A 144,179-nucleotide genomic window follows, 5' to 3' on the forward strand; every position below is an offset into this window, starting at 1 on the left:
TGAGGGAGGATATATAGAAAAAAATCTTTGCATGATGATGAAAACAACAAGTCTAAGAAGCAATAGCTGTTTAATGCTCCTCATTCTAGCTTGAATCCTAGCGTGCCCAATTTTTAGAAGTCAGTTAGATATACTGGTCATACCTTGCCCTTCCTTATGATGTGGAAGTTGATTTTACTGCGTCAGTCTAATTAAGAGAATTTTCCCTCCACATGCTTGCCAAAATAATTGTTTTTTGTCCTAAAATGTTCCCTTGAGCCTGAGTCGATAATTCAAATTATACATATTTCGCCATGGTGAAATAAATTCAAATATGAGTACTTTCCCTTAATTTGTGTGGTATTTGAGATTTTTATGGAAATAACGGCACCCTTAGTACTGAAACATTTCTTTAAGATAGCGAGGCTTCTTTTACAAAAAGGTTGTGTATTCCATGAAATTATAGTAAATTATGTATTTCTGCAAATATTTAATCAGCCATCCTTTTCTGTAACCCACTTTTAATTGTATTTATAAAAACAATGCCTTAGGAATCGGATGTTATGTTGTGTTGGAATCAACGTTAAATGTATCGTAATTTGTCTTGAGGCTGAGAGCAAAGTAGGTTTAAAATGTATTAATTTTTTCCAAGAAGCTGGGCGAGATGAATCCGTAGAATTAATTTTAAATTTGTCTTTGTCTTTATTCCCCCCTCTTAAAATTAATAATTGATATTTTGGTGGCATCAGAAAAGGAAAAATATCGCATTCATGTTAAACTCAAACGAGGCCGTAGCCGATTTTTTTTTAAGTTTGAGGACTCATTGGAACGTACGATTGAATTTTGGGGATGATCAATTCGACGGGACTGACTTAATACGGTGCCATCCAAATATCTTGGATGGTTTGAGCTCTCGCTCCCTCCCTTGCTAGTTACGTCGTTAACCTTGAAATAAAACAAGTAGGTATATGTCTTTTGTGGAGGAGAAGAAAGAATCATCTTAAGCCAACTATCTAATTATCGTCTTTTAAGATATGCGGCACGATGTGGTGGAAGTTCTTAATATTAGTTAAATGAAACAGTAATAATAATTGGGTAAAATTTCCCGGGATTCCCACCGGGTTAATTCTTTCATAATAGGCAACGTGTCAAGCTCCGTCTCGGCGCTCATCATCAGGGCCGAACATACACCCCTGATGGTGAGTGCCGAGACGGAGCTTGAAACGCTGGCCGTCATGAAAGAATTAACCCGGTGGGAATCCCGAGAACAGTTTACCCGAATAATTCGCCGGGAAAGCATAAAATCATATTTCAATGAAATAACTCCTCCCGATTTAGTCTAAAAAGACGTGTTTCGTTGTTACTACAATATACTCTACAAGGCACGTGATAATGTTGTTGTAACAACGACGCGTTTCGTGTTCGAATGAATCCTGTAGAAATATTGTAATGTTTCATTTAACTAATATGCCATGCCATATGCCATAATGAATGCCATATGCCATAATAATTAATAATACGTCATTTTAAAGAAAATTTTATTTCCAATACTGATATATTTTTTGTTTACTGAAAACTTCTAAAATCAAGACATGCGAGTAGAATAAATGACTCCGCGCGCCGTTAAATTAGCTGTTTTGTCAACTTCGTGAACTTTGTAACTCAACCTAGGGAAAACTACTTTGTCTACAACATTCTTCTTCCACAATAAGTTGCAAGCATTAATGCAGATAAATAAAACGCTTTTGCGTATTTTTAGAACGCAAATTTTGTTGTAAAATAACGAAAATGTTTCAACTCTATCTAGTCCTATATTTTACCCCGAAAGAGAAAATGAAATTGATAGAAACACTTCTTGATTTATTTTCAATTTTTCTATCATCTATAATATATAAAAATATATATATTTTTGAATGTTAATAACTTTAATTAATGCCATGTTGCCAAACGGGGCTGCGTGAGGCTAGTGCCGGTTACCAGGAAGCAAAGTTTCGCGCGCAAGACGTGGCAACGCAGCATTCGTTCGCTCCGGCGTATTTTTGTAATGTCCATATATAATCTACACTACATAAAACTCATGTATTTTCGGATCATAGAAAAATTGAAAATAAATTAGGAAGTGTTTCTATCAATTTCATTTTTTCTTTCGGGGTAAAATTTAGGACTAGATAGAGTTTAAACATTTTCGTTATTTTGCAACAAAACATGAATTATAAAAATACGCAACAGCCATTTTATTAATCTTCATTACTTTTTTCAACTTATTGTGAAAGATGAATGTTGTAGACGTGATAGTTTTCCCTAGGTTGATTTACAAAGTTCACGAAGTTGACAAAACGGCTAATTTTATGGTGAGCGGAGTCATTTATTGCGCTCGCGTGTCTACATTTTTAAAGTTTTCATAAAACAAAAATTAATTATGAATTTAGAATAAAATATCCTTTAAAATGACGTATTATTTATTATTATGGCATGCACTGAAGTCCAGATATAAATTTTACAAAGTACAGCGGCACATCATTTTGACGCCGACAGTAATCTTTTCATATCCATGTCTTTCTTCTCTTACACGACCTCAAAAATCTTATTCTCTGCAACTTATTCAAGCCTCCTTTTCCTTCCTTTGCATCAACTTGTCCTTCATCGATTGTTTTCATCATGCCATTATGCATCATATATGGCCGGTGAAGCTGCCTGCCATCTCCTTGTCTCTTCATCCTAAATACATCAGAAGACTCCTCTATTCTCCCTCTCTTCTAATAACGTCCCCATTACTCTCTCGATCGACCCATTTCAATCTCTCTGCTATTTAATGTCTCATTCTTGATCTCTCTGCTGCTTTCAATGTCCAATTGTACTGAAGTAATGATACGTTCTGTAATTAGCACCTGGTGACTAGTTTTCTTACTTGCATGCAAGTACTTTCAGCTGTCCTTTCTTAATTAGAGTATCCTCTTAGCCCTTGATATTCTAATTACTCTTTCATCTTCCTTCTTCCATCGCTGGTTACTCTGCTTGCCATGTATCAAAACTCCTTCACCCTTTCAATCTTTTGGGTTTCTGCTGATGTTTATCCTACTCTCTCTCTCTTAAGTATTTTATTTGGTCTTGAACGTTACACTTGGTGTATGTTAAAAAGTTTACTTTGCACGTTTTATGTTATTTTTTTAAAAGCAAACTTGCATCCCTCTTTTGTTCTAATTTGACTTCATATAATTTCAAGAGTAACTTGACGATGTATTTCTCTTCAAGTATTTAATGTTTGTTGAGTTAGATGGAATATGAGACTCTCCAGTCCATACCTTTCCCAAAATAGACAAATTATTATTATATTATAGTACCTTAGCCAATTGATTATGGATTCTTTTCTTAAACGCAAAACCTTTTTTTTCTAGCATCTGGATATGTTTCCGCTGTATTTGCAGAATAAATTTTCTCATTGTTTTCATATATTATTTCATATTTCTCTTCTATATGTATATTTATTGCATGCATTTCTCATCTTATCGGTCATAAATGCTATTTTGTTTCGGAAAGACAGGAAAACTACCCTCGTCTGTATTTATGGGAATATATTCTGATACGGTGGAAATTCTATATAAACGTACCTATGCATTAAGTTTCCAGATCATTTTTCCGTACCCCAGGCCTGGAGAAAAAATTCTTCATTCATTCCTGTGCGGAAATGAAAGCTTTTCCCTCCCCAGGCGTCTCTTTCCTCGCCCTTTGCCCTCCAGGGAATTCCCTCATATTTCTTTCGCGTTCCTCCGGCATTATACGACGAGTCCTCATTCCATCAAAATTTCCCGAGTTCTCTCTCCTCAGATCCTCGAGTATTTACATTCTCCAATATAACCCGCCAGCCGAAGTGCTTCATCAGCCCTGGTATGCGCCGCCTCGTATGACGCTGCTGCTGCGGCGGTAATTTGTGTAACCGTTAAAGGGTTTCCGAGATCACCCGCTGCCGCGCTGCGTGAAGCTCTCTCTGCAGCGCCCTCTCTTCTTCTTCTTCTGTGTGCGTGGATGCTTCACGCAGTTTAAGTGCTTCTCTCCCCTCTCCCTCTGATAAAGATGGAATTTCAGTAGTCTCGCCTCCCATTTCACGCTCAGAATTCATGCATGCGATCAATCCGCGGCTTATTCTAACCGCAGTTTACACAGCGCAGTACGCCCGTGACTGAGGTTACCGTGGACCGTATGTTAATTATGTGCCCCGATATGTATTAATATGACTCTGCTTGCTGCTAACTGAAGCCCAACAGGAATTGCACTGGCTAGCGCAGCATTGCATTTCTAATATTAAAATCATAATTTTTACATTAAAGGATGACTGGTTTGTTTACGGTAGCTGATGGCTACCTCGGAGTAACTAAAACGGTATTTCGATTATTTAACAGGAACTAACACCGCAAAATACATTCATAGACCACCTTATTTCCACCATTAGAAATTAAATTGCATTTGCATAAGTTTATGGCTTATGAACATAACTTACAGAAAGTTCCGAAAGCAATTTAAGTTATTGTTGATATCACAATTACCTTCTCCCCCTTCTGTAATGCAGGGGCATTAATACTAATTTGAAGCCTAACTTGCTCACTAGTTTGGTGAAATTGCTTGCTATATCAACAGTATCCCGCAGTTATGCTTGTCACCAGGCCTTGATCGTTTTAACCTTAGAATGACTCGGCTTGTTACTTAGAGGTAGAAGAAAAACCATTCAAAAGTCAAAATTTTTATAAAATTAAAAATTTTTCAGACAAATACGCTCTAAATGCCCAAACAACAGTCAATAAGTGGTACAATCTAATTCGTTTCCGCTTTCTACTTGTGTATAGTTGTCTAATATGCCGGTAAAGAGTAACTTTTTTCCAAATACAAAGTACTGCACTACAATAGCCACACATTCTCTCAAAGCTAATACAATGCGAAATTACCGTCATAAAGTATTTTTCTCCTAATTGGTTTACAGAGCATTAGTACCCTGTACCCGTATGCTATGTTTATTGTGGACTTTGGAAGAATATCGCATTCAATGGCTTTTTTCCTCAAATTTTCAGCAGACTTGCGAATAATAGGGTTATTTATTTTATATAATCCAGGGTGCGTCTATATCATCAAATATAATTTTTATTTCAATGGTAAAAAATTATACTGTCGGAAATTGACACAATAATATCGAAATTCATAGCTAGTCCGTTACCTTGCGGAAAATTCTGGTCTCAGGTTTCCTTAAGGTTGTATATATATATCCCTCCTGTAAAATGCCTAAATATCTTCCACTATCCATCTCTTATATCCACAGTAAATATGTGAAGAATAATGCATATGAGAAAACTGCATCCTATGTACGACATTAAAATAACGTGGTGATTTTTAAAGAGGCTTCATGTAAATTATGAAATTTTTCCTTCCTTAAAGAATGGAATCAATCCTCTGAAATAAAAAGGAGACTTCGTTCATTATCAAGACCTCTATGGTTCGAAACATGTCGTACGGACAAAATAATAAGTGGAAATCAACCAAGTCTCCTTTTCACTTTCGAGCAATAACTTCCACATAGTTGAGCCTAATACAATTGAACGAATGGAATCTAATCTTTATTAGAATCATTTCCACCCAGAAAGTGTTCTCGTGTGTACTTGCAAAGTAGTCGGTTTATTTAAAACCTTTTGTGCGTCGCGAGGAGGCAGCAAGCAGCCCGGGGTAGTTAACATCTTTTCCATCATCGAGATGGGAACAGGAACTTGTCAACACATTGATTTGACCGGCGAAATTGCTCCCAGAACCCCTCGTCGCATTCTCCGTGCACTTCCCCAAAAGCCTTAATCATTTGCGACGGAATAACGTCAACGCGCGCGCTTCGGAACATGATCGGCTGCAAAAACGACCAATATCCCTCTCTCGCGGCATCCCAATACTGATTGAACACAGTCGGCCCAACGCTCCTTCCCCTCATTGCGAAGCTGTCCGTATTTCCCAAAACGCATCCATTACACACAGTAAATAAGAAGTGTAAATTCAACTGCCGTCCTCTACGACCCCTCGGAGCAAAACAGCTTAGGGATCATCCAATTATCCTAGCAGTGCTAACCTCTCCGCGCGGCCCATAATCTCCGTCGGAAGAAACGTCGGGTAACGACATTTTTGTCCTTTCGCGTAGTCTCGGGAATCGTTCCTCGCATTCGTCCTCGGACGTTTTGCGCATATATTTCATTTAGCGGACGTTGGCAAATCGTCCCGACCGTGAGTGTATTCCGTATTGCTACATTGAAAGATTGCTAGACTGGTCGCGGCAGCATGTCAGACTGTATTTCGTGACTGAATGCGATCTACTGCAGGCCTACGATGCGGTTATTGTCGACCTCCATCCATGAGCCGCGAGATTTATTACATCTTCTTCTTGGAGATGCAGTCAATTTGGAACCCTGAGGCCACTTTAATTATTGTATTCAATTTGATTTGGTTAATTCAGATTAGACTTTTTCTAAAAATAAATTATTTTATCATGTGACATTATTTTAAAAAAATAACAAACAATCTTCAAATCCATCGCGAAGTTAGATCTTGTTTTTCCATTCGTAGCACGTTGATGGTTTCGCTTTTTTAATCATTCTAAGGTATAGGTTATTACACGTAATTTTATATTTCTATACGTTTATCACTATATTCTCACTCAACTTTATGAAAAGTGACCCCATGGCATGGGTCTCTGCGAATAAATATTGACACTGGCAATGATCTTGGCACATTTGTTTGAGTGATATGTAAATGTTCTTATAAAATTCAGTGGAATTCGAATCGAATATTAAACTAGCGATAATTATTACTCAAGTTACCAGGTAATAACTTTACCGACGATATGCATCCGTCGTGTGTAGCAAAAAAATGTATCTGGTACCTAATGGAATTCTGTTTCCAATCGTTTTTACTTAAATAGTAATAATAATCGTTTTTTCTTAATAGAGCCTACATTTGCAATCTTAAATTTTTGAGTCACAAAAGTATGCTCAATTATTAATTAAAACAAGTGGATATTATTGAACAAAGCCTCATCTGTAATTCGCAGTTAATTCGTAAAAGATGCTATTGCGACAAGTGGGTAAGCCGGATTATTTTTCGGGAGAGTCGCGTCCTATTCTTTGAAGGTAGGAATAGGTTAATGTAAAATAATTTCTTGGTAAATTACTTAATCATTTAAATAAAAAATAGATTGAAAAATATTGAAGTAGGTATATTTTGGACTCCCAAATTCCTAAGCGACATCAATTTATATCAAATCCGGGTCAGGCATTTGTATTTCCCCTGGGAAATTGGTGACGTGTTATGTGAATCAATTCTCCCTTTCAACCCTCTCGTTATCTTGTAGCATCGAACGTCGCTAAAAAATTATTTCCTTGGTGATTCTCCTCATGAATCAGAGCATGCATCAAGAAACGGCCAGCGTTTGAAAGACGTCGTGAATTTTAACTTTAACGCAAGAAGCCGGTCCATCATTTCCTGATTACATTTCAGATGAGAATGTGCCTGAAGCGATCCTAAAATACGTAGAAATACATGCTGGGCTTCCAGAAAATTATATATATGTGATATTTGTATGGCACAGTATTTCATGCCTCTTTTGACTGAAAAAACGGGCACAGTAAGGTTTGATGGAGAGAGATGAATGCTCAATTGCGGGACTTTCTTTCGAATTTCTCCCTTAACGAGCGCCCGGGGAGTGGAAACAGGAATAAAAAAAATCGGCCCGTAATATTTTTAGAACCTTCGAGAAAGGAAAATGGGGAGGAATTCGATGTAGCAAACCCATCTTCCCCGTGGGATTCCGAGTTCGCCATGAATACGATTTCGGCGGTAATTCCAGAGCAATCCATTCTCTCTCTCCTTTTGGGGTTAGGGTTAAGGGCAAGGGGAAGAGGATAAGTCGAGTGAGGGTGTTCCTAGCATCTTCTTTTTTTTCTCTCCCCGTCTTTTGTGGAAAAACTCATCTTCTTCGTCACTCCGCTCGGGACTTATCGGAGTGCTTTTGAATTAGCGGGCTCTCCTAGCGAGGTTAAAAAAATACCAGCGGTTCGATAATGCAATAGGGCTGTGGTTTCTCGGCAAAAAAATTGGGCAAATCCGCTACCGAATGGCGTATTCCCTGGCTCGGCTTAGATAGGAGAATATGATTTTCGAAATCACGAAAATTCGATAAAGCCCATATTCTTGAGGTATCACCGCGTTGTTAGGTGAATAACAATTCCTTTTCGGGCATGCGGCGTGACATTATCATAAAACCACTTTATAGTGCTCTCTCTACCATAAATCATCAGCTGTTACTAATTAAAAGTATTATACCAGTATATTTATCATCTATTTACATGAAAAAGGATGTCTGCTTGTCTTTCCGCAATGTGTTTCTGTACGGCTGCGCGGATTGAGAACAAAGTTGGTACATAAGTACATCTCAAGCTCATAAACCTCGTAGTGCTACTTTCGGTTGCGTTCGACGCATCCTTTCAGTTTTCTCATTACCATTTGTTACGTCACATCGTACAAATTCTGCAATTGGACATCCTGCCTGGTAGTCAAGCTTCTTGATATACTCAAAGAGAAAACATAACTCAAAATATTTTACACTAAGCTATTAATCCTCACTGTGCAAAACGTTTTGCTGGGGTATGCGTTCACAAAACGTTGTTGGTCAACGCATGTGCCCACTCATTATGATGAATGTTGTGGAGCGGGGTATAATTTTATTATATTGCTTACTGCTCAGCGTCTTTCCCTCACAGTTTTACTTTTTGAGTCAACCGTGGGATACTTTGGGGAGGGGGAGATTCCAAGTTTCCGACTTCTCTGGGTAGGTACTAACCTTCCCGAGCCACGCCGGGTGGCCTGTTAGAATACTATAAAATATGCCACTTCAACTACGAATGTTCATATGAAAAGGAAATTCATTTATCAATAATTCAAATTTATTGTCTAATATCTTTTTTGGGTTTGTTTTCAAGACATGTAATTTAAAATATCTATGCATACCATTACATTCGCCATCCGATGTTGAGGGCCCTTCTCTGTTTATTCTTTTACTCTTGTATCTTTCTTTTAGAGCTAATGGACAGTAATTCTCTTCCAGCTAGGAAAATGGAATTAATGTTTATTCTCTGACTCTGTTTATAAAGTAATATTGTTGTATTTTTCCACAGAACTTGATCCAATCATGAATACGTTATTATTTTATCACTTAGTTCAGCTGTTTTACACATTCATGGAGACGCATCTTATGCCACATTTTTATTCTAGGACACATTTTTCTCCAAATAATTTATTACCACACTGATAACGCTTGTCGTACTCAGTTGAAATATCCTTCATTTGTGGCATTTCATAACTCAATCTAACCTTCTCTAGCCAAGAAATGCATCTGATCAATTTCTTGGCATCTTCGTACGTCACTGAAAACAATTGGTCGCAATAGGAGATGCGCACTTATTTGAAGTCATTGAGGTTTGAGAGATGTAATGAGTTAATAGGCCGGCGTTAGTAGAAAATTTACCAGTTGTTGTGTATAGAGGGGAAGATCACATATGGAAGGACGAATCGACGAAGGAAATCCAGCGCAGTCATTGGCTGTACATGCATTGTTTGCGAATTATTTACCGTGGATTCGTATCACTAAGCGCATTTGAAAATGTAAATAGCTTTTTTGATAAATCTTTATTACCGTCGGAAAATTCAGCCATGTGTGAATACAAATTATGCAAGCAGCCAACCTCTTCGACGAGTACCCATAGATGTTGATCATCAGTCGCCCACCTTGAAGGGACATTATGCTGAGGAACTGCCTCAGTGGGGCATCATAGTAGGGCTGAATATTGTCCCTTCGTCCATGCGGTATCTTACACAAAGGACATGGTAGATATATGCTAGTAAAACCGCAGAATACTTGGAAAAATTGGTTATATGCCACTTGCAGTTGAATTTCCCTCATATTCAGAATCAAAATTAGTCCTGTTCCATTCAGAATTGTACTTAGTGCTTGTTCTGATATCGGTTGCGCACGTAATTGAAGTAAGGTGGCTTTATAATTTATGTCAATTCAACTATGAACATTCATATTGAAGGAGATTTTTTGAATCAATCATTATCTAATAACTTTTCTGGGTTTAGTTTTAAGATATTTAATTTAATGGTCTATACACGCCTTTATATCCGCTACCAGATGTTGAGAGTCCTTTGCTTTTTATACTTTCACTCGTGCATCTCATTTTTGGCGCCTTTGGAACGGTATCTCTCTTCAAACTAGAAAAATGGAATTGATGTCTCTATTCTGTACTGAATCACTTTAAAATCGGATATTATGAATGAATGAGTATCTTTGGGTATTTCATTTCTCATTATTTGTAATGAAAGGCATCGCTTTTAAAGCTGATTTTATCAAGGCAATTATCTCTTCTTTCTTTCAACTAGCTCCCCGCACATTATCACTTTAAGTATCTACAAGTCTCTTCCAGACCATCTTCCCCTGATGCAAAAGACGCACTCGTTACAGACAGATTCTCTTTTCTCTCTAGCACTATACTTCCGTCCTTCCTCTCTTTGTACTTAAGCCGATCGTGACCTACTGCTAACCTACGTATTCTCTCGGTTAACTAAACTCCCTACGTCCTCTTCACTGCGCTCCGATACTTTTTTGACGATCTTAAATGAGTGTCTCTTGACATCGTTTGTACATATTACTCGAACGTGTTTCACTCAAAGAAGTAGTCGCATCTCTAGTCTTTCATATCAGCGAGACCGCAGTCTGCCTGTACTCGTCGGAGTACGGTTAAATCTCTGGAGTGAAGAGTCTGTTGTACGGAGACTATAGCGGAGTGTCGACTTTTGCCTGCCATATTAAAGCACTCGCAGGTACTAAATTGAAAACTGTTTCATATTTTACCTTGAAAATCACTAATTTAGACCTTCAAATTGAAGTTTTTTGCGTAGGTGAGGTTAGAGCCTACCAAAGTCAGAGAAATAGCAACAAAATACGTAATATTCAGCGTAGAGCGCCAGTTGCTATCTCTGGGTCCATCTCAAGTGGGTCACGCGGGATTCCAAAGCAGTACCCCTCTGTCCAAGGCCAGATGGAATATCCATAGGCCTCACGCTCTCCCTCTTCGTCCCATCAATATGCATGAAACTTGTATTTCACTCTTTCAAGCTGTGGATATGACTAGCGTATATTCAGTGGAAAAACTATAATTTGTAAATGCAATTGACAGACACACTATGAGAACCTTAAAGCATGCTCGTAATACTACTTTTCCTAGAATCACTATTTATTTTCATTTTCATCCGCCAGAATTTGCTTTTTCCCTGACCATTAACATCGGAAGGTGCACTTGTCTCAAACCTGAAAAGGGTTTCATGTTCATGATTAAGTATGCAGAATGCCATAATAGCAATATCTATAACTTATAGTAATAAAGGAATGTATTCCTCGTTTAAACACCACGATGAATACTCTGGTTGAGTGTTTGTTTCTTGACGGTTGAAAGTTCTTGCAAAAATGAGATTTCAGGGTTAGTTTTTAACTCAGTGAACCTCACAAACCTCGCTTCGATAACCTTAAAAGCAAGTCACTATTTCGTCAGGTTAACCTTCCGTTTGAACTTTATGAGTGGAATTTGTTCCTGCATTCATTTGCCCATATTTTGTGAATTTCGCTTCTATAATTGCCATTTTGTCCTTCCGTAAGGCATTTGATTTTACGTACCGATGATAAATTTGTGGAAGTTTGGTTATAACGGCGTAGCCTTACGTATACCATTGATACCATAACAACTGAGCTAACATCACCACATACTCAGCTTTTGCAGAGCCAGGAAGTTTATTTCCTATTAGATAACTGCCTGCATTGATGGGCATATAAATTTGTGCCACTGCTTTGTCACCGTCCTCTGTATGAGTTCATGTCTCTCTGTTTCAACTTATATATGTTCTTATGTTTATAGTATTAACTGCTGACAGTGTGTGGAAGTTAATATGTTATCCAATGCTAAAAATATATGCATTAGTGCTAATTTTATATAGCCAATTGAGAGCACGATGACCTAATTCCACATTTATCCGAAAATATATCCTCCCAGACGTACCTATGGGAAAAATTACCAGTAATCTTGCTCGTCACTGATAAAAAGTTATAATGCATAAAAAATGTCTAAGTGGTGTTAAAATTTTTGTACAAATCTGAAGGTGGGATTTCAGAGTGCGGCGAAATGAAAAGCAATGATTATTTTTTAGGAAGAATATCTAAATTTAATTTGAATTCATGGGATACATTTCATTTAAAACAGCGGATATGCGGTCTTTTTAGGAAATATCCTTTTTAATTCCATCATTTTCGTAATCCATACTTATTTCAATTTTGAATTAGCACTCACACTCTTCAAATGAAAATTTAAAAACACTTTTTTTAACACTTTACATAAAGAAATATATATTGAAACACATCCTTAGTCGTCGTTATATACACGCTTGAATGAATATTCTGGTGTAGTCTCCAAAATAGTTTTAAAGGGATAAAAATTTATCAATTTGCCAGCTCGTTCTTTTTTAATTTTGAATTTAAAATTATTGAACATCATTTAATATGAATCCAAATAATAAGTAAACTGTCCACAAAAAATATCTATCATCCCCGTGAATAATTTTCAAGTGGAGACCTTAGCATGCCCGCCAATATCCTTTCCACGAGTGACGATATGAGTTCCGCTTCAATCACTCATAGCCCAGTTGTTTTCTAGGAAATGTAGTCATCCTGTGAAGCCGATAAAAATCTAAAGTCGTCCACTCATCGCACATTTACTCAAGAATTTCCTCATTCACACAGATTCACAAAATTTATCACTGTTACCTTCCTTGGAAATCACATAAAATTGATCGAGGTTCTTGTTATACCTTAGCTTTATTTTTTTATATTCGTGCAACGCTTCCATACCATCACTCTTTTGATCCACTACCAAAATAGTCCGAGGAGGTTTTTTTAGTTGCTCCCTTAGCCATAATGGTCTATCTCTCAACCTTACTATTCTCACTTATACGTTAATCTCATTAGAATTAAGTCCCAGATTTTATATCTTATTACAAAAATTTTCAAAATCACGGAGGCAAAAAGAATCTAGGAGCCAGGAGAAAAATTCAAACTGGAACATGAAAGATGCTTTTTTACAACACCATGAATTTAGCAGTATTTACATGAAGATACTCCAAATTGGTTTGATTTTCTGACGAGTGTATTTAGCCATTTTTTGCTAATATGAAAAATTAAAAATCCATCATTTTAATGGGTATATCGTACTCTCTCACCTTGGAGAGTGGAACATACGTGGCATAATTCTCATTTATCAGGTTTCTGCACGATCTTTTCCTTAGTTTTGATCACTTTCCCTAACTCCCTCGACGCCTGAATAAAAACCTCTTGCTGACACTCTATTTACACTGTAGATAGTTGGGAGTATCTCTTCAAAGACCTGATCGTCTCAGGTCGATCAACATTTTACTCGATTCGGATAAGGGAGTAAAACTTAACTAATGATTGCACTCCCAAGTCCCAAAAATCGTGCGGACCAATGGTAAAGCCCATTGATATCACTTTCCCAACATCACTCCAACACACTTCCTGCACTCATCACTTTTTCGTATCATGCGCTGTAACTCATTTTTCACACGAAAACATCATATTCACGTTTACTGCTCTAGTATTCCCCATCGCATAGACTTCATTGCATTGATCTATGTAGAACATCTACAGTATGTTTTTTTGCCCGTTTAGTGTTTCTTACATATTCTTACTCCTCGGAAAGAGTTTACCATTGACCGGATTTGCATATTCGTCACTTCTGTTTACCTATAACACGTGCCTTAATAATACACCCGATATAATCTCAGGAAATTATTTTCGCTGCGATAAAATTGTGACTCACAAAGTTCCGGCCAGGCACCCCGTTCCACGAATACTACTTCCATCGGGTCCCTCGTGTGGATGGAAGTCAGACACAAAAGGCGACGATGAAAATTGAGACGAATCCCCTTCTTCGTAAGTAAAGTTTTTTTTTCAAGCCAACAGAAGTCTTCAAAGGGACACAAATTCCGCTGGTAGGTTGCTGACTAGAGGTGGAGGCGGAGGCGTTGGTATCTCCATCAGCACCGAATCACCACCAGATGTCCTTCCCGATTCCTGTTCCTCTCCTTCTGACCTTCCATTCCCACCCTCATCGTCATCTTCCTCTGACATAGTGCCCTCAGGGAGGGATAACTTAGAACTCCCATCCGCGGTAACCCTGGGACCCATGTTGTCATAGTGCGGCCCTACCCTGACTATGGGACCCGTATCTACCACGGCTGCCGATACCCCCGCCTCTAGCACTCCCATGGGTGTTTTAGTTCTTTGCCTTCTAGGCAAGGTAGCGAACACAGAAGGACCTCTGCTTTCTGAGACCTCTCCGCATGTGGCATCTTGGAATGCTTCGTCTCCCGAGTATTGTACTGGCGCTGGGATCGGATACGCTCTGTAGCCGTGCTTGGAATGTGACGAAGGCATTGTGCAATGCAGATCCTGATGATAAAAAGGTGCGTGGAACGGGTAGCCCTCATTTGTTGTCGACGTGGCTACGCTCACCGCTGTGGGTCCGGAGGCGGCAGATTTCCCTTGTTGTTGATCTATCTGACCACCACCTGGAACCCCTCCGGCTGTTCCGCCTTTTTTACTCCTCCGCGGAATATCAAGTAAATCGGGGTATCTCTGCGCCACAGAGTTTGGGTCCTCCGCCTCTTGGCTTACGGAAACTGAGATGAAAATATTCCCGAACGCTCCAGTGGGCAAGCCGGAGGAGAATTCTGGAGGTGGAGCCAAAGTGGGTCCGCCCCTCGAAGGAAATGGCCCGGTGATGTGACCGGGAAAGTGACCAGACGTCGCAGTAGCGGCGGGGTGAGGGATAGGCGATTCCACGACCGTAGGCCCCGTGTGGTGCGACTCGATAGTGATGTGAAGCGGGGGAGGACCCTGTGGTACATGCTGTGGATGTCTGCTCAACGTCTGCTGTTGGACTTGCTGTTGAGCGAGATGCTGCGGATGTTGTTGCTGCTGGTGTTGGTGCGCTGTGCTCTGCGCGTTCTGCGGCTGCTGTTGTGCCACGGGCAATATTATGTGCTGCGGGTCGACCAGCTCGCAGGTCGACATGTCGCGGCTGACGTCCAACAGCTCCATCTCGGTCTGAGAGGTGGCGTCAAAGCTGGCGCCGGCAGAAGCCCTCTCCGCGCTGCTGGCGTCCAGTAGTTTTTTCTCCTGTTCCGTAAGACTGGAACTACCGGTCAGTATCTGGCCCCCTTTTCGCTTCCTCTTGCCCCCTCCACTCCCGCTCCTCCGCCTCAGGACGGTCCGGCGTCCGCATAGGCAAGCGCACACGATCGCCCCACTCAGAGTACCCAAACCCGCTGCAGAAGCGCCCGCCAGGATCCCGGCCCAAACAAGCCACGACTCGGCTTTGCTCAGGGTCGTGGCCACCACTACTTCTGGGAGTAGTAGGGAAACGTTTGCCGAGGCTATTCCGCCGGAATTGAATGCGACACAAGCATAGTCGCCGGCATCCGTTTCGGTTAAGTTGGAGATGGTCAAGTTGGTCCACTTCTCTAGTCCCGTCTCTTCCTCGACTAAGAGCACTTGGTCGGCCACTATGTCAACATCCTCGGGGTCGGTCGAGTCGTTAAATGGCGCCCACGGGGGCAGAGTCTTCCCACCGAATAGCCATCTCACTTCAGGTTCAGGGTCTCCCCTCACGTAGCACCCTAACGTGGCGTTCCCGCCCACCTCACCCTGAACCATGCTCTCACTCAATGACACTTGGGGGGAACACGCAAAGTCCATTGCTCTTGTATCCTCCCACGGGTGATTCGCGAGTCTGTCGGGTTCCACACATATCAAGGGAAAGGAATACAGTTTGCTCGAGAGAAGCCATGACCGAAAGTCTCTCAGCTCACAGTCACACCGCCACGGGTTACCGTCCAAGGAGAGTGTCTTTAGTCTCTTACACGGCATAAAAACCGATTCCGAAAGTCTTTTTAACCTGTTATTGGCCAGATTCAATGTCTCTAAGGCCACTAAGTTGACAAATGCGTCCCGATGTACGTGCTCGAGGTGGCAATGTTTCATTTCTAACGTCCTAAGGTGAGGTAAGGAGGGGAACTGTATCCGCTGCAGCTCCGTGATGGGATTTGCATTGAGGGTCAACACCCGAAGGCGGTCGTTCCCGGAGAATGTTTCCGGATGGAGAGTAGTGATCCTGTTATCGGACAGGTCCACTTCGACGAGTATGGTGAGGTCTCTGAATGCGTCTCGGTGCACTTCTCGAATGCCCGCACCTCTAGCGAACACGCGCTGCAGGTTGAGGAGACCGACCGAGCGAAACGCGTCCCGCGGGAGGATCGGCACGTCGTTGCCCGCCAGGTCGAGCACCTGGATGTCGGCATTAAGGGTCGCGGGGACGGCGGTGAAACCGGCCTCGCGGCAAAGTGCTGTCTTCTTGCCGGAGATCCATTTGCATCTGCAGCTGGCTGGGCAGTCGGTCCAGTCAGGAGCAGCAAAGGCGACGAGGCCCCCGGAGGCCAGTAGGAGGACGACGAGGAGGCGGGCGACCAAGGCTCTGGTCCCCACCCGTGAGCCTCCGCGTCCTCCACCCAATGAACCCCCGCCTCCCGCCACGCCATTTCGCTGGGGTGCGTTGAGAGGTCGTCCGCGGATGTTCGACTTCCTTCCGGGTGTTGAAGTCTCCGGCGACCGCGCGTCCTGCTGGCGGCCTTGGGGGCTCTGTAGTCCGCGCTCTCGCGTCCGCTTGGTCGCCATATTAGCCGGCGTCGTGCGCCGACTGTCCGGGTGGTGGGGGCCCGAGTTGGGCCCGAGCCACGAGGCCCGCCCGGCCCGCAGCTATTTGGCGCCGCGGCGCGTCCCGAGTCATCGTGCGGTGGCGGACGACGCCGCGACGCCAGCGCTGCCGCCGACGGCGCCACCGACGCGGCCGGCTTCAGACACGTCTGCCGTGTGATGCCAGCGGGATAGAGAGGTAAGCATCGAAGCGGAGACTCCTTAGAGTAGGGCCCCTGTGGGAGAAAGAAAGAGAAATGTCAGTAGGGCACACTTACAGATTGACTCAACCTTATTAAATAATTTATCATTTCATTTATCACCTTCCCATTCAATTTTGCATTTAGCAAATAAACCCCAAAAAATCTGTTGTGTAAGCATCAGAGTTATAATAGAGTAGTTAATAAATAGTACCGTCAAGATGACAGTGTTCATTAATTACCTCACATTTATGTGAAAAAACGTTTCAGGAAATGATTAAGTTTTTTCATGGCAAAAATCTAGCATGCATATGCATGTTAAGTAGAGTTTGCAGTGAATTATTGTTTAAAACGCGACACTGGTTTTTCCATTTTTGTCGCAAGAAATAGCATGAGTAATAATCGTTGTTGATGGGCATTGTTTTCATTATTTTATTCACCTTACGATAGAATATTAACAGTTCAAGTGATATTATTTCTCTTTTTTGGAAAGATTACAACTGCGAAGGTAATATTGGGGAATGTTTTACTACGCATTATAGCATATTATTATTCTAATTGTATAAACATCGCTCTGGTTCACCTACTGTTTTGGAACCGATCCGTCATCAGCCCTGATTTTTATGCGATACTGGGAGATTGTCACACTATCCATTTGCCGGGAAATGCCCAAGTGTTATCTCATTACATATTTTTAAATATTGTATCCATAAAATATATCGGAAGAAGAGGAAGTTATAATCGAAATACTATACCCCTAAGTATCCGCCGCTATTGTTTAAAATCGTTTTCAAGTGCTTTTGTCTTAATTATTGATGTATTTTCTCTTGATATCCGCTAATGGATTATTTTCCGTGACTCACTTGGAGCAAAACCACAGGCCGAGTTAGACACCGGAGCTTTTATTATTGTTATACCTCCCGTGCGAAAATGCATTCCAGTTATTCTGAGTTATTTGTGCATTAAATCCTAGAAACTGATGATGATGATGAAAATGATTTTTTTAACTCTTTTAGCAGCATGCACAACGTATGCAGAACTTATTTCTATATGTGTACACCATCATTATTCTAATAATGGTCAGAATACATTCTGCCTTTTGGATACGATAAAATCGATGTCGGATTGGAATAATTGCCTTTCCTATTCGCTGATTTAATGAAGCATGCTGTTAGCAGAGCTCAATGAATAACTTCATTTTTGCACTATCTGGTCCAACTTTTTAATAATTTATTTTATCGTTTAATGGAGAGACTCACGGAATGAGCAAGTGTTTTCCTAAAAACCTTCCGCTATCAGCATAATGGAGATGCAAATTTTATGCCCGCATCCTTTCTAATTTTGTTTGCGCGCTCTACAAATACAGCAATACATGACGACGCGACGTCGTCAAAGCAACGTGCACAAAGCGTGCATTAAAAATGACTCATCTTCTATCCATATATCTGTCTCTCTCACTCACACGGAGAAATTGCTAGAATATCAATATTCCGTTCAAGCTGTTAATTTATTCATGCAATTGAATGTTACATTTATATGCGTCATCAGTACTCAGAGAGAGAGAGAGCTCATAATGTTAAATGGTTAAATTTCGGTAAATATTTAAGAGAGCAAGTAAAAGCAGACATATTTATCCAAATCGGAAGCGCAAATGGTTACGGTCGATATGGCATTTAGTTTTCACGTGCAACACATTATGGTAATTCATGGGTTTCGGTCTCCTTTTTACGTGATTCATCATAATTTCCGCAGTTCGTGTTAAAAAATAAATAAAAATATGAGCATCGATAAAGCTACCGCTATGCCTATCAAAATATTGTACATCACACCCAATGCATTTTTAGGAATCCCTTAGGTAATGTGCTTCAGGGTTACATTAATTCCTGTGTTATATATGAGCTCAGAAATAGCAGATGGTTTATTTCATCTCCTTTCATTCAAAATGGCAAAAAAAATGCGGTTCCAAAAAAAATAAAACTAATTAACTCTATCATAACTTTATCATATCAATTATTCGGGAAAAGCTCACGTATCTATATAATTTGTAGATGTGAAATTAAACTTGGATATTATAAAATTATCATTTGCACTTGAATCAAGATTTCCATTGCCATTTTAAAGAATTATGTGCCAAGAATGCCATACAATGTGCGCGAGAAGTCGCTCCTCCAGCTGTGATAATTTGTTTTATTTCGAATCAAATGTAAGAGCAAACAATTTTTAATGCTAAACATTTCAGGATGAGAGGAAGATTGACAAAAATAACGCCTCTCTTGGATTTAAAAGATACAAATTCTAATATAATAATTCTAATAATATTATAAACTAGAATTTGTATCTTTTAAATATTATAATAAATCTTTGCCTTTGCGTCATTGTCGTTCAAAATTATGGAATAATAATAAATCAGGCCATCATGTCTCATAATGTGGCCAACTAAGTTAACCTATTGGCCATTTGGGGTTATTAAAAGACTTCTCTATTCTTCCACTCTTCTCTGCACTCCCTTATTACTTATTCGGTCAATATGGTTATAATAGAAAGAAATTGTCGGGAACTGCAACTCACCGTGAGATTCAAGGAGCATATTAAGTGATTCCACTGGGAGTTGGATTGAAAATAAAAGTTGCGTCCTCTCAATCACTTGGCAATGCAAGCTTAACGTTTTCCTAAGCTGCATCGGCTCTGAACCTGTCCAATCGCCTTCTCTTGTTCGATCCATCGAATCCCTGGGTTAAATTCCCTTTCCCTCCGCAAGACACGCGCAGGCGGTGCGTGAGAACGGGCATATCACCCTCCAGACACCCAATGACTCCGACTCCGATATCTTTCGCAGCCAGGACCCTGACGGAAAAACTCTTCTTGACGGATATCATTTCGCGCGGAGGAGCTGAAGGAACTAAAAAAATATGGTACGTCAACTTTCATGGATAGGACGCCGCACACGGAGCAACATATGTCAATACTTCATCGGCAAAAGGTTTTGAAAGTCCCTCCCCCCCCCCCCCCCGCTTTTTTCATACGCCTTTGTGCGTCATATCTGCTCATATCAGACGCAAGGCACTGTTTGGACGAAATTGCCTCTCTGCTGCGTATGTGTTAGTGTGCTGTGTGTAAGGGCTGTCTTTCCCATTGTCTCATCCCCGGTCAAGTTTATGAGGCCCTCTGCCATATGAGTTGAACTGCCGCTTTTTTTACGCGCGGATTAAGGTATGCCGGCGGCTCGAATGGTGGATTTAAAGTCGATTCAACGGACCATTATTGGGAGGGGAGATCAGAACGAGAAATCGATACTATCGGAACTCAAGCTTTTGTTTTGTCAATTTTCATTCCACCTGTGTAGCAGGAGTCGACAATTTCGGAAAGATTGGCGGAGGAATTGATTTGACAAGTCTCGGATTCTGATGACTGCGTCATCGCCTACTGGACGCGGTCGATTGAAAAAAAAAACGTGAACTCATGATTTAACGAAGAAGGCCATTTTTAGTTCAATGCTGTTAAAATACGTTCTCGATTGAATTGAAATAACTCCTAAAAACTCCATCCAAGTAAATAAAAATTAGTAAAAACACAATCAAATAATATTAAGTCTTAAGTTTAAAACCTCATGACTGCTGAAAATGACCAGCCATCAAAAAGCATTTTATACAGATTGATGAATTTTATTTATTAATTAATTGGGGATGTATGAAATTCCTTTTCAGCCACAAATTCCTATATTCTTTACATTATAATAAATGTGGTGCCTTGTGTGCCTTGGTATGTCTTAATTCATGGTGTCCTCTCAAATTGACGTAAGCCACCGTTTTGCGATAGTGGAGCGTTGATTGTTATTATTATTTGAATGTTATTTTTTCTTAATGGTACGCGTGAAAAAGTATCTTAAATTCTGACAAAACATACCGCATATTTTATCAAAAGGAAACCTCATCTCTCTTGGAAGCACCAAAAAAGTGCCTGAGTATTCCATAGCATCACAAAAATCCGCGATTAATTCAAAGAGTTTTTAAGTAAAATATTATTTGGCTCACTGTTCTGCTTTGCCAAGGTTTAACTTCATTAACAGTCAAAATATAAAATGCGGCGGTAGATTCGGTTGACATTAGCTCACAAAAATTCTAGGAATGAAGTTTTCAGCATTTCTATCCTAATGCTAATTCGATTATTCAGAAATCTATAATTGCTGAGAATAATAATACGAAAATATTTGTTATTAATAGTTCAAGATTATTATCAACTTGCAATTAAACTAATGCCATAGTGTTTCTCAACATAATGTGATAATGGTGAAAAAACTAAGGTTTGACAAACATATTCTTTGCGTCCATTTCCGTATTGAAGTGGAAACCTTTAGAGATAAATTAGGCTTATAAATTGCTTGGCCATTTTTTTAGCGCTATTATGGCCCAAAGAGGACAAAACTTTTTTAATATCAGCCCTTGTATAATTCAAAATACTCGAGTAGTAATTTTTTCAAATTTTATGTTAATAACTAGCGTTTATTCAGCTAAAACATCGCTTTCTAAAACCATAAGTTCAAGTCACCTTTAACCCGATGAATGGGCCCAATAGAAAATAAAAGGCACTCAATCCACCCTCGTCAAGATAAAATGGTCTATTTTTTAATCCCATAACTTCCTCTCCTCATTTTTATTCTCATTAAAGGATAATGAGACTCACTTTGATCTGATCAATATTTTTAAAGCTTCAAGCACCAGTAGGTACTTCACTTGAAATAGGCGTTTTATATCGAAGGAAAGAGCTTCACTTCAAGCTATGCATCCACCATTATATTCGAGCTCGGCTTTATTTTGGCTTCTATGCCTGCCTATACAGGACGTGTGGGTAAAATTTAAAGGCAAAATAAATCCAATCTAGATACTTTTAGACTCTAATTTTACTCTAATCATACTTTCCTTCACAAACTTTCTCTCATTTCCGTTGCGCAAATTAGTATTTATCAAGCGCCATTCCTCTGGCTGTGGCTCATTAGAGACCTGTCGAACACTGAATAGTTATATTTTTAGTGATTAAACCTTTGACGCTGGCCTCAGGATAGAATTAGTTAGGTGATGAAGAAGACATAAACAATGGATTCTTGAAAGGCAATTAACGTTTTTAGCTCATTTCAAAATAAATTACTGCCACCAATGCCTTGACTGATGGTTGAAACTTTCTTTTTTTTTTTAATTCCTAAATTTTTGTTTTTTTATGTTTTATTAATATAGATCAGCGATTATCTATTCCCTCTCTTTAATTACGTAGCGTTTGCAGAGCCTACCTCGTCAGGTCACTTCGCATTCTCTTCATCTCATTTTTTGGTTTGGTTTAACGTTTTATATAACATTGCTTTTCTACAACATTTTGGATTTTATTCATATAAAATTTTTATTCTTTTCTCAGTAGAGAAAAATTTACTTTTGAGAAAGCCGAAATTATATCATTGCTCCACTTTCTGCGCGGATTTTCAAATGCTCCTCTTTTAACTATTGATGTGATACCTAAATAGAGAGTTAATCAAGTGCGAATCTCATATTTTTGCACCTAACTCTTGAATTTATGGCTAAAGAAATTAATGTATGAAGAAATACACTAGACCTTTCGTATTTAGTGCGTAAAACGCCAAACTTTTCTTTTTTTGGTAGGCCACTTTCGCTCTTTTAAATACATTCAGAAGTATTTTCATACATTGTGCCTACATATGTGAAAAATAGACTATCTAATTATTTTTCTGGAATTTTAACATGTCGCCTTCCTTTTCACTATCATGGATTAAGCAAACATTATCTTTTTTTTTGTTGCCAATGTAAATATTTTCCAGGTGCAAGTCTTGCGAATGCAATGGACGGGAAAAGTATCTGAAAAGCACTACTTCGTGAGGAATTTGATAAAAATCGGGTAGATATTAAATTAATAAGTAACCACTAGTGTACTAAAAATAAAAGCATTGTGAAAATGCCTTTTTTTATTTTTCTCATAGATCCATGGCTAGCATGGCTAAAAATACATAAAAGCTTTGTGTATTCCAGATTAATTATTTTTAGGTAAACCCCGACCGGTGGCAACAATCACACGTCATCCTCAACGAGAATACAACTCGTTCCTAGTGGCGAATTCGTTAATGTAACTATCTATAAGAGAGAAGGAGTAGAGCAGAAAAAGGAAAAGAGTTTCAGAGAAATAGAATGACTGAGGTATGGAGGTCAACGTTGAGTTTACGGGCTGAAAATAGACGTGATTAAATACGTTCCGGTTTAAGGACGGGGACATGGTAGAGAATATAATTCAATAATGGTATGACGTCATTTAACAAATCCTTATCAAGAAATACATGCATATATGCCAAAATTTCAAAGTTCTAAGGAAAATCCAGTTTGACACATTTTGTCAATATGTAAACCATCCCCTTTAAAATCAAATACAGTATAAAATTAAATGAATTATAAGCCAAAATTGATTATTTAGTCATCATTTTTAAAAGACTAGATATTTTTTGCAGTCCTTTCATTAAAACTCCGTCCAATTTGTCCAATGATAGTCATCAAATGAGTTTTGGTGAGGCTAACCAATTATACACCTGGGTGGAAAACGCTATGTTTTGATATAATTATTTACCCATAAATTGGATGTTCCTTAAAGTTAACTCGCAAGTCATTGAAGATTTCTCCCAAATCCGCTTAAATTCAATGCTAGGCGTTTAATATCAACGCACGCTACACTACCCGAGCGTGCATTATGAGTTGCAAACGAATCTATTCATTAACTGTAGAGCTATCAAGGGGAACGAAATCGATAATAGAGGTTAAGAGAAAGCCCCATTGGGGTCGTTGCCACACCCGCTGTTTGTCTCCAGCCTCAACTCTCGGTAACGCAAACAACAAAGGCCCGGCGTTAAATCCCGCCTTCTGGGTGGTGCGGGCCGACCGAGGAGGTTGTGATTTAGTGGTTCAAACAGGCCGCCGGGATTAGCCTGTTGAGCTGCGAGTTTACCCCGGGTGAGGCGAAAGTCCGGGGGTTCGAATACCGCTCCAGGCCACGTCATCGTGCGTTGTTTGCAAGCGCTCGAGAGGAACTGGTGATGGTCCCTGGCCCCGAGGGGATTATGCAGATCCATTCCCTGAGGGATTACGCGCCGAGGGGTGAGGAGCGTATAAAACTGCGAGGCGTCGCATGGATTCATGCATGATGCTAGGAGAGCACCATGTGCCTGAAACGGTGTATTGAGCTGCGATAGTTGTATTGAAGAAGCATTGTGTACGATTAAACAAGCGACAATGGGCAAATGGTGTATAGGAAAAAAAACTGACCTACGAAATCTCATTCAAAATTAATTTATCAGGATATTCGGTGTGATTTAATTAGAGTTTGGAGATTGATTAATTAGTGAATGGAGTAGGGTGACGTCCAGGTTATTCATTTTCACTTGCGTTCGTTATCTGATATCGCTTCGATTATTATCTTTCCGTTTTTCAAATATTTAAAAATGATGAGCCATCAATCAAAAGCATAAGAAGTTCGATTGGCACTCACATGGCTATTGTATCACTGTTCTGGGGGTATTTCATTCTAGTTCAGCGCTATCGCCGAAACGATTCAACGTTTGTGACTAGGTTGCTCATGCCAACAGTCCATTTAACACGTGAGAAAAATTAAGACAAATTTCGCTTCTGGAAAAGGTGAGTTACGTTTTTTATTCATCGGAATTTGCTAATGCGAGCATTGTTCAAATCTCCGTTATGGAGCATTCGCTAGATTGGCGGCACAGCAGAAGGCATCGTGAGTCCTTATGAGGATGAAGGAATGGAATTGAAAATTTTGAGGTACAGAAAACTGGAACGGCTTTGGAGGTTGCCTTGGAATTATCCCTTAGATACAAACTGCTCAGCCTAGGTTACGGATGATCAGATAGCTGAAAATGAGAACAAATATCATAGTGAAAAACTCATTATATTTCCAGCTTTGTGACTCGAAATATAATTTCCAAAGAGGTGATATGTCGGGATAACTGGACTTTAAAAACTGAAAACTGTCAATTATTCGACGATGGGATTAACACACAAATTGTAAGGAAAGTTTTCAATGTGCATGAAAATCAAAAACTAATTACCGCCTTACGAATTTGAAAGTTGTGAAATTTTGTAGAAATTTATAGAAAAATGTGTTTAAATAAATTATTATTAACAAACCTTTAAATATCATTATGAACCATAAAGTTTATTTATGAAAATAACGCTTTTAACTAACAATAAGTATTGGAATTGATTTTCTTCGTATTTAATTATGTCGAATCGATAGTACTCTTGCTTGTGAAAGTAATTATATTGAGCGATGTGCGATATTTTTTTCTTTATTTTAAGGATTTTGCCCGTATTTACATGCTCCCATGACGAAGTATTTTAATATTATATATCCAGTGGGTCTTGGCCTTTCTTAAGTCGCGTATATAATAGCAGTTCATTAATTTAAAGCGCGCAATTAGTGATTTTTGCAAGGGTTAATCATGAATAATTATTGTATTTGTGGCCACAGATGATTTAAGAGTCAACTTGCTTCACAAATGTTGCGAAATAAAAATAACGCTGCAGCAAAATTTCACTCCTCGTTAAATTTCAAAAGGTCGGCAAACGCAATATGATAGGGTTTTGTTTTTTGGAATTATGTAATTGATGAAGGTGATGTTCAGGTTATACATTTTCACGTGCATTCATTATCTAAGTCCGCTTGTTTGTTATTTACCTTTTGAAATTGATTTAAAAATGAGAGTCCATTTATTCTTACTTTAAGTAATCCCTTTGAAAAATACCTTGCTTTTTTATGCCGCTAGCAATTTCTAGAAATGTTAGAGCCGTTCATAAAACTTTGTAGATAATTGCTTGAAGAACCCAGGTAAAATAACTAGGAAAAAGAAATGTCGTAAGCGATTTGGACGCATTACGTGATCAGTTTAATCGCCATTTTCTGCCCTCAGATATGCATAAAGGTGGATATCTGGCCTAAAATGAAATTATACCTGTACAGTAATTCAATATTATGTCACATGGGCTCCGTTAAAGTCAGCTCATTAATACTAATGAGCCAAACATGAATAAGTGCTTTATGAGGTACTAAATATTCACGTTTGAATTTTTTCATTATTGCATTATGTGCCTGTTATTTACGACTCAATCATGGTCTCAATCCGGAAGTGCATTCTTTTTTTGAAAGACTTGGTACACGGTTAATGATGATACATTCGAAAAATACGGGCCTCCAAAAATAATCAACGAATAATAAATTGAAAAGCATGTGCAAAATAATTACGCTAATTGATACACATTGCTACAAATTACTCACATAAATAGGTTCAGCGTATTTCCATCAATGTCCTCGCTTTCATTAGCGCTAGACATTATTTCACATCGCTAACTGATATGGGCATCAGTTTTATGCTTTATTCATTTTACTTTTTGGTACTTGAAATATCCTTTCTAATGACTCTAATCTGAAGCTTTACATTCGCCAATGCCAGATATATCATCCCGCGGTAGTACATAACGCTTTTTCGTACATGGCTACATTTTTTGCGACTAAATTTCACTTAATGTCAGCTGCTGTACCGGATTATTGTCTTTCAACTCTGCTTTTAATTTACATCGAATTTGCCTTCATTTTCACGATAAATCAAATGGGTGAGAATTTCTTGCAATTTACGCATTTGATGCTCAAGAATGCATTATTTCAGTTATTAATATTTGATTTAAACTTTTATCTGTGAATGAACATCAGTGGTAATTGCTGATAACATCTTATCGTTTGCATTCAGTTGCTGATTAGGAACTCAATGCAGCCTAATTCTATTCACCACCTATTGCTATAATATATCCGAATGATTTGACAGAGTCGTACTGATAGCATGTACGGCTTGAAATTATGTAATTTTTTGCGTTTACAAATAGGAATCATTTGGGGCTTAATTTATTGACCTGGTCGTGAAAAATATGCTAATTTTAACATATGTGAGTAATAGTTTCAAGTAATAGGTAGCAATCAGAGACAGAAATGCTAAATTTCTCGTTAATAGGCTGAATTTTGGACTGGCGATGGATGAAGACAGGATTTGTAAATATATACAATGAAAGCAAGCAGGAAGAAGTGCTGCCAGCTGATGAGAGGGACTGATGAGTGTTTGTTGTATTTAAGACCTTGGGGTTGACAAAGAGGATCGCTATTATGTGTGCGAGGTGGTGATTGGCCTAATTGCGGGGAAAATTTATGGCAGGAAGGACTTCGAATATTGCATTCAATAGCATATAGATGTGTGTATAATTAGATTTATGAAGATTGAATGCTATACGATTTTTAAATGTGAATGGAAATTTTTTTAGCAAAGTATCAGGGTATTGCAGCCATAGGAGCCTACAATGCTATTCGAGAATTTTTCGCTGATTTGACATATCTTCAAAATGAAATTTTTGTAGAGAAACATGAACATCATCAATATATTATTTCTCCCATTGAAAAAAAATGGTTAGTCCTGACTTTTTAAAGCCAGGGCTTTGAGAGCTCCTTTAGCGAAGGAACCCAATTGAGAATGCACGTGACGAGACACAAGGCTCATTGGCTTCCCCTTGTCAAGATGTCGACTCAATGGCCGTCTAGGGCCTAATTGAGCATTGAAAGTTCACAAGGTGCCGACGAAGCCCCATTCTCTCCCCCTTGAAGTCATTAGTCCACTCTAAGGAAGGACGCAAGCCTGTCCCTTGCGACGCGGGAAAATAATAGCCGCTCGGTGGCAACACAAGCCGCGGCCTAGCCTTTTCAGCCATCTCATCAAAGGGATAAGGGTGCATAACGGTTCCCCGATCCATCCCTTCCTTCACGGCGATCCAATGGCGCTCAAGGGTTGGCTCAGCGTTAAGAGGACCGTGTCGCAGCACACATCAATTTTGGAGGCACAGTGAGAGATGTCATTAGCGAGCGCTTCGAGAGGCGTAGATGCGTTCTGGGAAGACTTACAATTTTCTCGACTTCAAGAGGACGCAAACCTACCGGTTGATTGTTTGCTTTTATTGATCAATTACTTGCATAAAAGATAAGGCTCACGCCTTGAAATTTTCAGGGAATGTAGAGTGGAAACGTATAAAGATTTTCCTAGTGTCAAATTTGCCTGATAGATTCGTGCGAATGTTTATGCGGTGATGTTCATGATGAATGCAGTGTATCATGAGCCGTATCAAAGATATTGGTAGGGTAGAGCCGGTTCTATATTAGGTAGATCAGAGAAGTCTTTCATGTCCACAGGATATAAAACTTCAACAGAGGCCTTTGCTACCCCATCAATAACGCGTGGAAGAGAGTGGTAGCTCGGTAGTGGTAAATTTATCTCACAATATTCTTAAATGGATTTTTTATATTTGAGGTTCGGATAACTTTTAGCTAAGATATACTATGTATGATCATAAAATATCATGATGATAGGGTAGGTTTTAAATTGAAATGCGTCACCAAAAAGGCAAACTACGAACGGCCGAGAGGAGAAAGTTCCCATTACTGGCTTGATTTTTCTACACATTATTTGTTTTACATCACAAATTACTCATTGAAAACGAACGCTATCGTCTTTAATTGTTCAGGGTGTATGGAGAAGATGTTCAGCATTTGTATGCACCTCGACGGATGGAAAAAAGTAACAATAAATTTCAGGAAAGGACTATATGTAACCTTCTAATTAATTAGCGGGAAGTGAGAGTTACCAGTTATCTTAGAAGTTGGCATGAAATGGAAAAAAGAGGAATGTTCTGCTGAAAACTTTTCCAGGATTTATACCTTATTTTGGTTATATCCAGTAGTTGCTGAATACAGTATTTTTTTTTAACCGTGTAAAACAGAAGAGGGTATTGGACTGCGTTTGATAGCAATTAGGTAATGGCAATTCATGTCAATGAGGCGGAGTCCATTAATTAGGCGGTCGATTTACTCGTTTCGTTCTTATTGTTTCGGGGCGTAAGTCAGCCAATTAGCCCCATTATTCTTCTTCAGTCAATTGGAGAGACGATTTTTAGGGGGTGCTAAGGGTCGCAAAAGGTCACAGATAAAAGCGGAGTCTTTGATTCCAATGAATCTTGCTAATGAAGTGTGTGCAAATGTTTTCATAGTGTACTTACATTTTTAAAAAGCCTCAATTTGGTAGCAATAGTGTGGCATGATGAGAGTTTAACACCTATCGTACTTCGAAAACTGTTTACTGCTACGGGGAATTAATCGATCATAAGCCCTAGAATATCTCATAAATTACGGTGACTTTATCTTACTTGTCTTTCTTAAGTGTCTTGCTATATTTGGTGAAGGCAAATAGCCGTGTTATCACAGCCTTCTAAGGATAATGTTACCTTTACATATTTATTTATGTAAAAAAAACTCTTAGATGTAGGCTCGAGTTTTGATGGTAACCAAAAAATTTAAATTATCACTAAGCAAACCCATAAGATGTCCATAGGAATCAGTTTGTGAGAACAAGCGTCGACATTAATTTTTGCTCAATAGAAATTATTGGAAATAGTATTTTTGGGTATCATTCAAAGTGAGAGCTAAAATGTCTAAACAATGGATGCGCTGTGATACACCATCCGGTTCTAATTTATTTTTCAATAGATCACAAGCTTAAACTATTTGGGGAGTTTTGGTTCCAAAAAAACAAATTTGAAAAAGATTGATTAATTAATGAATCATGCTTAGCATTGAACTCAAGGCTAATTATGCGAACTTTCTACCCCGTGTACTTGAATGTTCTTTTTTGTGTAAGCCCACTGCTTCGTATTTTGATAATTAGCATGTGAGTCTGGGATACTCAAGTACTTGTTAATCAACCAGCTGTGCTAAAATCATAAAAATGGACTAATTAATTAAATAACTAACTGTGAACGAGTTGGTTCACGAGTTGAGTTGTATTTTCATTTAATTAAAGGGTTCATTTCAATTCTCGCTATAAAATCTCGAAATCGCTCATTTTTATGCATCTCAGCCATTGTACTGCAAGGGAACGACCCAGTACCCCCGCATATTTAATTAAAAGTGACAGCTTCGTGACACGGAAACGAAGCTCCACCGCTAGGCAGGAGAAAAATATCCCGAGCTTTACGGTCGTTAAGTACCTAAATCCCTCTTTCCAACAACGCGTGCCGCATTGGAGAATTAACAGTTTACCATAATAAAGTTTGTGCTACCTATGCGTTCAGAGTTCAACATGTGAAAAAATAAGATTTAGTCCCTTTAACGATTTTGTCGAGGAAATAGGGATTTGGAGGCGAGTATATATTGGCTAATGTTACAAATTGCCAATTTCCAATGCCGGCTAGGTATCGGCGAATTAAATGGATGCGTGTCGAGTGATTTCTGTTCACCTCAGGCTACGTCAAAACGCTTGTCAATGTCACTTTCCGGAATTTAATGGAGGTATACATCCGTTGATATCCCTAGTTTGAAGGACAGGATGGGTTCATGAAACAAAACTTGAGTAGAATAACAGTCGTCCTTGAATGAATTATAGCATCAAATTTTATACACAGCTAAAAAGTAATTTCTGTCTCATTTCCTTGAAAATTTTATAATAGTATCTATCTATGAGATTATGTTCAAAATGAAATTTTAGAACTAGTGGCTTTTGATCATTAGCAGCTTGCAGTGCGCAAATATTTGAGGGGCTGAGAATCCAAGGGACAAAAGTGTTTTTTTTTAAACGGAATTAGGTACAGGAAATGATAGAAAAAATGTACAAAAACTTGGCAGCCATGGGATACAAGTGAGAGCCTGTTTTGTGCTGATATGGAGTGGAAAATGAAATGAACTTCTATATATCTAGTTGTTCTGGTTTGTTTTCTTTACCTAATTTCTGTACTTAACGCTGTTTAGATCGCAAAATCACTTGTACCCCTTGGCTTCTCATACTCTCTAACCTTCTCGTCGCAACTTGTGGGGAAACATTGATAATACAGTATTAATTGAAGTGATGTATTAGTTGTTTTTGCAACTGCAATTATAAGCATGCGTTTTATTCGAGTAGAAAATAGAAGAAAAGTGCATTCTAAATTTGAACATACTGCTCGAGATTAATGATTTATTAATGCTCCAATTCTAGCGACTTCACATGGAAATAAGAAATAACGACCTTTTTTTTAATTATGAGAGATAAACGAAGTTTTGAGACAGGTGTGAATGGTCGGTATGAAAAACATTATTTTTTGTGTTGGACTTAGCATTTAGGAGTAAACATTTAGCAAATTTGGAACTCTATCAAAGTTTTGGGTTTGTTTCAAGCAATCTCAAACTGGAAAAATAATTTATCCAAGCATTATCTCTGTAAATTAGCATTATTATTCTAAATAGAGGAGCAGTTTTTAGGTAAGACTATCATCATTTAACTAAAAAAAATATTTTGAAGTTTCATTTTATATCCCAAATACCTTCCAGATATATTTTCCAGCTGGGGTAATTTCTCTGCCCTGTAAGGTAGTAATACAGCCTTATCGCTAAAATTAGAAAACTTCCTTAACAGCAAAGTCTCGCAGAGCTTGGTTACAACCGTATAATTCAGGATTCACACACGCGCAGCTGTTCGCTTAAAGTAAATCCGTTGGATTTTCTGTGCACTTAGGCCTCCCATCAAACCGTAGGTGTAGCAGGTTCTCTCCAGCCTTCCCACAAATATGTGAATTTCACGCTACGAAAGGCTAAGTGTTAGACGAGTACTACCCTCATCCAATTAACAGACCTGCGGGTTGGGAAACATCATTATGGAACGAGTCGCGCGCTGAAGCTCGGAGTTAGTTCGCACGACATTTTTTTCCTCTGTGTGGTCGAATTCTTCTGACCTCACTCTTTCGATTTCTCTTTCCACCCCTCGGTTTTTTTAAATCTCGGTAAGTATGACCATGTGAAGAAAAAATAATTCTACTCTCCCTTAAAGGGTATATCAAGGCGAACGAGGGTAAAAGCGAAACGATGTGACGGAATGGTACTTGCATGCTCGTTAAAATAAGTTACGTTCATGCATATTTGTAAACCTTTGATAGAAAAAAAATTAAAAATCCTTGTAAGCCTTTAATAGCTGAGCAACTTACAGATATGATAGATAAGGTAGTGCAGACTTCATTCAGACTCATAGAATTTTCTTTCTAGCAGGTGCGGCATATGGCGAACGGAAATTTCATCGTGTTTTCTAAAATTTATCTCAGAGAAACCACGTGCTTGTTATGTTTTATAATTCTTTAGGTTAGTTGCTCCAAGGTGTAGTGTATATTCGCAAATTTTAGAATGCACATAGATAAAAATTGTTGTAGGCATATGCAAAATTTAGGTTTTATTAATGGATATTTTTAATACTACCTTGAACGGAATATTTTTAGTTGCTGGAGAAAATTGATTCTAAAAATGTTCGGCTTCGGTCATGAATTCGAGATATTGACCCTCAGTTCCAAATTGATAACTATAGGTATAATTTCGGTGGAGAGTTAGCTTCTCTCTAATCAAGGCTTATAGAAAACAAGGGCCAAACACCATATACCTCAGTAAATCTCCACGTGGATCAAGAAGCCTGGTTAATGTATTGGTCAACCCAGTGGTTGGGACAGCCAAAGGTCCGTGGTTCCGTAATTGGTTCTACCTTAATACCTTCTTTGTCTTTTGCACAGGTTCACCTATTCAGAGCCACAGTGGTAAAATTCGTCTCCATTGATTTAATACGGATTATTGTTGCTATTTCAACACTTATCTATTGTTTATCAGCGTCGTGAATCGAATTCAAGTTTCAAGCATTAACCTCTCTACAGTATACAATTTCAGAGCTTTCATAAATAGAGTTGAGCCTGAAAATCACGAAAAAAATTGAAATCAACTGCGGCTACATTGAATCTTCGGCTATGGTGTTCACTTGTCATATACTTGCTGCGAAATATCGAAATCACAGACAAAACGGTTGTTCTATATTCCAATTCTTTTCTGATCAATTTTTGCACCAGAATACGTATCAGTATTTCGAGAGATTAAAATGCTACCGCGATATTAATTTTATGCAGTTACAAACAGAAGCTTCATTTCCAGAATCACTCTGTTTCCTGAGCTCAATTCTTCCTCTCCTGACGGGGCTCTAAGCCAATGAATTGCCAGAAATCATCATAAAGAGAAGCTCTGGCTTTGAAGTTCTTGCCTAGCTCTTTTGGATGAGAGCCATGGAGTGGTCGTCACGAAAAAAATGACGCCTCTATAAATTTTCAGCGCGCAAGATGTGGAGAGCTGCATATGCGCTTTTCTCTTCCTCTCGGTTGCACTGTAGTCAGGAGGGGTAGTTAATTTAACGACGCGAAGATTCAGTCGCTCCTCAATGCACGGTAGCAGCACTTCGTTTGGTAAGTCCTGATAAGGCTGGCTTAGCTGAATGAAGACAACGTAGTGCCTGCGTCTGAAGAGAGATTAGAGTAGAAGTTATTGCGCATACTGAATGGTAGCTAAGATCGTCCTCGCTTAGAGATCAGTAAAGGTTATCTTTTAACCCCATTCTACGGGGATCATGGCAGATGAACTGCAATGTGTCTGTCCTATCACCGTCGAACCCGGCAAAATATGCCAACTTAGGGTCGAAAATTGGGAGGACACCGAACGCTTCTGTTATTTTATCTTTGATTTAACCAATCGATAACTTTCCTTGCAGGACTTATAGCTAATAATTAATTTCACTATTCAATTCGTATGATAATTCGTTCAAATTTTATAAAATGAATGTTTAAAAGCAGTGCACACTGGTTTTTACAGAAAATATATCACGTATCATTCTTCCATAACATGAAGTCAATGGAAGAAATATACAAATTATTCTTAGACTATAAGATAATAAAGAGTATGAAAGATACTTAAGATAGTGAAGAAAACATTTAACCATTCATATTGTTCTGGAGTTATTTTAATCAAGATAAATGTTTTTTTAACTTTCCGATAGACAGTGTTATAATAAGCATCTTGTTGTATTCGCCCACTCCCAACAGTAGCGGTATAACATTCATTTTCAACCCGTTGATATATTCTGGAAAATGTCCCTTATAGACCAAGAAATCGAATAAAGGAGACCTAATTTCGTGCGCCAATGGGTGATCCAATTTCGTTGCGAGCATATGTGTCAAATTCAGTGAAATACCGCGACTCCGACAACCCGTTGAATGTCTCAGTGGAGTTAGAAGGAAAATTGATTCTTGTGAATGAAAGTATCAACCTTGTGTTATTGCAATCAAGATACATTCTCATGGTTGGTTAATCGTGACGTATATGACGTTATGCGCGCAATTCTGCCAGAAGATTGTAATACATCCAAGAATTACACAATGAATTAGATCATTGTTGTGGGCAATGATCTTAAGAATTTGTTCACATGCTTTTTCATGTATCTATTACCAGTAAAATATACTTTGCTTATATTTTAAATTTTGTAGTATTTTCATAAGGTATTTCATGCTCCCTGTGATGATGTTTCCCGTATATCTCTTTGGCTTGAAACGTGTCCTTTTTATTTTTCGTCTAAACAATGCCATTAACACCCCGCTTTATCTCTCCTCTTTCTTATTCCTGACCCATTCCTTTACTTTTTGTCATTGCCTTTTGACGAGAATACTTGAACATTTAATTTTCGCTATCCTATTTTAATTTTGGCTTGGAATTAGTTCTCTGATCTCCGCAGGCACAACCAAGAATTATTTTCCTTTCCGGTCATATTAGATAGCATTTAAGGTATTCATATTCTTTTTGTATGAAGCAGTATTTCCTTCCTTTCCTTCATTGGTATTCAGATAAAGGTGGTGTTAAATGAGCAATTTGTTTGACATCAAATAAATTTTGACAAGAGAGTCCTTAGAAGGTGAATTTAGTTCTATCATACGCAGATAATACGTAAGTCTAAATTTGTGGCGATGAAAATCGCTACAAAGACGTGGAGGGGAAATTTTTCATCGAATAATACCAAAGGGACTTTGTGAAAACTTAAGTTCTAATTGGGAGTTCGTTGATCTACTTTCTCTTAAATTTTCAGTCTTGCCTTTTGATCGGTTGGCACCGGAAATTATTTTCTTTGGACGTCCGAGCAAAAGATTTCCCTTTATTATTTCCAGGGACAGTAATTAAACAAATCATTTCCAGGAATAGATTCAGTCAAAGAATCAGGAGGGAAAAAACTCATTGATATCTAGTTATTTTTATGAAATTTCACTGTACCTGGCAGCCTTTTTTTCACATGAATGAATCGTGTAATAAGCAGCAATGCGATAATTTTATTTTCATTTCTTTAAATTGTGGTCTTCCTTTGCTCGTGACATATGAAAATAGGCAGCATTATCATCATGTTTATTCATCCGCATTTAAATTTCCATTTATTAATTTGCTAAAAATATTAAAACATTTTATGCACATAAAGTTCTCCAACATAAGGCCAAAATTATGCATAAACTCACGCTCACTTGAGAATAATTCTGTTTTATTATTGGGACCCTCTTTTACGAAATATAAATTCGAACCAGCGCTACTGGGAATATATGTTAGGCATGGAAGCGAAAATTTCCTTCGATAACGGACCACTATATTTAATATCGCTCATTCAATTGAAACTAAAAGTTAAGGCATTATTTTTGTAAAAGACAGTGTTCGTAGTTGATATCTATTAGCCTTTGTACGATTGCGGAAGAGGACTGCAAGGTTCAACTCTTCAGTTCCAACTTTTCTACGGACGATAATACCTTAAATGAAGAGTAAGCGCTTAAGATTCCCCCACGAGTATCCATAGTGACCATCCTTAGTTCCCACTTGCATGAGTGGAAAAACTGGCAGCTGCGGCTAACATTTCCATTCCTTCACAATTTCTACATTTTTTTCTCCCACTCTCCGTCCTACTTATCGGCTTGCATGTACGGAAAATATTCTTTCTGAACGTTTTTCTTCTATTTTGGAAGAAATTTTGAGGTCTGAAGGGACCCGTGATCCTCGGAAAAAAGTGAGTTAGTTGACTTCACGGAAACTGAAACGAGCGAAGACATGGATTCAAGAAATTGTGTGATGAATGGGGTCCTTTGCTGTGACCCTAAATTTCTATTCATTTAAAGAATTGTATGAATGGGAAGATGGGTTACGAAGAAAAATTTCCACATCCTGCTATTCTTCGTAAATGTGCGCAATTCTTCAGAGGAAAAGTCATTCGCTTTAATAGGGATTCGAACCCGGATACCTCGCTTTCCGGTCGAGTGCTTCAACCAGTTCAGCTAACGAGACGTCAATCTTCTTAGTGGAAATGTGTGGACTCACCGGATAAGATGGTGTGGGCTCATGAGCATATTATGCGAATGGCAGTCCAAGTCGTACGATACTGCGCCGCAAGAGCAAAGCCTGAACTCAGAACACTTGAGGAGTTCAAGAGAAATATGAGGTTTTATGGGCACATTTGTGTATTGTAGTTGACACAGATAAGTTATCACCGGTATACTAGAATTATTCTTCGTCAGTTTTGACTAAGATAACGCGAGAGTTGCTACTCACACGTCAAGAGTTGGCCATGTCATTAGATTCCTGGTTCATTTATTTGTTCAGGAAGGAGCTTTCATTATGGAAGGGAATCATTCACAAGCGTGCAAGCAGGCAACAACCACGCGAGGGGAACAAGGCTGAGGAGTAGCTGAGAAGCTGTGATCCGCTCGGAATAAGTTAAAGACGTGTCTGTCACAATCGATAACGAGGAGGGGAGCTCATTTAAGTCTCCCCACGGCACAATTGGCTTATCTAAATAGCCCTGGTTGGAATCATTTTTCCTTGAAATTTTTTCTATTTTCTAATCAAAGTTAGTGATATAGTCTCGCATTGTGTGTATTGAAAAGTAAAATATGGGTCGAAAATCGGAAAAATACTGATCTATTTATTGTTTTCATTCTGTCACAATTGACAAGTACCTAAATGAAAAATGGTGAACAAGTCCATTTTTTTCTTAATTAATGCCTTAGCTCCCCTTCTTTCTCAAACTGATGTTCCGCACACTCATTTCTCGTGCAATCAGATTTTGCCGGAGAAAGCTTTGTAGGAGACTCCGTGAAGAATTTGAAAAAAGTAAATGGACAGAGGCAACATGAAGAAATACGGATAACGAGGAAGAGAAAGTAAAAAAAAGTAAGTCTAGGAAAATTTTTATCGACGAAGGTAGAGATTATGTAATACTGATCCCTCTAAAAGGGGTTGAGCTGTTAATGAATTAAAAATGGCCAATTCGACCTGTAATACATCTCATAGAATTCTTTGAATTAAGAAAAGTGCATCTATGGTAGTGGAAATTATTCTCTTAATACCTCTACTGCATCAATAATTTCCTCTCGTTCTAATCTAGTAGAAAACTTGGAAGAAAATGTCATCATGGTTTGTTAAAGATGGTTATCCCTGTTATCGGTTTAAAAACATGCTTCTTCAATGCGTCGAACCTACACTTTTAATGTTTGCTTAATTTTTCATTCCCTTATTTTTCCTCTTTCAGTGACTACTGTAGGTCGGTTTGGGTTGGTATCTCACCTCTGAGTAAGCCAAAAATGTATGGATTTCACATATTAATGATACGTGGGGCCAGTTCCCTGGGCTTTCGAGGATGTATGTTATGGAGAATCCGAATGTTTCATTCGGGAATTGAACCCAAGACCCTCCGATCATCAGATAACCATCTTAGCCACCCACCTTACCAATCTCCCCATCCCCTTTATTAGTTAAATAATTAGTAAATAAGTAAATTTATTGCTTTCAGCGTTTTTCACAGTAATAAAATAAGAAATATAAATTGCCTTAATAGATAACCAGTGCTGAAGCTACCTTCATAATTGTGTATTCAACGGCATTAGATGGGAATATAATAATGAAATAAAATTATTAAAATTGGCATTAACTGCCACGTCTTTGGAATGAGATGCAGTAATAGTATGCTGGACCTCTAATTGGCAAGCGAATTGTTGCGAAACGCTCAGTCAAACAGTATTACACCCTAAGAGTCTATCAAGTAGTAGAATGGCATAGTCTATCGCAATAGCTTCTGCCACCACCAGCTTTCAGTGAGGCGGACGACAAAAGGGAGTGGTTTATGTATGCGACAAAGAGGAGCGGGACAGAGAGAGAGGGCTAACGACTTATAGCTTCTCTCACGAGGGGGACACTGACTTTGGAGGTCGCCGAAAGAGATCTACGAAAATGGTGGCGAAAGGGGAAATGGGAGGGGGAGTCGTTCTCTGGGTGGGTGGCAGATGGTGCGTGGGCTGGGAGAAAGAGAAGAATAGGAGATGGAAGTTAGTGGAAGGGAAGAGGGGCCATTTCGGATCGTTGAGATGGGGAAAGACCGTTTGTTTTCTCTGTAGACTGGCTTGAATGGGCTCCTAATTAATCTGCCGAAGCGAGGACGTTTAATTGGGCGAGGAAACTCAAAATCATGCCCTCCCCCCTTTCCTAACCCAAACTCCCTCTGTTCCATAGGGAACGGAGAGAAAAAACTCTTCACCAAAAATTTTTATCCCTCTAATATTTGACTTCAACTTTTTCGACTGGATCCCAATAGATCTAGAAATCTCTGCCGGGTATATTATTTTATTTTTTACGTTTATATTTTCCCTTCACGGTTATTTAACGCTCCTGCCGTGCCTTCTGCAAAACAACTACTTCGTATCCTTCCTCACTATGATCGTATAATCGTAACTCTAATCAACTTTCTTCTCTTCATAGGAAATAATAGACAATATTATAATCACTCTAAGGCAATTGAACTTTAAGTGAGACACGAAATATTATTTTTCTCATGAACGGAAAAAATGAACATAGTTGAGTAGGAATTCGATAAAAATAAGTCATCCCTAATGAAAAGTCTAGATTTCAGACGTCAGGGAGTTTGTATTTGTTTTTATTGTTGTATTTTATTTTTTTCATAATTTTATTCGCATTTCATTTTCTCCTTTATTGATTTATATTTCTTTTTGACGAACTTACAATGCGGAAAATGTATTATTTAAATAAATGATGTCATTCAGATTTTTTCCGTTTATAATTTAGTTGCGGATAATTCATGAAAAATAAGTGATTTGTCGACTTAGGTTGGGAAAGAAATGGCGGATGCTTAAATGTGGCATATCTTACATCGTTTTCCTCTTTTAAAAGGATAATATTCTTAGATACAGGGGAAATTTCCGTCAGTTAATTTATATAAAAGAAAAAATGTTCGTGCATGTGCACGCCCTGTTCCGTGAAACTCAAATAATTCTATCTCGCTTAAGGAAAAGATAATTTTTGGGAAGCCATGCATTCAACATTGCCTTGTGTCGAAAGGAGAATTGAAACTCGTGAGCACCAAACAAGCATTTTCAAGGATTCAGAAGCGAAAAATACCACGCGAACTAGTGAGCGTACTAAATAAGGAATTTTGATTGGCTGCCTCCAGTTTCAGTGCTCAATGTATAGCAACGGAAAAAATAAATTAGCTACACTTATTCAAAATCTACGGATTCGGTTGTTTTTTATCATACCCATACCATTCATCTACTTTTATACGCAATCCTAGGTGGTACCCAGCAGTATTAATCATGAATATTGTAGAAATTGAAGCGCAATAAAAATACGGCCATTTTCACGTGAGTCTTACGCCTATTTTCACATCTACAGTTTAGAAGATGCGCTTCTATTTTTTCTTTCCCTCGGTACATTTGATATTATTTCTGGTCTAAAAATTTTATTTAGCGATTATTTTATTTCGGCAAGGTCATAGTGATACGGTAATGGAGATAATAGTGCGTCTGTAATGCACTGCATAAATCGTGTATCTATAGGGGTAAAACTTGTATAAATGCTATTCTATTTATTTTCCATATCAATCACAAAAACCTTTTTTTAGTGAGTTGATGTCTCAATTCTTTTGTGATTTAAATAGTCGATATCGCGGTATCTGCCAAACCAATTATCTACAGTGTTATTAAAGACGCATCGGAATTATGGCAATCAATTTAATTTCAAATTTAAATTTATTTAGGGAAGTGTATTTCTTCATTTAATCTAAAGAGCTAAAATATTCAAGTGAATGAAATGTTTCATTAAATTTTAAGTGTCTTTATTAAATCCTTCGCTTTAAATATCATTTCTTTTTTTATGATTTTCTTTTAATTCTGAGATATGTTATTTTCCTAACTTCGTGTGGAGGCAAAATTGATGCGTATTGCTGCAGCTGAAACATTTTTAACTGTTTAGAATTAAAAAAAGCATAGAGTTACTATCTCCTACCATTATGATGGTATTTATCGCAGAAAAAATGAAATGAATAATAATTATGGAAAAGTATGTAGATGTAGAATTTTCCGTGGGAACAAATTCACATAGGAGGAACTGAAGGTTTTTTCAAGATTCTTTCTTCCCCACTCCTGCCTTGTTATGTAAGCCTACGATAACCAAACAACTTCGTAGGTACAATTTTCCGTGTGATCCTATCTCATGACAAGGTAATCTACATGGCAAAAAAGTGGCAGATCTTCGCCGTAAAGGGATTAATTTATCCGCTGCCTTAAAATCAGGTTTCCCGTCTTCCGACAAGTTCAGCACAGCAGGCGGGGCTATCCGTTTCTTGGTGGTGTTGTAAAACTCCCCGCCACAAGCCTGTTGAGGTGGCTTGCGGGGTAGTAAGTAGATGTACTGATGGGAGAGAAAGCGAAGGTCTGAACATATTCTACCAAAATATTTCATTTTCCGCTCTAGAATACTTCCCTTTGTGCGCCAAGGGAGTGAGCGCGTCTCCTCTACTCTAGGCTTTCCGCTGAGATCGTTTCGAATGCGGTCTCAATAGGCAGCATTGCCCTTTCTCGCGTGCCGCGCGCGAGGCGAGAGAGCGAGTCACGAGGGGACTGCCTCGTCTGGAGTTCCGCCACGGAAGCGGTCAAGGAGGTGTAGTCGAGAAGCCTGCGGTCGAAAACCCGAGCTCCCTTTAAAGGCATCCGCATGGAACCAGTTGCTCCGCTCCGTTCTTGCGCTCTGGGGGAGCCGGATGTTAGTCTGCACCCGGCCGCGGAGGAGTTCTCTCGGGAAGATAATTCCGTATACACCGCTCAAGCTCCGCAAATTCCTGAAACATCATTGAACCTGGGAATCGACATTAAAACGCTTGAGTTGTCGGTGTCTATCAAGATTTTTTCGCCTCGGTACCGAGAGAGCTTTAGAGTTCCCTTATAAATTTAGCCTTTTAAATGTATGGTTATAAAGCTACTTCTGTTAAAATATGAAATTTTTGACAAATTTACCATCCATGATTTTTTAGAACTTTTAGCATTTGCCTTTTTCTTAATCTGGTTTTCAGTACAGGATGTCATATATGCCTACTTAAATGTTTTCGCGTACAACTAATTTCGCCACAGTCATGCGTCATTTCGGGTACTCCTTCAGGTAGTAGGGCCATAGGCTACGTAAAACACCTTCACATGGTCTGCGTTTTCGTTTATGATATCAGGATTTTTATTTACTTTAATGTCGCAGAAATTCAACCAAGGTAAGACAGGAATAACCACCTTCAATAATACACTGTATTCTATGGGTTGCCTAATTTAATATAGATCATTAGGGTAAAAGAAATCAATTTTATTATATCTTTATTTTTGTTTATATATTATTATTAAATGCATTATTATTATTATATCCAGACCATATATCTGTGTCATTATAGATAGAGATATCAATGACTTTTATTGTACGGTTGAATTGATCAGAAAAAATTGATTTGAAAAATCAGGTCCCTATAATCATAGGCTTTCTAATTTATCTGGTTCTGGACGACTTTCCTCCACCAATTCTCCTTTCTTTTTGGGTCTTTAATTATTCAACTCCTCCCTGTACTTACATTTTCAATCTCTGTTTTCATTTCATTTCATTTTAACTTTAAGTGTCTTTATAAACTATTTAAAATTAGCAGTGAATATTATATAAGATTTTATTTGCAGTAATTTTTTCAAATTATTCTTTAATGGAAATAGATGTGAACACCCATTTTTTCCTAGTTTTCCCATGGGGCAAGATGTTATAGTAGATTAAATGGAGATAGCGATTTCCTTCAAAAGATTTTGCTGCATCTTCTGTTGCGTGAACAGCGTTTTATAGTGTGTTAACAGTGATTATACAGTTGCATTGTCAGATATTTTGACGCAGGGCAAAACACGATTTGAAGAAGATATTCTACAAGATTTACTATGTTTCTATTGTATGTTTAAATTTGATTCTGCATGCATTTTAATTTTTCTTACCTTATTTTTTTTAATGCAAGAAATATTATCACACGAAATATTTGCACTTCTCGCATTGCACTTCAGCGAAATAAATATATAACAGGGTTTCCAGGAAAACCCAAATTTCCGTAATCAGGAACGTTTCCGAGGGAGAACTGAAAACTCGTAACGTTTTTCTGGTGAATTTTTCATTCGTGGTCATAAAACCGGCTAATTAAGGCCAAATGTAAGCGTAAGAGTGACTGCTAATTGATATCAATTTTCCATTAGTTAGACCCACCAAAATAAATTGCTAATAGAACGCATATTCTAACGATTTAGTGAATAGATATATCCGTCCTGCCCATTCCACTCCTTTTTAACTCCGTTTACTGTATCTATTTATGAGAAATTTGCTTGGTTTTCAGACTAAAGAGCGTCATCTATGATTCCTTTACTCAAACCAAGCGTTTCAATTCCATTTTCTGTGCGTTTGCCAATTCAAATGCTTCTTCTTATGAGAAGGTTATTATTATATAAGTATATTAAGTAATTTGGTAGGCGCTTATGTTGGTATGTAATACAAAATCATAGTCATCTGCTAAATTGGTGGAAAATGAATCTTTACCGGAATTTTGTTCGAGGAAGACAATTCAAAGCTGATTATATATCCACAGTAATAACTCGTAGATTTGTTTTAAATTGCAGCTAAATTAAATAAGGGATACTTAATAATTGATAAAGTAAAGGTCATGGTATTCCTTTCCAAGTATGTACTTTCATATACTTAGTTACCTTTGCGCAAAATTATTATAATTTTTTCATCAACATACCGTTTCTAAAAGGCAAAGCAATCAGCATATTCTCATAAGTGTAACCCATATGCCTCTAGAATGTTAGAGGCTTTGAATCTCTTACGTATACAGGGAATATTATTTTCATTTTGATTTGCTCCTTCAAAAATAGGTATCTTCTTGCTTAACTTAATTATCAGTGGATTACTTAAGAGTGGCTTACAGCATCGTTTAAAACGAAGCTATGATAATTGTGCAAAAGAAAAATGAATAGTTTTATAGTTTTATGAATATCCGCCCCACGATGATGCGCTATATGATTTCATGGCTTCCACCGCGTTGTTACAAGCCCGTATAACATGACCGTGTCAAGTAGTTACCGCGAAAGCACTGGGAAGAACCATTTTCGCGTCACCTCAAGCCATTCCTCAGCATTGCGATATCTTCATGTGATTTATCTCACGCAGACCGATGTACAGCTATCGAACGAGGCAAGTGATCAATACCACTTCCATCCGCTGAAAAAAAATTATTTTTTTCCATTCCGCTCAGGTGGAAAGATACTTTTTCAGTCAGCCAGGTGTCCTCCGATGTCATTTTCATTTTTACTTAAAGAGGACCCTTGGAAAATAATAAAAAATCGACGAATTTCTTTCTTTATTCCGCCATCTCGCAACGATGCGCCGTATCATTCTGAAATAGCGGTGCGGCTAAAATATTCATCGGATTGCGATCACAAGCAAGAACATGGAGAGGAGGGGGAAATAGTTCCGAGAGATGGTTAGACGCTATCTGAGCGATGCCAAGACAAAGAGATTTCCATTGCATCCGCTATGGGAATGAGAACTAGATTTCCCAATGTGATACGTGCTCGAGTTTCCGCCGTTGCATCCCAAGCAGGATAATATCCTTGAAACTCACGACATCTTAAGATTATCATGTTCTCATGAATGACATTCGGTTGAACTGCTCCATGCGTGACGATTGAAGGCCTTAGCATACTATCATAGCTGGTACTCCAAAGTTGACGGAATGTTAATAAAGAAGCGTAAAGTAATAATCAAAATAAACCGCTGAAAACGGCCCTGGAAAAATTTACTGCCGCAAATATTTAAATATTTTATAGTTTCACTTAGATCTAAGAAGACGTTCTTACGCTGAAAGATCGTGAATGAACGACGCCTAGGTTCTTTCGCTTACTTTCCTGCGAACATTACTCGATGTAATCATTTCAGGATATCACCCTCGCCATTGTACTGACGACCTATACTCTAGACTATTCTTGTCACCGTTCAGTACGAATTTTTATCTTTACAATATTTACATATTATGATAATTCAGAAACTGCGATGCGTTTATGCTACCACAGCAGATAAATCAGTGAGATATTCAAATTAATTATTTGTTACTATTGCGATATCAATGAGTGAAAGGGAGGCTTGGACGTTGACAGAAGCAGAGAAGTCAAGAGTGGAAGCATTCAAAATGTGGTGCTACCGAAGAATGATGAAGATAAAATGGATCGACCGTGTAAGTTACGAGTAAGTGCTAAGAAGAAAGGAAGAAAAGGTACAACTGAGTTGGCCACATTATGAGACATGATGGCCTGATGAAAACAATCGCAGAAGGACAGGTGGAAGGGAAGAAGGGCAAGGGACGGCCCCGAATGAGTTACTAAGGGCAGGTTATAAGGATGTAAAAGAGAAGAAATGCGTAGCTATGAAAAGGCAAGCGGATAGGAGAGAGGAGTAGAGAGCTGCGTCGAACCAATCTTAGGATTGTTGACTAATGATGATGATGATGATACGTATTTGGTACAAATAGATATACCACAGCAGTATATGCCATTCTCAGTTGAAAAGGCTCCCAGCTCTTTGCCACCAGAGAGTTTTCTTTTATGCTACGCTTTTGATAATTGTATAGCTGATATGAGCTATTATTTTTGCGCTATCTATGAATTTTTCTTTATGCCTCCATAGAAATTTAAACTATTATTCTTCCTTCCTTGGTCCCATGTCCTCAAGTTTTTCTTTTGAAAATGTGTTCATTTTTTCTTTATTCATTTCTCATTTACTCGCAAAGGTCTGTTTGAACAACACTGCTAATTGATAATTAGTAAGATTGATCTAGACTACTCGGATTGGCACTATCAATAGCATTTTACCGATAGATGGCTTTCCAGTCAAAAATATAATTTACCACTAAATTTATTAAACAGCAGTTAATCAATTAAATGCTTCAAAGAACTAAAAAGGTTTTTAGTTGTATAAGTTTCTGTTTAGCTGTTACAATCACTACGCATTTTATTAAATCCTTCGGATTTGGATTTAGTTTAGAGAGTGCCAGTATTAAATTTTCAATTGATCTTCAGTATAACTTGCTTGATACCAATTCATTGCAGAAGTTGTCCCTGACCTCTACACTTTAACCATCCCTTTTTCTGGCGAGTGAACTTTTTTATCTCCACGAGACAGCCTTTTCTATATAATACTGCTCAGTCATATTCACCATCGGTGACATTCGTCTAATTTATTCCCAAGATCCTTTCATCTTCCTCCTTATGCAAGCCTCTTTTCCTGTACATCCTTCGTTTTTCGATTGCGGGGGAAAAACTGTTCACGCCTAGACTTCAACTTTTTTTTCTCTAACCCTTCGCGACCGTTTTACTCGACGACTCTAAGCCTTTTTGTTTTCCGCCCATTCTTTCATTGCGCTTTATCTCTCACGTGCAGAAACGGTGGTCGTTCAAATTCACGACAACGGTTAGATGAATCCGTCTCCTGGAGCACTTCATCGATAAAGGAAAGCAATATTGTTGTCTCGTGGACTCAGGCAATGTCGGTATAAATTCACGCGGCACGTACTGCACATGGGGTGATAGAATATTGAATTACGAACGTTGGATTTTACGGTTCGAGGTAAGTGCGGAGAGGGACCGGGCATCGGAATTAGCCTCCTCCTTGAGGAAAGGACCCCTCTGGGGGGTGCCCGGTTTTACGATCCATTCCGCCGGCACCGGAGTATTGCACCGGAATAAACGCCATCACCGTGGCATCCCTAAACAAGTTTTGGAGAGGCGTGAGAAAATACGGCGTTGACGGTGGTTTTTTTTCTTTTCAGAGTCCCCGTGCTCTCTCCGTATTGAGTCCAACGACTCGAGGATGAGACACTTCCGAAGTACTAGCTATTTGGATGCTGTACTCTCTCACGTTTGATATCAAAGGGTAAATTCTTCTTTCTTTTGTCGCAGACTCTCTTCCTCGATGCTTTCGTGCTCCAGCATCAGATAAAATCTGTGAGATGTTCAAATTAATTAATGGTTGCGCAATACAGGAATTTATTCCGATGAAAGAATATAATTCTGAAGAAAGTACGGAGGAAAGAGTATTAAATATGAACCTTAACAATTCTCAAAAGTAAGTTGTCTTTAGGCTTCAGGAGAAAATGACCGGCATTCGTTGTAACGTGAATTTATTTCAGTGGTCAATTAATCGGTCACAACGAATTATTTCACGGATCTTGCATTAAGAGAATGTTTTATTATCCTGCAACATGTGCAAAGGAATAGTTTTTCTCCCTAGGTATGGCGGTTACTCCAAAATTTCACCAGGGGAAGCGATACAGAAACAGACAAGGGAAGAGGACTTTAATTAAGTGTAAAATAAATATGGAAAGTAATCTCTGTAATGAGAGGTAATAATGATTTAAAAACGGAATAACGGTCAGAAAACCCAGAGAAGCTCTCAGAACCCAGAAGTGGGGAGTATCACATTATCTTTTAGGTCTTTCAACTGCTCTATCGATATTGCAGCGATTACGTATCCCTTGTTCTTAGACACAAGAATTGATATCCATCTTTTTGCTGTCTCGCACTCCCATTTATTCCGTAGTCCCCCGTTTCTTTCGTTCCTCCCGTTATGCATCGGCGCTCTCGAGGGACTGGAATGAATGGGCAACTATTCTCTCGGATACAAAGAGTATTTTGATCGGAATTCTGGACTGCCGGCTCTCGGCGAGATGGGAAGAGGAACTTCGCTCGGAAAAGGGATTCCCGATGCCGACGCCTGGCCAGCGAATTTCGGACGAAATAAAGGGCTGTGAGGATGTGTACAACAGGGGGCTTTGGGAATGTATTGAGGGTGAAAAAGGACTTGGGGGGGATAGGATAAATCCAGCTTAGAGTTGGATTTTATTTTTCTGTACCATGGGAGAGGATGGCACGATTGTATATGGAAGTAGGCTTTCAGAAAGGCCTACGAGAGAAAGTGCTCTAGGTGAAAAATGTTTTCAAAGTTTTATATTCATCCTTGTAGGGCGATTGCTTAAACACTTATATCTTAAACGAGTCACAGATTGTGATGAGATGACGAATTTTGCATTTTGCCAATTATGACGAAGCATGCAATTTACAGAAAACATTTTTTTGTGCAAACTGAGCGGGAAAATTGACTAGATGAACAGTTATGAAGACTGTCTCTTTACACGATAAATTAACACGTTCGAGTTAATGTCTAAATATATGAACGCCGAAACGCACCATGTAATCACCCAACTTCTGCAATTGCTTGAGCAGATAATAGAACCTGTTCTAATTTGATTCATGCATTTATACATTTTCCGCTCCAGTCAAAAAAATCGTTCATGCGAGTTAATGTATAGTGTAAACAGGCCTTGACCAACGATTGTGATAAGAAAGTATTAAAGTGAGTCAAGAGGGATAACTTCCATTACATAAGCCTGGAGAGGACACAATAGATTGAAAAAGAAAATTTGAAACTGAGGAAACTTTAAAGAGTACGGAAAAAGAGAAAAGTGTCAAGTTACAGGGGAATAGGACATTAGGACCTCATTCGGTCTACTGTGATCATGGTTTGCGAATCCATTATCCATATGTGTCCATGAAATAGCAAAATATTTTATTGTAACTATTTGAAACATGTAGGTACTCTACTCAAAATATACACCGCTTCATGCCGAATATTCACGGGTCTACTTATAATAAAGTCCTTTTAACTGGTTGAAAACGAACCGTTAGTAATCAATATATGATACCTGAAATTGCAGACTCGGTTCCCTCATATGTAACATTGACGCTAAATGAGTTCTCAAATTACGAGTAAAGCATGGAAATGTTGCTTAAGTGCTTTACAATTATCTTCAATTGTAATTAAGTTGCCTTTTTGGAGCTTTGAGATCATAGTGAATGATGATAGAGTTAATATGCTGCGCAGAATTTTTAAAGGCAAAAACTCCAACCCATTTAAACACTTCCGTATAAATGATACCCTTCCATAACGGCAATATTTGGTACTTCCCTGTGGTTCAAGGGTTATCGTTCGTTGATAAAGACTCCAAAGCACGGAAACTGGTCGAAATCTTTACTGTTTAAGATTGGGTAAAACATGCTAGGTTAATTATTCTTGACTGAGCAAGCATTGATTCAAATGTGGTCTTGAATTTGGATGCATTTCAAACAAAGCTTCTTCGACCTTTAAAATGAGTCAAAACGTTAACACCGTAACAAAAATCAAGTGTCTCCGCAGCGTAATGCAGCAACAAGACAGTTCGACGGAATCCATGGAGTTACGACAGAAAAAACAAAGCGCCGGAAGGAAAAGTTTCATCGGACGCAGCTTCAAAAGATAAAAAAAGAAGAGCTTTTTGAGGGATTAGGAAGAAAATAGCGGATGCCGACCCATTGACAGATGATAAGAGTAAAAAGAGTGAAAATAAAGGGGGAGAAAGCCGAGCTTCATGGATAGTGGATAGGTACGAAGCTTCGGGGACGAACGGCAAAAGGGCAGAGGTGGAAAACCTCGAATGTGGACTGACTTGAACTTTGTGCCAAAGCGATGGTAACTCATTTTCCGCGAACTTTTTCCCGCAGTGCGTAACGTGGTTCGTGTGTGGGTGCGTTCTTTGTCGATTTGCGGGCTATTTCTCTTTTATTTCTCCGTCGAATCCATCTATCCGTTGTCCATTGTTGGAGAAAATATCCGTCTCCACGACTACCCCTGACACCATCACGTTTCTGCTGTTCCGTGCGCCCCCGGGGTCGCTGAGCCAGTCGAGGGTCAAATTCTTTCATCTTCCTTCATTTCTTTCTATTCCGACCGGAAACCCCTCCTTCCCCCATACCCCCAAAGCCACGCACCCCTGAATTTCCTGATTCTCTCATCCCCTCGTCCTTTTCTCCTCTCTCCTTTCTTTCGGCTAACTCAGTCTCCCCCTTCGTTCCGGCTGGCTAATCTCCGACCAGCTTATTTAATTCCCGAGGCTGAATTATATTGCGTCATTTCCCTTGAGCGTTCCAATATGCTTTATTTAAACCTTTTTATACCCAGAATGTTTGTGTAGGCTCATTCTCATTTTTAAGCAGTACCATCTTCAAGCACCAATGCGAAAAAATAAGTAAAATGTCATTAATCGAAAAATAAATTGTGATCTGGAATTCTGCTCATTTTTTGGGCATAAAAGAGTGATCACCGAAGCTTTTTTTATCAGACTTTCGAGGATTTAAGGCCTTAAAAGACGTATTTAGGACTCAGAACGTATTCTTAAACTCGCAGGATTTAGTAAATAATTCTTGTCTACTGGCCATATCTTTTAGCAATTGGTTAATTTTCAGAATTGTTTAGCTATTTCGATAAAATGTGGAAACAGGCGAAAAATTATTTCGCTATTTGTGATTTATTTATTTATTTGAAAAATGGGCATGGCCTCAAAATTTGAAGACAAGGAGGCAATATACAAAGGATTTCCTACGGAAATATTAATGCAATCGGTTATAAATTTTCACATTAAACTACAACCAAATATTACGTTTTCAAACATGTGCAAATATTATGCTAACAAAAATGCAGCCTCATTCCTTTTCATCGTAATGGATGACAATTGCTCCAATGGATAGCTATTATTTCGCACAACACTGAAGAGCACTTATGAGTAGCAGAGTAATGTATTGCTTTATCGGAGGCACTTTTGCCACTTATAGATGTAACTTAATATGATTCAATGGCTTTGGTGACGGCGAGTTAAAGTAATCGTCTTCTTAACCGAAGGCTTTGGGTTCTAGTCCCGCCTGTGCACGTTGCTTCTATCCAGAGTTTGGATGTTCTTGTAACTTTTATTCTTAGCTAGTTTTAAACCCCAATTTTAACGCCAATATTATGCTGTTTTCGGTGGAATGGTAATAATAAATAAATATGTAATAATTTCCGTGTTTAATGCAACGAAAATTGGCAACTAATTTGTATTTTTTACCTTATTATTAATTTATTGACCTCCAACATACATTCGGATTAAATAATTGAGTGACTTTGTCAATACGACATATGCAGTTCAAGCATAAAAATTGTGTTTTTATAGTGAATTGCAAAGTTGGCGTTTATTGACAGAGTGACTAAACGAATCTGTACCTGATTTAACTATCAAAGGTATTGGGAGATGATGTTATTAACTAATTTGAAAGTTATATTTAAGACCTATTAATCTGGAATCATTATATGAAAGCTTACCTTCGGTTTAATTGTCTCGTATATATTTCATTTTAAAAAATTCTATTTAAAAATGATAAAAAGTAAGTAATAGCCAAGAAATCTTCAAGCGACACATTATGCACACTTTCATTGTCATAACATAAATAACCTGGTGTGATTAAAAATTTATCATAAAATTTCGTTATTACGTTTGACGTAAAAAATAAGTGCGTTTCAGAGTTTACGCCAATATGAGTTCTTTTGAAATTCCCTCAAACTCCATAATATTATTTGATTAGAAGAAGTATCATTTAGATTAACATGCCTGTAAGAAAAAACTCTTTGTACAATATTCTCTTATTCAATGCTATTACGTGCTTAAAATCGCAGCATATTCTTCCGTTTATGGGAGGACTCTTCCGTTCTTAGTCCCTTATCCGCAGGTACACAATTTCAACCAATTTTGTTTCCCTAGCTCTCCCCTCCATATCTGGTTATTATCATATTTTTTGTTCACAATCCCTCCACCCATTTCAACCCATTCTCCGCTCTATCCACTAGCGTACTCCTTAGATTACTCGTCCCCGTCGAACTTTCATTTCCCGCTTTTATTTCGAGGGAAGGCAATTATTATTCCTTTTTTTCATTTTCCGCTTCGGATTTGCCCACGAGCAACCCCAAATATTTTCCCATTCCTTTTTGCCCCATCCTCTACGGTACGATATTTCTCTCCCTTTTGCGATTTTTTCGCCATGGGAACCGTGGGAGACGATTACCCCCACCCTCGCCTCCTCCCGTTGTCAACAATCGGAACAGAAATACACATTCAGTTATTGCCCTTCCCGCGCAATTTTCGTTTATTTTCCTTCGATCGATTTCTTTTATTTTTATCTTACTACGGGGACTCGGCGGGGATGCAATCTTATCATTTTCATGAGATGGAGGAAATGATTGCCCAATTCGTAGAAATTTCTGCAAACCTACGGCCAGATTCGTATCCTCCCGCGATTCGCCTTCGAGGCATGCAGTTACGTTTATTATGGGAGGAAAAAGTAACAAAATTTTGGGAAAGGAATAGATTGGTGAAGTAAGAGAATATGAAACAGCGAACAGTATTTGCAATTATAATTTGGTTCTCTCGATAATACAGAAGAAGGGATTCATTCCCCAATTGTTAAGTTTGGAATTAGTGAGGAATACAACGTAAATTTCCGAGGTCGATGTGGTGCAACAATGTAATGTTGAACAAATCGTAATTTTCCAATTTGAAATTGTTTTATAAAGTAGAAAACTTCATTTCATTCAACAGTATAAGATGACGGAAACTTATGATGCGCATCCATGGTTGATTTAAGGCAAATACTGAGCAAGAAGGAGAAAACTTTAAAGAGGAAGAGGATAAAGTGAGGAAGTGCTGGAACCAAGAAGAACAATAATATTGTGGAATTCATAGCCATTCAAATATTTCTGCCTCCATTTAGCCAAGGCTATGGGCGCTGATAATAATACTTTCTTCAACTTTATGCAATGCCCAAAATAATTTAAATGCGGCAATTTTAATTCATTTAAATCTTTAATTTCCAAAGCATTTGGCTATCGTGGATGGCAAGAACTTAAAATAGTCAGCACCTGTACATAATAACATAACTTAAAAATAATTCATTAAAAAATATAAATATATATAAATTAAATATATATAGTAAAATATATATATAAATTAAATATATAAATAATATATATAGATATAAAAATTCTTCATTAAATTTCTGGCTGGTTTTGGTTATTCATTTTCTTGGTAGATACATACGGCACTGAAACCTGGCAAGTAAAATATCTTTCCGCTCTCCACCAAGGTATTAATTATCGGGCGGGGTATCCAAGATTGAACGTGGGATACTGTCAAGCCCAATGCGGTGTAAACCACATTTACATCCAAATTTGTTTCTTACCGGAAGTATTTCAGGAATAGCGGCGAATACAGAACTGACTCGTTTCCTTCTTGCAATTGATAGTACTGCTAACGTCCGTCGACTCCTATGGGTATTTTCTCTATTTATTTTCGGAATAGTACTAATCATGTAATGAACTCTTGTGAATCAATATTAATTGCATATCTCAATCTATGCCAATTAGAAATTCATCGGTCCTCATTACTAATCGGGTCTGGCTTAAATGACCATTTTTCATGCACTTTACAGCACATCATCATTATCATAAAAAAACTAATTGTATGCTTAGTACGATAGCAATTTGAATTATTAAACGTGTAACCACTCACATCACGTACAAAAATAATACGATCCCTATCATAATGAAGTATAATCATTTCCTGATCACCTTCACTGATACTCATTGAATTTCGAGTTTAACTTCTTTTTTCTCTTTGCAAATTTATGAGAATAAGTTCTTTCTGTGATGCGTATGACTTGTAAAATTTGTGAAATTATTTTCATTCATTAGAAAGCGGATTTAAAACTACAAATTCCATCTAATGAATTGATTCAGCTATTTTCCGAAAATTTGCCCACAAAAATAAAGTGATTCCGCTGGTAATACCTTCCAGTAGGTGGAAACTCCGTTCAAACTAAAAAACGATAGAATTTACATACTCGGTATTTTTCCAACTGGTTCTCTTTCTTATATAATTCAGCGAGTTTGATAGTGTAAAATCTTTTCAGGCCTACAAATTGGTAATGGCTGTTAGCATTATCACTTTTATATTTACCTTTATAATGATTATTCAAAGAGTAAGGTGAAAACATTTGTTTATAATGGGTAGCACGCCAACCAATTTGTTACAATGGTGATTAAGTTCCTCAAGAGTTTAAACGATCTATAGGGTTTTAGTTGAGTCAATTAAACACTAACCAAAAGAGGCTTTTGACGTCGCGGAAGGGCACTTCGCACTGTCAAAATAACCTTTTAATTTGGATCAATACCTTATGCAGACACTTTGAACTCTCCGTCCACAGATTTCTCGCAGTATCAATATTTGCCAATTGGTAAAACCTACCAAACACAATTGAGAACGGTGATAATTGTTGAAAATCTGTTACATTTTCCAATCCCGAAATCTGGATTTTTACAATTATCACAGTTTTATGGCTTGAATTGTAAACAAATTCACTTTACGTCCATTAGGTAGGTAGTTATCATTGCATTTTTATCATGGTAATTCCTCCCGTGGCTCTAAATATTAGCGTGATGGTGCTCTTCTAATGATTTTCAAGTAGTAATAAGATAAATAATTACTTGATAATTGTGAGTTTATCACAGATTAAAAGGAAATAGAATGAGTAGGAATTAGACGCCATAGATTTTCATTATATTCCAATTTCAGTTATAATCGGAAATGGAAAAATGTGGTAGGCTGGTTTTGATTACATGCAACAAGAATTCGTAATTAGCATAAATTGTTTAATTTTAAGAATAACTTAGTGAATGTTCCATTCAATGCCTCCAAGTATACCATTCCATCAGCCTATGAGTTATAGCTCTTTCCGGTGCGGAAATATGGACGTTAAGGAAAGATCACAAGACGCGAGTGGAGGTATTCGCGGCATCGGTTAGGAGGAAAATCGAAAACTTTAATTTTAATTAAATTAAATCCTCAGTGTATCCCCCGAATTAAAACTTAACTGGGGGGCAGTTTCTTTCCACTTCCCAACTCGCACTTCTAGGATTTTAAATTGTACGTTTCCCAAGGCTTCACGCGAGATTTGAACCAAGACCAGGCAAAGGCAATGCACTAAGCTAAAACGCGCCTTAATGGTAATGTTTTCGTTCATGAAGGACATAATAAACCCAAAAATTGGGGCACATTACGAATTATCATGGGCGAGGAGGTTTGAATAATTTTACTGTTGATGCAGAAAAATTATGTGCACAATTAAAAATTATCAATGCTCTCTCTGCAATATTTTCTCCTGCTCATAGCTTGAATTCCATGATATAAGATCCGATTTTAGATTAGTTTGAGCGTTCCGAAATGTACTTGAAATTTTAGGTACAATCACCTCGGTCCATAAAATAGACGTTGCAAACGGAGCTGAAAAATGACATATTTTCGACACATATTTTTAACTCTAATGAATATTCGCAAATCGAAAGTTCTCATTTTAATTGGTAGCGTTTGACATTTCCTCTGATCATGAAAAGGCCTTTCGTTGAACGCATGGATAAGGGCGAACGATATTCAACAGATTAATAAATTGAACGTGAGAGAATCAAAACATCCTTGACAGAATTAAATTTTCGTCGGTTGCGGTGCTTCTGTCATCAACGGACGAATACCCGCGGAATTCCACATTGGAAAGCCGGAATCCGTCTTTAGTCACAAGCCAGAATGGTGAATGGAAGAGTCGGGACTGGAAAGCCGTTTTGTGGTGTTGGGAAGGAAGGCGTGGAGGAAATGGAAAGGTAAAAGGGATTCATAGGGGGGGAGGAGACACACACAAAGGACACGAGGGAAGGACCTGGAGAAATGGATAAGGATAAAGGATGAGATAAAAGGTGGTTCTGTTAGGGGTAATGCTAGGGTCAGGGGAAGGGACAACCACGCCGGCGTTCGTGCGAAAGATAGGATGACGAGGGAACCCTGGGACGAAAAAGGGTTTTTAGGTGGAGAATCCTCACCAACACAGTCCGCGGAAACCCTAGGATACGATCCTTCTCGTTTATTCCATCTTCTGAGCCTCTCTATCTCCGATCCCTTTGTTTCGAAATTCAGGGAATCAGCTGCACAGAAGTGTGTGTTGTGGTAGTATCGGGAGATATAGGTGGAGAGGAATCCAGGACGCCCTTATTCCCTCCTTATTTTTTTCTCAAGTCTTCTTCCTCTTTGTCTCCCAACCTCTTTCGCTCAGTACCAACGCCCCTCGCCACCTAAATTCCTCCAATTGTCGGCTTAATCCACTCCTCCTCCCATGTAGTTTTTTTCCATTTATTATTTTCTTTTTCATTTTTTCAATGATTCCTCCTACGTCTTCTTCAAGCACCATTCCATTCTTTACTCGCGGAAGATGGGGGACTTTAAATCACAAAGCCGTTATGGAAGGAGGGAAGGATCGCATTAAGATTATTAATCGAAGATACACAAGAGCCGCTCTACCACTGACTAAAAGGTCTTTTTAAAAACTTCTTGGATCTCTTATACACTTCATAAATCTGCAGGGTAAATCACCCGGAAGTGTAAACCCTATTCATTCTTATTTTTATTTCATGGATGCTTTTTATTCGCCAGTGATAACTTTCTGAGGGAAGTGGCTGAAAGAAATCAAATGAATAGTCCTTGTCCGCGTATTAAAATATGAGAGAAGGTATTCTTTAAGAGCTTCATTAATTTAAAAATCCCTTTTTGCTGTTTAATTTTTCAGTGATTTACCGACGAAAATTTTTACTCCTAATTACCGTGTGTTTATTTTAATTCAAGATGTTTTCTTCCGATAAATAAATCTTATTTTTCACCCTGAGGCAAAGCAGAGACGGATTCTTTCTGTTGGTGATGCCTGTGGATTTCCGCCTCTATATAGATGTTAAAATTATTTTCCATTATTTAATTACGTAAGCAATGAGAGAGTCTGCTGAATTTAGGGAAATTGACAGCGAGTTTGAGTTATTTTTATACCCAGATACAATGATGTAAGAATTATTGTACTTTATAGTAATACCACTTCGAGTTACAACCTTTTGAACTACACTCTGGTTGTGGATTGGCGTAATCGTTCGAAATTACCAGCAAGAAAGAATATCTAAATAAGATAAACAATGGCATTTATACAATTTATGGTGAAAATAAGAGTAAAAATGTGTCAAATTTCCGAAAACAACGTTACTACGGGATTGTTCAAGGATTTCGTTTGGTCGTATTGGCTATTTTTGACCCTATTCAATAAGTAATTGGAATTTGGTGAACATCTCTTCTTATTGCTTACCTAAGATTTGCTGATTTTTATGCTTGCTTTATAAAAAAAACTATATATTTGCTACTATTTCTGTAGTGTTTCTTTGGCAACGTCTAATGTGCAATCCAGCACAGCGTACAAATGTATTTAAGTACTTATTATGTCATAAGTATCATTATACATATCGTTCTTTACCATCTGTTGACGTTCTGTTGAATGCATTAAAAAATTACCGAAGCAATGGCGTGACAAATCCCTCTCACTAGCGAGAAATGGTAAGCAAACTAGATACGCCTTCCATATGAATGCTTACGTAATATTTGATCGTCCTTCATCATAATTGCAAGAAATTGTCATTTATCTATTTATTCAGAAACGTTGACTTTGAGTTCTGTAAATACATTATCCAATTGCGGCGTGCTCTAATAATGGAATAAATAGCAGGCAAGTAAATCACTGCATAATGTCATTGAAAACACCATACTGCATGCGAATCCCGCATTACACGATCGATTCCAACTCTAATGACGTTTACTGATCGATATGAAGAGTTTATTTGATATCAGGTCGGTTGAATTAGAGGCGGCTAAAACAAATTCTAAATAAACTTTTATTTTTTCTTATTTCCATTTCATTGATAGTCAGCAATCTGAGTTAATACATCGTTACACTTGTAATTTTTATTTATTATAAAAACAATATCTAGCATTAGATGAAATGGGCATGCTCATTCAGCTTGAGTTAAAGCTCCGATTGAATTCAAAGGTAGGTATGTATTAAGGTAAGTAGATCAACGGCTTAGGTCATTTGCACCATAGGCAAGGGAAGGAAGGAAGTAGGGAAGGAAGGGTCTAGAGAAACCCGGCGTTGGAATTAGCTTCCTCTTAACGAAAAGAGCCAAGAGTACTGCGGCTTGATATCCATGCAGACGAACGGAGGATACCGTCCGGAAAGCACAAAGAAGGGATCGTGCAGTCCCCTCCGCGGTAGGGATTAGAACTCGGGCTCGTGGGGTGGGAGGAAGCTACTACGTCACCCTGATCCCCGATTTCATCCGTTGTCCAGCTTAATGGTTCTCTGGAGGTCCACCTTGCCGACGTGAAAGAATTTTTCACTTCTCGGATTTGCTGCGAATACATGCCATCCTTCACTCAAATTCCTATTGTTGCCAGTGTCGACTATGAGATCCTCCTCGCCTTTTGTCAATGAGAATATAGCTGTGTTCCATTATTATCAAGATTTGTGGGATTTTTCATTTCCCTGGCTGCTAATTAAACAAAAAGATTGGATTTAAAATTTATATTTTATAAGAGACAAATATTCCTGAGCACGTGAGCTGGATTTTTCATTTCCATGGTAGCTAACTAAACAAAAAGATTGGATTTAAAATTTATATTTTTTTAAGAGATAATTATCCCTCCGCGCGTGAACTTTAAGGCTGAACATTTTTCCACCGATACGATATTTTTCTAGTAAGTTTCCAAACGAGATTGTCCGATACGTGACAGAAAAATGATCTGCCGTTTGAATGTTTTGATGAAAAAAGGTATATTTACTGTGAGAAGTTATATTTTTTCGTATGCATCAACATAAACGGAGATTATGTTGATAAAAAGGTGGACAAAGTTGCAAGGTGATTCAGAAGAACTGGCAGGAAAGTAAATCAAGACATAATTTCATTTAAATACCATATACCGATTGCGAAATCCGCAATCCATATCCGATATTATAACGTTATTACTTGCATTTGGCAATGCAAGAAATGCTGAAATTTTTTTCCATTGCAGTTGTCGTTAAAAGTGACTCTGCAGATTGTTTGCAGTATGCAGCGATACTGTTAAGAAAATTTCAGTGCATTAATTTATATAAATTATAGAATTAATCAATTCCTGCACGCACGGATAGAATTTTCAGGTTTTGTTAAAATGATATAAAATTCCGCAAAGCTTTGTCGATATGATACCGTTATTACTTGCATTTGTGCTATGCAAGAAATTGTGCAATTGTTTGCCAGTTCAGTCAGAGTTGTCGTTTGTCTGTACTTCGCTGCATCAATACTCCTTCGAAATTTATGTGCCATCAGTACTGGTTCGCCGAGGTCACGATGTAATAATCTAACTCACAAAGAGCCTTACACATGTCGATTCTATTCACGAGGAAAACATGTATAGAAGCGTTGCTTGCTATTCGTGATACGTGTTCCTTGCTCTGCAATATGACCCAGGGGAAACCCAGTAAGGGAAAAGCACCGCTATCTTGGTCGTGGACGTGAAAGGTGGAAAAAGCATGGACGCAATCGGAAAAAAGTGAGCTGCCCTCCTATTGCGTGTCGTATTTTGTTTTTCTTTTTTTTCGGTGAAAGGCTCCATGAGACTTCGCCGGCGTTTTGCGGACGTCGCTCGATAAAATTGTGAAAGGTTTCGGGTCGGTATTGGGGTCGCAGAAAAACCAGCATCAGAATGGCAGCAAAGAGGGATGCCAGGAGTACAAGAAGAAGGGAAAGACGTGAGGTCGCGAATACATTAGCGCGGATATGTAGGAATGCATTAAATACGGCGAAAAAGTAGTTGAGCCGACTGTTCAAAGAAACTAGCGTGAATGGTGACGAAGAATAGTAAATGTGCAAGTGGTTGTAATCGCAATTAGAATTGTCGTTAAATTTTACTTTGCAGGTGTTTTGCAATATGTTTCCTACTGTTAGGAAAATTGTATAGCATGTACATATATAAATTGAATAATTAATCAATTCATTCACGGATCACCCACGGATATGATTTTCAGGTTTTGATAAACGACAGAAAATTTCATGAAATACAGATATGAAATCGTCGCCTTTATTCAATTTCCGCCTTAAGACACTATTCGGATCATTGTAGTATGAATTTATGAATCTTTCGTGTGCAGAAAACAAGTTTTTTTTAATACTGGCTAATCATTCCTTGTCGTCCGTTGCATTGCCTTTACATGTGTGCCTGCAACTTAATTTTTGAGTGTGTTCTGCTTTAGGTACACTGCCTTGCCATCCTAAACCCTCCTGTAGTCTACTATGGTCAATGCCCTGATCTTCACGTGTTCCATAGATCAGTATTTTCACAATTTGTAATACATTCACCGAGCCAGGTGACGACACATTAAGATAAGGCATTGAGGCATATACCTCCCGTTCCACCGAAGACTGAAGAGAAGTTTTATTAGATGTAATTTCTTTATATTTGAGATACGGACAAATATTAACAAGATTGATCTCTATATACTCTGAATATTTCAAGATGATGTTGTGAGTTTCAAAATAAAAATACGTCATAAGATATCGTCAAAAAGACAATATACACTGTTTCACAGGAAGGGATGCGTCCTCATAAAACATTTATGTTAATTACCCGTGGATAACAATTAGGGTTAGCACTCAGCACGCTCAACTGCAAAGCTAAGAAGTTGCATTCGCAAATACAATTTCTTTTACCACTTTTGGGTAATGTTTTTCGGCCCAATCTCATGGGTATTTATAATAAAGAAGAATATATTTCAATCCGGCAAAATATAAGAAAATTAAGTGCTGGAGTTCGTTAAAAATGGATATGATATTCTACAGCGGAACCAAACTTGAGGTAAGGGAATGTCTTAAGGTTCAGTTTTTAATATGGGATTGTGTGAACGAAATTCTTAATACTTAAATAGAAGAAAGTTCTATTCAACCATACGGAGAATGTGAAATTGAAGGTGGAACGAGAAAATTATTGCATTCAAGATTAAGAGGATTCACAGAGGGAGGGGAAGTGACTGTGCTGTGCTCTAAAGGAAATTCTCAAGTTCCTGATGCCGGGAGGAAAAAGGGGGAATTGAGGAAGTGAAAGCAAAGGCATTTGGCTCATGAAGGGTATGAACTGAGGTAGCATCTTTACAGAAGTAGAGATTAGAATCTGTTCAGGTCAGAACAAATTGCAAATCAGCAAATTTCACATGATATAATAGTTTTACTGAGCATTGTTTCGTTACAGAGCAATATTCCCAAATTTAAAAGCATTATCAATAAGAGAATTAGAATAAAGACACGGAAACAGCGTGTGAAAACATTCGTGTGGGCGGTGGCACTCTTAGAAACTTGGACATATCGAAATGCTGAGCAGGAAAAAACTCGATGCCTTCTAACCCTGCGGAACAACTAACACTAATGAAGTGCCCCTCGGATAGGAAATGTCATAAGATGTAGCTTTTACATGAGAAATACAATGGAGGGAAAAATTGCAGGAAAAGTGCCCGAGGGAAGCCTAAAGATAAAAATAGTCTGAACCTCGGAGCAGATTAAGTTGGACAAAAGAAATAACAGTATCAGGGAAGTGAACTAGCTTGTGAGAGAGAAAACGGAAAACTGTAGAATACAAATCTCATGATTTTTGTTTTATAATACGATGACTTATACAACTTGATAACACAATTCTGTACGAACCCATGGTTGGCAAAAATTGAGTCTAATGTGCAAAAGAGAATTGTTGCGATATCTGCAGAGGTTCCTTCTATGAAGGATATCCTCTAAGTCAACCCATTTAATATTAGTTTTCTTTTGGTAGGTACATACTATTTGATACCGATCGCTTTCATTTCAAATTATTTTATGTTTAGTTTCGCTCGTCAATGGGTATTTTCGAATGGTTTAAAGTTTATTTGTTAGCTATCTTCGTTGCCTGCATAAGGAAATTCGAGGAAAGTGGAGAGAATGTAGCTGTAGGAGAAGATGAGACCCCATCTGGCCAAGCCAGTGCGCAAGGTGAAGCCATGTAGGGCGATGGAAAAGTTCTCTTCCTCGGGGCAACATCAAGTTTTCCACGGCGAAAGGTATTTTTTTGAAAAAAAAGGAATGTTTTTCAGCATCGGAATATGAAATCATTGCCATAGAGACCGGCAGAAGCTGCGGCATTCGGAGTGCAGGTGGAGCTTCCCCTGGAGCGAGCGGAGGGAAAAAAATTCTTCTCTTTAGAGACTTAATTTTGGGTCAAGGGAATCCATTACTTTTAAGGTGATGTACCAAAAGTTACTAGCTCGTATTCCACTTAATTTATATCCAACTTCAAAGTCGACCATCATATTTCAATCATGAATTCACATTTTAATGTAATGAGGATATGTACGTTAATTCTTTTAAGTAGATGGTTATTAATTAGGTGGAAGAGTTAGGTTGGAGAAAGTTAGGTTAATTAGTTAGGTGGAAGAGACTTATACTCGCCCGAATAAAGGCATATTATTATTATCATTAATAATAATAACTTTCTTATTTCGCAATTCATTTTATTTTCACACATTAGTTTCATCAAATATATATAATAAGGTCCTATTCATTTACAATCGGTTTAATTGAGATGTTTTCAAATGTAAAAAATAATATTTATTTTCAAAGCCATAATTAAAATATTTTATCAATTTCTGTAATATTTATTCATTTCTATGCGTAATTGAAGGACATCAAAATATTAGCTATGTTGTAATAGATTTAACCGAGTTTACCTGTAAAATTTCAAAGTCATACATTAGGGGTGAGTGTTTTTGGAGAGAGGCATTGCTCTTGAAAGAATACTATTTTCCTGAGAATAAGAACTGATCCGATTTATCGAATAAAACGTGTGAGCAACTTTGGCCTCTTTCGTATAGCGGGAAAGATAATCTCCAGCTCCATAATTAATGTGATTTCATGAATATAAGTGCGTTACGGTGCTAGGTAGGATAGAAACATTTTTCTCCCAAATAAAGGACATATATAATTATAAATGATATTTTATTTCAGCAAGTTGTATTTCGCTTCGGAGATTATTCTTGGAAACATTTTATCTTTCCTTAGATCAGGATAAAATGCCGAGATTTTAGATGTTGCATTTCCTTTGTCAAGGCTCATTCTCCGTAATAAATTGCTATTTTTATATTTTTAAGCTTCTCTTTTACATATTTTTTTTTTAATAGAGGTTTAAAAATTCGATCTGTCATATTGAATGCTTTTTAAAAGCAGTCGCTACTGAACTAAAAATTTTAGATAAATATTTGATTTTTTTAAGCTTTAGAACAGAGAGATTTCCACTATTGCGCATTCATCTGAAATAATAGTCTGTATCACAAACATGATTCCATGTTGGTGTATTAGGTAGTCTCCAGGTGATTATTTAAACACAGATACGGTAAAGAGAAACATTGATGGACTTAAAAAGAACAATGGAACATCATTAATTACATATGAATAGATACCCAAGCACTACGGGCCAAGAGATGTTCGTAAATACAGATACGGCAATGAGAAATACTGAGGTACTTAAGAGCAGAAACAGAACATCATTTATCACACATGAATAAATACAAGGCATAAACGCAAGTAATTTTATTTCGTGCCAAGAGGTGTTCGTATCGGAAAAAAGTGCTTTAGAATTCAAAGCAAGTCTGCAGCATTCTTTCGTCAGCGAACCGAAACCACCCTTTTACACAGTGCGGACGAGGATAGTAAATAATTTTCTTTCCTCTCCTCCGGCTCCAACTGGTTCAGGGTTCCGCTCCACCTAGTGAAACATTGCTCGATCAAGCGGACAAACTGCACTCGCCATTATTCATCGCCTCGCTCAAAGTTTCCGAAATAGTTCCCCTATCCCTCTTCCTTGTTTAACCATAGTCCATTAGTGCTTTCCGTTTCCTCCCTCGGTCCCCATTCGCCTTTCCCCCCAAGAGTTGAAAGCTTTTCTATCTTTCCCTTCCCGTCCCTATTTCTCTCTTTCTCTCTGTATTAGCCTCTCTGTCGCTGCCTCTATGGCTTCTTCTCCTTGGTAAGGGTGACATCCCACCCCCAGTACCAGGCCTGACCAGACCTTCCACTCACTCCCCCGCAGTGTCTTCGCCCCCCTATGGAGCCCGATTTTACTTTTTCTTCTCTTTTTCTCTCTATGTTATCTGACTCTATTTTACAGCCTTCTCACATCAGCGCAGCGCCGTTTCCCTCAACCTTCCTTTCACCTCATGCACCCGCCTCTCCTCTCTAGTTTTTTCACTACGATTCGATGCTTATAATAACACAGGAAGGTCGAAAAATCGGCCCGGACACCATTCCTGCTCATCCCTATGTTAAATGATCTCCTGAATTCGAATATAACATCCGTTTTTCTTCATTACTCACCATTTGCGGGAAAACTCCCCTCCTATTTTTATCCATTTTCGATAATTTGGAGCGATTAGAAGAATTATTTTAGGATTTATATTTATTTTAAGGGTTTCGAGGGTTGAAAATTTCTAAAACATGGCCATTTATGCTACGAAGGTAGATTTGGGGGATCTCAGTTCCCGTTAAATCTATAAAAACGCATTGAAAATTATATATTTCGTCGTTTTTTCGCAATTTTTCACGTATTTTCCATCTCCCATTTCACGTCATCCTCCTCTAAATGATATCCATAGGTATCATAAATAATAAAAAACTTTTTCATGATATAGCAACAATAATTTAAATATGTATGAATATTATAATCTCGTCGCCTAACGTATCCCCTTCACTTCCCTTCGACGAATATCTCGAGGGTGCGTAACTCCCACTCGACAGGTATTTTGCGATTAAGTATTGCTCCTTTATGAACCCTTATGATCTTAATTTGAAAATTTCATATATTATAAAAGAAACCCGGTGTAAAGTTTGCCTTTTTCGCAAATGTAAAACTTTTTCCACCGTATTTTCTCAAATTTAATTTTTCTTATATTGTGGAGTTAACAAAGCTCTACCCAAGGAAATTATAATGATGAAATCATACGCTTCCTGGGACATTTTACGGAACCAAAAAAGACAAAATACGACTAGTCGAAAAGAAAGTGTGCGTCTTCCATGGTCTAGACCTCTACGGAACGGGGTCCTCCTCGCTGGCAATTTCTGGTCCGATACGTATCTGACGATTTTTATTCTGCATAGGAATAAAGGCCTTTTTACGTCAATCAAAACCTTAACAGAATTGAAGTGGTAAGTTAAAATAAAAGTGGAATCCTATAGAGGGTGGAGAAAAATTATGTCACCAAGTTTGAACCCTGGATAGATGATGCCAGGATAAGCCGAAAAATTCAGAAAATGGAAAATTGCTGGAAGAAAATCCCTTGCACTTATATGATAATTTTTGGGTCGATAACACACAATTTAAACTGCAGAAGATTCTAGCCAAGCGCACCGATTGGCGATTTTGCTCTGTTGCTGGATGATCTGGACAACTCGGGTATACTGGTATTCTCTCAAACTAAAATTTCAAAATAAAAATCCATGTAATTTTGGTTCAAACCGGGATCAGCTACCCGGGGCTCAAATTTCGCGACACAATTTGTCTCCTCCCTTTATTTACGCAGCGTCCTACATGATACTTTTATAGTCGCTGTATACTTGCTATAAATCACTCTGATAAATTCTCATCAATGTCCATGGGGCTGGGATGCATCGTGCCGGGATGGCGAAACGCAGCATTTAACATTTTGAATCAGAAACGAGTCGATTCCTTTAATTCGTTCATTCGCCGAGCCTTACGATACGATGTTCTTCTTTACCAGAACTTCGTGAGACATCGTCGGCGATCGACGGAAAGAATTCCTCCACCCTTTGATGCATTCATGACAATATCATTCCCGCGCTTTAGGTTTAGCGTTCCAAAATCAATCTGAGTTTATAAAACTGTATGCTTTAATACCATAACTTAAATTTGACACCATGCATTATGTTTATTGTTGCATTGTTTTATTAGCATGACCGAACGTTTAATATCCAACCAGATTTTATGTTAAGTAAATACTTTCTCGTAAGCAAAGACGACGGAACTTGAATCACAGAATTCCAATTTTTTTCTTCATATGTCAGTAAGTTCATGCATTTTTTGTATTAAGTGAATTTGGTGGCTGTCGTGATGCAGTTGAGGTATCTCGTTGCATAAAAATACGTTCAGTTAAAATTGGCATTTTTCTCGGTGTGCTGTGTTCAATTCTGTCTGGAAGGAGGGATACTTCAGAAATATGATTTATTTTAAGTTTACTCGCATTATAAAAAAAATTGTTGACAATAAATATTAAAGTAACCACTGTTAAAGAAAATCAGTTTGAGTGATTTAAATCGATATGAAGTGTATCGTTGTCGATATTTGTATCGGGGTAAAAGTATCGATCCTCTTTCACTCTTGAGCTTCACATGCCTTCCCCTCTCTACTCAGTATCGCCCACATTCACCACAATATACTCCCACTCCAAACCCGTAGAAACCACTTCCGTTTCTTTTTTTCGTAGGAAAAGAAGGAGAAAGAAACCCCGTTCTCTTCTCTTTCTTTTTCTTTATTTTTTTCTATTTCGCCCCATCCCCACCCCCTTCCGATGGTCGAAGCACAAGACAAAATGCAGGACCGCATCGAGCTGTGATCGGAATGCGCTATCGCCTTGGATAAGGCTTATTTCCTCTACTCTTTCTTTTCCCCAAAGAGATAGTAGCGCCGGAGCGGGCAAAAAATAAGGGGAAGTCGTCGTGTTACTATTCTTTTCCTTTCCATGGGAAAGGCTTGTAAATAAATAAATGGTCATAAATTTACCCTTTCCTAGACATCAAAGCCTGTGCTTAGTGACCTCTTAAAGGAGAGCAAGATAACGCGGGGAATGTGTGATCAGTGTGGATTTCGGGCGTATTTCCACTCTCCTAGAATTAGTAGACTTTGCTTTAGGTTAGGGTTAATTCATTGGGTGCATGCTTCTTTACGATAGTCAGGCATGCACGATGACAGGAGTGGAGAAATCAAAGTTGGCAGCTTTCCAAATGTTGTGCTGCTGAAGACAGATTAAGATGAAGTGGATATATCGCGTGAGGAATGTGGAAGTTCCAAGTTGGAGAGAAATCTTTTTAAAACCTTGGGAAGATGTAGGTACTAATTATTCAGCCACATCCTAAGACACGGCGGTCTTATCAAAGCAATCGTTGAAGAACAGGTGGGAGGAAAAACGGGAAGAAAGGCCTATGAAAAGATGCATAGAGCACGGGAATGAATGGTATAAAACCTAAGAATTATTTAGGTGCTGAAAGACTAGCTGATAGTAGAATTGAGTGAATATCTGGTTTAAACCAATCTTCGGGTCGCTGACTAATGATGATGATGATGACGATGACTGAAAAAATCTACAAAATCCCTCACACTTATTCTGGTTATTTTTACGAGGCATGTTCATTGTATTGGGGAAGAAAACTGGATCGAATGTGGTCTGGAAATAGTTGCTAAAATTTTAATATGCCCCCAACTGTACATGTAGATGCGCGTACATCAGGACATCTCAGGGTTAAATGTGATTGAAATTAGATTAGCGCTAAATAAGTTTTCTCTAGAACCATAATGAAAGGAAAAAACTGAGACCAACGTGAAGTTAGTAGCAGGGTAATACCAGTCAAATTGCTTAAAAAATGCTGGTTACTAATATTAATTGCACGGCTCCCACACCATCAGCCCACTTCAGGCATCAATAGGTTTTATATGGTCCCGCACTCCTTAAACTCTTCCAGTTCGAGTCGCTATACGTGTTGATTACTTGCACATTTTAAAGCCTTTCAAGATGCTAGGCACTTCTAAAGCATCATGAAGGAGAGAACTTTTAATCCAGTCGCGATTTAAATGCAATAATTTAAGGATTCAATTGAGTTATTTAAAGTGGAATTTCATTTCTGCCGAATAAATCAAACAGTACAAAAAATTCGTGTAGAAGTAAAATGATGATATAAGGAGAATAATAAGCGTTAAAACATTGGAGTGGCCGAACTTGAGTAGCCATGTTCTACTAAGGCGCAAATTATTTTTTGGCACTTCCTATAGCACTATGCATTTTATTTTGTTTCGTGACTGACGAAGTAGGGCTAATTTTTTGATTGATTATAATTTTTAATTAAATAGAATGATTGAAATTAACTTATAACTGAGCAGAACGTGCAAGGAGATGATCGAATACAATTATTAAGTTTCGCAGCTGCTGGAACACCGTCATCATAGAATACGTTGATTCTATATAATGCGAGGAAAAATCAGCAATGAATAATTAGTAAGGCTCCATTTCTGCTATGCGCTAATTAAACCTGGAAAGAATATCCGAACTCTTCCAATCCCTTGCTTCGTTAAAATTGAAAAACGAACGAGTAACTTCTATCAAATAGCACTCATATGGCGTGGATGGCATGAAATGTTTCCTATTACCTTTTCATTCCTCTTTCATTTGAGCCATATGATTTTATTTTCACGCTCCAGCGATATTGAGTAATTTTATGAGGAATTTAAAAATAAGAAGGAATAAATATCACAGAATTAATGATCTAGTCTGTTACCGATATATCCCTTTTCTGCGGTAGTTAATTCATTCCGACAAATGCGAACAACCGCTTGCATTTGGTGCCCTACTGGAAACTACATGAATGGGTTCGTTAATGAGATATATCTAATGCTCGATTTCGAAATATTAATACATCCGTATTTTTACGTCTTTCGATTCGTTCGAAAATTTAGATATTTACGAATAAAAATAATCGGCCTAATAATAATAACGTCAAGCACTCATGCCGAGTGGCTCATAGCTTATCACACGCACCTTGGCTTCGAACAATGGTATCGCGTAGTACGTAGTATTTTTAACTGTTCCAAGCGATTCTTTTCCTCAACGTTTTTGCTAAAACTAAAATGCAGGAATTCATAAGCCTGTCAAATGCTTAACCGAATTAAAATGCTACGTGGAAAAAGAAGGATTGCTATATTTACGCATCATTCTACAAGATACTTTTGTATTTGCTACATATTTGCCATTAACCTTTCTGATAAATTCCTACAACCCTTCTAATTTATATATGTTGACCATTATTCTTAGGAAATGAATATTACTTAAAATTTGACAAACGATTACTCACATGGGTGGACACAACAAGCATAATATTAGGATTTCTATCCCATAAAATTATTTCCCTGCGTATCGAATGGATATAAATAAATAAGCACAAACATAATTCATTTAAGATATCAGTAGGTGTACAAGAAATAGATCGGTAGAATAGTTTCAGTGCGTTAAAATAATCAGCAATTCCTATCCATCCCAATTATCCAGTCTGTAGGAGAATACTAAGTAAGTATCGCATGTCGAATGCAGTGCAAAGCTTGACTTATGTCACCAAAGAACTTCAGTTCTAAATGCACACTACGTGAATACATTCTATTTTTCCGGAGTCTACCTGCAATTGTGGCTTCAGGGATGATTATAATAAAATTTAAATAATTCTTCCTTTCACAGAATTCCTGTTGACGAAGGATATTCAGCATTCCATACTCCAATTCAAAAAATAATGGCATGGGAACATCGTGCAGAGCTTTCAATGTAACAAAGGTAGGTAATAAAATGTGGTAATAATTACATAAAGGCACTTGGAAGGGGGACATTCGCAATTTAATCCTACGACTGTAAATTGGAAAATTGTAATTGCTGCCCTCCTTCAAAATATTCATATAGGAAAAATATTTCCCGTTGTTCGCTGTAGAAGTAACAAAGTTTAATCTATAACAGCTTCTTAAATCTCATCATGACTTCATTTTCTTCATGAGCATGGTTAGGATACAGTACACTGGCAGATAAAGTAAGCATCAACACAATAAATGCAGTGCATAAAAGTGAAGTGATGACATAATTACGATTCCCGCTAAATGAAAAGGGTAACCATTATGGAAGCAAGCCACGCCATATTCATAAGGAAAATTTTATACTGGTCTTAGCACCTACATGCAACTTCTTAACCTTTGACGTGCCTACTAAGGCAACCATTTTCTGACTGGCCTTCCTTACTTATCGGTGAACTAGTTTGGTTAATTTGCATTGATTATCAGTGGCCAGTTGTATAAATATTTGACGGCAGATTAAAAATTAAACTTTAATAGCATTATTTAAAAATAGCATAGATACTGAAGAATTTAACGTTGCAACTACTCCAATAAGTTAAATAATCCATTAAGCTCTAAATGACGCAAAGCATTCCTGAAAGTGTTATGGCAAAATTTAAATGTGTTGATACTTTGAACTTGTATAATTTTGCTTCCAAAAAGAAGTACAAAATACTCTGTGATTGAGTATCCTAAGTATAATGTTGCTACATAGACTATTGCAAAAATGAGTTTGTCTTTAAAATATTATTTGATCTCTAAATGTTTCAAAATAAAATTAAATTCTCTAGTCTTGAAACCGAAAAGGACAGAAAGCGTTCTGTCGCGGGTTTTTTACTTGAAACGTGGTCTATTTTCCATGTTCACGCTACTATGTCTGACCAGCTATTTTCCATCCCATTTGGCTCGGAACGTTTCCTTTAAATATTGATCATATTTTGGCCTTGGAACTCTTCAAACAAGGCATCGCAGGAAATCGTGCGCCTATGTAAACGGAAAGAAAAAATAACAGCGTGACATGTGCTCATAGTTTATCGGCCAAGGTGATATCATGAAACTGTACTATTCTTTCCTGAAAGATTGATGTATTTTTTTCGCTTTCAGTTTCCTCTTTCGATTTAAATACAGTTCAAACTCCAATCAGTCATGACACAATGGTTTGCCGATTTCCACCTCATCGATATTGCGAGGAGAATGATAGCCACAGCTTCGGTGCCGCCGTTTGCGCTTTAAATGGTACTTAAAAGTGCATGTGGTTGAGTTCTGATAGCTCAACGCACATTTAAAGAGAGGTGAATGGTTGCTCCTGAAGATCCCGAAGAAGAATTTATAAAATTATGTGGAAAATTTTATTTCAAGCAGTGGTGTTAGTGTGGCTGAATCCAACTTCGTAAAGTAGCCTCAAACTGACGGGTGGACCCAGTATTACGTGTCAGTTTTTCAGAGAAAATTGTTTTACGGCATAACTTATGACGTGAATATCATGTACCTACCCTCGTTATTTTTAAGTCTTATTTGTAAAAGCACCAACGATTCGAAATATTTTGTATTATTTTCGATCTTTCGTATTAAACCAGGGTTGGTTTGTTTTGCCTCTGAAATAGGCTCCCATTTAATGCGGTAAACCAAATTATTAAATTATTTTTACGAAACAATCGAAGTGGAAAATGACTCTATTTTATGAAAACCTCAATTATGTGGAGGTTTGGGTGTATTTTTGCTCAATCATTATATTCTTACCTACTGATAAGTTCTAAATCTAAATCTTCATTCAGCCAAGTTTTTTTCAGCTTTCTGAATTAAAAATTCTATTTTTCATTCTTCTCTCTTAGATAAAAAGACAGTTATTAAAATTTTCGAGGAAATCACTGATTTTGAATTTGTATTTTTACTGACGCTCAAACGACGTTTATGCTGTGTTGTTCATAAACATATTTCATCCAGTTTCTACGAGCTGGCTTCTTTTTAGATGTCTTATACTGCCAGTAATGTGCTCCACTGACTTATCTGTTGTTTAAAATGTAATTTTTCAATAAACAGTTTGCGTTCAAAGTTCTCTCGCATCTTGAAGTGACATTGTTACAAAATGGATTTATAAAATAAGTTATTTTCGTTTATTTTAGCTATTTTGAAAATAACCTACGCGCTCTTTTTTCTACGTATCCGGACTTCACGAAGAACAATTCATTTTTACGTTCCACTTGAGCCTCTGCTGCAGTAATGGGGAATGATGACCTCTTTTTGAGCAGGGGAATGATGTACCATTGTCAAAGGGGCTCCATAGATAATGTGATGGGCTTTACTGTCGATGACGTTGAGCTTAGAGGAATTGCCTGTGGAAGCCATTACGGCCCTTCGAAAAGATGTTTGACTGTGTATAGGGGAAAACACAGCGTTGACATTTTTAGTGATGTTGCTTAAATTTTCATATTTTCTCCTCCATAAAATTTGATTAATTCCATGATACAGGCGCGAAAGAGACATTAAATTTTTTATTAAATACCAGCTAACATTTTCCAAACTCAAGTCTTCAAGTCTTTTTCTCCGTAAAACAGTGATTTTTTTGTAAATAATTCGCCTACCTTTCAAAACAACAACATAGTTGGTGACTTCATTAAATATTTTTTGCAATTTAACATTCGCATACTTTCTTATATCTCTCACTCAATTCTTAAACAATAAATCTATATTCAGAAGCTTCTACTATTAATTCTTACTCGTGATAATTTATATATGTGCGCATTGAGCACTGCACTAAAGAGTGCTGATTTTATAGTTAAAAAATTGGGCTACTTAAAAAATGAAAGCATTCCCACCATTTTCCAATTAATAGGAGACCATTAACGCATATTTTACACACAGCATATTTATTACGCATATTTTTACAGCTCTGACATTTTCAAGAAAATGTCAACTGGAGGGTAAAAAAAAATCCTGACTGGGTTCAGGTTGCTGATAGCGAAAAAATCCGCAATGCAACTTCTCCCAGGCATCGAGGGATGGATGATATAGTATACGCATCAACGCAGAGACTGAAACGGTGAAACTGAGCAGCGGTGAAGTGAAAGCCCTGGGCTACCCCACCGAGAGATTAAAAGGCGTTTTTAGAGGGGCTTATCTTGGGGATTGAGGTAAATTTAGTTAGGCGCGAAGGAAGAGCGTGATTAAAAAAAAACTCGGCAATTCCGCGCGCGGCGAGTTTAGAGGGCGCCTGGGAAAGCAATCAACGCGGACGGCCAACATCCTGTCCCGTACTTAAACACCTCATCCGCTCCACGCCGCGTCACGCCAAAACTACATGCCTACACACATCCACCCACCGCTTTGCAACACCCTTTTCCCACCTATGGGACGCAGATTACGCGTCTCTTTCCACTGGAGGGTGTGGTTTCGCTCAGGGAGCTTCGGGGATGGTGCAACCGGCCTCGGATTATCCTTTTATAGAGCACGGGACGCCAGCAACCAACCCTCGCCCGACCCTACCCCTAGGCGTAACTCCCGGATAAAATTAATTTCTTGTCGACGGCTCTATCTTATCCGATGCGTGGCGGGCGATTGTGCTCGCGTCAAATGTGCGTGAACGGGTGCGGTGTGTGTAGTGGTTTGGTCGATTGTTGGAGAGCGTGTCCCAGAATCTGTTTTCACCCCGTCCTTCATCGATTGCGTCCGTTAGACGTGACAGTGCCCAAAAAAAACTAAACCGTTATCACATCAAAGAAACCTTTGCTATTGAAGCCTATTGTGCGTTCATACACATTTTACGTGTAATTTATTTGGGTTAGTATAGCATATTTACGAGATTGTCATGGATTCAGCGAAGATTCTTGGTGATCTATGTTGAATATTGAAGAATAAGCGATAAGGTAATAAATTTCCCTAAGTTTCTAACGCAAGGCATTAGTTTCTATACTTTTTTAGAGTTTCACATCTCTCCCGCGTTGAGTGGTGTACTGCTTGCGCCGACAGAGGTAACAGAGGTACTTTCCGATGCTCAAAGAAAAAACAAACTGTGATAACATCAAAAAACCTTAACTCTATTGACTGTATCTAATAAAATTTATTTTTTAAATTTAAAAATATATTATGAGTGGAACCATTTCGTTACAATATATTATTTTCGAATTTCAGATACAAATCTCTGCCGATTTTCACATTAAATTAATCAAAAACTGTCTCAAAGCGTTTTTTGCTAGTAGATGGTGGAACAGTTTCGCGTTAAGTTCCTTAGCTCTTCTCCGTAATTGGATGGAAGATTAACGAGGCTAACTAAGGTAGAATTCATGAGAATATTCATGAATACAGCTTTCAAATGCAAAAGATATCAGAAATTAAGTATGCCACTTCCGTCGGTGCAAGAAGTGCACTTCTACACGCGGAACTCTATAAAAATATAGAAACTGATGGTACCTTGCAGTAGAAACTAAAGGAAATTTATGATCCTAACGATGATCCCTCAATATTCAAGAAATATCGAAAACTCTCTTCGCTTAGTCCTTCATAATCTCCTAAAAAAAAGTTATACTAACCGAAAAAAAGCACGCGGAAAGCACAATGCGGTTCATCGGCGGAGTAATGCATTAAAAGTAACATGGTTGTAATTAGTTTCAGGGATTTAGGTTAGTTGGACCGGCAGAAATAGTTTGGAGGCAATTGTTATTTTATTGTCTGTTGCTATATTATATTTTTTTATATTATATTTTTTCTTCTCATTCCTTTTGAAAGGTAAAACGTAATATTTTACTAAAGTATCCGAGTAATACTCAGACTGGGAAAAGATCGTGTTGCTTCACAAGAGGAGACACTGGCGAGGAAAACCAGCGAGTGGGTTTAGAAAAATATCTGGATAAGAATGGCCGCAACAGAGGCATTAATGAGAAAGAATGTTGAAACTTTCAAAGTACTCCACATTACCTTCATTATTGCCTTCCATTTACTCAGTAATAATTTATTTTTCTCTAACGTGAAATTCCGAATTTTCCTACCCATTTCATTTCGTCCGCATGTGAAGGCTCTTTCAAACTTTACATCAATAATTTGTTCCTGTTAATTTTCCAGGGGTTTCAATTTTGGAAATAGTCCAGCATATGCTGATATGAAATAGCGTTTCACTCCGTCCCTTGGCTGCTGTTCATTGCTCCTTTATATTTATTACCCTATCCGTTACTCTTCAAATTTGAACATATATCACCAAATCTCCTCGCTTAATCCTTGATAATCTCGTAAATATGTTATGCTAACCGAAATAAGGCATGTGGAAAACGTACACACAATGAGGTTCAACGGCGATGTAATGAATTGAAAATAACATGTTTGTAATTAGTTCGAGGGATTTGGGTTTGTTGGACCGGCATAAATGGTTTGGAGGCAATTGTTATTTTCGCAATCCTCCTCCCCCTCCCTCACCTACGTAGCCTTGGCTTCCCTTCATCCCACTCCACTTTTCTTCTCCCTCCATTCCACTGACAACCACTCAGCGCAAGGCAAGGGACATCGAGGGAATGCGCAAAATATTAATCCGCTGATGGAACGTAAACATCCCGTTGTTTGGTTTCAAAACTAGCGTTATGGTGCCCCCTCCCCCGCCTCCTTTCCCAATCCGGTCCCTTCTATGGTACCACAAGCGACCGCTAATAACATCTAGGATCGTTTCCTGCCATGGCCCAACCGTGCTGCCATCCCTCAGGCCACCAGCTACTACAAACATTTCATCCCCTTCAACGCCATAGGCTGTCCCATTCATAGCCTTCAAGTCCTGACCATATTGGCCATTGAAAGAGCGCATTGCCTTTGAACCCGCAGTTCATGGCAAATTTTATGAAGATTCTCCTCCGTTGTGGTGCTTACCTGCAGGTTTTTCCAATAAGGACAAAAGTCAATATCCTTAGGTTTTTCTCCTTTTTGTTTACTTACACTTGGTTAATCAAACTCTTTTCATTTTTCATATTTTTGTTGGTTTTTATGCTTACTATTTTTATTTTGTTGTAATTTTACTTCATTTAATTTCTTGAGTTATTTTACTATTTATTCCTCTGCAAATATTTAATGCATGAGGAGGGGTTTGGTTGAAGATAAGACTTTCTAGTCCCAATCTCGCCCAGTAAAGATGAATCATCATTATTATATTTTTCGTATTTCTAAATAATAGCGGGCCTTAAGGAAAAGAAAAATTCACTTGGCACGTTCCTTGCTGACAATTTATTACGGCAGTGGTTTCGGCACTTATGTCATTTCAAGGTCGGTAATGACATAGGTGATACCCTGCTCATACGTTTGTGTCAAAACCATGGTCGGTTATAATCGGTCATATTTTCCGCGTGGAACGTAAAAATTGAATTTTCTTTTCCTATGTCGTGCTTCCACAATGCGTCGCCGCAAGCGTTTAACATCGGGCCGTTAGTTCATGAAATATGCAACATATATTTATGACATAAGTAAATGCTACCTCTGTTTGGGATCGTTATGGGAACATTGATAAAAAATGTTGGCGCTGTACTATTTTGTAACGAGAGGGTCGCCCATCGCTTGGAGGAGCATGGTCATGGGGTCATAAGACGGGAAGGAAAATGAAATTTTAAAAAGGCGACCTATCGTTTAGAACGTGATGGTATTGATGGGCTTTGAGAGATTTATTACTGCTAAAATAAATTCAACCGAACCGTTTTCTCCAAATGATATGATAGGTATTCTCTCATTTATAAAGTGGGAACGCTCAAGTGTTGAATAAGCACAATCAGGGGCGGAAGGGTGACAACTTTGCTTACTTTTACTTACAAGTAGGAGGGCGGAGTCAAAGCATTACTTACGTAAGAAAGATCTTACTGATTAGAGAAGAAAGAGAGTGGTCGCGTGGAGCGTTTAGTTTGTTTTAAGACGACAGTATTTTTTTTATATATACAAAACTCCGAGGTAGTATATTGAGTAGCAGGTACTAATACTAATTTATTAATAAAATCTTAATGCGTTTAATTCAGTAATTAAAACTATACATCAATAATAATTTACTTAATACACCAATATTTATTATCTTATTAATTATGTGCTCTTTTGCATCAAAGTGCTATATTGCCGAAAAAGCTTCAAAAAACAGATTAAAAGTTTTGTTCACTTTATATTATTAAAATAAAATATATCGAAAAATCTAATGTGTGCTAGTTGGGGAGGGGCTACGCTAATACTTTGCTCACATGGGGGAGGGGTCTAAATGGCCAAAACTGTGCATAAAATGTCCTTGAACGCTCCCGCACGGTTAAAATCACACAGGTGCCTCGCAAAACAGGATTTATCGTCCCGTTTGATTTAATCCCTAATGCCGCAAATGCCTACGAGCGATGGCTCGCAAGGCGCAGTAAGGATGCACGAAGCATCCCATATCTCTTCCTCGGGTGGATGTTGGTGGGTACTCAGTGTTTCCGTCTCCTGCAGAGAGGTCATGCCCTACGGTCCGCGCTCACGAAAGTTATTGGTCACTTATCGCCGTCACCGCCTGGCCCATCACTGTGCTAGTAGTGATCCCCCTCTGGACATCCGATCACCCCATCCCTTAATCCTCGTCGGTCAAGTCGGCGGGAGCCCTTGGGGGAAAACTCGTTCGTATCAATCCTTCCGCTTAAGGGCGTGTTCCATCTCCCGGCGTTAAGTCTGTCAGCGGGGCGAAAGGGCGTAAGGAAGGAAAGATGATCTGGTTCGAGGCCTTTCGCCTGTCCCGGTTGAAAGGGAATACGTTCTGGAAATAGTTTCCATGGTTTCCACCATTCTCGCAGCCGTCAGTATCGCTTCACGATAATCATCTTTCCTGCTCACTTTTCCTACCAACAATGGCGTGAAATACTTGTTCCATTTTTCTCTCCTTTTCTTCGTCTTGTCTCCTGTAGCAGATATTCGGAGTATGTTAGCAGGAGGAACCATTCCCGCTCCAACGGTCAATTTCCGATACAAATTACTACCTTAAATTTTACGCCCTCATCTGAAAATTTTCAATGTATCCCTACAGAAAAGACCCTTTTCAACATTTGCATTTGCATTTACATTTCTAATTGGAAATTTTTACCTCAGTTCTTTCTTAGGCAGAAATAATTTATATTGAGATGAAGAAAAACATTTCCTAAGGTTTACAATATACCCTGAATATTTCAAGGCGGTAATGCAAATTTTAAACGAGTCATTCACTGCAATAAATGACAAAATACGACCGGTTGAGAGGGAATCATGGGTCGTCTTGAGCTGTTGTTTTATATGTGTACCGAAATGATTTGTTTTCTGGTTTATATTAATTACTTTCTCTTTTTTTTCTCTATATAAATTAAGCTGAAAATACGAGCGATAAATGATACAGATTTGAATGAGAGGAGGTCTGATTGTTATATACTTCTACTTCGATGCACAGCAAACCAGTTGTTAAGGAACCACTGTGCCTAGAAGAAATGTATAAGAACAGTAATTTATGTCTAATTCTAATGGATATATTGGGAAAAGGCGGTAGGGTAAAAAAGATTAACTGAGCCGTGTCTCATGCTTGCCCCTTTTGAAAGGGAATACACCTGCGCTTAAGGGATTGTTCCCTGAATACATCAATCTAGGAATTGGAGCAATTTTGAGTATCGCTTCACGGCAATCATATTTTCTATTCACTTTTCCTTCCAAGTGGGGATAAAGTACTAGTTCTCTTCTCCTTTATATTACCTTCACCAGACGGCTCTACTAAAGATTATCGACGACATTCGACTTCATATTGACAAGCGTATGGTTACAATATTAGTTATTTTTGATTTCAGTAAAGCTTTCGATCGAGTTGATCATAAACTACTCATACATAAGATGGTGAAGCTGGTTTCTCTTGTTCAGCTTTAAACTGGTTTTGCTCCTACCTAGGCAATAGATTTCAAGCAGTCTCAGGATCTGATAATAACTTATCCGCTGGGGTTCCAGTATCTTGCGGAGTTCCTCAGGGATCTGTTCTGAGCCCTCTGCTATTTTCTATATTTGTCAATGACATTTCGATCGCGATTAAGAATTGTAAGTATATGATATATGCAGATGATCTTCAGATATACATCCATACCTCGATTGAAAACATAGCTAATAGTATCAAGCTAGTGAATCATGACGTAAGAGAAATCACAAAATGGGTGGGTGAAAACCACCTCATACTGAACTGTTTAAGTACGAAAGCAATAATCATCGGTAGCTCAAGTATCCTCAACAAAATAGATCATAATCGCCTTCCTCCAGTTGTAGTTGGTGATCATCAAATACCGTTCAGCGACTCCGTTCGCACTCTTGGACTAACCCTCACAAAATATTTGTCTTGGAACCAACATGTCAATGACATCTGTAATAAAGTCAATATCACACTGTATCAACTTTAACTTCGTAAGCACTTGCTTCCTATATACACCCGGAAAATGTTAATTTCTACCCTGGTATTCCCTTCCTTTGATTATTGTAGTCTTTTTTATAATGACATGCCTAAAGAGCTGGGTAAAAAGTTACAAAGGCTACTTAATTCATGTGCAAGATATGTATTTGATTTAAGAAAGGATGTTCATGCATCACAGTACAGAATCAGCCTTTGTTGGCTAAATCTTTGTATTTAAGATTTTCAGAGAGAGAATCCCTAATTATCTCCGGGAACTTTTTATGAACAGATATGTAACCTCTCACATATCATCTCGCAAAAAGGATCTATTAATGTGGCTATTAATATAGTACTGTAACAAAAATAATTAAACATATATTTCACTGTCTTTTATTCCATGTTGTAATCAACAAAGCCACTTTACCCCGACAAATATTAACATCGTTTATCGTAGGGATATTTCTGTTTTATTTCGAATTAATATCTATTTTCAGGGAAACTTGCACTTAAAATGAAAGAATCGGGAAAATGTATTATTCCTATGCTGATTTTCATACCAATATCTCCTCATTCGTCCCCATGAAAGGTCAGACTATAGTTTACATGGAAAATTGTAACCTATTGTCTCCCAAATACGGATATATAATGTTGTACTTAGATAGCCTGCTTATTATCCCTTGTCCCCTCTTTCAGTACCCCTACTTAAGGCAATCCATGGTGAAATTGTCAACCCTATTGAACGACTCGTTTGGAGAACTTAAAGTTTAGCAATCCCTCCGTCGAACGGGAGGTTGAAAGTTGGTCCCAAAGGTCTGTCTGTTTGTAGGCTTCGACTCTCTCCATCCTATCTCCATCCCCAATAATTATAGCCCGTCCCTTGCCCACTTGTCCCTCTTTAAGGGTCATATGACCTCAGTTGAGGGTGTCATATGCAAATACAATGCCACCCTCCTTCGAGTTGACCTCGCAAGCACGTTTTTAGGGGGGCTCACCGGCGGTTTGCTTTTGGAGTGAACCGAACGGGCGGAAAGGGAGGATAGCTCTCGCGGGGCCTGCGATAAAATGTTCCGCTTAGGTGATTCGGGTTTCCCGCCCGTGCGTCATGGTTAAGGTTTAACGGGCAAGGGTTAGAGGCAATGAACATCAGCAGAGAGGAGGCGGAGGGAGTTGGTTGGGCTTCATTAAATCCAAATTTTAAACCGGCGATGGGATAATTCGACGGCAAAAGCACTGTGATTATCGTTAATTACCACAGTCTCTGTATTCCGTGCTCATCGCTCCGCATGTAGGGAAAATCATCGCGCATTTCAAATGTTTGCTACTTAGATTCCGGTGCTAGCGATAATGGGAAAGAGAATTCCGCGTTAGGGGCCTAAAGAGAGGGAAGTTGCCTCCGTAATTATCCGGCCTCCTGACAAATGGAGCTTCATCTAACTATATCTAGAATGTATCTTTAAATTGTTAATCATCATTCGTCGATTTTACCCGAAGGATAGTTTGGATAAGTGAAGGTTGAGCTCTACCTTGCCTAAGCCAAAGAAATATATTTAGAGATTGTCTTTCACCATTGACTAACTTAAAGTACCTAATTGTGAGACTCCGTTCTACTCTTCTATTCTGTGTATTTCTAAGATTATTTTACACAAATATGCTGAAGGATCCAGACCTTTCTTCAACAAGTTAACGCGGACGTCTGAAGTTAATCCAGAATACCACTTATCAGGATAAAGTTATGGAACTGTGTTTGTTCTGTCAATTACTTGCCTAAGGTTTTTCTCTTGCTGATTAATCAATTAAAAGATCTTGAAAGCCTTTAAATTTATATTTAACGCTTATGTTGAAAGAAGGTAGCATATAATAATATTGACGGTAGCAAGATTACTAAAATTGAATAAAACTCATGAATATATAGTAATCAATAGTAATATATACGTAGCCGCGTAGCAAAATACATAGATTCATGCCGGTGTACAGCGGGTTGAAATAGCATACAATTGGCTGTGACGTCAAAAACGTTTTTTTTTTTTGTGTTGAACATTTGCGTAAACAATCTTGAATTTTGCTTAACTTTTTAACCTTAAATGCATGGAAAATATGGAAACTTCTTTAGGACTATTTTGTTACTCACATGTAAAAAATATTGGACATTATTCTCGAGTCAGTGTTACAACTATGTGCAGGCTAACACTTTAGATTCAGAATGTAAATGCTTAGTGATGGCGTGATAACTGAATGGCAATAAATGAAATATCCTCCAGGTCTCTCACGTAATTGATCTCCCTTGAATATGTCTCCCGGTAAAAGGAACATCTCATTGATTCTGCTCATTTTAAGGTAAATAGCCGATAGCCAGAAGGCGCAATTATTACTTCGAAATTATTTTACTTCACCTGGCTATATATTTATAAGAGATGAGAATTACTTCCACTCCTTCCATCACATAATTATTTTCAGTTGGAAAAAGTATCGTATGAATAAATCTACTGAGCAGTTTGATTCATTTGTGAAAGCTAGCTCGAAATCAAAACAAGCTTTTTTAATTAATGATGAGTTGAAATCGATAAAAAATAACATGCTTGCATCAATGATAGCGGTAACATCAGATTTAAAAAAAGTTAAATCGTGTTTTTATGAGGATATGACTATCAAGTAACCTTAAAATAATGGGGCCTCCTGTAAATATCCGCAATCGTTTTTTTCGCGACACTGGACGTCTAGTGTTTTTGAATTGACTGAAGCTTACACAGGTTCCCAACAAAAGGATTGGAAGCTAAATTGTGTGTATTGTCGCCTGCTTTTTCAGTGTTCGCCTCTTTTATGCGATCAATAAATTTCATTTTCAAGCGAGACCGATAAATTATGTTTTCTCGAGTACACATTCCGGTGAACGGTGGATTCATACGGGCAAACAATTTCCTCTAAAACGCTTTTACCATGGGAAAAAAAGGGGATTCTATATCACGATAAAAGTCGCCACTAGCGAGCGGAGTCTAAAACCACGATAAAAGTGTCCGATGAATCTTCCTCCTTAATATTTCATACAAATCCGGTTTACGTAGGCTACTGAACGTAGGGAAATGCCGCGTGGGACCAAAGGTTGCAAGGAACAAATAGAATCTCGCCTCCAATCCTTGACCCTCAGTAATTCAGAATTATCTAGGGGCTTTTCGCTCTTTCGGGCTCCTAAAAGCACCTCCAACCGTTATCGAATCGTTCTTCCTTGTCACTTTTTCCTCGTGAATAGGAATGATTCAGCCATAATAATCCTCTTTTAAACCAAGTCACTGGATTTTTTCACCGTGGCTCACTAGAGCACGGTTGGATACCTTGGCTATAAATTGAAAGATTTCCATCCATTTCCGGCTTATCATTGGACGGCCTTTTGGTTAATTGGATCGACAATTGACAGGTATGATCATTTATGCCACATGTAACAGGAGGAATGACATCCATGAGCACAGAATGGCTTAAAATTTATGCGAAGGGCCTGTAAGAATCCATGTCAGCCCGCCTACCTATCGCTCGACGTGTGTTTGTGAATAAAGATGAAGTTCTACGTCGAAACCATAATCGGTTAAACAAACAATTAGGGATTTCAAAATCCTTGCTTTTCAAACTAATTTCCTTTCTTTTAATTCCAATCAATAAGATAATATTAATCCGTGGCGGATCCGGGATAGGTACACAAAAAGTGTAGTGTGATGGGCTAAGTGGGGTTTAAAATTCCATCAGTAGTGGGGGTCGGAAAAAAATTACCATTCTATCTATTATAAATTGGACACCCAATGGGGCCTCTTTAACCCCCCCCCCCCCCCCATAGATCCGCCACTGTTATGAATAAAATGTCATGTACAATATATTGCAATTCGTTCGAAAACCGGATATTAACGGAAAGAAGGAGTTGAGTATAAAATATCCTAAGTCTCACGAAATTATTACTATTGCATAGCAAGACGCACGAAATGGCCTGTACTTAGGTTTGAAATGCTATGTGGTGACAGTTTCAACTTTGAATCAGGATTTGTCAGAGATTCGTGTCACCCCTTGTATTTTACCCAAAAGGAATCCAATGATTTGAGCCAAAGGCAGTCATATTGGCCTAAGGTAGCACTTCGAGCGAAGTTAATAGCGAGACCTGGATATCCGCTTGTGAGCCTATTCCCTTGACCGCGACGGAAAAACTGGCCTTTATCGTCTGGTATAGGAGCTCCCGGGGAAAATTGCGAGCAATAACGGAGGAGACGGTTTTTCCCATAATGCGGAAAGAATGACCCCATATGTTTCTCGCTTCAACTGCCCTATCAGAGGTCATGAGGGCTAGGGGCAACTTTCGGAGCTTGTTGTACTATCCACAGAGAGAGATCAATATTACTTGGCAAGCGCCAATAGGATATTGCTCTTCGACAATGGAATTGAAATGTTTCATATGTAGCTCGGCAGAAGTTTCCCTGCCTATGTTTATTTCTTTACCCAGTTATTTATGCGAAACACACCGGTCGAAAAAGGAATATTTATACTTATAAACGTCTAGCAATCAAAGCAATACGAAATGAAATCGTATCAATCATACTAATTACTCATATGAATCACAGTCACTATTTATTATAACTGACTGTCAAGGATATAGCCATACTCCGATTGATTTTAGAGTAAATTTGGAGATAATTCGTGAAAAATCTTGATTTGACCCACTGGATAAATGCAGGTTGTATATATCGCTGCATAGCAAACCGATCCCCCAGGGCGTAAAAATAACGGTTAAATTAACAATCCACACTTTCCTAATAGTTATCACTCCCATGGTTCCGCTTATTTCATCAGAATGATGCATTATGATTTTTTGATAAAAAGAAAACCGACGGGGCCCTTGGCACGTCCTACCACTCTCTGAAAATCCGATGATAACTGTGTAATATGTCTTTTGAATTCGTCTGACTTCTCGGTAAACTTTTTACCGTATTACCTATGTACACTATTGCCAATAGTCGTATTCATGAATTATATACTATTGTCCGTTCAAGCGTGGTAACGACGAATGGTGGAGTTGATACGAACGTCGCGACGATACGATACGCGTCGATACGACTAATTGATTTTGATCTGTGAACAACATTATCCGCCTTAAAAATATTCTATGAGAGCCATAAAGCCATGACAGGTTTTATAACTAAAGAATACATATGATTCGTGAAAGATTTTTTTGCTAATAGTGATAAAATAGAAGGGTTTTACGGCAAGGTTTTAGTGCTGGTTTCTGCAGGTAATGGTAATGTTTAAGCTACTGGACCCAGAGATGATGGTAATTCCTAAATCAATCTAACAAGTTGGAATAATAGTGTGGTTTTATGAGAAAATAATGTTTCAATTGGTTTTTCTAGCAGTGAATTCAAAAAAAAAAATTAAGAGAACTCCACTTTGTTCATGCATGTTTCCTTGCAATCGTTTTTAATCATTAATAAAAATGGGAAATCTACTAATGACATTAGAAAAATTACCGTGCACTTAGCGCTATCATAATTTTGCGCGTACCCAATGAAATATTTCAAAAGCATTCATTGTCAAAATGTACCTCGGCTCCAGGGTTCATCAATGCAATTTTCACTAATAAAAAGCCAATTGTACGTGGAGTACTCGTTTGGATAAGTTTTTCTGCCGGGAAATAAGCGCATCCACACTTACCAACAAAAAAAAGCGAATAGCACTTAGCTCCGCGGGTTGCGAATCATTATTCCTTCCCCTCCCCCCCCCTTCCCCTCCCCCCCCCCCACCCCCAGAGATTACCTCGAGGGCTCCATGAGAAACTCGCGAGCGAATTTTATTTTCTTCGAAAAGTTTGTCTATTTTTATTTTAAAGAGGCCACAATCCCTCCGCTTTTGCACCCTTATCAAAGTCTCTCTGAAATACGTCCAAAACTGGCACATCAGCCCCTTCATATAAACACGCACTTGAACCCCGAAAACTTCCACCATTCACGACCAAAACTTTGGAGAATTCATGCAATGGGGATCCGGAGTCTCCCTCGAAAAACCTCTTTCTCGTTGCCAATTGCAAAGCTTCTGCGTCCATCGTTGTTACGGGGGCGAAAGTTGTTTGCTGAGCTGCGCCGAAGACTTTCATCCTAATGACGCCTTCTTTGGGGTAGACGTGAACTGCCGTTGAAGGAGACTGAATCGAAAGATTGCTTTGAAAACTAACACAATATTCAGCACCTCAAAATTTTATATATAGTCTCCACTTTTTGCCAAATATGGCTTCGAGAATTGTTGTCAATTTTATATTTGGATACTTCCTTTGCGAACAAACTTTCACAGATTCTCTCCCAATTGGAAATGCTTCTAAAAATATCCCTACGGTTTACACCTCTCAGCTTATTTTCGTGCTGCACAATTAAAGCGGAGCATATGATGTGGTTTCAGCGCTAACTGAACGAGTCTGCAGTTTGCTCGATAAATGAGATCAATAACAACGTCATGGTCTGTTTCGGACTTGCATGTCACCTAACGTCTTCTCTGATAATATCCATTGAAAATAATGAACTTCTCCGCGTCATTATGTTATAAAAGCAGAACATCCCATGTGATTAATTGCTATTATTCACCACGAATGAATTATTGCTTCCAAAATTTCACCTCGTAACAAAGAATGATACAAAATATCCGATTTGCTTTAGGATGGCTACCCCGAGTTTTTTTATACACTAAAGGGATAATTAAGGTTGTGAAGCCTGTTTGAAAATGTGTCTCCTCTTGACTAAAAATATCGGCATCTTCTGCAAACATAAGTTATATTTTTAAACATGATTGCACTACCAACGTGCAAATTAATTCTCATTGTAAAACTGTAAAAATATTAGCTACTTCCATTATCCTTGCGTTTTAAGTTTCTTGAAGAAATTGTCGCTGCCCAATTTTTTATGCCCAGCAGAAGCACCTATCTTTTCCACTGAATTAGCGGAAGAGGCCCTTTAATGTCCTTTAATATATCATCAATAGTATGACTGTAACAACTAGCGTTTTCAATAACCTTTAGAAAAAGAACAATGCAATTCATTCCCTCATGCACTTGAATCATACAACATTTTTCCTTTTCTTAGCGTTAAAAATTGACTGCCAGTATGACACTCATACGATCGATTCAATTGAACGATTGAACGGTTTAGCCGAGAATTAATTCAGTTAATCGTTTTTTATTGTGTTGCCATAATTTTATTAATGGTTTACTAGGAGAACCCAATTAACTATGAGTAGAATCTTAAGAAAGTTCTTTTTTTTATTGACGGGAATTACAGATGCAATTTATTAAAAAATATACATCAATGCTGAAAAATGAGGTGTTTGTCTCACAAAGAAGTGCTCCGAGATCTTACAGATACGGAAATTCAGTACTTCTAGGTCATATTGGAGCTTGAGGTGAATTTTATTTCCTCTCCGTCCCTCATTTCAAATTCGATCAGTCATTCTTACGTAATGAAGTGTCCTATCTTAGTAATTAATCTAAGCTGAAAAGATAAAAGAATTATTCCTAAAGGTACTTAATTTATTTAAAAAAAGAGACGGAGTGACAGTTATAATGGATGGAAAAATGTCTAAAAGCTGCGTGCTTAAGAATTAAATTCCAAACGAAGCGACTAAACTTCGTTAGAGGAAACGTACTCGTAGCCAATAATAATCGATCTTTTGAGTGCTTGCGAGGGAAGCGGATTAATTCCACAGGTAATTAAGGGTTCTCTAACTTTCAGGCATGTCATCATTAATCCTCTAACGCATGAAATGCGTCAGTCTATATTCAAGGAATTCTTTTGAAGATAAATGCATCACGCCAATGTGATTACCTTAGAATGTTAATCGCATAAAGTTTTTTATATCTGATCTTTGCATATTTCAGCACTTGACGGTGCCCCGTGAAGTTATGCACTTATGTATAACTTTATGAGGCAAAAAAATTAAGTATAAAATAAGTATAAAACGCAGGCAAGATATTCCGCAGCAGTTGATATTTGCGTTGTGAGTTGAACTACTCAATTTTAATCCTACTGTTTCCATTGTTTAATGTACCAGTTGGAAATGGTGAGAAATATAGTGGGTTGATGTCACATAAGGAGCTTATTCAAATGAATTATTGTTTGTTTTGTAAGGAACTATGGTTAAATTGTGGGATAGTGAAATTAATCGTTGACACACTTACCACCAAATTTCATCCTTGAATAAGGAAGCAATTTTACCAGAACGGCTGAATTGGCTTCTGTAGACTTCCACTTTACTACGAGCCCTGCATTGTAAGACGAGAATTCATTCAGCTTAAATAGATTTTGAAAAGTTAATGCTAACATTTAATCTCCTATTCCTCTATACATATTATATTTTCAGTCAGCAATTTTTTTCGAGCCTAAAATAACGCTGGAAACACTTACCTACTCCATCAACACTTCGGCCGGAAACAACAGCAAAATAGAAATGGCTATTACATTTCAATTCTAATCAATAAGCTCAATGCGGTATTATTAGGCTTGCTTGAGTAGGAATGGTGATTTCTTCTAATAATTAAAAAGCTGAGATATAACTATGCGGTAGCAAAATATTCAGCCGTATTCTGAATATTTTTTTAATTTACGGGAACGGAGAGACGAATATCTGCTTGAATTTTATGGAGCATTTCCGAGTGACAAGTTGAAAGATATGCATTACCATAACGAATCCAATTAACTGATCTCCGACGAAAATTAATGCACATACCTCCATATTCATGAACACTAACCAACTCCAGTAAAATATAGGTCTGCAAATTCTCGTAATGTGGGGGCTGGTAAAGTTTTATGATATCCACGCTAGGCACCTAATTAAAGAAATAACTGCATTCATTGTTCCGTTCGATGGGTTACGATTGGAAAAAAATACTTATTATTATTATTTAATTTTTTTTTAATTTTTGCTACATAATTGAGGCTGCATGAATTATACTTAGCTTACAGCGCACGAGTGCAGTTCATATCATAATTGTCAATGGAATTCAATATATTTTTAACTTCTGAATCAAAGTATATTCTTTTTATCCATTCCATCTATTCTCGAATCATTTTATATGCAATCTCATTTTCAATACTGTATCTCTATTATAGTTGGTACCCTTAAAAAGCAAGATAATGGCATGAAGTAGAAATATCTTTCTATGGGGAAATTGGCGAATATTAATCGCCGTTTTCCTTGGTAGGAATATTTAATATTTGTAAGTAATAAATAAAGAATGTAAGTAAATGAAGCGAAATTCCGTCTTATTGATAGGTCCATCTTATACAATATGGAATTAAATGAAATAACTACTGAAGTTAAGTAATATCTTTGTAAGGTTTTGATGTGATACTGAGCCACGTTAGGTGACACGATGGTCTGATGGGCAGTTGCGTTTGCTGCGTATTTGGAAGGGACAAACGACAGGGTTGGCGATGAGGTATACAGAGCAAATTAATGATGCAATTGTTAAAAGAATAACTTATTGGAGAATTGAGTGGAGAGCTATTTCAATCAGATCTTGGGATCGATGTTGATAATGAGATTGAGAGATATTCGATTGTCACAATTGTACCCAGAAGTGCATTTCTTTCGGAAACACATTCTGACCCGCCAACTTTACTTTTTTACATAAAGTGGTTCCTTCTCAACGAAAAGAGAACAGTTTTCGGGTTTAATAATGCATCTCGGTTGGTTCCTCCGCATCTGTCACTCGCAGAGATGAGAAGCGAAGCTACTCGTGGGGAAAACATTCGGTAGTATATATTCAGTTTGGTCGGCCGCGTGTTCCGGCGTCGGAGGCTGGTGCAAGGGTCCGAAGCCTAGGAAAACTGGAATTCGATCTCGTCCGATGCACGGTGACCTAATTTTTTTTCCTCTTTCTTGTGGGCGTTACCTCGCTACCTAGCCCAGTCCGCCGACGAAGTATTGAGCCAATCGCGAGCGGAATTTTTTCTCCCGGGCCATACTTCTTTCTGTCCGTGACATCACAACTTCGGGCAACCCTTAAGGCCATGAAAGACTAGTGCATGGTTATTTTCCTGGATCTGTGTTTCCAAATTTTCAGACGAATGTTTCCTGTGGACTTGATGGTTCGGTATGGACACTTTGTGGATTTATATACACCTAGGATGGTGATCGCCATGGAAAAATATTTAGCTTAGACGGGAATCGAACCAAAATTTCCCTATTGCCGGTCAGGCGTGTAAGCCAGTTAACCACCAAGCGAACTTCGGGATGGGTTTTACCGGACAAGGTTTGACGTCACAGGTGCACTCTGAGGTACATATGCGACGGAGTTTGTGCTCACTGAGCCACTGTCGGAAAAAGAAACTATTTTTTCGCTATTCGGCGACGACGAATTTCAAAGCACTGCATGAAACAAGTGACTTTATATTCTGTCGACGCGCACGGGTGGTTGGTTTCATGGAGAACTTCAACCTTGGTGTATGCAAATTTGCGTCCCGAGAAATTCACTTCTAGGAGATGGCTTGGTAACTGGCTGACACGCCTGACTGTCAATCGGGAAATTCGGGTTCGAATTCCATAAGGGAAATATTAATTCACAGCGAACTTCTTTCTAGGTGAAAAATTACTCTGGTTTCCCTCCGGGTGTGGTATTGGGTTAATTCTCCAAAAGTTTCAACGGCTGAGTCTGCGATCATCTTCTTCTTCGTACCCCTGAGCCGGGAAAACCTAAAATTCTACATGTATTCTTGGTGTTTATGAATGTGCATTCGTGCGCATGTAAATTCGCTTATTTCCTGCAGTACTTTGCGGATTACTGAAAATATTAAACACTCTTTCTCTTCATTTTTTTTCATTTTCATTACACGCTTACTGATTGTGATTTTAGCAATAAATCCTCATTAAATTTTTGAATTATATAATTATATGCCGAATATATAATGATATCGAAAATTGTAAGTGATTAATAAATGTGGAAAGTTTTTAGGTTATTCTTTCCGAATTTTTGTAGTTTGTTTCCGGTGCACCTTGAATGTAGAGCTAAGTTGGTTGGCTAAGTGTAAATTCATATATTTTTATCAATATTATAAAATTTCAGGATTTTTGGTGCGTCCGCCGAAACTGACAATTGAATCAATTTATGTCATCATCAATATTTAATGCATTCAATTTGTTAAAATTTGTTCCTTATTCACTCAAACACGATAATTTATGAAATATGTTTGCTTTGACGAATTAATCTGTGTAAATTATTGCCTCTTTATTTATTTTTCACCGTAGGTAATTAATAGTCTAAAATCAATATTCATGTTATATATTGATACCCATTTATAGGCTTGATAAACTTTCTGTATATTTGTCAATAGCCGACGGATGGAAAGTAAATACAATTAAATGAAATAGTGAAAGTGCAAATACACCTCGGGCATACGCGTGACTAACCTGCGCAGGGTGCAGGTGCTTTTCACTCCAATTCGTCGAACTTCAAAATTACATTTAAAATAGCTCCTGTCAATTTTCTAGGGTATATTTCTCGTTCGTAACTCCAGATGGCATGAAAATCAAATTATTTAGTGGTATGGCTCCTTTGGACTCCTCAATATGTATGCCATTCACCCTACCTAGTTGTCTTCAAATCCAAGTACAGCTTTTTAACAGAGCAAGATACTGGGTAATTGGATGATGCATGGAATCATGATGGGTGGAAAGATGACGCGCGTTTTTGCGAAAGTGAATGTAAAAGATACTAAAAGTTGTCGGCATAGACTAGTAAAAATGACACTAATGTAAAGGGAACGTACCTGCAAGATTATTTGCCACAAATGGATTCAATGGGAAAAGTCAGCGTACGAATGCAATTGTGGTAAAAGAGGTTCTAATATAATAGGAAAATAGGGACAAATCACACAAATTTCACAAATGTTAGGTCATATGCTATGAGTGCGTTGGTGCAATGCATATTGCGAACCTGATCTTTGTGTAGTCCTTATCCTTTGATAACCGCTGATAACCAAGAAATCCCCCAGGGAGGGAGGCGAATAAAAGATTTGCGTGTGACCGAAGCGAGGGAGCGGCCAACAATCCCTTCATCCACTCCCAAAATATTATTTCTCCTTTTCGAGGCGAGAGGAAGGGAAGGATAGAGAGATAAGGAAAGTTGGAGGTGGTTGGCAGGCTACCTACGTCCCTGAAGCCAGAGAACTCCTCCCTCTATCTTCCATCCCAATACTCCTCTGTTCCCCCCGACCCAAGTCTCCCTCGATACGGAATTGATTTCGTCGGAATATCTCTCCCTTCTCCTCGCATCTCCATAACAGCTCTTCCCACTACACCGCACCTCTCCAGCCTCTAGTCGTCCTCCGTCACCACTCCCGGGAATTGCAACTGTCATAGATCACACGGGTTTCCACTAGGGGCGTTGGTTATTATTTTATAATGGCCCCAAGGATCACAATAAAACTTTCGAAGTGTTGGCAAAACTAAAAAAAAAGGTTCTATGAATTTGTGACCGATAAACACAGTCCCTATATATTATCTTACTCATTTACTCATTTCATTCGTGTCGCATCCTGTGCAGGTATAGGAATGCTGAGTTAAAGTGATAAGCATCAGTCTGTTCGTTACGCTTACGCATATCTAGCAGGAATAGTAATGTGGTCTAGCGTATTCTTTCATACAAGTTATGCAAAAGTTACGGGTACTTGAGGCTGCTGCAGTACTTTATTATCTATTAGCTGTATTAAAAGATTATTTTACCCCATAGCTATTTTTGGAGATATGTTTTAAAATTCATTCTCATACTAAGTTTCACTGTGGATACTTCAGTTATGCGTCCTTTTCTGAATCAGTCATATTCCAAGTAACAATACGATTAACTTGTTTCCTATTTAAAAATCATTTTATTCCCTCTCCATCTTGGAATTGATCTCTTCGGAATATCTCTTCCTTCAGCAGCCTCATACTCAAGCCTCTATCTAGGCTTGACCCACGCGTCTCCTCCCCCCTCTTTACACTCCAACCTCTGAACCTCGCCCTTCTTACAAGGGAACAGACACTTTCATGTACCCAACGAGAGTTGATGCTGTGAATTGAGGGCGGTTTTTTTAAGGTTGTGATAGCGTTTGCGAAAATATGATTCTGTCGTTATAAAAGCTTGAGAGTATTTGAAATTTAACGTACTGAAAAGTACAGAATTCAGCATAAATATTTATGAAGTATAAATATTTATTTATTTATATGACTTGCGATTCATTCTTATGCTAAATTTCCGAGTGCTCACTTCCATGATGTTTGTTCCCTTATCTGATGCATTCATATTCAAAATTATGCTGATTAACTAATTTCCCATCCCAAGATGATTCTACTGTCTCTGCATGTTGGAATTGATATCGTTGGAATATCTTTCCCTCATATCAGTGGCCTCTTACTCGCATCTTCGTACATACTTTCCTCCTCTCTCTTGTGCCTTTCCAATATCTGGCCTTCCTCTTAAGCTCCCGCGCATAACAACTGTCACACATCACTGGAGTTTCCGCTAGGGGCGGTGAATATATTTTTTCCCGCCATGCTGCATCCTTAAGGCAACACGGTTTCAGTGAAAAGAAAGAATATAAAGTTGAACGTGCCAATATTCTGTTACTTTGTGTCGCATATGTATATCGATCAGGCAGTAGAAATTGGTCAAGCGTACACTTTTCTGCAGAGCAAAAAAAAGTAATGGATTACTGGAGGCTGATTTGGGGTTGTTAAGAGGTTATTTCGACACAGTACAAGTTTATCATGAAATAATGGTGCGCTCGATTTTGAACATGGTTGTAATGAAAATATAATTACACTTTATTTATTTTTACTTTTCGAATTTTTCGTCTAAAGTAGTTTTTTTTATAATTACAAAATTGCAATCCGTGCGCCTTTAGAAGTTCGATGAGAGAGAAATCCGGTATCGCAATTAGCGTACTCCTAGCGTAAAGTGCCAAGGGGACTAAGACTTGACGTCCCATCCGACGGATGCATTGCTACTCTTCAAGAGCCCTCTTCAAGGCACTCAAGCAGGGACTGTGAAAACTCTACCGCTACTATCTTCCTTTATATAGCAGAAACCGCTAAATTCTTTTATGATAAACCTATATTTAAAAAGATATGGTTTGTGATTCACATTTTTTTCTAAATTTTGGTGAGAATACTTCCGTGTTGTTTCCATTTCTCAAGCATTATTATTGAAATTAGTTTCCCCATTAACTAATTTCAAATCTCCAAAGCATTTTATTATCTCTGCATCGTGGAATTGATTTCGCCATAATAATTCGCCCTCCCTCTTCCTCGTGTCTCCATACCTACTCTTCTCCTATTCCCTCAATCCTTTGCAGTTTGTGCCCCTCCTCTCTCGTGCCGTTGCATAGCAACTGTCACTGATCACTCGAGTGTCCGCGAGAAGCGGTGGATATCATTTTGCCCTCCAATCCGCATTCAATAGGCAAGACGCCATTGAAGAAGAAATAAGGTTGCAAATCAAGTTAAGAGAGTTATAATTATTTCACTTCGGGTAGCTTTGCATGCGGAGATGAATTTCCTCAAGCGTTTTGGTGTTCTTTTTCTAAATATTAAGGTGGTTAGAACGTTTTTTTTTGGGATTCACCGTATAAAAGAGACTTTTTTTGCTATCTATCAGTAAAAATAATCTCTATCGATTTCCTTTTCTAATGCTCATTTCTCATGCTTATTAAACCTCATTTTAGGAATTTTTGTATTTATTGTTTCAAAGCCATTTTAGAAGCTTTTTTATATTCTTAAATTTAGCTAATTTGAAAAATAATTAAGGGTATAAATTGATAGCCGTGCGAAAAATCATGACGAAATTAACTGACAGATTTAGGTATGGAGGTAGGTAGAAAAAATGGATAAACTGCGGACAGAACATTCATCCTAATTGCGAAAGCTGGTAGAAGTCTGTGAGGAGTAAATTTGTGAAATACTTTGATTTGTTACCATTGCATAAAGATGATCCAAAAGATAAAATTTGACTGTGATCCTACCACTATGTTTTCTCACTCTCAATCTACGTGACAAATTCAAAATATGTTTATCTTTTCCGAGCCTAACCATTACTTGAAACAAGGTCCGGAATTCTAACAATAATACTATTTTCACTCGTTTGACTAGCATATACGTGATCTTTGAGTAGGTTTACTTTACATGTAAATACAATTCCGTATTCCCTTTTCCCTTGGCAATCTTTGTCGAAATCGCTTCTTATCTCTCCTCAGTCGCACACTACGATATTTCTCCGACCAGTAAGGAATAATATTTTTGATTTCCGGCGCAAGATGACGCCCCAGTTTCCCTCCCTACCCGTGTCAGTCCGGGGTGGGAGACAACACTATGCGCAGGTGCATCCATCACACGTGAAGTCAATATACTACGCGTCGTCCCCGGGGCAGTATCACCCACCACTCCACAGTGCGGACTCCACAATGTTTACTTTTCTCTGAGCGGTCGCTGCAAAAGTTAGCGCCATCGCTAGTAGGAAATTAGAGCGCAATATTTTATTTTCTTTCAATGGATTTTTCTAGAGCAGGGGCCGGCAACCTACTGCTCACGAGCTCACGGCTCTTTCGGTGTCAAATTGAGGCCTTCGAGTTCCATGCGCGAAAATAATAATTGCATTATTTTATTTCCAAAACTCCAAAAAATATTTCAAAAAGGAAAAGAAACATTTTTGTTGGCAGGAAAGAGGATAAAGCGTCCCTATGATGTACACATTGCCGGTAGTCAATTTAAAGCGCTGTCGAAACGTATCTGCACAGCTGGTCGCATAACTTGTAGCTCTTCCGTCTAAAATGTTGCTGATCCCTGCTCTAGTGCATTAAATAGTGGTTAATTGATCGTCTTCTTCAAAAATATTAATTAACCTTAATAAACTTGTAAAGAGCCCGAGGAGAATGCCAGAATATGATTCAATATGAAAAAAATTTAATCCTTTTACTATTTTTGACCATACCGATATTCCTTCGCTGGATGAAATCGCCAAGTGCCCAAATCAATAACTTTAAAGAAACGGTTAAAAAAACCTGACTGCGATTTTTTGCGCCACGACACCGAGAAAGTCACAAGAAACGCGAGATCAAATACGCCGCTCACAAACTTGATGAGTCTTGCAAAAGCAAAGACGTCTCGCATCAAATGAAATTGGCGTTTGCGTAAAAAAGAATTTTTTCCAGCCGTTCGCGACGATGGGGATGGAGAAAGGCATGGGGAGCAAGGAGTCCGGTGTAATTTTTTTCCCTCGCCGCCGCGGGTGAAGCCCCAAGGGGTGGGACTCAAAAAGTGTTAGTCCCATTGTGGCCAATCGAAAACCTTATTCCACCTGTCAGCGTTCTCCTCGCTTTGCTCCAACCTCTCTCTATCTCTGTATACTTTCTTTCTCACTTCTCCTCCTCTCCCGCTCCGATTCCGGAAAAAGGCAGAAATTTGAATCCAATCGACGCGAAAGGAAGAGCACCCCGGACGGGGTATTTTGTCAGATTTTATTTTCGCCCGCGAATTCTCTCCCTTCAATTCCATCCATCTTCATATCCAAAAATTCTCTTGAGGAAAATATAGGGAGCAATTGTTACGCAACTCGGTTATTTTATTCCTTTCACATTGGCTATTTTGAGTGGCAGTCGTGCCGATCGAGATGAAAAAAAAATACTCGTATAAAATAATATTGTACGGCCTGAGGGCGAGAAATGAAACTGCCAGAGAGGCCCTCTCAGTATGTCTGTGACATTCGTGAGATTATTTTCAGACTTATTAAACTCTATAAATCACTTTCGTTCCGTCTATCGCATTTTTCGTCCCAGACCTGCAACTGATACTAATTTAAGCATCACTGATTTCCTTAATAAAGATCGGGTAAGTTTGATATCGTGGTTTAACCATACTGTGATGAATAAATAATGTTTAAATTGAAAGATACAGTTATTGATGCGATAGTTTGCCAAATGTTTAATCGTGGATTGTGAATAAAAAATGAATAGATGAACTAACCCACGGCCTAAATACTTTCGCAGACACGTTGATGACGTAAATATTTCTTGTCGTGCGGATCATCACTTATTAGCCACTTCTTAGCTCACTACATTAGAATATGATTTTGTTCTTTTCTGGCGTATGGTACTGGTGAAATCTTCTCGGCATTTCCGGCGGGTGAGTTGCTAGTTAGCCAAGCCTACATTTGCCTACAAGCTACTCACTCGGTGAAAAACCCTAGGAGATTTCACCAAATCCTTTCATTGGTCATGAGTGGTTCGTAGCTGATCATACTCTTGTAATGGATTCCTTCTCTCAATAGAGCTTTTCCATGAGCGAGTCAATGAAATTACTTGCGAAAGAATGATTGAATGAGGGCGGTTCTATTATCGCCGTAACTTATATTTCACTTGCATTTACGAATTCCATCTATGAATGCGAATTCGGGTCTTAAAGAACAACAACGTAATATTTGAAATTACTACTGATAATCTAGTCTGTAATTCTTTTTTTCCCTTCTTACACGATCTGACATAAATAATGGGGGGTAGAACATAATATCAAAGCCTTACAAACGAATATGAATCTCACCCATATATCGCCTGGCATCCGCATACGAGTGAAGTAAATGAGCCTTCGTCAATGTAGGTGAATGTCTTCTTAAACACTGAAGCCTCACACATCTCGGCAGGAAAATGTACAGCCATTGTCTTCAGTTGCTGCGTAAACAGAACTCCAAACGTTTACTTCGCCAAAGCACAATCTTTTAGGGCTTCCTGCTAAATCTATCTGTGGTCTGAACTTGCATGGCCTCGTTGCCATGATACCGTAGTAACCGCATTGGCTACCTAAGGCTAAGTGAGGTGACCGGGTTTCAGAATTTACGTGAAGATCGTCCTAAAAATGACTCGCGAATGCCCCAAATTTTTGGGATAGTGGGAGAAAGGCTAATGGGATAGTTTGGAACCGATTTGGTAGAAGAAAATTGTAGAGCACAGAAAAGGCTCTTATAAGAGTAGGGAATAGTTCCACTAACAATTCCTAAAACAATCAAATCAAAGATGTTTGATTGATTGAGATGACCCGTGATCGAAATTCTGATAGTCCTGTGCTTAATATTTCCTTATTATTCGCGTAATTTGTTCCCTTGTTTCAAAAAGATTTCTGTGCTAATTCCTTTACCAAGATTTCCCTTTTATCAATCCATAATTTTTCAATTTTTTTACCATTTACATTGAGCATGTTTATTTTTCATCCGAAATAAATTGTAAAGCAATACATCTGACGTATTTATAGCGTTAAGTATGCGCAATTAGCTCCTTTCCTCAATGCTCACATGCCCGCTTTTTGTCCATTAGCAACGCAATTTAGTGTATACATTTCTTCAATAAAATTCGCGTTATTGAGAGCTTCTTTTCCTTGGAGTGAACAAAGAAAATTTCACTGCATTTTTAGAAAAACTATTACGATTACACTATTAATGATAATGTCTTAGCATCAATATTCTTGCATTGATCATCACCTATAACCGATAAATATACCTATTTAACATGTTTATCGAATTAAAATTATCCTGGAACTCATTCGTTACAAATGTTTTATTTTCCACATCCTTGAATTTTATCCAAGCCCTATCTCTGGATTAATTACCTCAAATGCGTTAAACTCTGCACCAAACTATAAGGCACTCTTAAGCTGTAAATACATATTAAAATGCTATTTTTCAATTTCAGACTATTTATAGCTGTTATTTTGGATGTACCAAGTATGAATACGAATAATCTATCTATTCTTGGAAATTCTGTAAATAGCTGCGTGCACAATATCTACGAGTCCAAGGTTTATTTAAAGCCTAAAAATATGCATGTAATTATTTCGCTTTTGCATTATTCTGCCTTGGTAGGGTTTCACGGTAATTTCGCGTAATTGAATCCACTGCATTCAAATAAGGACTAATAATTTCTAGGGGAAAGTAGAGCTTAGTTTTTTAAGGGATTATGAATGGAAAGAGCAGTTGAATTCAAAGAGTGGGCGTGATTATTTTATCAGTTCATCCAAATTTAATCTGTTTATCTTTAATCGTCGTAATACAAGGGGAAGTTGATGCTAATTCAATCAAAATATCCCGCTAAAATCCCTCGCATAATTCAACGCCTGTTTTCATTTCTTTTTAAGTCAACAGAGAGGGTCAAATGGAGGGAATCTTCGAGCTCCTCCCCTCGTATTATTCCAAGGACTTACTCAATGCTTAGTCGTTCCTCATGTCTTCGATTTTTGGTTTCAGGAAAAAAAACTTACTATTCCCTCGAATCGCGCAGTGTGGTTTTGACGTTGGCTTGTTCGAAAGTACTGGATTCGTTAGGTTTCACAATTGAAATCCTGATAGATTTACTACTATTTACATTCATATTTAAATCTTCCCAGTAAGAATGTTTATATAGGGTCATAAAAGTTTCCTCTTGATAAAGGAAGAATAATTGAAAGCGTAGGTAGATTTTTAAACCTTTGTCAGTGTCTGCAGTAAATTTTTACGGCTGCAGGGGAAAATGATATGCGTCTACATGAATAAATTTTAGAACAGGCTACAAAATTGCCAATCTCCTTAAACGTACGACAGGATATGGTGATTCCATAACGTAATAGTGTTAGGATCAAGTTAGTATGAATTTTGTGTACGTTTGTGTTCTGATTTATTATCTGCGTTGAATACTACATCAGTTTGAATGAGGGTTCAACTAGTTCATTTCCAGAATATTTGTTGGCGGACTAGGAAGAATTAGATAATCCCACTTTTGTATTTTTGTAGTATGAATTTCACTAGCTATCCGCGCCAAAAGCATTAAAAAATCATTTAAAAACTATTACCACGTCTTATTTGAAAATTAATTGAAAAACTTGCTGAAAGTGTGAGGAAAACTAAGAAGCAATAAATCTGCATGTTGATGAGTGTTATTCAATTAAACTTTACTACTGCTCAAATACTTTTTTAACGAAATATGTTTGCTAGGCTTGAAAAATCTTGTATTGTCATATATTAGATTTATTCATTTTATTAACTGCTTATTATTTATGCATATTTGCCGTATGTTCTTTAGAAGTTACCTTAGCTGGCATCTATTCCTCAGAACAGTAGGTATATTTCATCAACGCTCCAAGTATACAAGCTTACTTTAAATGTGGAAAGTATTCAAAAGCGCGTATTTTTTTCAAACAGCGACGAAATTGTGAACACTTCATGAGTAATATCCATTTCATTTCCTGAACCCCATGACCATTGCAGTTAGTGCCCGCTGTACGAATGCCGTATTCCCCCGGTGTTTCGAAACGACAAACGTTGAAGAAAAAAATTTCAACCAGCTGAGCATGTTTCATTTGTGTGCATGGCTATTATTACAGTCGCACGGAACAGTTACGTCGGCGCGAGAGAAATTGCCGCTCGGGAGACCGGCAGTGCGGCGAAAGTGAAGAGGAAATGCAATACTGGCGTTAATACATCTCCACGGCCACCGTTACCTCGGTTTCCGCCTCATAACTCTGAAAATTAAAATATAAAAATTTGATTAAGCTAATTTGCGGACGATGCACGCTCCAGAATTCCCGGGCAAACATGGAAACTCGCTGTGCAGGACAAGATCGCGGTAAAATAAAAAAAGATGAAGTCGAGATAAATGTGCCTCGCGCCATTGCACCGTATCCAGCTTCTGCATGAGGCCACATTTTCCTTCATTCCAGTGAAACTCTAACACAATGCTAGGAGGCATATTTTTTCGGTCTCCGCAATCCATATTAATACTCGAACGCTAATTTTCCGATTTAAAAAAATTCATGGTTTCCCACGGGATAGGTGACGTAAGAGTTGGGGTTATGCTGGTGTTTTGGATGTTGTAGTGGTGTAGTACAAAATATTTAGGTTTAAAAGCATACTGCCTAAGCTGTCATTTGTTACGATCTCACATTTTGCTTAATACTTTCTACTAATATTATCTCTCTCGCTGCAGCTGAATACTGTATGAGATATTGATCAGCCGGCCATAAAAGTGAGTTAAAAAAGGATGATTAGTCATTGATTTAACAAATAAAAGAAAAGTAGAAATTTCCCATTAAAAACTGATAATATTTTTAGAAAAATTAATTACTATCTTCAACGACTTTTTGTTCTGAATATCGGCTCAATTGCAAATCATAACTTAGTGTGAATCAGTTTTACATTCAATTCATCGGGAAAATCTAAAATCGCTTGAAGTATAATATGATCCTTAATGAATAGGAAATATTTAACCCAAAATATCTTATCTTTTTTCTGATTTTAGGTGATTGCTTGAAAATTCTTTACTTCGCAACAGACCTTTTAATAAGCCTTTCAGTTCTTGTCGAAAAATCAACGTCACATGGAGCACACTCTTTCAACTGCTAAGTCTAGAGTTCTCTCAATCTTCATACGTTCGCTGGCCGTCGCAAAGTCAACCAGGACGGAAGCCGAATCTCTCCGCTCTACCTTTTTTAGCCTGACAGCGAAGTACCTACTTCGTCCCTGTTTGTGTCTTAGAGCCTTCCGCCGCTAAAAACGCTCAGGCTGCGCTGTCGTTGAATGCATCTTCCAGGCACAAAAACATCCTCTTCTGATGCCCAGGTCCCGAGAGCATTCCGGGATAAGTTCAACTCCCGCCGTAGCAGCAGCGGTACAACGACATGCTGTGAGTGATCGAATACCACGAGATTTTTCCCACGAATATTAAAAAAGAAGATTATCGAGCCACTCCCATACGTGTAGTCACCCAATGCGCATTTAAATGGGGTTAAAAAAATTTCTAACTGAAGATTTCGCAGCGCTGGATTTCAGTTCTATCCATAGGTTAGCCGCGTCTAATTTTAGCTTTCTAATCTAAAGCTTTTCAATGGAGTTCCACACTATTGTAAATCTCATATAGCTATAATGACGGGCAATATAAGATAACGACGGGCAATCATCATTGAAATGTCTCGGAATATGCGTAAAAATTTTAAATTGCACAGCTTTTTAATCATAAATGAAGATATGCATGCTGTATACTTTCGACAATTAAGGATAACATTTGAAGCTTTATCGTTATATCATCATTTTTGAGGTCAAAACGATATAAATATTTGTGATAAAATTGGGGAAAAATATTATTTTCACTTCTTATTATACTAATATTCAACAAATGAACGATGTCTCGCAATGTCTGCACAAAATCATTATTACTTGCTTAATATTCTGACATGACGTTAACCACTAACAGATCCGAATCATTTTTTAAATGACCTCTATCACGTCACAAAATGCATTATACAAAAGAATAAAAAAGCGATATTCATTGCTGGAGAAGCTATGTAAATGTTGCTGAAATTGCTGTTGCTAGTTTAAAAATCACCTTTTTCATCACTATATAGCAATAGACTGGCATATATCGCTCCTCGAACTGGTGAAAGTTACGTATTTTACTGCGTGGTTAACTTATTTATTGGCAATATTTTTACATGTGGTAATTCTACAAATTTCCTGGCATCCAACTGAGTGAGAGATTTTTCTAGGATGTAGGCCGAAATGTGTTGAAGGAGATCAAGCCAGTGATAGTATGAAAGATTTAAAAAAGATGGAGTGATAAGTCATTTTACAGAGTGACGGAATAAAGTTAGAGCAAACAGCTTAATCATCTCTTAGCGAAACGTAATTTCAAGCCAGGCGCAGAATCCCTAAGGATTCCACGCCATCTTGAGTACCCATCACGCGCGGAACACAAAGAAAAGCTCAGAGGGAAAGAATTCCTTGCGATAAACTTGTAGATTACTCCTTCAGGACACGTGAATGCTTGTCCGTATGATGAGGTAAAAAATAATTACAATGGATTCTAGACAAGGATGAGCCGTTGTCTCTCTGTCTTCAAGATTTTACTCTCTCCAGATTTCAATGGGAGTAAACTAGGCTAATTCCAGTCATCGCACGTACAATACCAGACTCTCGGATACCCAGATTAGAATGCTAATTCATGTTTATTCGTCGGAATCCTTGAGATACTTTTCTCATTTCCGAAGGAGTCTCTCAAAAACCCTTCATGAAATTGAAGTCATCTCGCAAGCAAGCACCGTAATGAGCTTTAAATGTTCTTATTCCCCTGGAAAATCAATGTATTAAGGGCCAAAATATTCATATTCGGAGGTTTTAAGCATGAATTAATCAAAATTATAGAAAGGTTCTCATTGACGTCATGTTGCTTTTCGACCATTGTAACAATTATCCTCGCCCGCGATTCATTCATTCAATTCAATTTACATCCCTCGGCTACCCAGTTCGTTAGTACCCAAGGCGTTATTTTCGTCGTATCTATCATGGCTCATCCCATCCTTTTATTACTGGTTCCAGTGTCCACTCGCCCTATTTTAGCCCATCCAGTTGCCGAATTTGTCTTATTTCCCCCTCATGTTTTATAAAATACTATCAAAACCTGGAGTAATTAATCCAGCTTGTCTTCATTTTTTACCACTGTATACATACAGGTTGTTTCAAGAGGAATCAACAATGCTTCAGGAGGTGGTTGAGACAATTTTAAGCATTTTTGTCCTTTAACATAGAAACGCATATATATTTCAGTTTGAAAATATTTTTAAAAATTTACCAAAGGGTCCGTATTTCAGTCACATTCATCGATGGTTTAAGATATGACTCTTCTTTATGTATCCTTCAGCATATTTGGGAACACATGGATACATGTGAAGTTGACGCTGTGAAATAAATCGATGGAAGGAGGTGCTGAAAAAAGAGCATGTGTGTAAATAAAATTGCTGTTTGAACATGCCATGCCTAATATAGTTTAGGTGGTTCAGCTAGTTTAGAGTAATATAATTCAGGATGAAGGACCCATGGAGTTACATATTGTCGACAAACAAAAATGGGAAAGAATTATGAGCATCAACCATGTATGGAACCATGTTTTTCTTGTCTGATCAGATTAGATTTACGAATTTCATCTCTCCTCCAAATATTTCTTGAAGTTTGGAACTAATAATGCAAAAAAAGGCTGATCTTCCTTCTTTCCTCTGGAGAGATCACTCCTTATAACCTTCTGAACACTACTTCCCTAGCAAGTTAGACATCAGCTTCTAAATATTTTCTCTAGTAAGCCGCTAAATTATCTGCAGGAAATTTGACATTTCTATATATTGGAAGGCCCGCACTGCAGCATTAGAAAGGCTACGAATACCTCAAAAATTTAGCTAACGTCAGCATCGAGAACACTTCGCTTACGTCGATACCATGTACCTACGTCAAGATAGCACTTAATACCTTAATAATTACTAATTAATTAAGGACTGAGGTTAATATATTAATGGAAACAAATATTATTTCCGAAAATTAGATTCCGAATATTATTTGAGATTGCCACTATTTTTGCTCTTTTTAGTCCATGTGGATAGTTAGTTTTTTTTCACAGTGATGTTTCACCATTTCTAGAGTGATTTGCCAGGAGGAGGAAGCACGAATATTACCGTGAACAATGGCGAGAATATAAATGATAAATTTAGGCGAAAAGAGTTAATAAGCCATATGCTAAGATTAACACGATGGAATCGATATTTAACGGAGTATAAAATATTATGCGGTATAATCGAACATACCGATCGAAATTTTCGTATCTTAATTTAAGACGCGTGATATTGATTGAAATTCACAGCTCGATACGCCCGCATAAGCGAAATTTCACTTTTGGAATCTGTTGAATTCCGGTAACGCGGGGATTACGAACGTAAACGCCATAAGCGCGCAGCTGTCCATGAATTAAATCCGGAATAAAATTTGCTAGCCGTTCCGCGTCGGAAGAATGCGCTTTCCGCACATTACGCAACCCATTACATTTACTTGCATTTGGAATGGGGAGGAAGCTGTCGGAGGCCGGATTACGGGCCACCATGGTACTGGGATTAATTTGAGGTGGGTTACCTGCTGCGGCGGCGGAAAAGTCCGCCATTTGCAATCGCCGAAAATAGACTCCCAGCGGGGCGCCACAATAGCTACACCAACTCGTTGCTTGCTACTCCTGCGCAATGAATAACCTCCCAACCGTGATTGTTGAAGCGTTATTTATTATTTTTATTAAGTTTTTATTATGAACTCACTTGGATTTTTATCATTTTGACAGGGTCAAATCTTGCAACTCAATTTTAACCGACTTTCCGATTAGATATCATGCTTAAATTTTCAGGAAAATTCAGATCCAGATGACAATGCAATATTCTAACACGTTTATTATGATTTTAACTGTATTTCGATTTTTATTTAGAATTTAAAATTAAATATAGGGATTAGTCCAAAAAATGGCGACCTAAGTCCGATGGCAGCGCCGCGTTCATTTAAAGGAGCGAGTTTGGTAGAGAGTCGTAACAACAAATTTGTTTACAAATTGAGTGCTATAGTGGAACATGTGCCGAACGTTTTTCGTTGCACAAGAAGAAAATAATTTAGAGACTCTTCCGTGCTCATAGGAAACATTTTGTATTCCTTTTAGTTCGCGATAAATACGTTGCCCATTATAAAAATTTATTTTTATTTTGTATCATTTATATTATATCAGATTTTACTACCGAGGGTGAAATTTGACAAGAAAATATCATTTGACTATATGGGTAAAGTACTATATCCGGGATTAGAAGCAATATCTTCCAATCGCCGGTCAGGTAAGATATGACGATTTTGGTGTTCATATCCATCTATGGCGTAATATGCACGACCTGCATCTCCTGTGTCGGAACGTGGACTGGGGACGCTAACATAAGATCATTCCCGGTAAACCCTGTCTTAAATTTTTCCTGTGGAAGATGGCTTGATGGAGTTTCTGTTAGAATACTTGCCCTGCATTTGTGAAACTATTATTCGAATCCCGGATAATTTCAATGATTTTTACAGTACAAATTTCATCTTTGTCGTAAACAACTTAGCACCCGTACGCATAATGGCGTACAAAGCCACTTGCTGCATGCATTGCTTAAATCATGGCATAGTTCTGCACGCAATTTTCGAGACTTCACTTATAATGTATTTTGGAACCGTCATGATTCAAAAAATAGGGAATTATATGCTGGGCAGCCCTAAGAAAATTAGGAATGAAGTGCTTTGATCAATTTTTCAAAGGGGAATATCGGCCTGAATGTCATTAACAATAACTGATACAGCTAATAGCTGAGCCTCTCCTATCGAGGCTTTAATGTCCGTTGGTTTTTTTTAGGTCTCCTTCCTCAACCCTTACGTGAAAAAATTTCAATTTATGAGAAGCATACAATGTGGAATCGCGGGCGATTGTCTGAACGACTGAATAACCGATTGAGTATTCTCTGAATTCTCTCAGACTTGTACAAACTTTGTTCAGCTGCACCAAAATTTACAGGTTTTAAACAGGGCCAAAAGCTGTCTAAAATGTTAGAATGAAATCAACTTTTAAAATAAAATCTGTTAAAATAAAATCAACTTCATAAGTGCGTGGTCAAGTTTATTAACGCATCAGCTGAGGTAAAATTAGTATGTGACGATATTATATGTGAATAAAAACATAATCATATAGAAGGAATGAGATAAACTCCAAGATGACTGAACACAAAGATACCTTTGTTAATGATAGAGACTCTATGATAGTCAATGTCAGAGTCATTTCGAATGATTATATCCAAACAGTTGTTTGGAATTTGACATTTTATTTCTCTCAATTCACTTGTTCTTTCAGTTTACTGAACGATAGTAAAAATGATATCCTTTATACCAACCAGATACCCAACGAGTCTGAGTTTCTTAAGTAACATTAGTGCTTAATCTCTCAGATTCTTGTCTCTCCCAATCTTGTTCATTCTCTATGGTGAGGTGTAAGTGCGGAATATAATAATACCTTTCCATACTTTTTGGTTTCTGTAGTGTTGATATGGAAGGCACATCCTTTTTAATCAATAAATATTTAAATTCTATTATACTTGGAATGCGGGACGATCTTCCGAGAAATTTCTCGAAAAGTATTGGAAATACGTTTCTTTATAAACCTCCTCTGTGCTCTCGTAACGAGTCCTCAATACTTTGCACGCTGAATATGCTCGTTAAGCTACTTCCATTAGCTTTGAAGAATAGAGATAACACAGTATGCAAATCATCTCACAAGAAGCGACCCTTTTACGCTACCTCGATGTTCCATCGGCCGCGGTTACGGCCAAATTAATCGCCCATGCGAGCCGGTCGAAAGCCGTGTAAGAGCTCCAATAGATTACGGCAAGGCATATTACCGAGTCCCGAGCGAGATTCGGGTATCTCTTAAAATTAATACCCCCATTACGGGGCGCTAACTCCATCTAGGTCAAACCTGATCGCGATGGATGTAGAAAAAAAGAAGAGATCGATTCGAATTCTTAATATCGGTAGAAAGAGAATTATTGTAGAATCTCTACCGTCTGCTGTTTTAACGCTTCAAGTGGTGTTTCATATCTCCTGTTTCTATTCTCTCCGGGGAATCTTCTGTTTACGTAGAATAGCCTTGAAAAAAACGATGTATATGTTTTCAATAGTTATTTTAACGCCTTTTAAAGGGTATTAATTGTTTTTACCCCTTGTCTTCATTTTTATTTGCAAACAGTCCAGTTTGAAAGCCGGCTTAACTTAAGGAAGTCATTCTTTCAGTTCTTATATTAATTTTTTGCGCGAATTTTACTTGTGTTTGTTGGATAAGTTTGGATAAGTTGTTGTATTAACCAGCCATGAAGTGATATGGCGCAGGCAAGTTTTCTATAGAACGAAGTAAATAATTAATTCAATTATATCCATCAATACCAAGTTTTCTATTTACTTAACCATAGGTTTTTTCTTTCAGTGTGGTAAGCTCTTTCTAATATACAATACCAATGTTTTTGAACTTTTAAATTGGTTTAGTATATACGACATTTAAATGTTTTCATTTTTAAGGAGCAATAAATATATTTTTAATATTATACGCATCGGAGAGATGAAACATTAATGCAAAAACGTTAACGGAAAACTGCTATTGAAATATCGAGGCATCGATAATAACATTATTATGCGTATAAAATTAATGATTGTAATTAAAAGTTATTGAGTACCCACAAGTAAATAGTTGCACGGGTGGCATTATAAAGCTTCGGGCCGGGTTGGGCTCTAAGGTTGCCGACCCGAGCTCTACGCCTAATTTTATGCGTGCATTTCATTTTCATAAGCCACCGATGCTTTTTTCGCGTCCAACTCTTTTCATTATTTCACTGTGCAGCACTCCGCAAAGCAAGCTCTCGTAGAGCAATATTTCAAAAAAAAGGGAACGGTCCCCGAAAACACCTTGACCAGCCTCTATCCTCTCTCTCCTTCCATCATCTCTCTACCTCTCTGCGTCTCCATGGTGAACTGGTGGGGTGGGTTTGAAAACTTTTCCTCGAGATAACTGTAGGGACTCTCTCAGAGCAGGATGAAAAAATTATCGTTCCTCCGTTTTTTAATGAATAAAAAGTAATGGAAATTTTCAAGCGAGGGCGAAGCGAGCCCTCGGAACTCTACAGTCGACTCTGTTTCCCCCGCCGCCTTCCTCGCTCTACGGTATGCCTTTCGTCCTTCGTCGGAGCAGTTTTTGCCCTGCTCTCTCGCACCTCCAAAAATAAAACTTTTCACAACGCCTATCCCTTCCTCTAGGAACTAGCCTGCATATCTTCCTCACCCATGTGACCAATAAATGTGAAGGACTGGTAGTTGTATGCTTGAGGCTTCAAGGGGATTTCCTTCGAGATGGAGTCCCTAGTGAAACCGCCACCGCTTGCCTTTGAAAAAAATAACACAGTTTTTACTCATTTGAACCACGCTCATTTTTTTCCCGTGCACGAGGTTTTGCGGCATACAGGAATCCTCAGAATAACTGTAATGTTACAACAGGGTTTTCTGGAGAAAATTCTTACTATGAGATAGCAAAATGTGTGGACGAGAATTACAACAGAGATTCTCCAGAGAGAGTAGGACATAATATGTACTGTGCATCACCGTGCATTTTTGTGTGTTTCTTGAAGTCACTGCGCTGACGACAGAGCGATCCAAATTTCACGAAAAATAAGAAGAATAATTTGGGCTATTTATCGCAATTTGTTTTCGTTATGTTATGCCCTGTCGAATTTATAATTTCACAATCCTATTTCTCACGAGTGAAAATACTATACCTATTTTAAATATTGAAAATAAATTAATCGTCTCGTTCTCATCGCTACGTCGTAGACAATTAATGTAATCCGATCAAAATGCTCCCAAATTGGCAACATTAATAATGCCTCAAATGTACGGACTCGGGCCTCCTCTTTGTATCCCCCTTGATGTGCGTATTTTTGCATCGAAATATATGTTCAAAAATTTGAACGCATAACTAGAACTGAATTTTCAATTTGATAAAACTATGCATGGGATCGCGAATTGAAGTGGTGTTTCCGAGTGGAAAAACTAGTTTGGGAGAAATTCATCGTGACGCCCGCAAGTCTGTTAAAGAACTAGCGGCGGGACAGAGCGCATTACGAAATTAATATCGTAAGAAGATTAATCCTACACTTATTTTTTTTCATTTGATCCTTCGCCTTTTTACTGCGTCGTGCTTTTTAATTGCTTGGCTCGTATTGTGAACGATTAAAATTGGGGAGGAATGCGCAGTATTATTGAGACTCAAGTCGGAAGTCCAAATTCAGAATCTATTAGCGATCTATCATGCTCGTATTTTGTCTATCAATTGCGTTCCTATGGTTGAGGAATTTTCTTAGCTGATATAGATCGCATTCTGAGAATGTACACGTCGAGAGATAAAACTACCATGCGTGATGTTACCGCTATTTCATCGATGCTATGAGTTGTAGTCACACGAATATTACGACAGCGAAGTATTCAGTTACGATATGTTGTCACTTACCACGTACCATAATGGATTTACCGAAGTAGCCGCTGGCGTAGCTGAAAGCAATGCTATCTGAATATCATGTGGAAATTAGGTATAATTATGGCTCTTTACCGTAATTCAAATTCATTATGATATGAAATTGCAATTTTATTACTTATCAATATTATACCTAGCGAGTTCAGACACCGTTGCAACGATGAAGAAGAAATATATTGCTTTGCAATTGCGGACGTTTTTGAAAACCGATTAAATGCACCCTGAGTTGCTACGTAAAGCAATGGACTACATGATGGAAAGCATGAAGGAAAACATGACCTCCCCTATGTATTCTCCTTTGTTATAGCTGTCCGCTACCATCAATAAGGATAGTCGCTACTCATTCACATGGGGACTTTGCCGTAGTTTCAAGGCCGCCGGGAGCGGAGCCAGGCTCTAGAGCAGAGATTATGAGAGCCCTCCACCCAATGAACGCTTTCACAGTAATCCGGACAGCTTGCTGTAAAATATAACACTGTAATTAGGAACTATCGTGGCTTGTACGCGTGAGAAATATTTGCGGGAGAGCCCTGAAGAAGCTAGGATCCGTCGAGCGTGTTGTGAGAGGTGCTATTTAGCACTTGTCAGACCACGCCAGAATACGCGGCGGGTAAAAAGGATCCGTCGTTGAAAGACTTAATCCGTGAGATTCATAAAATACGGAGGAAAACTCCGATCTTCGGAAAAAAAACTGCTTCGAACGAAAGGAGAGCGTTACATACTATTTACAAAAATTAGGTTGGAAGCTGCAAGAGACGCGGAGGTTACGTTCTAGGTTTAGATAGGTTGAGTAATGAAGACCAGATATTCCTCAGAGCGACGCGGAAAACATCCATTCGGATCCTCAATATGTTTCTTGCTCCGACAGAAACGATAAAATTAGAGACATTTTCCAGAACATATAGATACGGAATTCGTTCACCCCAAACAATAAAATGGGCTAATAAATGCTAGGAGGAACTTCAAAGGTCAAATATCTCCAACGCGCGCCTCCTTTTGTTAGCCGTTTACTTTCTTTTATAAGCCGTTAGTGTCCCAACTTTTCCCGCCATGCCATTCACCTTTTGAGGTGGCCTGCAGGGTCTTTTGTAATTGTAGATGAAAGATAACAATATATAGTTCAGACGCAGTAGCAAGCATAAAAATGGTACTTTTGATCCCAAGCAGACCAGTTTGGTGGCTGTGGAAACCAAAGTATATTTCAGAAAGTTTCTCGGGTTTTCCACCGGCTAATGTTCTCCATGGCTCCCGAAGTTTCGTGCTACAACTTGCTGTTCATCCTTAGGGGATCTCCTGAAGATCACCTGGATTCCCCGGGTCAGAATCATTCAGAAGATACCCTGAGGATGAACAGCAAGTCGCTGCACGAAACGTTTCTTTTTTGTCCCTGAAACGCCGGGAAACTCTAACACCATACAAAGTAGAGTTAGCTGCGGTACCTCCAATGATGGAGCTCCTTTGGTCGTGACTTTTACGCTTATCCTAAATACTTCTGACATTTCAGTAACGTGCAACGAATGGAGTAACTCTCTGCTTAGAGGGGGAGTGGTTTAAATGAGCAAAACTGCAAGACTTCACAAGAGTTCAAGCATTTCCACGTAGGAATTATCATAGGCTTTTGTCATTTTAAGTTGATGTAATTTCTAGAGTAAAAATTTCCATGAATTTTTTATTGAACATCAATAAACGAGTAAAAATTCGGTTGCGATGAATTCGGTTTTGAATTCCGAATTGCGATGAAGATTTCTCGGTTACCGCAACGAAAATCCTCCTATTATTTTACATATTGTAATCTGATTTAATCACAGTTGGTGCCTTAGCAAGCTGGAGGTTTAGATTGCTGGGCGCTAGGGCGGTATTTCGATGACCACCGAGTCTGTGCCGCATCGGCGCGCTGAGCGACTTCCCTTCCCGGTTGAGCTTTCCAAGGATGCTCTAGAGGTTTAGCCTTGCGCAGGCCAGGTATGTTAAGTGAGCCATCAAGTGTGTTTATATTCAGGGCACGATGGTGTTTTTTTATCGGACGAAGCCTCTTTGAAGAAGCTAAGTTTAAGGGACGTTGTGGTCTCCTAGAGAGATTATTTGACCTCATGGTCCTTCGGCGGCACCATCCTACCCACAAAGCCTTTCAAGTTGGTTCACTTGGCGTGAGGAGTTATGTCATCATACTTAATGACCGGTATTATTGCCTAAATATGCATCTTACATTTTAGTGCCTTGGAAAATTACGAAGGGATAACAAATAAAGTCTTAAGAGGAGGCATACTTCCCTCATGACTGGTCCTTGGCTATTACTCGCGTATAACTCATTCTACCTTCTTGAAATTTTTAGGGTAACCGGGGTAGACTCTGTACATTTTTTTTTCAAATAAAAAAAATAGTTTTGAGAAAACAATCGAAAGGTAAAATTATCAAATTTGAGGTATAGGCAATTCTTAATAACGGTCCACCTCATACAACGTGAAAAGTTTATGATGTTAGCATAACTTTTAAGCGAGTGATTACATAGTTACCAAAAAAGACCGATCTTGCGGGATGTGCGCGTCCTCATAATAAAGAGGTAGAATTCGAACATAAGGAGTCACTGGCCCCAAGTCTTATAACGTGACCCGACTATTCATAGATATCTACGAATTGATCCAGCATCTCGTTAGGCATATATTATCATCATTTTTTCCGTTTAAATTGCTTAAACTATCCTATACCTTACGTTCGACGATAGTACTCCTCCGATTTTCTCCTAATTAAGTTGTGAATGTTAGTGTACTAAAACTGAGTACACCTAACATTTCACCTAACTAGCTAATTTTTCACCTAACTAGTGAAAATCCATGAGGGAAAGAATTTGCATCAAATCAGAAATCTGCTTGGACCGTTTACCTACGCTAAGCGAGGGGATCAGTTTTTCATCTCAGTTTTTGTGGTTATCACTTTACAACGTACGCCGAGGAACTTCGAAAGATCGTTTAAGGGAGCAAGAGATAAGGGATGACTGAAAAAGTTACTGGAGGGACAAATGAACGGGTTAAGACATAATTTTTGGGTATTGAGGTCGCACCACCCCCATGCTAGTACAACCCTATGTAATTTGAAAGTTTGTGACAAAAAATGTATCACGGCTATTGAAATAAAAAAGTTTTTTTGGCGCAATAGGTAATTGTATAGAGATCGGCAGTCTTTTCACAATGTAGGCAGCCAGTTATAATGTTATGGCTACAAAACAGTACAACATCATTATTTTTAACAGTAACGTTCTCGTACAGATACATAATTATAATTTAGGGTATTAATTTATTAAAAGAAAAACTCGACTCTGAGAACACAATAAGTTTTTTCAAGCGATATTACATTCATAGCGAGCTTTTTTCAGGCATCATCGAGTGAGAAGGTCTCATAGAGGAAAACTCCAAACAAATCTCCTCAGAATCCATAAATTATTTACGATGCCATAAAATTTTATTTCTTAGTGAACTATCACCTCGGATCACTTCATTAAAATAATCTTAATGCATATTGTCGCTAATTTTAACCTATTTTTGTTGGGTAGAACGTAAAAAATGAAATCTCTTCGAAGTTGGCGAATCTCTTCAAAGGTGGCGATAACTCAATAGCACACGATTACCACATGAATGAAAACTTTTAAGTATGGGCTCATTGCTTAGTGACAGACAGTATTTTTCATATTTCTCAGATTGATTCAAATTGAAAGAAGCACGATCGGATCGCAACTCAACAATCGAAAGCTACTGTGCTGTGTTTTTCGCTACTGTGATGAAGTTATTTTTCTAATAAATAATAACAGAGCGTGCAAAAGATTTTTGATGGCGACTTCCTCCTTCGAGCGTTGAAAGCCCCTTCTTCAGACCTCAGCTATTCTGGATCCTCTAAAACAAGCTAAGATGTTGACAACTGTATCAATCATTGCTACTCCACTGAAATATCCACTAGTTTCCCAGTTCGGTATAAAATATAGAGTGAAAATCAATGCAGTTCACTCCTTATCGGATAGCCAGATATCCCAACAAATGATTGTCCCCAGCCTGCCAGCTCCTTAATCCCAGTGATTTCACTGCCGTCCCAACGAAATAATTCCAAATTTCAGAGAAGTATAATCCGAAATGGAGTAACTTGCATTGATGATTATCTACTTTGACTGATTTTTTGTGACGCATTTCATGAATTTATTCATATTAAATACTTGATCCTTCGTAAAAGAGGGTGCTGCACCGCTAACACCGAAAAAAGTCCACACTGCTGCGTCGCCGCCGTGTCTTCTGAGGTTAAGATCGTGAATCTCCGAGAAGAGATTCATTACCAAGATTCATATTTGACATTTTCTCCTATGTCGTCACTTCTTAATTCTTTGAACTGAATTTTAAAATAGTTATTGACCAATTCGCGCCGTAGAGGCCATCGGTACGGATGTCGGCGCGCGCCGTTCACCGCAAAAGATACCCCCGGAGGCTGCTGCCATAGAATTTTTACTGCCGGCGTAAATTTCTAATCCTAACGCATAACCCGTCGCTCTTTAGTAAAAGCTGTGGTACCGATGCTATTTTACACTATCGTAGCATTCATCGTTCAATGTGGAATAAGATTAATGGGAACGGTTCAGCGAGTATAATCTACTTTGTTGAATTCCGGGGATGAAGAGAATGTCTGCCGCTACAGCCGGATGAAGACGAACACAGTCTTTGGAATAGGGAGGTAGGAAGTTCCCATGTGAATAGGGAATGTAAATTCAATCTAAATGCTTCGAAATATCTCTGGAATTGTGGAATCTGAGCGTTTATTCTGGTTATTTTTATGGGTCGCTATCTCACGTTATTGTATAAATTACCGATTTTCGCTACCATTCTATAGCTTATGGCTAGCTTATGTTAGCTGGTAGCCATTTAATTTGCGATTAAAGAACTATAAGAAACACCCTCAAACTTAGTAATACTGATCAGCCATCATGTGTATAACGGTTTTAGTAGTAGGATAGCTGTCTGATGACAATCTATTGCAATTTGACAATTTTGCGGCTCAGTTGGGCAATTTTTTTCCTGATATGATCTAGAAGAAAGCCTAGGTCCTAAAGTATATTCTTGATTGGGGATCGTAGCCCCTCCAGTTTCATCTTCCCTAAGAGTGACTTAATTAGAGCATTGACTGGTAAAAAACGGCATCATTCAATGCCACCACACTCTTCTCTAAATCAAAATTCTCCCATAAGGGTCATATTGGGGAATGAATCTAAGGTCTGCAGTTCACAACCTCTATAAAAGCATAGAAATGTGTCATGCATAAATATTGTATTAGGATTTAGTGTGTAGCCTAAAATTTTATCAAGATATGGATGTGGGATTTGAGGCATTGACACTGAAAGACGCTGATTAAGCATCGGAAATGTAGTATGTAAACGAATGAGGAGGAGAAAACCTGTGACACGAGAATCTGTAACCGTTTGATCGTTGTGGGAATCGAGCTGCGTTTGAGTAAATCATTTCTATAATATCATCCACACGAAATTGAAGAATTATGTGCTCTCATAACGTGAAGGCCCGCCAGTTTTGCCCGTGTAGCGAGAAGGAGCCTCGGTTTTACAATAAAATAATTTTTCTAGAATGATACAGTTATCAGTAATTAAAATTTTTAGTCATGCGATATCACTCGAGTCCACTTGAAGGTTAAATCCTTCTATTTAGGCCCTCATTCGGTATGATCGTAATGCATTGCTCGTCCCATTGTGTAGGAGGAGAATTTTCTCTGTGGAGGAGGAATGTGCTTACTTTTTTTACTGGTCAATCTGCACAAAGGGATCTACTTTTGGGTATTTTATTTTTATAAAATACTTTAGACATAACGGTGGAATTACATGCACATAAAGCGAAGAATAAGCCCCATCGGATCCACACGGACTGGGACTATCCCGGAAAAGAAGATACGGTTTCAGAAAAAAATACTTTTTCATATTATTCTACAGTATTTCATTTAGCAGTAATAGAAATTTGGCTACATACAATGTCACTTTAAATCTTCCCATTAAGGCCTACCTTGGATATGAGCTGAAGATATAATGGACGGCTACGATTGGAAACCAGGAGATGTACTGAAGTACAGACGAAGAAAGAGAACTGTGGAACGCCATTCGTCAGAGAAATACCAGGTGGATATGTCAGGTAATAAGGCAATTACGTGAGAAACATTATGGAAGGAAAAAAATTGAAGGATCCGTGATGGAGACGTAGAGATAATTACTTGGAATAGAGAAGAACTCATGGAAATTGAAGGACCCAAGGATCTAACATAGGAACGGGTAATGGAGAACTGAAGTATGCCAATCTAAGATTTTAAAACTATGATGACGATGGTTAAGAACATAATCTATTGCTCTTCCCTCGATCTAGGAGGCGTATTTTCTCCGTGGAAGAGGAGGCAGGTGCTTTAAAACTGATCTCTGTGACCGTTCATCGCCTTATCTCCGCGAGACCCGGGCCCTAAGCGTTTCCCCTTTAACGAGCACAGCGATGGTAGATGCTTCCCTGCAACGGCGAAATTTTTCACTCGAGACCCCGAGGAGAATCGCCCCCGGGGTACGAGGGCTCTCTCTCTTCAATGTAATCGGCGGAGAGAGATACAGAGAAAACGGGAGATGGTGCTTCGTGCGAGTGCCCTCTTTCGCTCGGCCGCTTTTAAGGAAAGGGGCAAACCTGCCACGCATTATGGAATCGTATCGCACGATCCGACGCATCAGATTGGAAAGAAATGTGTGGAGGTGATGACCGGGAAGGTCGGATGGTGAACGGGGAATTCCCCTTGACGTCGCACTAGGCGAATTTCCCGAAAATTCTGGTCAAGACAGCAAATTTTGAAATAAACACTTGCAATTTTCCACGATTATAAAATTTGTTCTGACCTAGGTTTCGATGCTACTTCATCATCTTCAAGGTATGAATGGTATGTAGTGCATTCAATTTATATAATTTTTAACCAGTTAAAAATTACTTAGAATGCACTACACAACAGTTTTACCTTGAAGATGATGTAGTAGCATCGAAACGTAGGTCGGATGAAATTTTAGAATCGTGAAAAATTGCAAGTATTTATGTCAATATTGAAAAATTCTATTCCCTCGTGCTTGGATCTTCGGGTTTTATTTACAATCCCAAAAGTTAATACTGTTTTGAACGTTTTTTAGTTCGCTCAATCTGAATATGGGTTAACTGGAATGATATTAGCATGGTTTTCATCTCTATTGTTAGTTTCACCGAGTGTAGACGGCAGTCTATTTCGAAGAACTTCGACGGCAACGAGTGTTGTTGGAAAAACAAGAGAGAGTTTAAGTGTTAATTGCAGCGGAACCGGACAACAAGCGGATATAATCACTATGAATATAATCTGAAGATTACTTAAGTTTATCTACGATTCCGCAGATTATATTTGTGTTTAAAAGATTTTGCTAAAAATATTTATCGTTAAGTCATCGCATTAAAACTATTTTTCAAAATGAATGAGAGCAAATAGTTATTGATAAAGCACAACAAGCGTCGCTGGCGGTATTAGCGTCCAAGTGGAATTGCGTGGTGTGGACGCAAGGAACGGCTTGAATTTTGTGTATAAATGTTTAGTCGTGCTCCCTCACAGTAGCATTGGATTTTCAAATGGTTAAGGCGTCTTAGTACATACAAACCGGGAGTGTGGTAGGACATCTCCAAATTTTCATTGTATTGATTTTTTGAATTTGGTATTGTAAATGTTTTTGTTGCATGTAAACGTATTACTGTATGATGAGACTTTTTCTTGGCGTACTGTTGCATTGAAGAGTTGCCGGGTCTCAGTCTGGATAATGATGTCCATGGCTTCAATGTCAATCAGGCCTTCAAGATATAATCAAGAACCCCTAATTACAATGGATAATTCTTAGCTGGAAGCGTCTGTAACCACGGACCACATCACTCGGAACGAAGCAAGGGAACCTTTATGAGAAATAAATTGTTCCTATTAACGTATACTATCCAGGCCAATTGAAATACGCCAAGGGAAATATGTTCAAGCCACATGAAACAGACTAACCCCATCGAAGAAATTTTGTTCTGATGGCACCCAAAGCGGCATCAGATAGTATTTATGCCGTTTTACAGTAATGTATAACGTGAAATACTTGATACTGCGAGTGAGCTACAGGAAGAGCACTCCTTTTACTGTACCATAATAAAGATAGGGATAAAAGTTGATAAGATCCCGCCAGCACTCGTGCTAATTTGGCGGACCGCCGATTGAGATTCTAGTTCACTAACACCTTAGTTAATCTGATCATAGTTTTTTTCTAGAGAACAAAAGAACATTTTGTGGATCTTTCTATTTTAGTCTAGTGTAACTATTGGTGGGAAAAATAATTTTATGTATTCAAGTCTTTCGGAACATCTGAAAACAGGGCGTAATATAAGATGCATAATAAACTGTGTTGGTATTCACGTCCCTCAGAAGGTAGTAGGAAAATCCTGAATCCATAAAAATTTTATTAGAATTTTTCCGAGTGTGAAGGCTGGAGTAAACGAATTCCTTCATACAAGTCAATGAGTTTCTCTAAGCGCTTTTCTGAGCACCTTTCCTTTATTGTGAGCATCACGTATCCTCAAGTCAAGGCTATGCTATATTTCATGTTCCCATTAACGCTTACCAGATATTTTAAAATCGACCTAAAGCCTCATAGTTCTTAACTACCGGTGCACTGAATGCTTTCTACAAGTTTTTGTGCCTAGATTACCATACCCTTCGCAAATTGATGACGACTATGAGTGAGCCTAAGCATTTATGGGAATGGATAATATGGCTGAAACGAAATTCCACGAAACTCCAACGAAATTCCAAACATTTCATCGAAACGAAAGACCACGGTCCGCAAAAATTACTGTGCACAACACCCTCCCCCCCCCCTAAGCCTCCCCTCAATTCCTCCCGCCGAAAATGAGATTTTGTACGGATAGGGGGTCCTAGGACGAGGCCTTGGGGGCATTAATGGCTATATTCGTCCCAAAGTCTCGGATTACTCCTCGCCACTCGTAACTTATCTCCCTCGCCAAGTTTCCGGGAAATCCAAAGCGTGCTCTGCGGCGAGTTCCCACTGCTATGCCCGCAAAACCTTTCTCTTTCTCCGCTGCGGGTTTTGTTTCATACAAGGAGAGGAACTTGAGAGTGGGATCAAAGGAAGGGCTTCCCTGAACCCTGAAATAAAGACACAAACTGTCTCGAAGAATTGGCGAATTTGCACGATTCTGTTGGAACTTCCATTCATCCGAAACCCGAGTAACTCCTCATTATTAGGGTATTCGGGGTATTTGAGAAGCGGTTGATGATTGCAAATGCTATTTACACTACTGTTAAGTCGTGACAAGTGAGAAGAATAATTTCCTTGCGAAATTCCTGAAATTGCGACCAAAGCTGAATGGTCATCCTTATTTTCTAATTCCCAGAGGGTCGTTCTATGCGAGAACGCCGAACATTCCTTGGTCATTCGGAAACTATGGGAATCAAAGCCACTATTTCCGCTTTGATTTTAATAAAAAATTTCATAATTTTTATTTGGCTTAAGTCAAAAACATGCTCAATTGTACCACAGAATTCGTTGTTTTCTTCCTTAACTACATAAGTTCGCAGTGAAAAAGTCTAATATTTCAAATGCATACAAAATCGCGATTAGGAAAGTCATGATGGGGCAAATGGAAAAGCTTTATGATTCGAAATATCTCTCGCCTCTTGGACTTTAATCCCTCCCCAGGCGTAGGGTTGACTTTAGCGTGTCGCTCCTACGCTCCTGAGCAATCACTCATCTTGACGTGGCCTCCACTTGGTTGGTTGAGAATGCAACGCTTCTCGATTTTCGGGGAGGAATGGAATTCTTTAATTCACTAAGCCATTCAGAAAATTCGGAGGAAATTCCGAATAATGTTTCCAGTAGCACAGACCAGACACAAAGATCGTGAGAACTTGGCTCCCGCTGAAAAACTGGTCTAAGTGAAACACGCTCTAGGACAAAGAGCAGCGTATGCTCTTGTATTCGTACTGTATTTTAATCTATTTAATTGATAACTCAGTAAAATAGGAAAACTTTCAATATTTCTGAAGATTTATATAAATTCTGAAAAATTCAGCGATCCTTCTGGAGTTAAGTTTACCTCAACTATAACAATTGCCTTTTATCGATCATCGTTAGATAATTTTTAGAAGCTTTGGTCCGCTTAAGCAATGTTATTGAAATTGAATTGAGATCTAGACACGTATAAATACGGAATGGAAATAATAAAATGGAACCCGACGATTAACTACGAAATATTTGTGGGTTAAAGTCACCGTCCTTAAGGAAATGCTCTCATAAAACTTACATTTAGTCACGAAACTTACATACACACTTCTTACGCGCATCTAAACGATATGCGGCAAATATGGTGATAAAATGGCAAAAGTATGGATAAATAACCATTAAGCCAATATATTAACCACTACCAGTAGCTTTCCATTTTTTTATGGTAACAGACTTAATTATTCAATAAAATTCTTTACGATTAAATGTATCCTGGAAATCTGTTGGTTCACTTCATTACTATCTATGCGAACTGCGACCATTTGATGTCACTGCGGTCTAAAGGCATTTTCATTGTATTTGCGAGACCAGGAGTCTCCTCCGAAGTGTGCCGACGAGAAATTGATGCTCGCAAGGGCCACTGGCTAATCCCCTGGATCACCGGCGGGTGCTCCCAACACGACACTGGGCGCCCGCACCGTGGATCTATCTTCCCTTCGTCGCGACACCCGAAAACGAGACCCTCCCCCCTTTGGCCGGGGTCTTTCATCGCCGCAGAACGATTCGAGGGAGAGAGAAACTTCCTTTCCCCAAACTGAAGATATCGGAGGAGTGTGTTCGGCTTACCTAGAGACACGGAGAGGCTCCCCCGAAGGACTCACAACCACCGAGCCGGGAATGACTAAACTTTCCTTCGCACTATTCCCGTCCGTCGACGAGGGAACTCCGGGAACTCCCCAGGGCAAAACGAAGAAGAAGACTTTCTTCTTGATAGCACAGGGTCCATCCGACGAGAGCACACTACACGTAACGAGCGTTCTCCACGCGATGAAAAAATATCAGTAAACAGACCAACTTGATGCAATTCCTGCACAAATGTGCGGAAACATGGGTGAGCGAACTAACGGGATTCCAGTCATGAGGATGGGTGTCGGTTTGTTCGGCCACCGCTACACTTATATGTCGTAGGGGTTAAGAGATCTACGACCTGAGAGCAAGTCCGGCTGATCCTGTCGAAAAATTTGACGAGTTTTGAAAGATATTTTCGGAGAATAGTTTGAATTCATCAGTGCAATTTTTTATGGTTGGAATAAGGCCTGAGAAGTCCTCAGATATCACTTAGTTGTAAAAGGATGTACTTTTTACGGGAGCACGGGCATGTTGAGGATGGGCGAAAACGTCACAAGTACATTTTTAAAACTGGGGTAAGCGACTCGATCAGACGAGTATCCTAATAAACGCCCCTGGTGTCGAGTCACATCTCTCGGAGCAGAACGGAACGGGGGGAAAACACGAGATGGCTTGAGGTCACTCCACGTCGTGGCCGAATATCCAGCGGGCCCGTCCACACGCAACGCCGAAGGCTCGAAGACAGAGTAAGGTGATGATTTCGTGGAAGGGAAAATGGAGAAATGGGAAGATGGAAAAAATGTTCTCACTCCACCAATGATGGGGGGAAAGGAGATCACTTTTTCGTTCTCATCCTAACACCTCTCCTATCCATTCATGGGGATCCCATTCAATGGGGCACCCTCTGTTCACTCTCTTGAGAAAAGGTTGGGATATAGTGAGGGAGATGCTGAAAGACCTACCAAACTCGACACGAGGGAAGATCCAAGGAACGCAGAGAGAGAGAGAGAAGCGAGAGGAAAAATGATTTTCTTCTTTCCCAACTCAACACCTCGTTCGAGAAAAATAAAGTGGAGAGATAAAAACTTTGAAGTTGTATCCGGGAGAGAAAGGCGTTCCCTTTTTATTTTTTATGAGTATTTAAAAGGGAAGAGAAAAGTTTCGGTCAAGCCTCTCTTCCTTCGACGAAAGAGTGGACGAAGATGGATAGGTCACAGGGGCTTCAAGCGGTAAAATACAGTCCTTGTCCTCTCTTATCCAATGGCAGTAGCACTAACGATGTGACGGTTTCAGGATGGCTGTAAGGGAGACGAAAGTATGGGGAAAACGGAGAAAAAGTGACGTAAGGAAATTTCTTCTTTAAATAAATCTATCGTAAAACTGCGGAGGCGGTTGCGAAGTAGGGTGGGGGGATGGGCTAGTGCGACAGGGGCTTGTATCACGTACGGTGGAGGGCGGGGGAGGTCATCCAGGGATCCAAAGGGTGGGGAAAATATGTATGTGTATATTTTTCCTGGACAAGAAGATGATCCGCTTTCTTTTTCATGGAAAAATCGCCGTGAACTCTCCTCTTCTCTACGGCACAATTTTTTCCAGGATCGCCTTCCCTTCAAAGTCTCCGCGCACGGCACAAAATACCCGACAGAAAGTCGGGTAAACGAACCAACCGGTGGATAGTAGCACTCACAAACTTCCCGAAACACAAGACTCCGAACACCGTCTCGCCCTAACTCGGGTTTCCGACGGAGGACGCTGAGGTTTTAGCGGGCGTGGGTGGACTCGAACGCCGGGAGTTACCCCGGTCTCACCCCCCCGGGGTACCCTCTTCTCTCCCTTCCGTATCCTCCCGGACGAGAACTCTGTCGGCGCCGCACTCTCTCTCCCGCCGTCAGTTGCGTCGCACAGGACCTCCGAGCGTACTTTGAGGCCGGCGAAGGGGGATGCTGAAGAGGCCACGGGGGAGAGGTAGGAGGGGAGGTTTGTGTAGGGTGGGCGCGGAAAACGTAGGGAGGAGGGGAGGGGGTGAGAGTAGAGCCCTTTAAAAAGGGTGTGTTGGTGTGAGGAGGGTAAGGGCTGCAGGGATAAGGAATCCTAACTGCGATGTGGGGTGGGGTGAGGGTAAGTGACGTGGGAGGGACGAAGCCGAGGAGCGAGGTGGGGGTTTTATGCGACGTTGCGCATGCGCAGTTTGAGCGTTTGCGAGCCTACTGAAAGAGGAAAGGGGCGGAAGGGAGAGGGGTTATGGAGGGGAACATGTAGATATGGAGGTGGGGGAGGTGGCGGCATAGCACGCAATCGGGAGGATGCTGAAAAAGTGAACGACTGTTTAGATGCTTTAGGATTATTTTTATTTTTTATAAAAATCAACTATAACTTAATTAAATAGATCGTTATCTGCCCGTTTAACTAGTAACAAGGGTGTAATTCACTTTTAGTTTCTTCAGAGGAAGTATCAGTTGTACTTCATCAACTAAAGCCTTTTCTTCTTTCTAACTATTTCTGACTATGCAAGCACCTCCTGACGAGCCAGTGGCTCAGGAGGGCTTGCAATGTAAACGTTTATAATATTTCTATGTAATTAAATTTCACGCTTGGCCTTGTAATATGGTAACATTTACTTTATATTGCTATTTGTATAATGAATACCAACCTAATGGCAAAAGTTCATAGCTATAATATTTTTTTATAGGCTATGTGTGGGTATTATCATTGAAGCATCATATATCTTGTAAGTATATATTATAAATGGTTAATCTAAAATGACCATTTTGCAAATAAATCACTTAAATCATTTTAAAAAATATTCTGATCTTCTCCGGTTGAACCCGCCCTTCAATTCCGTTATCGTGAAAGCTAAATTTCTCGTAGCCTCATCGCTAGAGAGCGAAAAAATAGTTCTCAATGCTGGGGAAAGAGTCGCCTAAAGGTCGCTTACTTAAAAGGTACTTTGGAAAACATCCGTAAAATTCAGGTTATATTAAAAACTATACTTCCACAAATTCAAGTTTATACTTTGGCAAGTTGCCAGAAGTGCTTTTTAAGAAGAAACCCGGTAAAATAACAAAAATATTATATGTACCTGGAGTTGTACTCCAGTTGATGTCTAAAATTTCTACTTATAATATTTAGTGATTTAGCTGGTTAAACTTGTTCTTCCATTTCCAAACAAATTGAATGCTTAATCCCTCGTAGGATCCTGACTATATTGCTTTACAATAACCATTCATTTCCGGAGAGTTACCCTGGAGCCTAAAAAATGAATTCATAAATGTCAAAAATTGTGACCCTGCTATAGAAATACGTCGCAGCAACTTACTCCTCCATTTCTATCTCGACTTGACGTGAAATATCTTATTTTATCGCTCTAAGTATGTAAAATAATGATTACCTGCCAATTCTCAATATCAATTCAGTAACCATTTGAAAATTTAGCAGCACAATCAAAGTAAGTATTTGCGTGGCCACGAAATAAAGAACTCTCCTATTCCAAAATCAGTTCAGCGCTTAATTTCAGGCTCCTCAGTAGTTGGTATTATAATTGCCCAAGAGTTATTTAGCTACCTGGAACACTCCTAAAAAAAGAAAATTAAAGTGTGCTATCGTCATCAAATTTTAATGAGTTATAAATAACTGTAACTTGCTTCTCCATATCGAAATCAGTTGAACTCTGTGCTTCATGGTGCCTTTTGAGTTTGCAGAATTATGATATAACCTGCTACTACTCAATCGCTGCTCTAGAACCATCAAAATAAGAAAACGAACGCGTGAAATCAACGGCAATTCAGGCCTAATATTTCCCTGAAACTTATTCCACTTTTCCTGAATCATTTGAACGCTTGAGGCATATAGTGTTATTTCAATTCTCCAAAAGTTACTACTCTGGACTATTTTTATTTGCCTCATTATTCACCTTGCTAACTTTATTCCTAAAACTTGTTCATTTTACAAGTTATATGTATCTAAAGTCTTCATTCCTTATTCTTTTATATTTCAACATACTTCATAAATCGTTCTCTTATTTATTGAAGGATAGCATAAAGTTAACTATTTAGGTTAATTTTTTCGCGAAATTTCTCATCCATCTCAGTTAGCTTTTGATTAATAATTTCCGTTTGATAGTTTTCTAGCTTCATGCCATATTTTATTTCTAATATATGGATACCGTGTTAAGGACCGGAGAGTATATATATTTGGGTTTTACGTTGGTCTTGCTGCTTCATTAATTCAATTTAATTCTGCTATTGCCTGACATTTATACAAAAATAACTTTAATAATATATTTAATTATTTCCTACATACTTATTTTACTTTAAACATTCATTTTTTGAATGTACGGGCAGCAATCGAAATATATTAAGTTCCACAGTGCAAATTTTGTGCATAATTTGGCTGCCATTTAAGTATTCTCGCATGTGATCGGTTTCATGAAAGTCGTTGCATTTACGCACATGCATATTACATGTATTGTGTACTTCGTTGAACTCTTCATGCACTGCTTGTATTCCCAATAGTAATAAATATTTTCTTCTTCCTTTCATGCCAACTACATATTTTATCTTTCTGCCCTCAAGTCTGTACATTTCGCCATATTCTCCTCTCTTGCCCATGCTTACACAATTTTATGCCTGTGAATATGAAAGGACGTTTTTTCCGTCAAATGTTTTGATAGACGATCCTCCCTTCTAATTTCGCATTCCTCATGAATTGAATATTATGAAAATTTCGGAATGGGGGACGGATAGCTGCTACTCATTATTTTTCAATTCAACTCCTTACTTATGTAGTGCTTCTCATGTTTTTCCAGACTTCTTGTTTATCCATCGCCCTGTCTCTATATGCATCGTTATCTGTTAAATCTTTTTGATAATATTCATGAGTTCATCTGAACAATTTGTATTTGCTATCAGTGCGGTCTCGGTGGCGGCGGTGTAAAGACCATGCCTGTCACTTAAGAGATCGCGGGTTCGTGTCCCCCTTGAGTATTTTGCCCCTATACTGAGCATGGATATCCGTGTACGTTTAACAGTTAGGTTTAAAACTCCGATTTAAAAAGCCAATGGTGCCGTTTTCGATGGCACAGGAATATATAAATATTGCCTGATTTTTCCTTTTCCTTCCCATAACCGTACCCTCTCTTGGCACCTTACTTTACGTACACGTATTATGCTTTGTTATTTATCTCTCGTCTATTCATGGAATTATTGCCCAAAACTATCCCATTTCGGTATCATTTGTTCATCGTTGCATCTTCATATCCGTAGACATGTTTTTTCCGCGAAGTTTTATCCCACCCTCCATAGTCACATTACACTGTCCCTACCCTTGCATCCACTGCAAGTAGGGTACAATCCATAGTTTAAATTCCTATCATTATTTTCTTCACCACAAACGTTTACGCATGTATGTACTCGCGGGAGGGAGATATACCTTAGTTTTCGAGACCCCTAATTTCCACGAACACCGATACTGAATGAAGCTCAGATCAATGGCCTAGATTGCTATGCATACTAAAAACTTTTCCTGTAGACTGTGCATATCCTATCCATATAGTCTACATGAGGATTCTATAAGCCTAGTGGTACAGGTGCATTTTTATAATTACTGAGAAAAGTGCATGTAATTGTCGGTGGGGTACACACTATTGTTTTAGCAAGTGGATAAGTGAATCGCATAATATATATAAATATGTAGTTTCATTCGTTATTCACTTTTATCCCTTTGCCACTATAATTATTGTGTAACAACCAACAAATATTATCTGAAATTATAAAAATTGCCCTTATTCCCCTTGGCCTCATAGAATCCTCATATTAAAACCATGCCGGGAAAAATCTTGCCTCGGTGGTGGCAATTTAAAGTCCTAGCCTGCCAAACAAGAAGTCGCGGGTTCAAGTCCCACGAGGGTAGGTTGCCCCTATCCAGGGCATTGATGTTCGTGTACTTTTAGTTGTTAAATTGAAAACCCCGATGTAAAATGCCAATTGTTCGTTTTCTTTGAATGGATAAAATAAAAATACATAAATGCTCTATATTCGCAAAAATTCGGTGCCTCAACTTTATGTTTTATAAGGCTTCTCTCGTTTACTCCCGTAAGTATTTTGTTAATTATTTTTAAAAACTATTAATTGTAGACCATTTCGATGGAGTATTCGTTTTTTCTCGTCAAGCTCTATCCTATTCTCCGCTCTGCTCACGTCTTACCTTCTCCCCTTCCACCCATCGAGAATGCTCTCCACTCCAGGCGCCTTTCACTCAGCTCCAGGCTCAAAACAAAACGTCCATCTGGTGTGCGAGATAACTGATGTACATACATATATTTATGTCCTTTTTCACAGTCCACCTTTCAAATCCTCTCTTCCTTTCAATACCACTCGTGCTTCTCCTCAGAGGGGCGGTTCGATGGGTCCCTCCTGATGAGCACCTGCCGCCATCATTTTATGGTAGTAAATAAATAGTATTCATCTCATTAAAGTATCGTATATTTTCATATTTGAGTGATATCCTTTAAACACAATTGAGGTTCAAACTGGAGATCTTACGCTAGTAAGATAGCGCTAAACCAAATTTTAGGGAAATTTCTGTTGAACTACTTGTTGTTCTAAAATATGAAATTATGTATCGTCATTTTTCAATTCAATTGAATCATAATGTAATTTATTAGAAATATCCAGTCTTTGGAATCAACTTTTGACCGTGATACTGAGACAATTAAAATATTAATTTTTCATTTACGCATTGCATCCTTATCTTTTACCTTTTGTGATGCAATAGAATTCGATAGCAATTTCATGGAGCTATGGAGCATGAGACGACGCTGTAAAGTGATTACTTGGAAAAGATCATCCGCATTGGTGCATTCGGGTGTAGTTTAAGGATGAAAATCTTCATTTCCATGACGATGACTTGTGTTATCGATTCCCATTCTTATTTTTAAGATAAATTAAGATCTTAATATATCTCCAGTTAGTTTTTCTTCCATTTGTTATTTTAATGGGCTACAGTCAGTGGGGTAGTCAGGAATTTTGTTCGGGGGAAGTCCAAAACCAGGGAAGAAAATGCTTGAAAAAGAGGGTACTAATTAGAAGTTTTACACTAATTTTAACACTTTTCCTGATCGAAAAAAATTCATTTTTCGAATATATATTTTGTAAATTCATGATTTTTCAATATTTTTTTTTACATTTTGTGGAGCGAAGTGATTATGTTTTTATTATACGGGGCGGGTCCAGACCCCCCCCCCCTCGCTAAGCCACTGGCGGTAGTGCATTGTTATTGGCAGCCAACAATCGATCTCCAAGATTTTGATGAAATTAGAAACATCTGCAACTTCTGTCTTTTCGTATTATTTCGAACACACTTCCTTTCTTTAGCCTTTTCCACATCCTGAGTCTCATCGTCTCCTGCATAAGACCTTTGTTCCCCTTTTCCAGTCTTCCCTAGAGCGTCCCTCCCTCTATCACGGACTTGAGAATTCCCTCATCCATCATACCCGCAACAAGCTCCCACTCAGCCTCTTTCTAATCTCCCTCAGAAGTTTCCACTTCACTCTCGTCCCTCATGACGAGCTTTACCGCCAACATTCCCTTCCACATTCATCTCCTCTCCTTCATTTTCCTCATTCCCTATGCCTCGAACGCCTTCAGTATATCCTCATCCTCTTTCTACTCCTTCCAAACCGTAAAAACCGCAGTTTCCTTAACAAACTTTTCCTTCCCGCCTCTCTTGGACGCAAGTCTTAAAATATCTCCAGTTAGGTTTTTTCCCTTTGCTATCGCTTTTACAGAGCTGCCAATTATTATTAGCAGCCTACTACTATTCAAGGATTTGATGAAAATATAAATATCTGCCACTCCTAGTGGAATCTTTTAAATATTTCGATCATCTTCTTGGGATACGTTCATCATTTCGATATGCCATCCAAAGTCTATTCTATTTTCCCACTGTCTAGTTCACTCAACGTTAATCCCTCTCAAAAAAAATTTGGGATAAAATTGTAATTGTAATTGTCAATTTCCAATGTATATTTTCTCCTCATTATCACTTTTAATAATATTCTCTTCAAGTTACATGGCGCTTCCTTTCTACACCGAATTGTAGATCTGCTCCTTAAAATTCATGTGCATCAAAACTAATAGGCACGCTTTTGACAGAACGTAATGAATTTCGCCCTTTAAGGATGAGTTACAATTTTTATCAGATTAAAGAGACTTCGTAGGTCAGAAATATAAACTGTTCCTTCTATCTACTTCTGCTGAGCAGAGCGACGAATAAAATTAACACCCAACTTGTCATGTGATTGGCGAGGTAATATGTCGACGGTATCGCGGTGTAAATGGATTGAGGCAAGAGTCGTCGTCTACGAGAGAGACAACTGACGAACATCCAGCGCACATTCAAAGACACGTTCTCAATGTGGCTTTTATTGCTCGTGCATGACGACTAAACCGCTGGGACTAGGGACTGCGCAAGCGTACTGGGCTTACTAGCAAACACTACGCGTGCAGTGTGCGATCACGCTCACTTTTTTACAACGCTCCTGAGCGAGGAAAGCCCCGTGGACATTACTTCGTCACGTCCTATCCCGCCTTTCAGCCGCCCGTCGAAAGGAGTACTCTGATTGTTTTACACATTTATCTCCATTTTCCCCTATTTAAATATTGGTTGACTTACATGTGCTTATACCTTTCTAGGCAGCTGATTCCCAGGACCTTTATATTTGAAAATTTTCGCACTTGCCAAAACCGACCTATAATATGCTTTTTAGCAACTTTAATATGCTTAGCTGATACATGTGAATAGTCGAACGCATATACGTGGTTGCGAGTATACCTAAGAAAGGTATGTCATAAAGAGAGATTATGAATGTGAATAAGGTAATATTATTAAGTCTTACTCACCAGCAATTATGATGCTTGCATGCCATTGTTATGAAGCGGTTAAATTAAGGCCAGATTGAGGCCATTAAAAAAAGGTGTAGAGAGAGAGGACGAAATAACCCTTAGCAGCAAAAGAGATGAGTATGAAAGCCCTTCAGTTACAATATCTAAATAATTTCAGCGTTTACTGAAACAGAGGAAAACTGATTATGTTTATCTGATCTTATTATCAAAGGTTTCTCCTGTTTAAATTCAGAATTGTTTAGATGCTTAGTGCAGTGGAAGACTTATGATAGTATTGGCAAAAATATCATCAAAAAAATTTCAGGGGAATAATTTTTCAAGCCATTTAAAATCAGAAACAAACAAAATTACGTAAAAGTTATATTTGATTATGTTATTTACCTTAAATTTACTTGCGTTCTTAAGTTAAGTCATTTACTTGAGGGGGTAAATTCCTACTTATCCAGACGATTAAGCTATGAAAGCGTTCCGAATTCATTTTTATTTTTGTCCAATTGGTAAAACAAATTTAGGTTCTGCTGAGCACAAAAAGTAAGAAAATTGAATTTAAACGCTGTCTGATGAGTTTTTTACATAAACTTAAGAGTTTTATGGCAATAATATAATACGAGTGGGTCGTACAGCTGTAACTTAAGCCGCTTGTTCGTGTCTAACAAAATTATTTATCATATCATCATTTTCAATCTCCATCAAAACAGGTTTGATAACGTTATTAATTCTTAAAATATTGAATATGTTTAAATATAAGATATTGCGAAAAATGCATCAAAGAGCGACAAGTCGTCATTTATGGCAGAGTAACCTCTAAAGAGTAGGTTTCAACATAAACATCCCAAAGAAAAGTATTAATATAAAAATTTACATTATCTGGGACGCTCTATAAAGTTCTCGCAAAAATGTTCAAGTTTCATTTGATTACCTGCGTTTTATTTGACATAAAGAAAAATGGTATTACTGAGCTAATAGCTGCTCGAATACTTAGAAACGCATTTTTGATTTTTTTGCAGTGATTATCTGTAAAAGGTAATAGTATAGCTTTTAATGTATGCCGGTATTTTACCTGAAGATTATTTTCGTTTGATTGCCCGTTTCATTTATTATTATCCTTAAATGGTCTTATTAATTCTGCATTTTCGGATTTTCTCTCACCTTTCCCATTGGTAGCCACTGCCAGAATTTTCATGGGCCATAAATCGTAGAGTTTTCTTCAAAAGTTCGTTTTTAGGCACTTATAAAGTGCTTGAGTGAGCAGTATTCACTATCTGTAGAATCTTTCGCACACGGAAAGCGATCATTTCTTCTTTAGTGCTTCATTCGTCAATAATTGAAATTTTAATGTCCATTTTGGCATCTTGGCCCAAGGTTATTAGCGATAGACTGCAAGGAGATGAATCCCCTTTATAACAAATGGTAGCGCTAAGTGGTAATTAAAACTGAAAATAACTAACGGGCATCCCTTTATGGGAAATGAAACATCCTTAAGATTTAAGGGTTAATAAAAAAGGGTAGTCTTCTGTTTTTGTCTGACCTCCGTTTTTAGAGGCATTTTTGTGGCCATTAAATCTTATTCCTTCCTTGATAATAAAAACCTTATCTCCCTTTATCCGTGCGATATCTTGCGTTATTTACTTAGCTTTATGATTGTCTGATATTCTCTCAGGTTTTGGGCGTATTGAAAATATATGTGCTTCATTCCATACATCTCGAGAAATATTATGTAATATATTAATTGAGTTTTTTATTCAATTAAAGATCAAGGTAACTCTTCAAAATGCTAGTCTTATTTTCAGGAAGAAGTAGTCTACAAAAATGTCTTATCTGTGAATAATGACATACTGAAATCGATCGCCAAATTTAACTGAACCTTCAATTTGTAATTTTTTTAACTTTGTTTATAGCTTTGAATTTAATACACGCTGCTGGAAATATAAAAGTATGCTGAATTGGCTTGTCTTGTCTTCAATAATTTTTAAAATATGTATTGACATTTATTAACTGGCTTAAATGTCGTTTTATATATTCCCGAAATTATCACGTTTTCATCAATAACAGTAAACCACTGCTGGCTCAAAATGTTTCTTGGCATTTCGGTGTGATATATTTAACCCAGTCCATAAAATGCAAGAATGGGTAATATAGACCTCGTCACCCTTCTAAGAACCACTTCATCAAATTTATCTCTGAGCTTGGTTGTATGGATTCTATGGTATCTTGAGGCAGTTAGAATGGAACTGGTCCTATTTTGGGAATCTATGAAAAGTTCGCAACAGAATAAGGAAACTTAAACCATAGCTGATTTTGGCGGAATCAGTTGGCATATACTCCCTCGGTATAGAACGTTACTAATCGGGAGCTGTTAAAGTTTTACTGGTCTTTTAAAACTAATTGGCGGTCTGGATAAAATAATGCATGTAAAGTAGTGGCAGAAAGTTTTGGAATATTTTTGAGCGATACATCTCTTCTATTTTAATGATACTCTTTATCTCTTTTTACTAAGTTTCAAAAATTTTTATTGAGTTTTAGTACACTAACATTGCAAAATAGCATACGTTAATTTTGACGACCTGATGATAATTCCTCGCGGAACTGCGGCAAGTCAGAGAGTGTGTTGAATGCCTGAGAGTACCTGACTTCTGATACCTAGCGCAGATTCTCGTAACATCACACCTTTCCTCCGTAACTAGCGATTTTGCGATAGTTAGGATGTTGGGTGAGATAGCAACAAAGTTATTTTCCGAACACGTTTATTCAACCAACCGTTTTCGACACTTACCGCTTCACTATCAATGGTGCAATAACCTTGAGAGAGTTGCACTAATGATAATGACAGCATAAATTTCGAAACCAGTGGGGCACTTGTGCTATACAATGTTGTTATCCCATCATCACGGCAAAATCCCACAAATTTGAGCCTGAAACGGCTAAAAAATTACATGGGATGGTGAAAACTGTCTCAAAATCATACGTCATGAGTTCATATATTGAGTGATCTAATGACCACCACACTAACTCGTTGACGGCAGCTCGTCCGTCGCGAGAACGTTTTAAAATTTTGCGACCTCGATTGAGGCGAATTCAATTACGACCCAGAGTGATAACGCCTCACATATCTGCGGCCAGTTGGAGAATGTGTACGCTTGGAACAGTCTGAGAGCAGACAACCCGACTTCTTGAACCAAGCGTCGATTTTCGTTTCATCAGATCCGTATCCGGCCATTAGGAGATACTTAGGATGATTGGTGTGATAACAGCTTAGTAATTTTCCGTAGACGTTTATTCAACCAACCATTTTCAATACCAACTGAGTCACTGTTAAAGATGAAAAAACCTTGAGAGAGTTGTATCTTTCATAATGACACGGTAAATTTCGAAAGTAGTTTGCTACTTATGTGGAAAAATACCATATCATTACTACTCCCACCATCATGGCATAGTTCCGCAAAGATGAGCCAGAAAAAAAAGATACAGTGTCCGGCATGATGCGAGGAAATCTTTGATATTCAGCTTATTACAACAACTTGTCTGTTTCCACACTATTTTATTTATCAAGGTGCCTTGACAATAGCACAAGTTGCCGAAACCATGGTCGGTGAAAATAAAATAGTGTGGAAACAGACAAGTTGTTTTAATAAGCTGAACAGAAAAAAAAACTTAAAAATTACGCTGAATGTTTTCAATGCTGAGAACTGTCTCAATGATCAAATGAGCTACCTTTCCTTCCCGCACCTCTTGACCGCACCCTTCGACAGCAGCTCATCCGATGAGTCGCCGCGAGAACGTTTTAAAATTTTGCGACCTCGATAGTGGCGGATTCAATTACGACCCGGAGTGATAATGCCTCACGGATCTGCGGCCAGTTGGAGAACCGGGTCGCCCCACATGTAGGAGGTGTGGGTGGTGGGAATAGTGCGGTTCCGCAGGGGAGAGATCGGATGCAGATCGTGTGCAAGGAGGAGGAGGAGGAGGTTCAGGATTATACCGCCCAAGGGCGCCTCACCGAGTGTGGGAGTCCTTGTCATCAATCCCGGTCGCTGACATATCGCCAATCAACGCCAGAGTTTAGAGCGTCCGGGGCGGACCCGATGGATCCAGGTCGACCTTTCCCGTTTGCCAATCGGGTTACTTCCCCAAACGACCGCCGCTGTTGTCTCCGCAGCCGCGTCGAACCCAAGACTCTCTCTCTCCGATGCGAAAATGGATGTGACCGCCCTTGGTTGCCGACCCCATGGATGTCGCAGGGTTATAACCAGGATAGTGACGGAAAAGTATTAGCCAAAATCGATTTTTCGAGCATTCGATTTTTAATCGAAATGAAAAGCTGGACTTTTCGACGAAAACTGAAATTTGAACCAAAAGGTTCGTTTACTCGCCTTTCATTGAGGAAAGGAGACGCTCAGAGAAGTTAAAAAAGACTACGCGGTACGCATAACCAGTGTGCGAGGCTAAGATGCGTATGATGAGCATTTAACCACTCGGAATGAGTGTGTGACGTCTATTATTGGTTAAATGTTGGTCGAAATCGATTTTTAATCGAAATTAAAAGCTCGGCATTTCAACAGAAATCGAAATTTGAAATAAAATATCGATTAACTTAATCGAAGAAAATCGGCTGTAATTTTTTGAAAAAATACTGTTCGTACAAAACCTGTGTATAATTCATTAAAAAAAAAACACGCAAAATACGCATTTGAGCTGTAGAGATAATATCCCAAAAATCTACCCACAATACACGATTGAATTAAAAGTGATAATTTATTAATGCTCGCATATTTAAGTTTTGGGATCACCGCTTAGAACCATTAGGCCCCCACTTACATTTTTAAGAAAGAGCTACTGATTGAGATGTTTTCTCAATGACTGAGGGCGTGTCTTTCCAATTTTACTGGTCTGTGATGAAAGTCTTTCAATCGGGACGGATGACGTTATCATATGCCGGTAGTGACAATGCTGAGATAAAACGAAATGGCTGGAAAATCGAGTTTGTATCGAAATTCGAAGATCAAAGAATCGATTTCAACGATCATTGACTATAAAAACTCCATTTTCCATCATAATCGAAATCGATTTCCCATATCTAAACCAGGAGCAGTTCGTCGATGCTACATTTTCCTTCATGGCGCACTGCCAAACGTAGCAATTCCTACGTGGTAACCTCAACGGAAGTATGGAACTTATTATCAGTCCAATTTAGAAGCATAAAATCCTTTAACTTGTTTCAAATTCTAGTCTATGGTTTTTTTCAATTTTGGCATCACCACGATTGCTGTCATATACCAACTGGAGAAATAATGTTTGATTTTAATAACAATTATTATTATGATTTACTTATGCGGTATTATTAAAATTAACATGTGATTGCAATGGTTTTTGTAATATATTTTGGAAGAAAAGGTAGTTGCACCCTTCCACAATTATATTTTCCCAGAAAATAATAGTGGAGAAATGCAACTGCCTTTTTTTCAATATGTCACAATTCCACTCTATCACGCCTGAATCGTTAAGCTTATTTTTTATAGACTTTAATACATGGTAAGCGTGCATAATTACATATATTTACGCATCCCAAGCTGTTCATATATTTTACCCACTGATTTTCGACATCTACCACCGATCTTTTCATTTTTATTGTTGTCCTTTTTTGTTCCTACCCTTTCCATTCCCCTGCTCTGTCTTTTATTTGTATGCTTGCTCTTATGAGCCTATACCAAGAGCGATCAATAAATTGCTGCTACTAGTACTAACCCATGCAATGATCAACCCCACCCTCCGGGCCTAGTCTCCCACCCTTCCTCACTCGTTCAGCGTCCCTTGCCGTTTAAATATGTGCCCCGATAGGTCTTTAATTACCCGACCGGGGTAGGTATATATTTCTAAATTGCTGGTCCTGGCAGAATAAAATGCATCTTTGGAACAATTTTGGTGCGGAAATCAATCTTCGAATTTAGGTCGCCGGAATAAAAATACGCGGGGATATCTTTTTGAAAAGCAAAGCTTTTAATGTTTCAACACAACATTTTCTATTGATAATCATTTATCTCTGTATTCTGAAAGATTTAGTTTCTGATTGCATCACCATTGAGGATGTGGTTGCGTGAATCAATTGATAAATACATAGAGATGAATATAATTTTGTGCCTGTAAATGTTGTATTTATAGCCACAATTGAATTTTTTTTTATTTAATGTTACACTGTTTGAGAAATAGTTGGAAATGTGTTATTTGCTTATAAAAAAAGGGGGGTACATATTTGAGCGACCAAAAAATCGGTGCATAATGAAGGCAATAAAAATCTATTTGTCATTACTATGATCAGAAAGGCAAAAACAGATAAATATATTTTTTTATTTTTCTTATAAATACTTAAATCCTTTGAGTTTTATGTGGTAGCATCTAATCACTCATCTTCCTGTTGTAGGCCCTTTTTCGGTCTCATTCTTTCCAATTGAATGGGCCCCACACTGTTTTGCGATGCAAGAGGATTGGTTTCAATACCGGCCACGAGAGTCGCCAGGGTATTCATTCGAATCCTTAAATGTCAGCTGCCTAGATCCATTATTGAGTATTCAATATGAGGTCGATTCGTGCTTCAACTAGCAAAATCTTCGACTACTCTCCCGAGTCCTTTAAATGTGTTTTTGGTGGTATTTTTTTTTTTTGGTAGCACAACTGGCCTCGTTCATTGAAATTGCCAGGGTAATAAAATTTGATCGAACATAGACCAACGGGCCGAATCCAATTTACCAAATCAGGCCGCTGAAATACCACACGTAGCTCTGAACAAGAATTTTGTGCAGTGCAGTCACGTTGTAAATTGGTCAAGCATTTGAAGAATCCCATAAAAAATCTTCTCCGAGCCATTCTTGCATCTTTTTCCTAATGCTAAATATATGATGATGGATTTCCAAATGCCTCATATCAGTATAAAATATGATATCCCGATTGTATGGATTTCTATTGGTTTTCGCTATGTGGTTATTTTCCTACGGTCACACACCGAAACACAAAATGCACTGAAGGGCAATAGCAGGAGACTATTGGACCTCTGGCATGTGGCGGTGTGAGAAAATCCATGATGAGGATGAAATGTGGAAGAAGACATAGAAATGAAAACGTAAGCGATGGTTGGAAAGCACTACTTGTATTGGGATAGCGTTGGATGTTCAGACTGCCAAATCCTGCACAAATTACTGAATCGGTAATAAAATCGCAAGGCTCTTGAGGTGTGTTCGCAAAATTCGTGACGTGTGATCTAGTGCGGTAAATGGAGAGTGAAATGATGATAGAAAATTTATACTAATCAGAATTTTAAAAGTAACTAACATTTCTGTCCGTTTATTGAGTGAGGTCATCGCTCATATTTTCCGCTTTTTAGCTGATTTTGGAAGAAGATTTAAGTTTTTTGACAGCATCATAAGGTTGAGGTATTCTCTCCTCAATTGAGTTCATCGGGTATTCGTCCAAAAATGCTAAGATAATAGTTGTAGATGATAATATTATCCTCCACACTATACCATGGAATTTGATTCAGGCAACGTACGTAACAACTAGAGTCCTTTGTTGATCATGTTTTTAGTCCATAATATTCTGAAGAAAAATTTTACCAACCACCTCTCCTTCAAAATATGGGAAATTGTGACCAAAAATCTCTTTAAGAGGCTGTTATTTTTTATGAAAAATATGACTCGTATTTAAGCCAACCGTTTAGGATCTTATCTTCCTGACTTGCACAATGCGCTTTTAATCCTATACTCACGTCACTAATTTACCTTGTCCTTAAGACCCTTATTGTAAAGGTTCCCTCTGCCTAATTTTCTTTCTCATACTGTTTTTTACCCTTCCTCGAGGCAGGCTACGATCTTTTTTTTCTATCCTGCTAATTATATCTTCTCAACTTTCCTATTTACTCCAACCCCATTCCACTAATATTTTTTCAGTAATTAAAGGCTGATTAAGTTTGCTGAAGTTTGTATCTTCATTCCTTTGTGTGTCCCTTAATCTCCTAGTTCTGGAAAACTCAATCACTTTAGTTTGCTAAGGTGACTTCAAGAATGGAATCCCTGGAAAGACACTGGGATCCTTGTCTGCTCTGGTGTTCAACTAAAAGTCTTCATTTTCAGCCGGTTTATCTAATGTATCTATTACATTTAATATCCATCATTCTTTCCAAATTTGTCCTGTATTAAGCCTACTTTTCCCCTGTGATATAATTCGCTACGCAGGGTCATGTTTTTGGAATAGTTGCATCTCACCCGCATTCGAAAGGCTTCAAGTAGCGATATACAAGTGAGTATAGTGTTTCGGCATACATTTATTCAATTTGAAATGTCATTAAATTATTGACAAGTTAAACTATTTTTAAGTATTCCTTTGTTATCTTCATTTGCCCGTGCATTGTAACTCCTTATTTACTCAGGTTAACAAAGGCAAAATACCAGCACAAATCTAACTAATCAAACAATTTATAGGAATCACGCTCAAAACATGGAGCACAGCGTAGGGGTAAATATGGCATGATGATTGAAAACTGATGAAAAACATTCCTGGGAAGCATTGCACTGACATGCCACTTAATTGCCCCATCTGAAAGGCTAAGGAAAGCTAAGGGAGCTGTAAGATCTGCAGCCACCACCTTTACGAGCTATTCCCGAGTTATAATCACTCCTATTGTGCGCAGCTGCTCGCTAATATTCAACTTCATAGCGGAGATGAACTACCCCCATTTTACTCTTCAATCGAAGAAAAACTTGTTGCAGCATGGATTAAATATTATTGCAGTTTTGGTCAAATCATCTAGAAAACCTGTTAAATACTCGACTTTCCTTCGGAGGTGGATCGGACTCATAGCTAATAGCTATGATAAGCAAGAGTCACCCTTGTTGAATCATTTTCCACGTATGTAGCGCACAAAGTCATCATTTTCACGTCGAGTGACCATTAGTTGGCAGCTGCCTCTAAGTAGCTTACTAACGAATCTATGAATACGTCCGCTAGGGTTTAAATTTTCAGAGAGATTTGACGGCCCTGCAGTACAGCTCCCGTCATTTAGGTGTTTCCCGTCAACTTCATCTTGTTTTGAGTCATTGTATCCCGTAGAGATATGTCCCAGTATGGGCTGGCGTTAATGTCTCAATCTCTCCCCTTTCGGAATGGGAACATTTTGTGCATATCAGTCTCTCGCATCGCTTCCTCCGGCCCGGCCGGAATCGCGGGTATACCGCTCTGGCAAAACGGTCGAAAATCGTGCAACGGCGTGTTTATGTGTGAATGCGGGGAGGATATGTCGGTCGCTCGGTCGAGCCATAGGATCCCTCCCTCCCCCCCTCCCCAAACTTCACTGTATAACCACTCCCGCGAGATACCTCCAATCCCACCCACTCCACTTCAACCGAATCCAAAAGCCATTTAGGCGCACGCAATGACATGTTTCGATGGACATAAGTCCAAAACTGTGTCCGTCAAACCGAAACTTTGTGCGCATTCTTACTGAAAGAATGCAGTTCGCCATGGAAAATCCATTGTTTGATTTTCCATTGTGATTTTAATCCATGGTTTTACTTTACATTATCTCCTTTTGGTATTACTACTGGACGTGCTATATCTGTATGACTTGGAATTGTCCTTTTAATTAAGAAGGTAGTTGTATTCAGTCGTTTGTTAAATTTTCATAATTCATGAGAAAAATAGTTTTACATAAGAAATAATACGTAACTGCTATAAAATCATGAAAATGTATTTAAAATCGATTAAAAAAGGATTGATAAGGGAATATTTTAGTCAAAACGTAGTACATTTCATCCCACTGCTAATACGAGGATTGCCCAGGAAGTAAAGCACCACAATTATATTCTCGGCCGACAACAATGGTAAGAATGCGAGACGTCGCATATGCGTTTTATGAAGTTTCATGGGTGTTCGAGCAAAGTTTATGGCTCTTCCGACTCATAGTGTAGCTACAGGATCGTTTCAAAATGGCGTCTGTAAGTGATGCACGTTACAAGCATCGTGCCGTCATTGAATGTATCGCTGCAGAGAAAGAAACTGTAAGGAATATTCAAAAACGTTTGGGCAAATTCTATGGAGCATCTGCTGCATACAGGAATTCAGTTAGTCGTTGGGTTCAGAGGACGAGGACATCAGAAGGCGGTGCTCCAGGATTTGCAGCAGTCGGGGATATGAACAAGGATTGGTATTATCAGGGCACAGTCACCCTAGTTTCGCGGCGCAGGAGGGCTTTAGAACTGGAGGGAGATTACGAGGAAAAATAGAGTGCGCAGTTAAAATCCTTCCTTCGTGTGTTTAATTCTCATATTGTGCAATAAATAAATATGGAAGAAAAAATATGGCGCATTATTTTTGGGCAACCCTCGTATTTCAAAAAGCAACGAGGAGTGGAATAACAAAACATTCTTGATTATGCTGAAAATGGTTTAAAAAGTCATTGATTTATTTCTTTCGTGGTCATTTTCAACGTTGGCGTAAATAAATTTGCACTCATGCGTGTGACTAAGTACAAAGTTATTTGTTCCATGCAGTAATCAGGTGCACATTTCTCTTTAGTTTCTCTATCTATCGGGTTTGCATATCTCATTGGCGTGCTCCATAGTTTCACGTAAATTTAATTTTATTCGTACAAGTCCTCATTAACTCTACATATGCCAGCAATATAAAGTGAATGCTGTTTGATTTCTCCATCGATATTATCATCAATAGCAACCATTAGTTTGTTGAACAACTACAATAGTGATGCATGAGTTTTTTAGTTTCATACTGGATTGCATTTTTGAAGTTGCTTCGGGATTTACACTATGAGTTTCAAACTTCCAACGTTTCGGAGGCTGTAAATAAGTCTGCTGCCGTCTACGGGGTATAAAGCGAGATTGTTTTATTAGTTAATTCAGTTTCCTAGCCGTTCCACTTAATGTCGAATTTCGCTAGTCGTCTGTTATACTTAATTCAGTTGATGATAGGCATCCATGCACAACTCAAGATAAAACAGGTGTTGTGGTTGTTCCTCCCAACGGTATATAATAATTGCTCCAACGGATTTCAGTGTGCTGAGAGATATGAAATCCTATAGCAAAGGAAATTTCAGACGAGTATATCCATGCAGCGATTTTAACCGGCTATTGTGGGAAACGTATTCATGTAAGAATCAGAGCGGTTCGACGCGATTCCCATAACTTGTCTGTAATTGTCGACGGAAAAAACGGGTGAGTGTGCATTGCACTCTCCTTTTCAGAAGATGGTGCAAAATATTCTTCAATCCATCAACTATGTGCATAAAATATACATGTTTTAATTGGAAAATAGAAAAATGCCGAATCCGGTCATTTTGAATCAAAATTATACCTCCTGTCTCACCGTCTAAAAATACCATGTAGGGCTTTGTTTGCTCTCACGAGATTGGTAACATTTAACTACAGAATGAATAAGCTGGTAATGTTCGATATGTCAGACCTGCCGCGTAAACTGCGGTGAAATTCAGGTAAAGTACAATGTGTCATTGCCAAATATTAGTCTATTATCATACCATTAGTCACGACACAATTGCCATGCGAATCCAGGAAGCTGAGTTTTGTGCACTTACCCGGAAAGCCAGAGGCACATGGTTCGATTACCGATCCAAAGGAATTTTTTCATCGTGTTTTAAGTGCATAAGACTGTTTTTAATATTTTGATCCGTCTTTCGGAAATAGAATGCACAAATTCCTTCTCCATTGTTGAGAGTGCATTCGAAAAATAACAAAATGCTGACCTTTGAGTCTCGACTCTAGATCACCGTCACAGGCCATTCGCCCCACTGCGCGGCGTTATATCGAATCGATATACAGCGGGAGAATATTCGTGGAGGGAGACAGTGTGGGCGGAAGGCTTGGAATGCGGCAATTGGCATCTCTCGGCCGTTTTAACGGCTCGTGGTCGGGAAAATGGGGGGTCGGGAGGGCCGGGCGGTATCCAAGAGTGTCGCGGGGAAAAACAGAGCCGTTTTGCGGTTCGTGAATGGATGAAACGGCGGTCGGGAGTGACTAACACGTCGTCCGGTAAGCAAGGGCGTCTGGCACAGGGTGTCTACCCAATGGGTAAAATATTCTCAAAATGTTAAGAGGACCAAAATTCCTTTTGCAACTCACCTGTGAAATTAAGTATGAAAAATGTTCCCAAAAACCATTATTTTAGCCCTTTAATGATGATTAAACTGTTTTTCAATACTAATGGTAGTTTTAATATTTTGGGCCATAATTCCTACCATTTGACGATGATAGAAGCTACCTAGCTTTGAAATTTGCGGAACTTTCCTGACGGATATATTATTTCTTATGTTCGTACTGATAATTAGTTATCACCAGTGATTATTTTAGGACTTCTGTTGTGGACTAAAGCAGTATTAATTATGTAATACATCAAACTGTGACTGTTTTATATAGGAAAGCACGAAAGGAGACTTAATGTACAAATTATGGAATATAAAAATTCATTGACTAATGTAGATTGTAAAAATTGAATATTTTTAATGTTTACATAACACTTTGATGATGCTCATTTTTATAATTTTAATGTTAAGGTGTTTAAATTTCGGGAATAAAGGGTCAAAATTGTTAGATGATATGAATTAGAGTGAAATGAAATGTAATTTTTTTTTAAGGACGAAAATATGACAGTCTGCATAAGGAGAAGATGGTGAATAAAGTTTTTCCCATGAATTCACCTCTGTAAGACTATGCTCCTCCCGATTAGTTTTCAAGAGACCTAGAGCAGAATAAGCTCTTATAAAAAATTTTTTTTTAAAAACCAGCCTTTATATTTAGATTACAGGGGATGAGCAACGTTTATATATGACACAAAGCAAAAAAACTCAGTGACCCCGAAAAACCAAAAGTGACGTATTAAAAAAGTCACTATATTTATTAAATTTTCAGTGAATGGTAAGCCCCCTATGTTTCAAAATGCCACCCCTATGCTTTTAAATGCCTACCCCTATGTTAAAAATGCCACCCCCCTATGTTAAAAATGCCACCCCGTACGTTTTATGTAACGGTAAAACAATATTCAAACATTTACGAAACCTTAGTGGTCGCAAAACACGAAAATCGACCATTTGGAACTTCTTAGATCAAAAACATGTTTTGGGGGGCTATAGGTTGACTGGGGGGTGGTTAAAGGGGGGTTGGAGAGAAAAAGTTATATTTTCATGTATTGTCATCGGAAATGAAGAAGTGTGCAAAATTCCAGCGTTTTTGCTTCACAGGAAGTGAGTCAAATTTCAGTTACAAGATTTGTACCAGACAAACAGACAAACAGACAGGTTGGTGAGTTGATATAAAGGCTGGAAAATTTTCAGAACTTACCAGCAGGATATATTATTTCCTCTACTCGTAATAATAAATACTTTTACCGTGAGTTTTAAAAAATATGTTCACCTAATTAACTGAGAGATTGACTGATGATGTTGGGTGATTACCAATTTATCGATTTGATCATGTTTCTTCTGCACAACATTTTCACTTATATGTTCCTACGTTGGACTCATTCAGTTATTCGCGAGAATAAAGTGTCGATTTTGTCGATTTTTTGCTGTCCATGGCACAGAGAGGTATTCGTATTATAAAATTATATGAGTAAAATGGTTGAAAGTAAGAAAATATTTTATGCGTAATGAACGACAAAAATTTGGTGAGAAAAAATCTGGACGACCAAATACTTCTGAAATGTCACCAAAGTAAAAAAAAAACTTACGCATTCGGTGGAACCGGACTCTGGCTGGAAAACGGTCGAATAAAATTATGCTGTAAAGTATGATGTTGAAGTACACCTTTCATTGGTGAAAATACTTTTTATCTTTTTTTGATAGATACTTAGAGCGTTATTCCCAAACCTTCGTCTGTAATTTATCGTTAGGATGGGTAGTATTAACCATTTTTATGTTCCAGGAATGTCAATGGTGACGACACTTACGCTGTGTGAACCGAGGTATATTTTCTGATTTTATCCAAACGTCGCCCTCGCGAAACAATTTTTGAAAATTATAAGCTAACAGTGCTGTCACGATGACGAAGCAGCTGGTGCGTAAAAACCAAAAGAATAATTAATGACGACAAGGCGTGGTGACATTCAAAAATTGTCGGATCGTATTAATCCTTTCGCACAGCTGGTGTAGCTGAGAGTTTCAACATCGGTCGCTGTGATGCAATCAAATTTAGGTGAGATGACGAAAAAATAAGAGAGAATCGAGGAAAGTTCGTGAGATACATAGAAGGAATGAAAAGTACTTGGGGAGATTCCTGAATATGGAACTCACGGGTTAGAAAAAAAATATGGGGAACACACTAGGGCATACAAAATTATAATTTCGTTGAAAAAATGTCGTTGGTAATAAAGTTTTGTGTACCCTCCATGGTCGGTAGACAAACACATTTTTGTTTAGCTCCTCCGGGCAATATGTACGTAGAGGTATATCGTACTCCCAGCAGCTGTATCAGCATCTGGTTTATTGAGATACAATCATCTGCCTCAAGCTAGGAACCTTCCGCCTACAAGCTAGATCTACCACTTAGATGCGGCTGTGGACGCTTCACTAGCATTCCAATGCATGAAATAATGCTCGGAGGAAATTCCCTATCCGTCTTTTGACTCGCGCTCAGAAGCTAGCAGTCGATAATATCCGCATGGGAGGCAATAAAGTGCTCTCCTTATCAACGCAAACTGAGTCGTAAAAACACTAATATTTAGCTTAATTAAAAGTGCTTGTATATCTCCACACTTATTTACTTTATTTTACCTACCCAGGTTGCAGCACATAATCCTATTTTTAAGTTAAAAATGGCATTATGTGCCGATTACTGGGTCGGTTGAAATAAATAAGTACAGAAATAGACAAACACTTTTCGCTATTTTAGCTATCAAAAATTTCCTCCAAAAAGCGCGGGATACTGTATCTTTTATCTTAAAGCACTTATATTGTAAAACTACATAGTGGGAAAGAAAGAAGCTTCAACCATTGTATGGCTTCAAAGATTTGTTCAGGAAAATGTCGACATTATTTATCATAAACGTCTCTGGATACTCCTGAAGATGCTCGAATTTCAGATCCGAAATTAGGCTATAGAAGGCACGTTCACTTATTAGTGGCATACGAGCTTGCAGAATTAATTACATAGCTGAATCGAATCGTGTAAGATAAGAAATAATGCAGAAAAAATACCTCGAGAAACCTGAGGATGGCTGTGACGAATAATGAGTAGGTCCAAGCAGGGTGATGATGGGAATAACGTGGAACTTCAAGAAAAAGTGAATTACTGACACTTTTTAAAATGACTACCATAAGGAAATTGGAAGAATCAAATGGAAGAGGATGAAGAATGCATACCAAGGTAAATGAAATATTGATGGATTGGAGCAGACGCAATACGCACCGAGTAGAATTTGGTTTCTAGTTTATATGACATGCGTCAAAGGAATTTCAACCGCAAAGAGTTTGAAGCCGTCGAACCGTTGAATTTAGAATGATAATTAGTTGTTATTCCCTTGGTACCACATTCTCGTGGTTGACCCATGGCCTACATTTAAAGCGAATTGCCTTTTTACTCTCTAAAAAGTTTTACATTTGCCATCGCTAAAATATCTGAACTTATACCAGAAAATTTCAATTTTGAATTACTTCTTCAGTTATTCATCCGGAATGTTTGTTTGGATGGGTAAAAATGAAGTTCTTAGCCCTATATGGAAGGAAAGGAGGTTGCTTCCTCGGGGCATTCTTACGCTTCGGGGTTTTGTCAGAATGCATGACCCGGGATTTGAATCCGGGACTCATCGGACTGCATCCCAAAACTAACCCCAATGAGCCGCAAAGTCAAATAGCCTATATTTAAACAATGTTTTGCTCAATCGCCTAACTTATAGAATGATCATCCAATTATCCTTGCTGCACTTTTCTAATACCATTTGACATCAGCGCTACTACGGTTTCCTGGATGAATATCTATTATTCATACCTTTAATTATCTTTTACTTATGTGCGAAAAATCCATAGAGAAAAAAATCATTCGCCTTGACCAAGATACGACCCCGGATCCCCCGATTTCCGGTCGAGTGCTTTAGCCAGTTAAGCTACCGAGGCGTCATTCCTCCCTGTGGATATTTGATTGATTAATGATGATTACTGATTTTTTCTCTGTGT

General features: G+C 38.4%; 1 protein-coding gene across 1 annotated transcript; it reads right to left on the reverse strand.

The window, feature by feature from the left end:
- Positions 1–12,241: 12,241 nt before the first annotated feature.
- LOC124162295 lies at positions 12,242–121,025 on the reverse strand. Its single transcript, XM_046538781.1, has 2 exons — positions 119,103–121,025; positions 12,242–17,103 (listed from the first exon to the last, which is right to left on the reverse strand). Exon 2 carries the CDS (start codon positions 16,847–16,849, stop codon positions 14,084–14,086), a length of 2,766 nt encoding a protein of 921 aa, XP_046394737.1. The 5' UTR covers positions 16,850–17,103; positions 119,103–121,025; the 3' UTR covers positions 12,242–14,083.
- Between the last annotated feature and the right edge of the window lie 23,154 nt (positions 121,026–144,179).

The sequence above is a fragment of the Ischnura elegans genome, chromosome 7 (genome assembly GCF_921293095.1).
Source record: "Ischnura elegans chromosome 7, ioIscEleg1.1, whole genome shotgun sequence".
NCBI lineage: Eukaryota > Metazoa > Arthropoda > Insecta > Odonata > Coenagrionidae > Ischnura > Ischnura elegans.

Excerpts from the sequence above, each read along its gene's own strand:
- LOC124162295 (XM_046538781.1), bottom strand. The coding sequence starts at position 16,849 with ATGGCGACCAAGCGGACGCGAGAGCGCGGACTACAGAGCCCCCAAGGC.